This window comes from Neltuma alba, unplaced genomic scaffold, assembly GCF_004799145.2.
Source record: "Neltuma alba isolate B1F8T4 unplaced genomic scaffold, ASM479914v2 tig00012727_pilon, whole genome shotgun sequence".
Taxonomy (NCBI): domain Eukaryota; kingdom Viridiplantae; phylum Streptophyta; class Magnoliopsida; order Fabales; family Fabaceae; genus Neltuma; species Neltuma alba.
Window position 1 is genome coordinate 301556 of NW_021637149.1, and position 106245 is coordinate 407800.

General features: G+C 34.6%; 13 protein-coding genes, 3 non-coding genes and 1 pseudogene across 23 annotated transcripts; 10 read left to right on the top strand and 7 right to left on the bottom strand.

Moving 5' to 3' along the window:
* Positions 1–4928: 4928 nt before the first annotated feature.
* LOC114730279 (sec-independent protein translocase protein TATB, chloroplastic) lies at positions 4929–30107 on the top strand. 4 transcript variants are annotated; one of them, XM_028917326.1, is made up of 8 exons: positions 4930–5297; positions 5385–5500; positions 6347–6406; positions 6500–6665; positions 7643–7783; positions 7882–7972; positions 15270–15275; positions 30095–30107. In XM_028917326.1, the coding sequence occupies exons 1-6, from the start codon at positions 5027–5029 to the stop codon at positions 7938–7940; spliced, it is 813 nt and encodes a 270-aa protein (XP_028773159.1). In that variant the 5' UTR covers positions 4930–5026; the 3' UTR covers positions 7941–7972; positions 15270–15275; positions 30095–30107. The 4 variants fall into 4 exon arrangements, with proteins under 4 accessions (XP_028773160.1, XP_028773159.1, XP_028773158.1 ...); XM_028917327.1 differs by lacking the exons at positions 15270–15275; positions 30095–30107 and having other exon boundaries at positions 4929–5297; positions 7643–7753; positions 7882–8364; XM_028917325.1 differs by lacking the exons at positions 15270–15275; positions 30095–30107 and having other exon boundaries at positions 4931–5297; positions 7882–8364.
* On the bottom strand, positions 11438–15239 carry LOC114730276 (BAHD acyltransferase DCR). Its single transcript, XM_028917323.1, has 2 exons — positions 14725–15239; positions 11438–12887 (listed from the first exon to the last, which is right to left on the bottom strand). The coding sequence occupies exons 1-2, from the start codon at positions 15178–15180 to the stop codon at positions 11988–11990; spliced, it is 1356 nt and encodes a 451-aa protein (XP_028773156.1). The 5' UTR covers positions 15181–15239; the 3' UTR covers positions 11438–11987.
* Positions 21580–21696, bottom strand: LOC114730366 (U5 spliceosomal RNA). The gene has a single exon (XR_003738831.1). It is a non-coding gene; the product is annotated as a U5 spliceosomal RNA (small nuclear RNA).
* On the bottom strand, positions 23674–23791 carry LOC114730367 (U5 spliceosomal RNA). Its single transcript, XR_003738832.1, has one exon. It is a non-coding gene; the product is annotated as a U5 spliceosomal RNA (small nuclear RNA).
* On the top strand, positions 26363–29236 carry LOC114730278 (mediator of RNA polymerase II transcription subunit 36a). Its single transcript, XM_028917324.1, has 7 exons — positions 26363–26441; positions 26783–27102; positions 27230–27325; positions 27423–27500; positions 27582–27758; positions 28433–28501; positions 28709–29236. The coding sequence occupies exons 1-7, from the start codon at positions 26426–26428 to the stop codon at positions 28883–28885; spliced, it is 933 nt and encodes a 310-aa protein (XP_028773157.1). The 5' UTR covers positions 26363–26425; the 3' UTR covers positions 28886–29236.
* On the top strand, positions 28084–28155 carry LOC114730368 (small nucleolar RNA snoR60). The gene has a single exon (XR_003738833.1). It is a non-coding gene; the product is annotated as a small nucleolar RNA snoR60 (small nucleolar RNA).
* A 603-nt stretch (positions 30108–30710) lies between the features above and the next one.
* Positions 30711–35099, bottom strand: LOC114730285 (protein DETOXIFICATION 35-like; annotated as a pseudogene).
* A 23313-nt stretch (positions 35100–58412) lies between these two features.
* LOC114730263 (scarecrow-like protein 8) lies at positions 58413–60557 on the top strand. The gene has a single exon (XM_028917307.1). It carries the CDS (start codon positions 58571–58573, stop codon positions 60431–60433), a length of 1863 nt encoding a protein of 620 aa, XP_028773140.1. The 5' UTR covers positions 58413–58570; the 3' UTR covers positions 60434–60557.
* A 4747-nt stretch (positions 60558–65304) lies between these two features.
* On the top strand, positions 65305–66400 carry LOC114730267 (uncharacterized). The gene is made up of 2 exons (XM_028917312.1): positions 65305–65410; positions 65443–66400. The coding sequence occupies exon 2, from the start codon at positions 65487–65489 to the stop codon at positions 66102–66104; it is 618 nt and encodes a 205-aa protein (XP_028773145.1). The 5' UTR covers positions 65305–65410; positions 65443–65486; the 3' UTR covers positions 66105–66400.
* A 1179-nt stretch (positions 66401–67579) lies between these two features.
* LOC114730264 (pentatricopeptide repeat-containing protein At5g42450, mitochondrial) lies at positions 67580–70087 on the top strand. Its single transcript, XM_028917309.1, has 2 exons — positions 67580–69479; positions 69777–70087. Exon 1 carries the CDS (start codon positions 67837–67839, stop codon positions 69463–69465), a length of 1629 nt encoding a protein of 542 aa, XP_028773142.1. The 5' UTR covers positions 67580–67836; the 3' UTR covers positions 69466–69479; positions 69777–70087.
* A 522-nt stretch (positions 70088–70609) lies between these two features.
* LOC114730266 (deSI-like protein At4g17486) lies at positions 70610–73608 on the top strand. Of its 2 annotated transcripts, none has more exons than XM_028917310.1 (4): positions 70610–71025; positions 71778–72051; positions 72578–72645; positions 73067–73608. In XM_028917310.1, the coding sequence occupies exons 1-4, from the start codon at positions 70891–70893 to the stop codon at positions 73355–73357; spliced, it is 768 nt and encodes a 255-aa protein (XP_028773143.1). In that variant the 5' UTR covers positions 70610–70890; the 3' UTR covers positions 73358–73608. The 2 variants fall into 2 exon arrangements, with proteins under 2 accessions (XP_028773143.1, XP_028773144.1); XM_028917311.1 differs by having other exon boundaries at positions 70611–71025; positions 71778–72039.
* A 230-nt stretch (positions 73609–73838) lies between these two features.
* Positions 73839–76349, bottom strand: LOC114730360 (uncharacterized). Its single transcript, XM_028917421.1, has 2 exons — positions 76136–76349; positions 73839–75207 (listed from the first exon to the last, which is right to left on the bottom strand). The coding sequence occupies exon 2, from the start codon at positions 74779–74781 to the stop codon at positions 74170–74172; it is 612 nt and encodes a 203-aa protein (XP_028773254.1). The 5' UTR covers positions 74782–75207; positions 76136–76349; the 3' UTR covers positions 73839–74169.
* Positions 76350–77753: 1404 nt separating this feature from the next.
* On the bottom strand, positions 77754–81133 carry LOC114730262 (deSI-like protein At4g17486). The gene is made up of 4 exons (XM_028917306.1): positions 80690–81133; positions 79460–79721; positions 78762–78829; positions 77754–78228 (listed from the first exon to the last, which is right to left on the bottom strand). Exons 1-4 carry the CDS (start codon positions 80822–80824, stop codon positions 77938–77940), a joined length of 756 nt encoding a protein of 251 aa, XP_028773139.1. The 5' UTR covers positions 80825–81133; the 3' UTR covers positions 77754–77937.
* A 1129-nt stretch (positions 81134–82262) lies between these two features.
* Positions 82263–86709, bottom strand: LOC114730350 (probable receptor-like protein kinase At5g24010). Its single transcript, XM_028917405.1, has 3 exons — positions 83926–86709; positions 82645–82724; positions 82263–82455 (listed from the first exon to the last, which is right to left on the bottom strand). Exon 1 carries the CDS (start codon positions 86449–86451, stop codon positions 83989–83991), a length of 2463 nt encoding a protein of 820 aa, XP_028773238.1. The 5' UTR covers positions 86452–86709; the 3' UTR covers positions 82263–82455; positions 82645–82724; positions 83926–83988.
* An 8346-nt stretch (positions 86710–95055) lies between these two features.
* Positions 95056–97005, top strand: LOC114730354 (probable RNA-binding protein 18). 4 transcript variants are annotated; one of them, XM_028917410.1, is made up of 5 exons: positions 95056–95178; positions 95856–95917; positions 96175–96248; positions 96337–96463; positions 96539–97005. In XM_028917410.1, the coding sequence occupies exons 2-5, from the start codon at positions 95915–95917 to the stop codon at positions 96806–96808; spliced, it is 474 nt and encodes a 157-aa protein (XP_028773243.1). In that variant the 5' UTR covers positions 95056–95178; positions 95856–95914; the 3' UTR covers positions 96809–97005. The 4 variants fall into 4 exon arrangements, with proteins under 4 accessions (XP_028773243.1, XP_028773245.1, XP_028773244.1 ...); XM_028917412.1 differs by lacking the exons at positions 95056–95178; positions 96175–96248 and having other exon boundaries at positions 95896–95917; positions 96342–96463; XM_028917411.1 differs by lacking the exons at positions 95056–95178; positions 95856–95917 and having other exon boundaries at positions 96204–96248; positions 96342–96463.
* A 1704-nt stretch (positions 97006–98709) lies between these two features.
* LOC114730286 (uncharacterized membrane protein YjcL-like) lies at positions 98710–101478 on the top strand. Its single transcript, XM_028917334.1, has 6 exons — positions 98710–98906; positions 99103–99329; positions 99653–99763; positions 100281–100448; positions 100640–100881; positions 101140–101478. Exons 1-6 carry the CDS (start codon positions 98710–98712, stop codon positions 101476–101478), a joined length of 1284 nt encoding a protein of 427 aa, XP_028773167.1.
* Positions 101479–102779: 1301 nt separating this feature from the next.
* Positions 102780–105850, top strand: LOC114730275 (uncharacterized membrane protein YjcL). Its single transcript, XM_028917322.1, has 6 exons — positions 102780–103140; positions 103625–103851; positions 104106–104216; positions 104713–104868; positions 105100–105341; positions 105433–105850. The coding sequence occupies exons 1-6, from the start codon at positions 102839–102841 to the stop codon at positions 105754–105756; spliced, it is 1362 nt and encodes a 453-aa protein (XP_028773155.1). The 5' UTR covers positions 102780–102838; the 3' UTR covers positions 105757–105850.
* The last annotated feature ends 395 nt before the right edge of the window (positions 105851–106245 follow it).

A 106245-nucleotide genomic window follows, 5' to 3' on the forward strand; every position in this document is an offset into this window, starting at 1 on the left:
AATAAATCTCCAGGTTAATTTACTACCTCCATACACACGCTTGATGAATTATACGAACGATTCTGGCTTAAGTAGTTTATTATGTACGTACCATTTATATGAAGCACCAACAACGTAATTATGTGTGCATGATCAATTATTCTCCCATGTACTGGAAGCTAGGTTCTATCAGATATACGCTCCCAAGTTAAGATTCTAATAAGCCCCAATATTTTAAATGAATTAATCAACTAAGAAAGCCCAAGCCATTGAAGGATTTTAAGTATTCAATTCGCTGTATTGTACTAATTAGAGCATACTACCCGGTTCTTAATATAAGAGCTCATTTGACTTTTATTTTAGTCATAAATATAAGACCGTAATTTATTTTGTCTTTCATATTAATCTATTTTTTTTCAAGGAAGGTATTATAATAGTGGTAATTTTAGCCAATATACTTGATTAGAGGGATATTTTAGGAAAAACAACACCTATTTATTATAAATAGCTAACTTAACTAGTTTCTTTAATCTACTTAAATTAGTCAACTAGTTCTTATATTAAGATTCAAGTGGAATTTAAATATTGAAAGTTGAAGTCTTTGCTAAGGGATCTGAGAGAGGTAGGCGAATATAACTGAGAACAAAAAGGAGGAGGCCGAAAAGACGCAGGAGGATAGGAATTGAATTGAACAAGGAAGAAATTAAAATATGATTTTTTTTTTTTAAATAGATGCATAGGATGATAACGAACCATGGTTATCGGATGGGCGGTGCACTGGAGAATTGTATGCTTATTTCTTTTATTTTGTATAAAAGCATGCAATTTTTTTATTTTATAGACCTGTCCTAACCCTCGCCATATGAGGGACTGCTCACATTCACACTTTTCCTAAATCACATGAGAATTAATCCTCCAACCTCCTCAACAAGAGGAGTGAGGTTATAACTAAATTTCAATAATATACATGTTGAATAATACAAAATAATGTTAAGCTTATAATAACTATTAGCTTGTAAAATAAATAATATGTTAACTTAAAAAATATAAAAATAAAATAACAGTACTTTGCGCATGAAATATGCAATAAGCACATTATGAGAACCAAATTTAAACACGTAAAGTAGAGTTATGGAAAAGTTGGACCAAAAAATCATGAGGAAAAATATTTTCTCGTTCTACTACTTCATGGACACCATGATAAAGGCACAAAATCACTTTAATGTATCATAAAATTAAAATATAAAAACTACAAAATATCTTGAGATTTAATTTAGGAAAAATTGGTAAAACGTCCCTGTTTGAAAATTTAATTAGTTAAAAAGACTTGAATTTGAACATGTGCAAATATGATTTGAGTGTAACATATTTTTCGCTGTGTGTAAATAACTTTCGTATTGATAATTGTTGCACATCATTGATAATATGTTGTATACAGTGAAAGATATGTTGTACTCACATATCATATATAGTTGCACTTTCTTAAATTCAAATCCTATTAGCCAATTAAATTTTCAAATAGGAATTTCTTACCAATTTTCCCTTCAACTTACAATCAATAATGATGGAACTAGCAAGAAATTGACATATTTGTAGAAGAGTCAAAGTGTGTATGTATGAAAGTGATTAATGTTGGCCCCCCAACATTCTTGCACTCCAAGTTTTCGGACACTTCACCTTAACCAAACTGACTTATGCTTCACGTAGTTAGTTAATGCTACGGCACAATCACTATATATCTCCAAGAAATCTATGTAATTGGTTGAGATTTAATTATTAACGTAATTATTCTCTCCCATCTTAACTATAAAACTTGTTTAATTAATTTACAAATATTACTAAAACTACGTTTAAGAGGTGAAGAAAAAACTTTGAAATTCATGAGGATAATTAATATGGAAAAATAGGAAGACAAAATTGATATTTAGAACTAAACCATATCCATTAAATAAGTCTCATGTTTAAGAGTACAAACGTTGACTTTAATGTGTTAATTGATTTAATCCCTTCGATTGAGTTCAAAGGAAATGACATGTACTACCTCCGATCCTAATTATAAGAGCCAGTTGACTACTTTGAGGAGATTAAAAAAATAAGTTGAGTGAGTTATTTGTCCCAAATAGGTGTTGTATTTCCTAAAATATCCTTGCTAATCAAGTGTATTGACTAAAACTATAATTGTTAGAAGGGTTACTTTGGAAAAAAAAAGTATAAATATGAGAGACAAAGTGGATTGGGGTCATATATTTAAGATCAAAATAAAAGTCAAACATGATCTTATATTAAAGACCGGAGGATGTGTGTGTGTGTGTGTATGCAACGACCAAATTTTGTTGCATCTGAATTGAAAAAAAAACATATTCAATTAAAAACAATTACTTAATTACTAGCTAATTGATTAACAGTTTCATTTCCATAAGCTTAGATAGTGACAAGTAATAATGATAATTATTAATATGACGAAAATATGGGATTAATATATTTGGTGTTTGTTTATCCATGTATTGCTGGACATTTAATTTATATAGTGCACAACCAAAGCAGACATTCAATTTTTATCCCTTACTCATCGTGGATGGACCCATATATAAATTTAACTAGAATTCTAGTATAGCTAGTTTTATTTAAAAATAATAATAAAAGATTTTCCGTAGTTTCCTAAATAAATTTGCGTTTCTCAACCTGGGGAAACACTGTAGTTTGATAAAATACAGTTTAAGAGATACGGATTTAGAATAACGGATTTATATTTTATGAAAAGAAAACTTGAGGAAGGAACGTTGTTTTGAGAATAAGTTATTGAGGTCTGCATGTGGCTATGTGTGACCAAATGTCTTCGTACATAATGCGTCCAAATCTGAACATATTGGATCGAGTGGGCACTAGAATCATATTCTCCACCACAAAACTTGATTGGTTTTAATTTCTACCTCCGGCCTTAATTATAAAATCTTATTTATAGACTATAAACATAATCTTATAATTAGAACCAAAGATAGAGTGTGTGTATATATATAGTCTTATTAGTACTTGACTAATTTTGCAACAATTCAGTTTATCCGTCGCTACTATTTCGCAATGTATTCCAACCGTTAATAATTAAATTAAATTGGTGCTTGTGGTTACATTAATTAGTCTAATCATAATTATAAAAATAAATTAATATATATATATATATATATTGAGTGTCATCCAGGTTAGTTTATCACCTCTACACACGCGCGCGCGCTTGATGAATTATAGTTACACAAAGGCTTCTGGTTTGAGAAGTTTATATTATGTCTACGTACCACTAATATGAAGGATCAACAACTTAATGATATATGTGTGCATGATTAATTCTTTTCACAAATACAAGTAAGTAGGTTCTATCATATATATGCTCCCCAGGTCAGGATTTTAATAAGGTAAAATATTAAATGAATTAATCAACTCAGGAAGCTAATCTAAACACTTTCTGAATCAGATAGGCTAAGTCAACTAAGCAGGTTAAAATATATATAGTTGGAAGTTATGGAAAATATCAAAATATCACAATAATGTAAAAATGGAAGAATAATTATAACTCTAAATTTCATGAAAGGCTCACGAGCATCATGATAAAGGGGAAAAGCAGTTTTTTTAACACAAACAAAGGCAAAACCATGAACGTGAGGAGGAAGTAATCGGTCTTCAACCTGTATTACTACTTCCGGTCCTTAATATAAAACCTCATTTGACTTTTATTTTGGTCCTAAATATAAGACCCTGATCCACTTTATCTCTAATATTTATGTATTTTTTTTTCAAAATGGTCCTTCTAATAATGATAGTTCTCATCAACAAGGATATTTTTAAAAGACAACACCTATTTATTACAAATAATTAACTTAACTTATTTTCTTAATCTCCTCAAGTTAATCAATTAGCTCTTATAATTAGGACATGAGGTAGTATTAAATTTTCCCAAACATTTTTGGATAATTTTTTAAGACACAAGGTCCCCATCATTCATATGTAAACCTCCTCTGGCCTTTTTCGTGGAACATGAATAATATAGTTTAGTTGATAATATAAAATATACGGTTCAAGAGATATTCATTGATTTTATTGTGTATTTTACGCAAATAATAAAACCTGATGAAGGGAACAGCGTTTGAGAGGGTATAGTGACGTCTATTATATGTAAGTCCAAATTTGAACATATACATTCAAGCTGGCATTCATCGTATCATGCAATATTTGTGCTTGTGCGCGTGGGAGAGATAAGAAGGGTATTAAAAATATTCGAATTATTGTTTGGTATTTTGGATTGTTTTGACCGAATTTGCGTCAGGCTCACAGCAGACAGATTGGATCAATTACAGCTGGTTTGTGGGTGTGTGTTCATTTACGTGACATGATTAAAAATATGCAGCACATTATTCCACGGTCCACGATTTTTTTAATCAAAGTTACATCTAATTTACTTAAGATTAAGACCCAATTGCATCTATAATAGTTTTTATTTTGTTTTTAATTATTTCGCCACAGTTAAACCTGCAAAAGGTTGTTTACTCCACAATTTTGTTCGGGACACCACTAGGTGTTAAATATAAGTATTTCTCCTAACAGAAATTTGAATATTGATTCATCATGTTGTAAGGAACTAACTCATTGTACTAGACCTAATTTTGTTTCATAGTGTTGAATGTTTAATATATATATTTGTGATTTTTTTTTGTTGATAAAATATAAATTTGTGATTTGGTCCTTGACAAATTTTCCCTATAATTCGTCATGGCCTGATTTCAACATGGGTCAAGTTGGTTCGGATAATTGAACTGTTGAGCGTAGCCCAACCAGATGAATTTAGTGCCGCGTAGCACAAAGTGGCCCATGAGGTAAAGCCCATCCAAATGCATCCTAAAACCCAAGTAATACCAACAAAAAAAAAGAGTATGTTTTTTATGGCACAAATGAGAGAGTATTTTGTTTTCCCTCGGAACGGGATAGGATTGTCCGTGATTTTGCGCCCATGTATCAACGATCAACGGAAAAAAATCGAGTCTGAAAAAGCTGTCTTCAAATGACACACTCTTTGGCAATGGCTTCAGCAATTTCTACTTCCACAGTGTCATGTCCAATGGCATCTACGAGCTCAAGGCCAGCGATATGTGCACTTTCGTCTTCCGCTATTTCACATTCTAAAACCATAAATTTCCATCTTTCTTCATGGTCATCTCCACTGGATCGACGCCTTATCTCGCCCTGGAATGGTCTAAAGCATCTGGGCATCTCAACTAAACCAAAATCTCTCCGTACTGGTAAAAACTCTCATGCAGAGTTGTGGTTTCCAGGTTATGTCCCTGATTTTGGAGTTTCCTTTTTAGTTGTATTTTCGCTGATAATTTCTTGTTTGCTTGAGCGAATCAATGGTGGTACAGGCAGAAGGGCTAAGGGCAAGGTGATTTATGCATCTCTTTTCGGGGTTGGAGCGCCTGAAGCTCTGGTAATTGGGGTCGTGGCTTTGTTGGTGTTTGGTCCTAAAGGTCTTGCTGAGGTGAGATATTTACTTAGATGAGTGTCAACACCACTACCATTCTTTCCCTCTATCAGTAAATTCCTATTTGTTTTAAATTATTGACCTCATGGGTCATGGTTATGACTTTATTAGGGCGGGCTTTTAGGGCTATATATTTATGTAAAATAATTCTAGTGTATGCGAAGGTGCCTGACATCGACCAAAAGATTGCCCTCACCTCACAAGGTAACATTGTTTGAGGTCTCTTGGCGCCTCTGACTGGCCTTTGACAACACTGCTGCGGATTTAAGTTTGGATTTTATCTAAAAGAAAGGATTGAGCTCAGCTTCAACACCTTTGGCAAACATTGAGTTTGCAATAAAATGATTGAATATGATAGATTTCTCATGTATTTCAGAGCTTTGTTTTAGGCAGCCTAAAAATTCGTCGCTTTCTTTGAGCTATAAGTAATATTATTCTCAAATGATTACATAAAATGAGATTTTGTTTCAGATGACTGGGGTTTACTAGGCATGATATTCCAGCTTTCTGAAATATCGAAGCTGTATATATCCAAAAACCAGAATCTCAACATCACCAGAGCATCCCAGATCAATTAATTTTAAGTTGGACTCATGAGTTTAGATAATTTCACCTAATCTTTATCATTGTTGCTGTTGGTATTAATTTTCTTTCTCTTTCTTCTCTTGACCCCCTCATCTAGCATCCTCACAAAAAGGGCGGTATGATTTGTTTATTCAAATTATAATTGGATACACTTGTTTAGATATCTTGACAGTACATTTGTTCTTGGTGGTGTTGCTGCTGGTTTTCTATCTCTCTTCCCTTGGACCCTTGTTCTTGTGCTGAGACACCCAACTGCAGGTTGCACGGAATCTGGGGAAAACATTGCGAGCATTTCAACCCACCATTAAAGAGCTTCAGGTAGGTAAAGCATCTTCAGAATGAAACCATTGCACTGATTCCAGTTCATAGATACTTCATTGTTACTACTTTCTATCCTTATTGCCCCTTCAGGAAGTTTCAAATGAATTCAAGAGCACACTTGAACGGGAGATTGGTCTTGATGACATTTCAAGTCCAACACAGAATATGTATAGATCGAATATGCCCAACAATAACACTAGCTCAAATCCATCATCCACTGTTGATACCAATAATTCTCAAGTTGCAGTTGATGCCAGTGAGTGATGTAGTAACAGTTTATCTACTCTTAAAATGAATGCTTGCTTGGTAGCTCGTTGTTTTCTCTTATTGGCAGTACCATACTATTTCATGCAAGGGTATCATGACTTGACATTTATATATAAGCCTCATATTCATATCAGCTAACTAAATGCCTTGCAATGCGATCAGGCACATGCTTCCAATAGGTTATCTGCTGTACTATCATGCTTGCCTTTGTTGTCTGATCAGGCAGTGGTTCCTATTTAATATTTCATTTTCTTATTAATCGTAAGCCTTATTGGAAAGATCTTATAACTTAATTAAAAAATTCACTTGTTTCTCAGTTATTTTTTTCAAACGCCTTAAAGGTGGCTGTTTGTGTGAGACTTTCACTGTAAGCTTTGTCTGTTTATGCGTCCTTTGCATCAAAAATAAATAAGGATGCCCGGAACTGTATTCATCCCAAGGGGTCATGAGATCATCATTGAAACCCATAAACCAACAAATTCAAGAATTTTATGACTTTCCTGTGGTATGCCAAAAGACAAATGAATGCCGCATTGAAAATTTACAAATATAAATATGATAATAAATGGGATAAGAGAGAAGAAAAAGGATAAAATACTCAAGGTGCTACGTTGGTCTCTGCAGTTGTGTTTTCTTTTTTCTTTTTTTTTTTTCCCGTTTGTTTTCCTTTTTCTTTCTTTAAACCCTTGCTGCTTCCTACACAGCATAAGATTGAGTGTACCTTCTTCTTTTCTTTCTAAAGATAAGTTTCATCAGAAGCCTTGTGCGATTAACTCTCCGCTTTTTTGGCCATCAATTAACTCACTGCTTTTAAATGCTGGTTTTATCAATTATATGATTAATCAAAGATAACAAGTGCTGCATGCTTCTTGTGTTCACCCCTTCTTTCTTGCTTTGCCTTTTACCTTGAAACGAATCCCAGAATAAAGTCTTCTTAGGTCCTTGATATTGAAAATGGCTGTGCAGATCCAAATAGAGCATACAGCACAGAGGAGTACCTTAAGATTACAGAAGAGCAGTTAAGAGCATCTTCTGCCTTACAACAGGAAGCACAGAATCCCCCTCCTTCAGAACAAGGTCAGAATCAATCTCCAATCCAGCCTCCTGGTTAGTCATTCTCGGATAGCTGTACTATTTCTCTACATCCTTCTTTATGCGCTCCAACCTTTCCTCTAATGCATTTGGCTCAATTTGGGACACTTTAGATGCTAAGGAATCAGCCGTTGCTGAGCCGCCACCCCAGAAGCCTAAAACCGAGACATAGCTTCTTGATAAGGAGTAGAACAATCTCTTCATCCGATGTTCTAATGATCAGTCTAGTATCCTGAATGTGGGTACTATTCCTGGAATATGTAGTGGATGGATCAGAAATGACAAGGGTCACTCAATTTTGCTTTATTTTTGTTGAGTAATTAAATTAAATTCTCTACAATTATACAATCAAACATTTGAAGAAAGAGTAGCCCAGATGTATGCACTGTGCAATTACCCTGGGGTCTACTTATTGTCTTTCCACCTTTTTTTTTTTTGGGTTCTATTTATTTCTTTTTGAACATATTATGTGCAGTCTGTCTATGGTACTAGAGTACTTAGAAATGTGAAAATAGAAGAAACCCATTATGTGGTAAATTGTTTCTTGTTGAATTCACCGCAGTGAATCATTTAGTAATCTTCATCCTCTTCCTTAACTGCAATGAAATGCATTTGCCTTGTAGATTTGTCTATGAATCTGCGTGTGAATTTGATGTTGATCAAATTTGAGACCCGGTGATTTTTTTAAAAAAATAAAATTTCCAATTGATTTTTTGATTAGATTTCTAGAGGGATTTGAACACCATTTGAATGAGACATATTTTGGAAAACAATCATAACTGTATAGAGGGAAAAAATATCTAAATGAATTAAAGTTGGAAACTAATAAAATTCTTAGGAGCAACGATTATTTTGTAGATTCCATTGAGTCTTTTATTTGTTCATTTATGCCATCGATTCTTCTAAGAAGAGTGAAAATCCCATTCAAGAAAAAGAAGCGCGCGCCCACCAGAGTGAAAGGAATTGTCGGTAACATTATTAGGGGTGCTTAATTGTTCCTCTTAAGGGAACGACCGAACGAAGATCAATAAAATAAAGGGTTATTCCGAGATATTTTCTCAAAAGTTGTTAAGAGTGATAACTACAGGTCCTTAATTTTGGAAAACATGTCCACCACAAGATACCTTAGGAAGTTAATTATTCTCATGAAGCCTAAAATACTACTTTCAGTTTTTAATATAAGATTTTGTTTGACTTTTATTTTCATATTAAATACAAGACTCCAATACATGTTGTTTCTCTTATTTATGTAATTTTTTTCGAGATAGTCCTTCTAATAATGATAGTTTTAACCAATACACTTGATTAGTAAAGATATATTAGAAAAGACAATACATATTTATTACAAATAATTAATTTAACTTATTTTCTTAATCTACTCAAATTAGTCAACTAACTCTTATATTTAGGATCAGAGGTAGTATATTTTATGCCTTAGTGCTGGATGCATCAAAAGATACTTTATAGTGATGGATGTATCTAAAAAAATATTTTAGAATGCTGGATGTACCAAAAAATATTTTAGAGTATTGAATGTATCTGAAAAAATATTTCGGAATGTTAGTTACATCTTAACCCATAAAATAAAAACCAGAATCGAAATTCAATATTTTTGGTATTTTATTCGTAAGAGATTCGGATCAATTTTTTTTCTTGGTTTAGCAACTGTGGGCCTGCACATTGGAATAAGTTGGAAAAGATAAAATAACAACCCCAGCGATGCCTCAGTATTTAGTTGACTGTCCAATGATCTTTTTTTTTTTTTTATCGGCACTGTGCAATGATTGCTCTTTCTTGAAAGTCAGGGGATCATTAAGAGTGATAGATTTAGGTGCAACGATAAAAATTTATTACTACGCCTTTAACATGAGACAGCTACTACAGTACTAAAATTTTTGGAATGAAACTGACGCCCCAAAAAGAAAATTAACTTGATAATAGTTAAGTTCAAGGAAATTTTATTGGAAGATAAGTTATAAATATTTATTCAAACAGTTGTATTTAGCCAAAAATAAAAAATAAACAGTCACAAATTTTGGAATCCTGTTCCAAAATTCTCTCTCAGATCCTAAATATAAGACCTATTTTGTAATGTAATGTAGTATAGTGTAATTTATACTATAAAATAGGTCTTATATTTAGAAATGGATGAGTATTTAGGAGTGACCCGTGAAATTTAAATATTTATTAATTTATAAATAAATTGTGGTCACAAGAATTATGGAAAAAATGGGATGCTATCACATTCACACTCACAGGAGCGTGGAGGACTGCTAAGTGCTAACGACACTTCAACCATAAATGCCCGCATTTATCACTCTTCAAGTCTTCAACCATCAGCCCGTTATAGAGCTGTCCCCCACTCACTGCTTTATCCGAAAATCTAACTACTCCTGGTAATTGATCTATAAATAAATTTGCTAATTTTTTTAAACTAAACATATAAAAAAAATTTAAATTATTCCTCAAGTTTTCCCCCCGAATTAAAACTTTATTTAGGATTATAGTATGTAAAAAAATTATAATCTAGACTTCAATTTATTGGGGAATTACGTTAATGTTATTAATAAATTTGTAGGCTTCGTATCATAAAGATGTGAAGCTCTCTGATGCATCTCCCTCTGTTCTTATGTACTTATCTATTTCCTTTCACTTTTAATCTTTTCCATTATTTTTTTTCTTTTCTATTTATCATCCCTTTTTTTTTATGTCCGTATTATAGAAGAAACCCATTCTGGTCTAAAAGAAAGGAACCCATCATTATGCAATATAGTTATTAACAGTTTGTTCCTGAATTTATTGCAGCGTTCATCTTCTAGCTGCAGTCTTACTTTCCTTAAATCCATTGAAATGAAGCGCGCAAATGCAGTATATATGTGATTCTGCTGAATATGTGGGACCAATTTGCAGGAAGAAACTGCAAAATATAAAATCATCTTAACTCCAGAAGTCACTGTGTCAGAAGAGCATTAAAGAGTGTGATAGAGTTAAGTACAGCAGTCCAGAAAAAATATAAAAGATTATATATATTGAAGTATTAATAGATAATTCAGCCGAGTTAAAAAGAAATAGTTATTAGTACAAGAATAAATTTGGGTATTGTGATTTTATTTTATAGTATGTTTCTTATTTTATACTGGTAGCAAACAAAGTTAATAATCAAAAAGTTGCAAATCAAAATTTAAATTCTTACGGAAAGAGGTATCCACATTTTAGTATATGGCCTTATCTTAATAGAAAAATAAATGTAATTAACCAAAAAAAAACGGCTCATTGGCAAAGCAGTGCATGGGGCCATTTCAACCATAAATGCTGGCATTTATCACTCCTTTTATCACCTCCTCATACATAGCTGTCATGGGTGAGACATCACAATTACAATCACAATTACAATCACAATGTTTTCAAAACCTAAATCAGAGTTGCCAAACCCTAGCACAGTTTAGAATAGTTTATAGATAAGTTATAAGTAGTTTTTTAATAATGATTTACAAAATACGAGATAAGTATATAAGAAGAGTTTTATCTCAATTTACGTAAAACGTGCTTATAGGGAATTTTTTAAACCCCCAAACAAGCCCTAAATGTGAGTAACAATTAAACACACAAACTCAAATTTTGAATTTTGAATTTACTCTAATTTTTAATGGCTAAACACAAAAATTTCACTTCCTTCATTTGAATATAAACAACGTATATTATATGTAAATCAAAGACATTGCATAATTGCACCAATAATTATTGCAATCCATCGTCCATCACAGATTGAAAGCTGGTAATTAAGCACTCCTTAGCCGCCATTGAAAAATTCTTAGGTATAATACAGTAACAATCATTATACATTCAATAGCCCAGATTTATTTGAAATATTTTGAGGGTATTGAATATATAATGTATCATATGCCACATTTTACCCAAGAATTTATCCATAACTTGGCTAAGCTAATTAATCATATTCCTAAAGCACTTCAACTACACCAAAGAATCACAGCAAAACCCAGAGATCGCGTAAATTAAAACCACATACATAGTCAAAACAAAGCCCTCGTCATGCAAAAATATAATCCTCTGCACTTTTTTTTTTTGTAAAATTATTGTAGAATTCATAATGAGATATATGAATAAGAATCCATATGTCCCTAAACTCTACAATAATTTTACAATAAAAAAAATTTAGAGAATTCAAACTTGCATGTGAATAACGTAGAGGAGTTTTATATTAAACCTCCATGAGGAACTCCTTGTCTTCCTCCAACCTCGCCATAGCTTCACTCTCCAAGGTCAGCTCCACATCGATGCTCCTTCCTCCACTCTTACCTGGATACAGATAAACCATTCCGTCGAACTTGTTGTTTGATCCACTCCTCACATTCTCCGGCGGGCCCCACCCGAAATCCACGTCGTAAACCTTGAACCGCGGGGAGCTTCCGACCGTCACGCTGTTCACGCCGGCATCTTTGAACTGGAAAATCTTCGGTGCGCTCTCCCACTCCTTGTTCCGCTCATCTATGGCCTTCGCAGTGTGTGCTTCAATGGCCTTCTGAATCAAAGACGCACCGAACCCCGGCGGGTTTGCCGACAACAACCCGGCTGCCGTGACTGTGAATATGGCCTGGATTAGGTTTCCAAAGTAAGTTTGCGGCATCGGTGGGTCCAGCCGTTTCCGGCAGTCAACGAAGACGGTGAAGACAGTGTAGTCTTCGGGTTTCAGGTTACGTGCATGCGTTACGTGGCGCCAGATATGGACGGAGAGGGCTTGGAATGTGGAGAATGGTTTTGAACCGTCCGACGGGAGATCAGCGTTGACCGTTGACTTGATCTGATCGATGGCTGACTCGGAGAACTTGAAGATCTTCTCCCTGAGAACTGGTGGTGGTGGGGCCTGCTCAGCATCACCGTTGGATTTAGCAGAAAGTGGGTCCGCTGACGGAAGTGAGACGTCGAGCTTCACGCGCGTGTTTCGGGCCTTTGTTCGTTCCACGAACGGAGACACCGAAACTGAAGGCGCGCCGCTGCAGATCGCAGCCCAGGAGCTCATGAAGTGCCACGTGGACGTTCCATCAAGGACCGCATGGTTGAAGGCGCATCCCACTGCCAATCCGTCTTTCAGCTTTGTCAGCTGTAATCAATAATAAGACAATCCATATTAGAGAAAAGCAGCGGAGCACAGGACTCTCATGCACTGGATCTGGGGGGGACATGCGCGGAGGAAATGTTTATGTTAACTTTTTTGAAAATGATTTTATCTCGATTTTTTTGTTTTGAGTGTTTATGAGGGTAGACCATCGAGGTTCGGTTCATAAACAATGACAATTGCCCTATAAAAACTCGCTCATCTGGAAGAGAGATCGACCTTCAAGTCTTATCAACACATAAATATATAACTCTCCAGGAATTTTAATTACGCTTATATTTATCATTGTGGGAATCGGATTTAAGCTTTCCCAACCCCTTCTCATCAATGAACTCCTGAAATACATGAAGGAGTGCAGTCCGTTCCATAAATTCTTACCCTTTTATCTGTTTCTAAGATGTTTGAATTTTTCAAAACTCCATAAACATACAAAAGAGAAATATAGCCTTAACTCCAAAACCTGAAGAACTGTTTCTAAAATTTGAACTAATGACTTTCAGATCATGTGACAGTAATTTTATCATTGCTTGGAGACTGATTCTAATAAAAATTTCCTATAACTATAAAAAATTAAAATTATAATCAAGTTCTCACAGAATTATTGCTGCAAAGTGTGGCAGTTAATTATTTGTTAAGGTGGTCTGTGGGGATGAGGGAGAGCACAAGGAGGGGGGGGTGAGGTGCAGAGGCAAAGGAAGGTCACAGGCTGTGCCCACCAACTTGGCTAAAGACTTAAATTCTGGAATGAGTAGCTTAAATATGAGAAGCTACCACCTGTTGATACAATAAATAATTCTCAGAAGTCAGAACAATACACACTCATTGTTATCATTACTAGCCTCCACCCATCAACACGTCAGTATTCCATTCCTATAAAACGACATCTAAAACTGGAAAACGTAACATCCCTACGTCAAGTTTTTAGTACGGCTTGAATGCTATATACATGTATCATTGTTCATGTGTACCGCCTAGTTTTCTCAGGAAAAGCAGAAATTTTGAGAGCCCGGGGTCTACGGAAGGATAAGGATTAAGGGGGTGTTTGATAACACCTAAAATCACTTTTCAGAAATACATTTTTGTAAATCGAAACGTAAAAGTACTTCTGAAATCATAGTTTTGATCTTATCCAAACACCAAATCATAAAAATGTGTTGGATGAGTGCCTTTGCTTGCATTATTGGTATGCACTTAATCTGTTTTCTCCCTTTTGATGCTTTTCTTGTCAAGGCTTCTTGTCATATCACATCATCATCCACTCATGAAAGCAGGGGAATAGTAGTGGCCAAACTCTTGTTCCAGTTATGTCAAAAAAAGAGTTGCATGATAAGTATATATATTGAGTAATCTTACTTTGAAAATAGTCATATTGAAGTTGAATTATTGAAGTTCACATTGAGGCTATTTCAATCAGTCAAATAAAAGGAAAAAAACACTCATAAAGAGCTTCTGTCACTCCCCACGTTTTTCTGTCAAAAGTATGTTCCATTACCCCTACGATATATGATGTCTGGAAACTAAAAAGTTGAAGCTCCAATTGAACTTTACCCTTTAAGCCATTTCTTCCTTTTTCTTCCCCGTTCAAAGCACCATTTTCTGTTTCTGTTCATATGATCACTCACTAACAAGAAAAACAGAGCAACCCAAAACAGAACAATCCCCTGGCCCAAGTCTTCTCACAAGTTTTCAAAACTGAAGTTCAATTCCTTAAAGTAAGATACAGGACACTAAATAAAACTATATTCAAACGTTATTTGACACCAAAATTCACACTTGTTCTGTCAGAAATCAAACAATGAGCAAATTAATCATGAAAAATTACCTGAATCGCCACCAGAGGCCTATGCATGCCTTCCAAATTGAGGATGCCAGTATAAGGAATGAGTTCCTTCAAAGTGTTTGTGCTTTCTGCAACCGTCAGGTCCGCCACTGAAACATCAGCTTCAGCCACAGCTTGAACGACCTCCACGCCAGGAACACCGCCGTCTTCTGCATCGTCTTCGTCGTTATATTCTACTCTGAAAACCCCTTCTTCATCCTTCCCAAGCTTCCCTGCGAGCTGATAAAACTCCTCAAGAGCCACGCTCAGGCCTTCTTTCAGCTTCTTCACCATCCCCTCATAGTCCTCTCCTTTGTAGAACAGAAGCTTCTGGTTGTAGTAGAAGGCCAGGTATGGAAGATCGAAGGTCACGAGCTGGCACTCCTTCTTGCCCACTTTTCTCTTGGGCTTCACATGGCTTTTCTCTAAGATCTTCAGCTTCAAGAGGTCAGAAGCCATTTTTTTTTTTTTTGTTGCAGAGGAGGGATGAGGAGATGAGATTAATTAATGGGAGCGTTTGAAACCAAGCGTATGAGATTGGTGGGAAGAAGGAGCTGGTATTTATAGGAGTTGTAGTCCCTCCAGCGCCGGTGAGAAGCATTTACGAGATCGGTTGTGACCAATAAATAATCCTCACGCTTTGTTACGGGGAAGTTGAGGCTGTGATATTTTTTTTTGGATTAATATAAATTTTGATCTTTTAAATTTGTTATTATTTTAGTTTTGGTCTTTCAAGTTTAAGTTATAAATTTTGGTCTCTTAAATTTTATTTTATTTAAAATATTAGTTCCTGTAATCTAATAAAAATTTAGACTATTTTGTCTTTGAAAGACCAAAACTTATAGTTTAAAACTTGATGGACCAAAACCAAAATAAGAATAAATTTAGAGAGCCAAATATTATATTACCCTTTTTTTAATCAGAAATTTGTAGCTACTATTACCATCAATTTCGCAATATTATACTACCTCCGGTCAAAATATAAGAGTTTGTTTAATTTTTAATTTAGTTCTAAATATAAGATCCTAATACACTTATTTTTTATATTTATCAATTTTTTTAAAGTAGTTTTTATAGTAGTTACAGATATTAAATGTTTTATCAAATGATAATTCTAGTTAATATACATGATTAGTAAGGATATTTTAGAAAAGACAACACCTATTTATTACAAATAACTAATTCAACTAATTTTTTTAATTTCCTCAAATTAATGAATTAGAGCTTATTAGTACTTTAATAGTGCCTGATCATTATTAAATAATACTTTTTCTAATTTTTATAAGAAATAAGTAACATTTTACACTGTTGGCAAAAAAAAATCATCTTACAAGGATGGTTAATATCAATAAATATATTTAAATTTATTTTTTTCAAAATACTTTATTGTTTGTTTGACAGGGTGGCTATGTATTTATTTGTGATAATGACTTAATTATGTTAACTTATTGAGGGTAGAAAGGAAATTTTCCAATAATATGGGTATTTGTTCTTTATATTCAGCTTCCAAAAAAAACTCATTTATTTTTTATAAATAGAGCCAGAAGGGATACTATTATGTGATTCTTTATATAGGTTATTTTTTAAAATAATTTTATAATTCTAAATATAAATCACCTTGCAAGAGTTTGTAAAGTATTAGTTGTATTTTTTTTTTGGCGGAAAAAGCATTAGTTGTTTTACTTCAAGTATATTGTCCTTCTCAATTTCCAAATATAAGATCCTTCGTGGAATTAAATTCAAATCACGAAATGCCAAAAAAATCACTGACACTTGGGATCAGATCTGACGAGCTTGAATGCCAATATGAAGAACCTGACAACATTTCTTTAAGATTTCAGCATCGGAAGAACCTGTTGACCTTAGACTCTCGCATGGCTTTTTTATGATATACTAGTAAGATGTTTTATTTGAAACATTAACTCTTTCTTTCATCTTGTATTTCTATATAAAAATATTCTTTAATTAATCAAATTTTTCTCACTGATGACTTTTTTAAGAATAATTTTAATATCTTACAAAAAATGCATAATTTTAACTAATTTTACTAATTCATGTAAAAATATTATTAGGCATTTGTATTTAGAGTTAGAGGGAGCGTATTAAATAAATTGGCAAGTACTCCTCTGGTCTTAATATAAGATCCATTTAATTAATTTGATTAGATTAAAAAAGTTAAGTAAGTTAGTTAATTATAAGAAATGTGACATGTTTTTTCTAAAATGCCATAATCGTCTTTATTAATACCCTTCTTCCTTTCTACTTGATTATGGTTGAGGGAGTATCCATATGGTAATTTAGAGAAAATTGATAAATATGAGAAATGAGTTTTATATTTAGGACCAAAACCAACTCAATAATTAGATTTTATATTAAAGACCGGAGAAGTATTTTGATATTGACCAAAATAAGTGGTTGCAGTTTTTTTTTAAAAAAAAACCAACATAAGAGATTGCAGCTGAAAACAAGAGAAAATATATATGGCATAACAAAATTGATAATTGATGAGACTCTTATATTTGTTAATTAGAAACTGATTGATAGATAGATTCATTCAGATTAATGGCTTGCTTTTGCTTGTCCAATAATGGCTCGCAGCTTTATTATATGTATCAGGGGAAAATTACAGACTTAGCTTTTGATCCCAAACGTCAAAACTTTTGAACTTAAATAGTGTCGGCGAGGGATTAGTACAACAAAATCTAACAATCCCATCCTCTGGAAGGACGTTATGATTATAGTGTCAGTTATTTCGATTTTGATATTCATTGAGAAGCTAATCAGTTAATTAAAATGGGATTACTTAACTAATTAATTGATTGATTGGGACCAATTAAGCTTCATGAAACAGCTCCCTGAAAGGTTGAGAGAGAGAGAGAGAGGGGGGGGGCACTTTCCTATCTGCTGTGTTGTCTCGTCCTACTTCGCTGAATTAAAAACCTGCATTTTTAATGTATATTTGTCTTTTCTCTCCCGCTGTTTTTTTGTAAAATTATTCTGGAAATGTATTATTTAGTGAAACATATTTAATTTTGTCTTGACATTATACGGTCCTTAATATAATACCTTATTTGATTTTTATTTTGATCATAAATATAAGATTTCGATCCACTTTGTTTCTCATATTTATTTATTTATTTCTAAAATAGTTCTTCTAATAATAGTAGTTCTGACTAACAAATTTGATTAGCAAGGATATTTTAGAAAAAACAACACATATTTATTACAAATAACTAACTTAACTTATTTTCTTAATCTGCTCAAATTAGTTAACTAGTTCTTATATTTAGGAGAAGTAGTATATGACTATAAATCGGAACATTTTATATAAGGTATACACCTCATTGTCGTAGCATTATTTTAGAAATGTAAAATTCCTCTCTTCTAAAAAAAATTAGGTCCCCGTCAATATTTATTCAGAGGGAAGCTGATGGAGAGTTATTAGAGAAATTGATCGACCAATTTGATTTTTTTTTAAAATCATCATCATCAATCTATATCTATGAAAATTATAGGAAAGATGGGGTGGGAGTTGGGACAGTGTATGAATAAAAATTAAGGGACTAAGTGTCTAACGGAAAGAAAACTATAGAAAGTTATGTCATTCATAGATCACTAACAATATTATTTATTTCGTCTTTTTGTGTAAGTAACGTAGTTGAAACATATATCTTTTTCATAATAATTATTAATATTAACGTTAATATTTTTACACATAATAATGATTGATATTTAATATATAAATTTGTTTGATTAATTTAGCGTATCTATAAAAAGTGTATGAACTTATGTTGTTAATCAATCATTAACTCATTTTGAATTTTATAGAAATGCATCGGTCCACTTTAATTAAAAATGTAATATATTTTTTGAAAATAAAAATAAAATTAAAGAACACCAACAGGTTTCAGCTCAGTGGAAATAGTTAGCTCTTTACAACATAACGAATTAAGATTTAAATTCTTACTAGAGAGGTACTCAAATTTAGTACCTGTCTTAAATAAATTACTTTTAATAGAGGATACTTACGTGTAAAAAAAATCAAATAATTATAAAATGTGAGTGTTTATATACATTTATATACATGTGTGTGTGTGTGAAATGTTAAATGTGAATCTCCCTAAGAAAAAATGGACAGCAGCTTCAAAAATCTATTGGGAAAGTTTGAACACTTGACATATATTCACACCCCACCCAACTCTTATCATTTGAGTTAATCCGAAGTAACTAAAAAATCTTTTGTTTCTATGAAACAAGAAGGTTTTTGTTTTTTTTAAACCAAATAAGAAACAAGAAGTTGAAATATGGGCCTCCGCCATAAATGGGACCTGGCCACAAAAGAATAAAAGTTCGTCAGCACGCCGTGTATTCTGTTGGAGCTTAGGTGCGTTGCAACAAAAACAACAACAACCAACGGGATTAGATCCAGTAAAAAAAACTAGTCATCTCATAACATGATGAAACTAAGATTCAAATCCCTACTAAAAGAGGTGTCCACATTTAATACCCGACAGTGCCTCGAATAGGATTACCTTCAATAGGAAGATACTATGTTTTAGCAAAAAACAACAACAACAACAAAAATCTTTAAGGGTACTCCTTTTTAATAAACTCCTTTTCTCTCCAAATATATTTTTAAAAGCCATCCTAATTTGTTCTCATATGAATTTTTTAAATTGAAACTTTACATTTGAATTTTTGTTTTTTTATTTAAAAAGAAACAAATGGTACTCCTCCGGTCCTAATTAGAATATATGCTCTTGTATTTGGAACTATTATTGGAGAAAGCACAGCGTCATTCATTACCATTATCAAGGAAAGGCCAACTGTATCTGTATGTACGCCACATAATTCAATTAGATCTGCCTAAGTTTTTGGCCAAAAAAAAAAGATCTGCCTAAGTTTGCCTTTTAACTCATTCATTTATTTGCAACATAAAACGAGCTACTTTCCATATCAAAATAAATGTTCCTAACCTTGACTCTAGTTTTTGTGATGTGATTTGCAAAAAGAGAATGCGATTTCAATCTGCCAACCTCGCCTCATAAATTTGGATGACAAAGTTTTAATCTTTCTTAGTGTTAGAAGTTATTGCATTATCGGCCCATGGTAGCTACTTATTTTCAGATAAATGGTCATGTTTGGTTTCTCACTTTCTTTGCTGAAATGTCAACATGATGTTGACTAATGTGAATCCATGTGAGGTTAATGAGAAAAATCATTCACATGTTTGGTCGCTGGAATAGTTTGTCTTTAATTTATTATGATCTTTTCGGCTATAATCTTTGTTTATAATTTTGAAGGCCAGACTTTATAAGCAGGATTATTTTCCACCAACTTTATTTAAAATTAATAACTCTTAAACCTCGCCATTATTTTGCATATAAATCACCTCTCAATTATACCCACATTATTTTTAGTCTCGACTGACAATGGATTCGAGTAAACCAATATTATTATATAATATAAAATTTATAGCAAGTAATTTTTATAAATAAAAAAATTATGAATTATTTCCAAATATTAAATGTGAATATTGCATAAACCCGTGATGATGGATCCTTGGATGGTGAGATGGGAAGTGATTTGATGGGGCGAGAGGCGGAGGAGAGCCTGCAAAGACCAAACTTACCAAAGCAATTAATTCGCCAGTGTTTTGATTGGGCCGGGTTATGGACCCCACCGTTAACACTAAAGCCTAACCCACGTACATTGTCATTATTTATCCATCCTCTCCAAGGAAACGTCAATCACTTCTTGATGGGTTTATTTCTTCTTCTTTTTTCACTTGTAAAATTATATTTCAAGTATATGTATCTCAATAAATTACACTTATTTTCGCCTATATTACACAAATTTTTAGAAAAATAGACTGCATTATATATATTAAATAGCATAGCTTGCTATGAATTTTGTTATATTTATTAACATATTTTATCTACGGTGATAAATATTGGGTAATGGTTGTACCAAAAGCAGCGATAGATCCAGGAACTATTTATGGGGACCAAATTTTTTCTTCCACCTAACCATGGGGTATGCCCCTCCGTAAACCTGTCCCTCTGCCAAATGGGGGATGACGTTGGAGCTTTTCTTATTTGAAACATTTTAATTTAAGATTTTACTTGAGAAAGATCTCTATCTAATTGCATTTAATATATGTTGATTTAGGTAAAAAAAAATTAAAATCATATTGACCTCTTTGAATCAAATTTTTTATTGAACTTTATGTAATTTATTTTTAAAAAGCTATAGTATTTCACAGAAGTTACACGAAACTTTAATGTTTTCCGCAAAAAAGGTAAATTTATTTTAAAACTTTAAAGTCGGTTCAATTTAGCCATGTTCGACGAAGGACGGAGGGACCATAGTGCAACCCAGGCCAGCCCTTGGTGGTCCGTGGACTGTCGAATTCCCCATGTGATTTCCCTCTTCCAGTGGGCTCTTAGTATTGGATCTGGGCTACCATTTTGACCAGTTTTTTTTTAAGCAAAATTTGAACGATCTATTTGATTCAAGCAACCACGCCTTCATTTTTACCCCAGAGGCCACGGACCTGTCATTTTCTTATCGGAGCAACCAGAACTGCTCCAATTTCTGGTAACAAGTGTTCCATCGTATCGCTCAGAAAGCTATCAAAACGTGTGCTTCCTTATTTGGTATTGTAGTGTTCTTAATCAATGGAACCAACCTCGTTCAAGCCGACTTTCTTTGAGCTTTTTGAAACTTCCGCTTTCAGACAAACTTATGTTAAACACGTTCTATTAATTTATTAGGCTGAAATAACAACCAGCTCATCAACCAGATGGCAAAATAAAAGAGAGCCCGCCTTACATAAACTTGGGACTTGCGTTGTGGAGTCCCCAGTGAAGAGAACTCCTCCAAAAATAGGCGTATGCCGCTTTAAGTGGCGAGCACACGGTATTCTTTAGTAAAAGGCGAAAGAATAGTTCGCTCTGTGCTCACCACACGGCTCCGTGACTTTTCAAGGTGTAGTTTCTCTCGTTTTATAGCTGGAGTATTTGCCTTCACTTATGCCTCCTGCCCGATGTGGTACCTAAAGCGAATAGTCTATTTTCCCACGCTTCCTTGCTTTCCTTTCCTTCCCAAGTGGCCTGAACAATCTTGCTTGTCTGCAATATTATCAATACAAAGACGTTATCACTTATTGCCAATCTAGTAATCTGCAGACTACACTTTGGATCTCAAAATTCTTCAGAATTTAAGGCACCAAGTGAAACAAAAACCCATCGGTGAAGTTTGCTTTTACAGAATATTCATGACTTGAATGGGTTATGTTAACGAAAATAATGCCTCCAAACTTTTCAATTGTTAGGTTCGAACAACTGTACTATTAGGAACGGGAGGACACGAATATCTGTCGTCACGCTCATACTGTTGAGCCTGCAAATGAGATGCTATAAGAAACGAAAGAATAAAGCAAAAAATGGAAGAAAACTCACTTATCAAAGTCACCTTCTACGGAATATGGTCGAAATATAACCCCCTCTTTGTGAAAGTCGTGCTCGGGAATTGTCTAGTATTATGCTCAGACAACTCCGCTACTATGACCACCGAATTTGAGAGGAGAGAGTGATACTGAAGGAAAGGAGGAGGCAAATAGACAAAGGAGAGAAGAGAGAAGATTAAGGTGAGGACTTGGGAGAGGGATATGGCAGAGAAGGAGGCAACGTTGTAGGGAGGATGGGAGGTGGAGGAAACCATGACAGTTGGAAGTGAAGAATGGGTATATTTTTTTTATAGTTTTTGTGGGGATTGAGGGGTTGTTGAGATTGAGAATGGACATAGACAGATCTATTTAGAACATTGAAGAGTTCTTTCGTGGGGCATCCATGGTAGAGGAGCAAAAGAGCATGTCATATTTAATATTTTTGCCAAGTGTTGATCCATGCGCTTAAACGAGGAACATTGGCTTATTGGGTTCCATTACCATTTCCATAAGTGTATAAGCAGTGCCTTTGGCCTTTTGTTTTAATACCTTGTACCTTTTCTTTCACAAACTAGCCCTCCTTCGCTGACTAATATCATCATGAACATTGACTGTTTTTAATACCTTAGACCTTGATGACAATCTTGATTAAATGATTTGGATTATGCCCTTTGTTTTTCTAATCTAATTTTCTGCTGAGGCTCTAGCATGCTCTGAACTTGTGAATTGTGATTTGAAAAAAAAAAAATTGCTGCAACACTTCTTTTGATCTGAAAAAAATATACGTTATTTTGGAAAATAAAATTTTTATATCCATATTTAAGCTAAAGAACTAATGTTATAGGAAAAAAAAAACAAATATAATTTGTTAATTGTTGTAGTTAATTCGGGTTTTCTTACAAAATTTTTGGGATTCAATTTTGTTGTTTGAAATGTGTTTCTTCAATTTACTGGCCTTTGACTACCCGATATGGGCTAGGATTCCAATGATCTATAGGATTTGAGAAACGAAGCCTTCTCAACCATACTGGAGCATTGAAAGAAAAAGAAAGACCTTAAAACTTGAGCATGCAAACCAGTCCATATGTAGCTAGCAGATAACGAATGGGTCAATCTAAGTTTCAGCCATAAAATTATACAGGAGCTGGCATTTACCCTAGAGATCTATCAGTTTCTTATTCTGTCTCAGCTAATACTGCGTCATCATCTTTTGCACAACGCAAGGAAGTGAGGCGGTCAGCCATAAGCTAAGCTGGAGATTGTTAGAAGTAACTAGCCTTAATAATAATACTCCCATATTATTATTGTGCACCTGTGAAAATTTTTAATTTGTTAGCAAAAACGTAAATCAGCAAGAACTGTAACAAATTTCATATTTCTAAAACTAATATTTGTCAGCAAAACAGAAGATGGCTAGCCAAGATACACAAAACCGATGCAATCCTCAGTAAACAATCCAATGTATATAAACTTGATCCCAACCTGTAAAAGTTCTTAGACAAAGTTCTCACTGAAGAGGACTCCTCCAAAAATAGGCGTATGCTGCTTCAAGTGGCGAGCGTATGGTATTCTTTAGTAAAAGGCGAAAGAATAGTTCGCTGTAAGCTCACCACAGTGATTTGTTCCAATGTAGCCTCCTTCCCTTTATAGCTGGAGCACTGGCCTTCGCTTGTGTCTTATGCTTGATGTGGCACCTAAGCTGACACTTTATTTTCCCACGCTTTCTCCTTTCTTCCTTTTCCTTTCCTTCCCAGAGGGCCTGAATAATCTTGCTCGTCTGCTAATTTTATTAATTCAAAAGACGTTATTTCTCATTGCCACTCTAGTATGCTATACTTTGGTCCCGTTTAGTATGAAATATTAAAAATGAAGGATAAGGACTGAGACTGTAGTTGATAAGAAAAATCATTAAAATTATATTTAGCATAAAAGATTACTTATTACATAGGATTAAACAAACTTATAGATGTGATATTGGGGAATACCACCTCTTCTCATAGCATTCCCCAATCCCACGTATATGGGTTTGGTTAATCCCATAAAATAATCAATCTCTTATGCTAAACATACTTTTAATAAATTTTTTCAATCTCAATGGGAGTGTTTGGCAAACTATAAAAATGCTTTTAAAAATCACTTTTCCACAAATCAAGGCAAACCCCATCACATATTTATTTCGTATACTGTAAAATTACTTTTAAAACTATGATTTGATTTCCCAAACACTCCCTCAATCACAATCCTTGCCCCTAATTTTTAATGTTCCATACTAAACAGGACCTTTGGGTGTTGAGGTCCAACATAATTCAAAGCATGGAGTGACGAAAAGCTCACTGGTGAAGTCTGCTTTTACAGAACATTCATGACTTGAATTAAGGCCGCCTTAATGAAAATAATGCCTCCGACTTTTGGCACTCAATAGGAATGGGAAGACATTAATGTATTATGTCACTGCCCTCGTAAGTTTGTGATCGTAAATTGGATGCTATAAGAAACAGAACATAAAGCACAGAATGGAAGAAAACTTCACTTACCATGTCCGCTTCTTTACAACATGCTTCACTTATCAAGCCTTTAATATCGCCTTTGGTTTGTGTAGAGTAACACTGGAAGGAGAAATTTTGAGAGAAAGAGAGTGACTTTGAAGGAGAGGGAAGCAAAAAATTTGAGAGAGGAGATTGAGGTTAGAAGAGACGGATAGTGGAGAAGGAGGCAACGTCGGAGGAAGAATTGGAGATAAAAGAGACCATAATAGAGGTCAGAGAGACATGAAGAAGGCGGATGTGGAGAGAGATAGGGTGTGATATGAGATTGAGAGGGGCCGAGGAATGGAAGGAAGAAGAGTGGAAAGAGAACAAGACAGAGAGGTGAGCCTGGTAAGAAGCATTTTCAGCTATTTCAGAACATTGAACTGGTGTTTCATGGATATTCTTGGTAAATAATGAGCAAAAGAGCATATCGTGCTCAATATTTTTGCCAAGTGGTGGGGCGAATGCTTGAATGAGGCACACTTGCATACATAATACATTGTACATTTCTTCAAGTATAGAACATAAGCATTGCCTTTACTCTTCGATTACCCTTTATCTTTCATTATTTAGCTTTCTTTGACTGGTTTGCTGGCTAACATTAATATCATCTATATTGGCTATGGATTTGATGCTTGGACCTTCGCAACACTCATGATTGAATGGGGTTGGCTGTTTGGGTTATTCCATTTGCTTGCTCAATGTCCTCATCTAAGTTTTTGCTCAGGTTGTAACATGTCTCAACCATGCGATAATTTTTTTCCCATCTGCTGCAACATGATTTGCATTCTTGGCTTCTTGCCAGGCCTTGTGTTCCTATTTTTTAGTGCATTCCTTTAGCAGTATGTAGATGCAGTATCTTTGGCCTTTTTATGTTGTGTAGAGTATCTTTCACTGTCTTTACTTACTAGCATAAACATGGATATTGGCCGGGTTTAATGTTTGGACCTTCATAACAGTGACCCTCTTGATCAGTTCGCATTTGTCAAACTTTTTTTCTGGTTCTTATTTTACCTGAACACGCAATTTTTATTATTAAATAAGTTAAACGCAAATAAAAAATATTAGGTCTTTTTTTTTTAAAACAAAATGCCAATTTTGTTCAAACACTAAATAAAAAGATTACATAAAAACAGGCTGGTCAATCATATTCAATTAACTTAAGTAAAGCTCAAAAGAACCAAAAAAGAGGGCCAACCCAACATGACAAAAATAAGAAAGCATAGCAGACTAAAGACAAAGACAATCATAGAAACTAACATAACGAGAACAAAAAAGAAACAAGCAACAAAAATATTAGGGCTTAATGCATATTTAATTGATTCCCAAGCTCATATATTTTAGCGATGACACCATTCCATTTGATTTTCATTTGGGAAAAAAAATTTTAGGCGCAACACTTACTAACCATATGCTAAGTGCATCTTTTTTGTTTTTTGTTTTTTTCACTTAGACCAATTGAAATAAAAAAGTTTTCAAAAATGAATTTCATTTTAGGTTAGCGTAAGCTTATTGGGCTGGCTATCCTGAACCTGCCTTGGTAAAATCTAAAGCCCGAACAGGTCCATTGGCCTTCCTGGGCTTCGACGGCTTCATAAACCCTAACCTAAACCCTAACGCGGTCTATAAAATCCCTCAGACCAGTCAGTCTGCTTCATCCTCGGTTTACGATTGTTCACGCTTCAGGCGTTGCCGTTTACTCCTCAACTTCCTAGCTGTAGTAGAGATGGCTCCTCCCCGAGGTAGCGGAAGATGCTTCACTCCCCTGTTACCATCTGTATTCTAAGATTACATAATACTAAGTGATAATGTCGCTGTCTATCTTGCTTTATTTTGTTTCTTTCCCTCCCTCCGGTAATCTGTTGAGTTATTTTCGCATCATGAATGCTCATATAAGATTTTTGGTTTGGTTTAGCTAAATAATCTCTTGGCTAGCGAAAAATGGAATAGTTAGTTTGTATTTGGAATTACTAATATGCAGGTCGAAGCTTTTTTTTTACCTGTCTCCGCTTTGACAGTTCTGTCTAATTGATTGTCAGCTCCAAGTATTATGCCTTGTTTGTAACGCTGTAAGTCTAAGCAGGTCGTGGCGGCGGCAGGGGCAGAGGTGATGGCGGACGTGGAGGCCGAGGAGGAGGGAGAGGCTTTGGAGGAAGAGGGTTTGGCGGAAGAGGATCAGATATGAAAGCTCGTGGCGGTGGACGTGGAGGCAGGGGCGGTCGAGGAGGTGATAGAGGTGGCGGTCGTGGAGGTAGGGGTGGAATGAAAGGTGGGAGCAGGGTGGTCATCGAGCCGCACCGTCATGAAGGAATTTTCATCGCCAAGGGTAAAGAAGATGCGCTTGTTACCAAGAATTTAGTTCCCGGCGAAGCTGTTTATAACGAGAAAAGGATTACTGTTCAGGTTACTTCTTTTAATAATAGTTCTTGCCCTTTGAATGGAGCCCCGCATCTATAATGCGTTGGATCATAGTTGAGTTTCAAATATATGGAAATGTACTTATACTGACAAACACTGTTATCGTATTTAGAATGAGGATGGTTCAAAAGTTGAGTACCGTGTTTGGAACCCTTTCCGCTCCAAGTTGGCCGCTGCTATTCTTGGTGGAGTTGACAACATTTGGATTGTAAGAAACTCTCTGGCCTTAGACTGTACTGTTATTTGGCCTTGTCTTCCAATTGCTGTTTCTTAACATATATTTTCATTGCATTGTGGAAATAAAGAAACCTGGAGCCCGTGTTCTTTACCTGGGAGCTGCTTCTGGTACTACTGTCTCCCATGTTTCTGACATTGTTGGCCCAGTAAGTATTATTTCTAATTTGCTTCATGTTTCTCTATCTTGTTGAGTCGAGCTCATCAAACTAGGGTGTTCTTGTTTGTAGACCGGCGTGGTCTATGCAGTAGAGTTTTCTCACAGAAGTGGAAGAGACCTTGTCAATATGGCTAAGAAGCGTACTAATGTTATACCCATTATTGAAGATGCCAGACATCCTGCCAAATACAGAATGTTGGTTGGCATGGTAGATGTCATATTTTCTGATGTTGCGCAGCCGGATCAGGTTTGGTTTTATTTTGTTAAATGTATTTTCATGGAAAAGGAAAGATCCAACTTTTGACTGTTTATTTTCTTAACTATGCTTAGTTAGCATCTTTTTCTTAATTTTTTCTTTTGTTGTCTCTCGCTTCTCCTTGGATTTGGGAGAGCTACATACCATTTTTAAATTTTGAATTACTTCGTACTTTTTTTTTCCTGAGGATCTTTAAGTTTCAGTTTCTTATGTTTTTCTGCTGAACTTCGTTTTGCTTTTTCTGAATTTTTCTATGGTTAATAGAAGACATTCATTCTTTCCTTGGTTCTCCGCATTCCTCAATATTTGATGCTCCGTGCATATGATGAGTATACTCGGATTCCCCTTCAAGACATCATGGATGATGCAGACCCGAGTTTCTGATGCACATGAATCTATTAAGTTTTTTTTTTTTAGCATCCAAGTTTGTGTTTTTTTTTTAATTTACATTTTGCACTCATTTATTTATCATTTAGATATTTGTGTTATTTGTGCTACTAGTAGAGTAGTTTGGTTACTCAATTTGTGCTTTTGCATCGTCACTATGATGTTTCAATACGACCTCCTCTGTTCTATCGGTCATTTCTCAAATTCTCTTTGCAACCAACTTGGTGAGTAGAGACCCCTTGTCTGAGGATCTGGTTCTCATTATGAATCCTTTGCAGGCAAGGATTCTGGGGCTGAATGCTTCATATTATCTGAAGGCAGGAGGCCATTTTGTCATTTCAATCAAGGTATGTTCCGAAATCTAACATTTAATCAGTGGCATTATGCAACCATGGTCTTTCTAGGTCGTATCCTTGGTACACTTTTAGATTTTATTCCAACAACAACTCTCAATTCTCAAGAGACGTTTTAAATGAGCTAACCATTGGGATTTGTTTTAAATTTTGTACGACTTATTTTGAATGTTAGACTGAACAACTTGTTTTGTATGTCAGGCGAACTGCATAGACTCCACGGTGCCAGCAACAGCAGTGTTTGCAAGTGAGGTGAACAAGCTCAGGGCGGATCAGTTTAAGCCCAGCGAGCAAGTGACTCTGGAGCCATACGAACGAGACCATGCTTGTGTTGTCGGTACATACCGAGTGGTCAAGAAGAAGAAAGATGGCGAGTAGATTGCTCCAACTGATATTGACGCCAAGTGCTTCCTTTTTGTTTACTTATCTTGTTCTTGAGGAAGAATGTAATGGCTATTATTTTACGTTCGCTTTCTGTTTTTTGTTTGTTTTGCTCATTTTTGACGAAAATACTACTTTGATGCCTGCTTGTACTTCAGATATTTATTTTTGGTGCGGGAGCGGAAATTAGTTCCAAGATCATCAGATAGCGAAATTTGACGTGTTTCTGTCGATATATGGTACATTTCTCTATTATTTAGCTTGGGTGCATGACCAGTGAACAGGTGGGACTATATATGATATCCATGAGTTTCAATGTATAATGTCAACTGATATCGTCGTTTGTAATTAGCATGTACACTGTTCTTCCGTATTATAAGTTTTATTTACGTATAGTATGAAAATCGTGGCCATATTATGAGGAAGGCGTAAGTAAGGGATTTCTATCAAAACTCATTCATCGTAAAACATATCGTTATTTATCACATTTTAGATGGTATCAGTATTTTCCTTTTTCAAAATTTTTTAATTATGTAAGTCGCGAAAAGATCAACAAGCGTTGAGGTCTGCACCGGTCCCCCCCCCCCCCCCCATGTATATTTTTGAGCAAAGATGTGACACCGTTTATATTAGCTTGAGAAGGGGTGTTCATGGGAATACGCACTTTCCTTCCAACAAGGATTGAGATCTTCAAGAATACCAATATTTTGATGAATCTTACATCAATAAAGCCACAGTGGTAAGGGCCAAAAAAAAAGAAAGAAAAGAAAAAGAATAAAGCCACCGTAGGTTGCTTCGTTAAGACCAGGTGAGCGGTGGTTGTTCAGCCGCACTTAATCAGGCTGAGGAGCGTGCCATTTGGAATGCATCCCGCTATCTCGAGGTGGGTATTTATTCATTCTAGCTCCCAAATGATCCATGCAAATTTTGATGCGAGTGGCTGGGAGGAGTTTGGTAATAATTTAAAGAGAAACAGAGCCATAGTCTTTCATGCTCTCCGGTTAGCCAGTCTTGGGACCTGCAGTGTTCAATCTTTTTTTTTTGGTATAATAAAGTTTAAACGAATTGGGTTCTGGGAGCTTATCGGGGTTAGGGCATACCTTCAAACTCAGAGAGTGTTTATAGATCGCCTACTAACAAGATTCTCACATCGGTAGTGGGATTCGAACTCACAACTTTTAGGTTATGAGCTGACTCCTTACCAACTAGACCAACTCTTGTTGGTTGCAGTGTTCAATCTTTAAACAGCATGGAAACTGTGTAAATGTGAGCTCTAGACAGATGGGTTGTGATGGGCTAAGTTTTTGATACTTCTGCAGTCCTTAATATAAGACCTAATTTGAGAATTGATATTAGCTCTGTATATAAGACTTATTTCAAATGTTTATTAATCTTTTTTTAAATTACCTTTGTTCACTTCATCGGCTTTTCATTTTCCACCTGATCCAGCTGATCATCTCTCGCCAACCAGAGACTCTCCCTTGTGCCAGGATGCCTTGCTTTTTGCCCTTTTCTTATTTGTACTTTAATAATTTCATGATATGGTCCCTCATTGTAATTTCATGGTAAGACAATTTAAAAAAAGCAAGAGCGGAGAATATAGAAGAAATGAGGTATTTCTGTCTTTCTTGACAACCTACACAGGGAAATATATTCGTACCAAAAGCAGAAGGATAGCGAGTGCTTTACATCTACGGATAAAACAGAATAAACATGCAAAGACCATCCACTCTTGACATATAGCATGATGAGATCCAGTTAGAAGGCCATTGGATCTGGACAAGAGATTAAAGTAATAAGGTTATCTGCACCTTTACTGATATTAAAGCTCAGGCCTCAGGGTCTGGCTGTTCGTATCGACTTTGATGTCTTGCCCACCCCATTTCCTCATGCGTTCACTTGTTTCTTCCACCTACAAATTAAATGGAAGGAGTCAAAAAGAAACTACTAATAAATATCTCCATGAATTTATACACGCACAAGTATTTGCACCGAAAAGGGAACATGTGAACAGTAATGAAAATTAGTTGAAGTCATAATAATCGGAGAATATCAGTTTCTAGGAGCGATCGAAAAGATGAACATGAATTTTCAGAAAGAATGTCAAAGGATCGCTTACCTCCTTGTTCCAATTGGTTCTATAAAGTACAAACAAGAGCAGCAAAGTCTGCAGAGCAGTTCCACATATCATTCCTCCCCAAAGTCCCTATACATGGGGGGAAAAAAAGTTATAATATTAGAAAATTGTCGTCTTCTTTTTTCTATTTTCCAATTGTATGTCTTCCTTTCTGTCCCCAAGAAAATAGTTAATGCTGCGTGGATATAGAGAAAGGCTGCAGCTAAAGGTCTCTTTAAAAGTATGCAGCCGTTAGATTTGAGATAATCATTGTTTACAAAGCAGTGAACTTACAAGTGAACACAGCTTCCATTTAAATTCAAAGTTAATATAAGATGTCAAAGACAGCTTCAATGCAAAAATTTAAGTTATGAAGTGTTTGCCCATACATAATTTTCTCTCTAATTTCTTACACATTGTTTCACATAAAAGTCTCGAGTGTTGGCATGCACAGCGTCAATTTCTATATGTAGTTTTATCTATGGTCTCTGACCAATAAATCCAAGAAAGCTGTTTACCAAACTTGCTGTTTTATTTATCTTTTCAAAAGGGCAGTATTCCATGGAAATAGAAGCGATTTAGTTACCTTAACCCCTAACTTCGCTTCATAACCAAGATAGAACCCCAGGGGAAGCCCAAAAATGTAATAACAAACCCACATTGATGTAAGCCACCAGTCCCTGCCACCCACCTCCAACAGCAACACACCTGCGAGAATTATTCCGAACCATTAAAAAAAAAAAAAAAGAACTGTTTTCATGAAGTGGAAATTTCCAAATAGTTCATACCAGAAATCACTGTCAAAAGGGCAGTATTCCATGGAAATAGAAGCGATTTAGTTACCTTAACCCCTAACTTCGCTTCATAACCAGATAGAACCCCAGGGGAAGCCCAAAAATGTAATAAAAACCCACATTGATGTAAGCCACCAGTCCCTGCCACCCACCTCCAACAGCAACACCTGCGAGAATTATTCCGAAACCATTAAAAAAAAAAAAAAAGAACTGTTTTCATGAAGTGGAAACTTCCAATAGTTCATACCAGAAATCACTGGTTGAACGCTGTTAAGAACTACTGTCACAGCAAGGAGGCCAGCTAAGCGGGAGACTGCCTCGTGCAAAATTTTGCTGCTCGTGAAGATTATCGCGAAATAGTCTCTAGTTGCCAAAATAACAACCATGAAAAATATGCCAATCAAAAGAGACTGGAACACTGTCACGTAAACAGAGTATTTTGCAGCTCTTGGATGTCGCAGTCCAAGTTCATTAGAAACTCTGACACTGTAGGTATTAGACAAGAAAAAGAACGAGTCACACATAACATGATAACGAGGTCAAAATGGTGACATAAAGAAGAAAAATAGATCCCCCCCCCAACAAAAAAAAAAGAAAAAAGGAAACACCAATGATAAATCTACCCAGGGGTCTTAATTTTAGTGCTCATAGTTATTGCAATAAAAAATCCAATTTCTTGGGTGATTTTAATATTTTATTATAATTTATATCAGGTGACTTGGCATGTCATTTGTCCTAAAATGCGAAAGAAAAAACTGAGACATGACTTCTGGCTGCATACCTGATGGCTGCATTTATCCCAATAAACAGCATTGCTTTCCCATCCATTGTAATTCATGCTATAAACACACCATTGAATGCATTAGAACGGATGGCATGACAGGCATGACGTCAATAACATTACGTTTCATGAATCCCTGGAGGACTTACATATGGAGAAATTAATTACTAGGGTTTATGAATTCCTTAAGAAAGTTAATTCCTAACTTCATCACAGTTCTATCTTCTAACTATAGCCTTTACACTCATTTTTTCAATCCACGGGAGGGAATGTTCAGCCTAACCATCATTAATTTCTTCTTTTCCATGTTTCAATTCTTCAAGAATAAAATCATCACTTTGTTCTTTTCCTTTTCTTTGGCAAGAATAAGAATTAGTTCTTCAGGCCTAATAAAATCATCACGAGGTTCATATAATGTTCATCCCTCCTCCTCTATGGAGGATAGAAGTAGGATGTAATGCAACGCTACAATGGTTCAGAGATTGCACTGGTTTTGGTAACTCGGTGAGATAGTTATGTTCAAGCATGAAGTTACGATCTTACCAAATGGAGAGAGAATCTACAGCGATCACTGCATTATCAAGGTGGCCAGTAAGAACAATAAGGCTCATCATATACCAAACCTCAAGGCAAAGCATTACAGCTGATTCAAGGGATAGCCTAACGAAAGCCCAAATATCCTCAAATGCTGCCCAAGAGAATCCATGCCACCCTTCCTTGCACCAAACTACAACATAAACAACTTGAGCCAATGAAATTCCCCAACTAGTGACGTCAAATGCCACAGCTGCACCAGTTAAGCCCCACTTGAATACATATATTAAGAGCCATAACAACCCAGTGTGCAGAAGTAGAGCCACAAAACCAATCCAGGCAATCACGTTAACCTTGCTTTGAGCTTGAAGAAACTTTTGGGTTGGAAAATTGATGGAGTATCACTTGTATAGTGAACTTTCCAGCTATATCAGCTATCTCTTTCTGTTGGCCTAGAAGTTCCAATATTGGAGCCGAAAAGATGTAAATTGGCAAGAGTAAAATGCAGGTGACCCATAGGATTATCCATGAGCGTTGCATGTAAACACCAAGCAAGTAAATTTGGCCAGCACCAAAAGCTTGGCCACAGATAGTCTCCAATGCACTTCCCATGCCAAGCTACAGGTTTTGCAGAGAAAGATCAGATTTTAAACTCAATAAAACAACTTTCAACACATATCAATGATAAAGCTTTACTTTGGTAGAAAAAACTTATGTGAAGGTGGATATAAAAATTGGAAATTTGAAAGTGCAATATACACTTCTTAGTTATCTATTGTGTAATCATAGACTAGACTGCAAGCTCAACTTTGGGTCAATATTTAAAAGATCTGGATCCCACCTACTGTCTACAATCAACTCTAGTTGCCACTCTTTCCGCAACACATTGTAATTATGCATCACAGTAGAATTAAAGCAAAGAGGCTTCTGATATTGCTTGCAACACTAAAAGATTAAAAGTAAATCAAGAAAGTAACATTAATGAATTGCAGATTCTCTTCATCATCATCCGAAGAACTCCACAGAGATAAGACTCTCTACTTCACATGGTAAAGCGCTTTTAAGCCATTGTAATTTAGAGAAATGTATAAAATAATAATAAATTATTCAACTTCAAAAGAATATGGACGCCGCATGAGAGACAGACTGAAGTCCGAGGGATTTAAATATAGATTATATTTAATGTGACCAAAAAGATTTGCAACGCAGCTGTAATGAAATTAAACCATGTTTCGAAGACATTGAAGCTTAGCTTTAATTAGCCAAGGCTCGAGTGAGTAAAAGAAAGTTAAAGAGACATAGTTCATTGAGTTTCTCATTCACTAAAAGCCAGTCATGATATTAGTGCGTAATGTAAACCGTGTTTAAATATAAAGTATTATATAAAATTTCTATTACGGTAATGCACACTAAGCGGTAGGACTCTGATTTTTGGAGTAAAGATGAGATGCTGGCGTTGATAAACACATTTGGACACATCCATAGAGCTTCCATACATCTTCATCTAGAGAGGCAAGTAAATACACTAACCATGAAGCCAAAAGAGAAGGTTCCGATAACAGAGAGAGACAGAGAAACCGCGGAGAGCTCAATTTCGCCAAGATGGCCGACGAAAATGTTGGTGAAGGAGTTGACGCCGAATTGGCACACAATATTAAAAATGATCGGCATCGCAATCCGCCACAACTTGACCGATTCTGTCCAGAATACCTCCTTAGCGGCCTTGAATCCCTTCACTGAAGCATAGTCGCCGTTCTCGTCCAACACCACCGGGGACGGCGACGGAGGGTCAGAGGTTTTGAGCAGAGGAGCGTGCGCGTCCATCTCAATCGCCGCCAGAGAAGAGCTGAAGAAAACAAAGAAGAGAATGAAGGAATAGCAGTTATTTACATGAAATCATTCACGAGACTCATTTTGGCTTTCTTGTTGCATTCAATATCTGCGCCATTGCATGCCTCGGGGAAGAGAGCTTAAATGCATGCCTGCGGTGCTGCCTTCAGCTACACTCAATTATCCTTCTTCTAAAATTTTCTACCAAAAATGCTAATACTATAAATTTTAGAGAGTATATTACCAGTATAGATTATAGATAGACTATGTAACTTGCAAAATTAAAATAGATTTTAAAACTGAAAATAAAAAATTAGTATTTCATCTAATCCTTAATATAAGACCCAATTGTTAAATTAGTTTTGATCCTACATATAAGACCCATTTCTCATATTTATGAATTTTTTCTAAATTATCTATATGGATACTCACTCAACCATAATTAAGTAGAAGAGGAAGATGAGGTATTAAGAAAGATAATTATGATATTTTAGGAAAAACGTGTCACATTTCTTATAATTAACTAACTTATATAACTTCTTTAATCTAATCAAATTAATTAAATGAATCTTATATTAAAAAACAAGGGAGTAGCTAATTTGATATTTAATTTGGTTCTAAATACAAAACCTCAGTCCACTTTATCTCTAATATTTATTTAGTTTGACTTCAAGTAATTCTCATAGTAGTTATTATCAATAAGTAATTCAAACACCCGTTATTAATAAGAGTATTTTAAAAAAGACAATAATTATTTATTACAGGTAATTAACTTTTTTTATTTTTTTAAAATTAGTTAAATATGTTTTATATTAAAAATTATTCAATCAGTTGAAATATTTATGAAGTAAAGATTGGGATTTGGGAACGTTTTGCTACCTACCTAGTTAGAATGCCTGTGAATCCATCTTTGTTTATTTACTTGTCCAGATGTATATTATAGTATAGTATTTCAAATTTTAAAAAATTACTTTTACTAAATGCAGAGCATTGAATTTAATGAATGTAGTTCAGATTTAAAAATTAAAATAGTGCTGCACTTTATGTTATAAAAAAATAGTGCAGCGAGGACAATACTTAAAAAAAATTTATATACTATATATGAATTTTACCCTTTTTTTTTCCTTAATCTATATTTTTTATGAGAATAAGTAAATAAGAACGAAAGAAGCAGAACGAACTCGTCTTAAGTTTTAGTGAACTATGATGAAGATGAAAATTTACACTAATTAAAATCACAATATTAATTAATTAATACACTAATAGACTGATTTTTTTGGGGCCAAATACAGTAGTTAACTTTAATAAGTTGATTAATAATTACATGAATTGATGAATTTCCTACCAATTTATTATTTTTAACTAATTTTGTCATGTAATGCGATTATTTGCCCTTATAGAAAATCAATGCTGCAAATTTGGACGTACCAAGCGGCGATGCATTAAATGGCGTTAGGTAACGTGAAGGGTGTGAGACACGGCCGCGTCAACCATTCACTGGTCCCATGAGGTGCTGTGCTCAGCCCTATATTATGAGGTCCAGAAAAAGCCCGAATTAATTATATCTGACATAATTAAACATTATTTTTAAAAAGCATTTAAATATCAGCGCTTATTGGATTCTAAGTAAGATTATATTTATATATCTGCGCTTGTTTTCATTAGAAATCGAGTTTTGTTTCCAATCCGTTTCCTGCATACGTCTATAATAATTTCCTCAACTCTTTTAGACACCTGAAAAAAATAATTTTAGGCTATACTAAATAAATATGTGAAAAAAAAATATTTTGTGAAATATAGAAATAATTTTTGGAAGTAAAACCTAAACAATTCTTCATATAAAGACGTTGCTGCTCTAAACTGGGAAATCCTTTATCTCTCATGCACAAACCTTCCATGTGCTATATATTTATTACGTACATCCATAACTTCCTATATCTCTTTTTCATTAGATCATGATGTGTCCCTAGGCATGGATTCTTTTTATTTTCTCGTTAATTATCTCAATCAACATTATATGAGCCGTATTAATAATACAAACCTAGTAATATCATGACTTAAATGGATAATTACAAAGGTTTTGTCATTAGAAAATTTAGCTTCAAGAGAGAAGCCCAGGACCAGGAGGCAGTAAAAAATAAGTTAAATAACAATACATATTGTGCGATGACCTTTTTTTTTTTTTTGGTTACTAAGGATAGCAAAGTTCCTACCTGCTTTGCGTGTGTAATGGACCAACAAGGCATTTAAATTTATAGTCTCGTTAGTCTTTTAGAAACAATAATTTTTTTTTGTGGGGCACGAGTATCCTCTTATTATATACAATCACGTTCGAGGATACTATTAGATACTCCTCAGGTCCTTATTATAAAGACCCAATTTGACTTTTTATTTGGTTCTAATTATAAGAACCCAATCCATTTTGTCTCTTATATTATGCATTTTTTTCCAAGATAATCCTTCTAATAATGATAGTTTTAGCCAATATACTTAATTAGCAAGGATATTTTAGGAATGAAACACTTAGGTATTATAAAGAACCAACTTAACTTACTTCCTTAATTTCCTAAATAAGTCAATTGGGTCTTATAATTAGGACCGGAGGAGTACAGATACTAAAGATAGATATTTTTTTAATAAAAATTTAAATCTTAATTTATCATATTATGAAAAAACTAAGCCTTTAGTCATGATATTATGATAATAACTGCGAGTCGTCTAGAAATAAAAGTTCATGGAAAGCCTGCTTCTTTTTTATTTTTTTTTTGTACTAATGGAAAAGCCCGCTTCTTTTTATGTCATATTGGGGGTTACAGGAAGTAAAAGAAGCGGGCTTTTGAATGGATGAAAGCCGAGGTTTTATTTGGGCTTTGTGGGCCTAGGCCCAACCCCCATAATTGGACTGATCTCTATTCTGGATAATGCAAGCTTCCCAGCGGATTGCATGGTTCAGTGATCGCAAAAAAAAAAAAAAACACAAAATTTTGAAGTTCATCAATAAAATAATAACATTAAATCGATTTTCAAATACTAATAAAGAAAGAGATTAAAGTGGAAATAAAAGCTTTCTAAAATTAATCTTTCAAATTTGCAACTTATATGTAATTATGTACAAAATAAAAGACATTTATATACATCTAAAAATATTTTGCATACGTGTAAAGAAGAATTGTATCTATTAAAAATGAATTGCAGATGTGAACAATAAATAAATCTTGTAATGAGAAATTTTTCAGTAATTTTTCCAATTTGTTAAATATGTTTTTAAAGCATTGAACCGATTATATTATTTTCAACAGAAAGTATAAAGCTAAATTCTACATTACTGTATATTTATCTGGTAATAAATCACCACGTAAAGAATGAAATAATATATAATTATTAATTAATGATCTTTTTGTACGGGTAAGTTTGAAGTATCTTTCAACGTAACATATCTCAATTTTGCCCGGACTACTAAAAGCAAGGAATAGACCTTAGCTAGCTGCATTTACCTCACACAATAGAATTAGAAATCGAAATCCCAACCATTTACTCAGAAAATTTATTATATTTAATTCGGGATTTTTTTAATCAAACATGCATTTTACGTGTAAGATTGAAACTCACAAAGGAATTCTCGCGTACCCAAAAAAATTGTCCTCCTTTCTAATTGATGATAAAAGCAGTCCTAATACCTTTTTTCATCAATGCAAAAAATCGTCAACCTCCCTTCTAAGAAAAATAGATCACAAGTTCAAACACGTGCTTTATTCATGGGCGCGTCTTTGTATGAAAGTACCACCCTATTCATACTCACAAGTAACCAGTAGTAAAAAAAATTGCTCCTAGATATGAGTTACTTGAAAGGTAATTAATGATTTTTTAAAATTTTTTTTTTATCTATGTGGACTTAAGAAATGCAGAGGTAAAATAAATATGTAAGAGAAAATATAAAATACTTCTCTAGTCTTATTTATAGGACAATAAGAAAATATTTTTCTTAGTCCGGTTTATAAACCACCTTATTAAATTTTTAATATTAATAATATTATTTTGTTTTTCATTTATTATAATATAGATAATTATTTTTTAAAATATATATATATTAAATAAGGATAAACTTGAAAAGTTGTTATATTTTAAAAAATAGTTCATACAGTTTAAATTTTTTTTAAGTTTATTAAACTACGTTGAAAGTGTCGTATAAATAAGACTAAAAAAATAATTTATGGGTTGTGAAGTGCAGATTATTTATAAATAATAACAAAATACTATTTATGTGGGCTCTTCATTTAATCCCTATAAAAAATTCATAATAAAGTAGTAACGTTATTTACAGTTAACTTAGTTCCAGTTCATCTAATCTGCCCCAAAACTTCAATCAATTTGAATAATAATAAAAAAATCAATCCCATTTGCTCCCTCCTTTTCTGAAACTTTATGATTCTATCTCTCCTCGTCTTGGAGAGCATCATTTATGAGGGCATTTATGAATTATGAATGAGTGAGGGAAGGAGGTCCCCTTGGCCATCATCTTCCCTGAGCTGCTTTTTCCATATGTCTAAGCACACTTTTTGCCTAAAAGGTCTGCTCTCTCCCAATTCACTCTCTGTTTTTGTGCTCATTTCCAGGGAAAAAGTTCCTGTACCTCTCCATTTCCATATTATGCTGGCCCCTCCCCTTTAAATATATCTCATCCTTTGCTGGGAACAATAGTACATATTATTGAATTAATAGAAGATATTTTGGTTGAGGGATAAATATCTAGACATAATTAAGATGTCTCTTTTTTATAGGATAAAAATGGGGAATTGTTTCGACAACAAAGGAATAAATGAGAAATTGTAAACCCCCCGGTGGGTGTTCTGTTGAACTATTCAGATTTTTTTTGTTGGTAAAGATTCTTCCTTAAGGGAAAAAAACTATTACTGCTAAAAAAAAAATCAGTTGAGTGGCTAGAAATAATCAGATAGGAAAATTCGACTGTAAATGCATGAGTTTAATAACTAGTTTATGCCGATTAATCAAATTAGTAAAGTAAGTTATTTTAAAAATATGATTTTTTTTGGGTTAATATAATTTGTGGTTCATCAAATCTCAAACCATAGGTTTCGGTTCTTCAAAAAATAAATAGTTCAAGTTTTTATTCAGTTATAAAAACTTACAGTATATTTCAAATAAAAAGAAACTTGATGGATCAACATTTATGATTTGAAATTTGAGAGAATTAAAGGAGTAATTAAGGAATAGAATGAGAAATTCTCTGATAAGGAGTGGGTTGGAATCCGCTTGAAAGTCATTCAAAATCTTTTAGTGGGGATTCCTTTTAAAGGAGATTCTTTCACGCCAAAGGACCAGTTAAATGATTATAACTTGATAAAAATGTTTACCGTTTTACGAGTTTTTTTATTACCCAGTACCAATGGTGACGCAAGTTTTTAATCAAATTTTGGGGGAAAAATTAATTTCATCGTATATATGAGGAGATTTTTTATCAAAATTTAAACTCAGGCCTCATCAAATGGGAAAAAAAAAAGAGCATATATTCCTGGAAAATGTGAGGAAATGCTGTTCATATTTTGCCGCCAACAAAAAAACAATACGAGTAATACTCTTTAATGAAAAGCATAGAACCTATCATGAGATGACCCACTCATTGCACAACAAAAAGCTAAAAAGGCCTGAAGTTGGTACACATAAATTAAAATATGCATGTAATTCTAGAACATTGTAAAGTAATTAAGTGGCGCCAAAATGTCCCAGCAATCAACAATTATTATTATCATCATTATTTTGTATTGCATAATTTTCACTCCCTGTCTAGCCACTCGTCACACTCTTCCCTCTCTTGTCTTTTTCAAAAGGAATTATGCTTTTTCTACTTTTTTATTTGCTTGAATGAATGATAAACACTTTTAAGTTGTTTTTTTTTTTACAAGTACACGTACTCTTTTATTAAAATTAATTTTATTATCAAAAATTAAATATGAACATCTCTCCAATGCTATCTCTCTCCGACCTTCCTATGAGACCATATCCTTTTAATTTATATTTTGTTTGAATTAAGTTATTTTTCTTTGGCGGGAAAAAGATAAGTCCTTTTTCAAGTTTAACTAAAAGTTAAAAATGAAGAAAAGAACATCAATGTGAAATTAAACAAAAATTATAACGGAGCCTCCTTTTCACAAGTTATAAGTAAAATGATTTAGAGTTTATTTGGATTGACTTATAAGTAATTTTTTAATATAATTTACGAAATACGAAATAAGTATGTGAAGAGTTTTGTCTCGACTTATATAAACTTGTTTAAAAGTGCTTTTTGAACGGAACTTTAAACAAGCCCTTATTATTTGGATTAGCAGTCTGGGAGTTAACTTTTCTAAATGAACATTGCGGGTATAACATAAAATAAAAAAGCAAGGAAAAAAAAGGAATCAAAGTATATGAGCTATTGGACGACCTACTTTAGGATATGTTCATAATGCCAACCAAGGTCCACCCCGTAATTAAGTTTAGATTCCGTAAGAAATAGTTTGTCTGTGTGTATTGATGTGGTGCACCCACCGTATTGTATTGCATGTATTCGCGTTGAAAGAAAAATAAAATCTAGGGTTCGTTTATTTATAATATCTATCAATTTTAAGTATTATATTATTAATTTGATTTGTTTATACTTCTATCTTTATGTAGTTATTTATACTAGTAATTATTATATTCACTTTACTAAGAATCACAAAATCTTCAATCAGAATTAATTATTAATGTTAATATAAAACATACAAATATTTTTTTATACCCAAAATTTTTTTTAATACTCCTGTTATTAAAAAATGTGTAATACTTCTTCTAATGTTTAATATAGAAATTATTTCAGATTTTGAATTTAGTCTTGTATATAAGATTTTAATTTATTTTTTTTATATTTTATAAATTAATTTATCCAAATTATAAATTAATATATTATTTAACTTGTATTTTTTTATTTTTTAATTAACTGGTGGCGAATTATTTATTAATAAAAAAATACCACTTATTACTCAAAATATGTAAATCACAGTTGTTATGGTTTATTACTTCACCTCACGTGGGATCACCCTGACAACTTACGCTATTTTAAGGAGTGAGTGATTGACACGTGTATTAGCATATCCCCGACTTAAAATCCAATGGCTGTGATTTATCAGTCCCTTTGTAATGTTGCTTTACAGGGGGGGCCATGTTGACCCTTATGCACGAATGGGTGTCTACCACGTGTCAAATTCTTATCCATTGTTGAATTGAACGGTCGTGATTTACTTCTGTCCATTGGGTTGTCTTTACGGCGCCCAAGTCGGAAAAGCGAACTGAGGGCGTCCCGCGTCCCGCAAGTGCAGATGACGTCATCTTTTGACATTTAACCTCTCACTTCCTCTCCCACTCGTCTGTGTATAGCCTGTTGCGCCACGCGCTGACAGCTCATTACACAATAATAATATTCTGTTTCATTTATTTTTTTAATCTATAAAAAGTAACTTCTTATCTTCCTAACCATTTCAAGTGACCTTTTTGACCTTCAACAATTTCCAGTGTTTTTTGTTATTGAACGGTCGTGATTTACTTCTGTCCATTGGGTTGTCGGCGCCCAAGTCGGAAAAGCGAACTTGAGGGCGTCCCGTTCCCGCAAGTGCAGATGACGTCATCTTTTGACATTTAACCTCTCACTTCCTCTCCCACTCGTCTGTGTATAGCCTGTTGCGCCACGCGCTGACAGCTCATTACACAATAATAATATTCTGTTTCATTTATTTTTTTAATCTATAAAAAGTAACTTCTTATCTTCCTAACCATTTCAAGTGACCTTTTTGACCTTCAACCATTTCCAGTGTTTTTATGTTTTTAGTTTTTTAATTTTTTGCCTGCGTTTCAATTTCCAGTAATTGAACCAGCGGCATGTGACCATTTTCTTGGGAAGTTATTATAGAAAGAGATTTAATTACCCTAAACTTTTCTGACAACTGAGGAATATACAACGATAAGTTTTAAAGTAATAAATAACAATAGGTATGGGGTGGTTATTTGTCATTAAAAAAATTTTTGTAATTAAATTTTTTGAGACCTCGTGATAATTCTCCCTTATTTTTTTATTTTATTTTTAGATTAAACTAGCATTCTTGTATTTTGTTTACTATATGAGAAAAATGTTAAATTAACATATGACATTTTGATAGAATGCTTGTCCAGGAATATATATTTATAAAATGTTAAAAAATAAAATGATGGCTTCAAAACCAACTGAATGTATGAGATACAATCTAAAAAATTAATAATCTAATATTTTTTGAGAGGCAGTAATCCATTATAAAGAAGTAAGTTTATCCTATATATCCCTAAGCGGCCTGAAAAGCTAAAAAAAGTTGTTTCATCCTGAAGATATGCTAACTGAAGAAAAATACAACTTTAATTCACTTTGGAGATTAAAAAAAATTATCAAGAAAGATAAATTATGGGCCACACATGCTTCGGCATGCTGTTCACAATTAATTGGAAAATATATTTTTTTTTATGAATTTCATATTATATGTAAGTGAGCGTGAAAAATTTACCAAGAAATCATGCTATAAGCAATTTGACGAGAAAAAAAAAGATTGAAATCAATATTATACTTCAAAATGTTAGACGGAACCATCCAGAAAGTCCGGTATAGTTGATAGATAGTTAGGTCCTAAAACATAATTTCTGGAGTTCAAATTAAATTGTGGGCATGAAAGAAAAGTTTGGGAAAAAGAGAAGCTCAATTTGATTATATCTTGATTTCTAAAAAATAAAGACATGGAATAAATATCGAAATAGTACTTGTCCTCGTCCTTTGTATTGTGTGGTGTATATATGATTTCAGCAATAATCTGAAACAAATCTTTGAACTTTGAAGGAATAAGAAACGAATCGTTTTGGGTGGATTCATTGAACCATTAATTTGCAAGTTGGGATTCCGCGTTTCCGGCAGGGTATGTTGAATTCGACTGTGTAAAGTGGATATTATTAGCTCAATAGTAACAATACTTTAACAAAAAGGAAGCAACAATAATGCTTTAACATTAAGTTTATTGTTTTAAAAATTCAGAAAAAAAATCATAAATTATTGGGACGTGAATCTGGTGATGAGATGGTCCATAAAGGGCTCAACGCCAGCAATCAATTGGATGACACGTATATATATTCGCGTTGGATACCATCCGTATCTACCTTTGAACAATAATTTTCAAACCTTAAATAAAATAATATAGTACTCCAATGGTCTTATTTATAAAGTAAAAAGCGATAACATTTTTATCATATTTACAAGGCACTAAGAGAAATTTTTTATATAGATGTCTAATTTTACTTTTTATTTATTATATTATGTTGACTTTGTTTACATGAGATATAATGTTATATTAAATAAGGATAAAGTTGAAAAGTTATTAAATTTTAAATGAGAGTTAATAAAGTTTAAGGTTTTTCTTGTTTTGTATGAAACATGCCAATAGTACCTTATAAATAGAATCAGAAGAGTAGTTGGCAAAAAATATAAAATATAATACTGTGCTCCACTTGGTCCCTGTGGATGTGTATAGCCTTAACATTGTATAATTTTTTTTTCCTAATTTGCACATGTTTTTAATTTGGCACTAATACACTTTTATATATTGATCAAATTCTTTAACCTTACTCTGTTGGCATTGTTAATCTCTGCAACTCTAATCAATTGGCGCCATTAGTTTTTACAGAAAGACTAACGGCAATAACAGATCAAAACTAAAAGATCTAAGAGACGCATGCAGAAATGGATAAATATGAATGTTGCATTCACATCCGAACCGAATTATTGCCGAACTCGACAACATCCTTTTTATGTATAAAAATACAAAATAGTTGGCTCATAGCAATTAATAATATAGGAGCAATATTCAATGGGATCGGATGGGGCTGGGCACTGGGCAGTGGGCACTTTCTTCCATGGATCTCTGGGGAGGGGGGCTCCACAGAGTTAAAAAGAATATAGGCAGTCATATATATATTTAATTATGAGGGGTCTCTTTACATTCTTGATGGGTGGAATAGAAATTATAGAATTGATTGGTTCCGTACCAATTCATAAATTTTTATTGCAGTCTCAGTTAATTGAGAAAAATAATTACTTTTTATTTTGAAAAATAAAAATAAGAAGAATAACTTGGAAGTATTGAAATATATGCTCTGGGCTTATAATTTATGGTTGACTTCTGCCCACCCAGAAACCCGAAACTTGTTCTCCTCATTATTCCTTTCTCTTGCAATTATGACAATCATTATCTACAAATAAATGCTATGATAAAATACGAAAGTAGCATTAATAGTCTATTCAGTCCTTTTTATAAGACGGATATTTAGTTGCTGTTTTAGAGTATATTATAGAATGCAAATGAAAAAAGTTAAAATTAATTTATAAAAGTATTTCATCTCTCTACTTATTCCCCAAATCGATACTCGTACGTCATTTTCTTCAAAAAATATGTTATGGAGTATTTTCGGAAAAATTATTAATGAATTATAAAATTTATAAAATGTTTTATAAGTAGAAATATCAAAATCTTTAAAAATATGACCTATTAAAGGAACAAAAGTAATCCACAGGAATTAGTTGAAAATTTAATTTTATTTTAAATATGTTATATACTATCTTGACAATATATTTTTACAACTAAGAAAATTGTACGGTGTGAAATGCATAAGAAAAAAAAAACTTTATGACTAAATTTGCACGTTAGCTCTAATAACAAAAGCAGATGACTCCTATTAAAGTTAGTCTTGGAAAATATTATTACTTAACTCCTGTTCTTAATACAAAAATTATCTAACTAATTTAAGTAGGTTAAAAAAGTTTGTTAAATTAGTTATTTATAATAAATATGTGTTATCTTTTTTAAAATACTCTTATTAATCAACTAAAACTACAATTTGACAGAATATTTAATATGTACAACTACTACAGAGATTACTTTGAAAAACATAAATAAATATAAAAGATAAAAATAAATTATCATCTTATATTTAGGAATAAATCGAATGTCAAATCAACTTTTATATTAAAAATTAAAAATAGTACTCCTCCGGTCCTTATTATAAGATCCAATTTGACTTTTTATTTGGTCCTAATTATAAGACCCAATCCATTTTCTCTCTTATATTTATGTATTTTTTTTCCAAGATAATCCTTCTAATAATGATAGTTTTAGCCAATATACTTAATTAGCAATGATATTTTAGGAATAACAACACTTATTTATTATAAATAACCAACTTAACTTACTTTCTTAATCTCCTCAAATAAGTCAATTGGGTCTTATAATTAGGACCGGAGGAGTAACATTTTTCCAAAAAAACAAAAAATAACTTATTGGGTGCTAAACAGAACTTCATCTGGGTTTGAATCCTACTCAGAGGTTCACTAAAAATCAGAAATTGTTGAAGAAAGAACAAGAAATTTGCAATTACCAAAAAAAAAAAACACAAGACATTTGCATACAATTCCATTACCTTAACCATATCACTTTGCTTTTGCTTTTGCTTCCTTTTCCCTCCAAGTACTATAGAGGCCAAGCGATAACTTGACACGTGTTTTTAATTATCTGACTTTTTTTAGTTTATATAACTGCAACGTATCGTACAGAGATTGCACCTGCTCAATACTTTACGTGCAATTTGGATGTTAAAAAACAGCACAAGTTGTACTTTATATCCGTTTTCAATTATAATTCCCACCCACATCTTATTTATCCTTGTGGCCCAGGACAAAAATAGTCACTCCGTCCTTAATATGGATTGTATTCAATTAATTTTGGTACTTAAGACAGTTAGTTATTTGCTAAAAATATATATTAATTTTTTAAAATACCTCATTAAATTATTTTCATTGAAACAAAATAAGGATATTAGAAAAATAATAATAAATATGAAAAATAAAATGAATTGAGATTTTTTATTTAATATTAAATCTAGTCACCAATTAGATTTTACATTAAAGTGTAAAAGAAAGTATTGGAGTCTGGCCCAAAAAAAAAAAAACACAGAGTCCTACTAGAAGTTTGTTTTTGGTTTTTTTATCTGAAGAAGTTTGTTTTTGGTTGAAGTCTATGGTAAGCTGCCGTATACTACCCGTTACATTTAAATGAGGGATCAGACTTGATTGATCTTGACATTATAAGCACGTGGGTTTAAATTGTGTGTAAAAAAATGAAAAAAAACTCTAAGTTGAAAGTTTTTTTTTCCTCTAAACATATGTATCTTTTTATTAGGGTTAATTAATCCGTAAGTCCTTATAGTTTCAACGAATTTTGAATCAGGTCCCTATAGTTTTGTTTCTTTTTATCAGGTCCTTATACTTTTATCTTTTTTTAATTAGGTCCTTGTATTTATTTTTCTTTTAATTAAGTCCTTATAATTTCACTAAATTTTTAATCAGGTCCATGTAGTTTTAATTTTTATTTATTAATTAAATAGATTAATACTGAAATATAACATATTAATAATTAAATTAATAATTATGTAATAAAAAAGTAATAGAATTAATTAATTCAGGAAATTTTTTTAGAACAATTAATTTTTTTGCTGAAAAAATTAAAATCATTATAATAATTCAATATCTTTAGAATATTATTGTTTATAAACTAATATTAAATAATACATACTATTTTATGTTTATATAATAGTACTATTAGAATTTATAAAATAAAGAATAAAAATTCAGGGACTTAATTAAAAATAAGGTGAACTTATAAGGACTTGATAAAAAGAAAAATAAATACAAGGACCTAATTAAAAACAGGTGAAAGTATAAGGACCTGATAAAAAGAAAAAAAACTATAAGGACCTGATTCAAAATTAGTTGAAACTATAAGGAGCTATGGATTAATTATCCCTTTATATAATAGTACTATTAGAATTTATAAAATAAAGAATAAAAATTCAGGGACTTAATTAAAAATAAGGTGAACTTATAAGGACTTGATAAAAAGAAAAATAAATACAAGGACCTAATTAAAAACAGGTGAAAGTATAAGGACCTGATAAAAAGAAAAAAACTATAAGGACCTGATTTAAAATTAGTTGAAACTATAAGGAGCTATGGATTAATTATCCCTTTTATTATAGACAATTTTTTTTTGTCCAGAAAATCTTATGTAAAACATTATTAGGCACTAAATATAAACATATTTTTTAAATAAAAATTTAAATATTAATTTATGATGTCAAGAGAAACTAATTTTTTTTTATTAAATTCAAACCCCATTAGTTCTGGTTTTAAGTTGGAAGTTGGAAGTCGATTTCTCAGTACTTGAAAGCTAAAACAAGCATAGGCCTTGTAGATTGAGGAGTTTTTCTCCTGGGACCAAATATATTGAGGAGTTTAATAAACTATTCGCGCTCCTTCATTTTTTGCAGATAATGTGATCCATGGGAGTAGAACTTTTTTTTTTAATTGCCAGCGAATAGATTTTTGTTAACATTCATATACACTACCTTAGGTCTCCATTGATTAATTTAGAAAAATTAGAAAAGTTATTTAAATTAGTTATTTAAATAAACATTATCTTTTATGAGATATTTTTATTAATTATGTATATTTGAACTACTCGGTAATAATATCTTCTTAATACATACAACTAATGCATAAATTACTTGATAAAAAATAGATAAATATTAGATATTAAAATGGATTGCGATCTTATGTATGTGTGTGATGCTGACTAATATTAATATCCCTGTGATGCAGAGGATGAAAAATCCTCTGGTATCTTAATTGTTTATATAAACATTTACACTTGATGCATGATTTACGGATAAAAAAAAGTAATTTACTAAAACTTGAAAATAAAATACTACCTCTAGTCTTTAATGTAAGACCCTATTTGACTTTTAGTTTGGTCCTAATTATAAGACACCAATCCATTTTGTCTCTCATATTTATACATTTTTTCCAAGATAATCCTTTTAATGATGATAGTTTTAGCCAATACACTTAATTAGTAAAGATATTTTAGGAATAACAACACTTATTTATTACAAATAACTAACTTAACTTACTTCCTTAATCTCATCAAATTAGTCAATTAGGTCTTATAATTAGGATCAGATGTAATATGTCTATATGGGGATGAAAGAGGGCGTCCAATTTTAAATTTGTGAAGAGATATATAGTAGTTTATTTTAACATTTGATGAAGTTTTTTAATTTTATTCTTAATTATTTATTTTCTTTTTATCATAATCTCTTTTCTAAGTTATAATATTTTTTCACACATGCTCTTTCATTTTTTTTATTTATTTATTATAAGAACATAGTTAAAAATAAAAATATAATTATAACATATTAACTACTTTTAATTAATTTTTCGTAAATTAATTATTTAAAATTGATAATAAGAACACGTGGCATGGTGATACGTATACATTTTTTAGGTGATTGACCCAGTCACTAACTTCCACGTAACCCCCCATTCCAGCTGTCAATAGTATTAAATTAGTTGCTAAATCCAACATGATCCCCAACCGTCTGCTCCTTCCCCTTTTCTTCGTACATTATTCTCTTACGCCGTCACACCACACCGGCCCCCTCATTTTGGATTTGCATGGGGTGCTGCTTACCAGATTTGATGAGTATCCAGTACTCATCAGATTTAGACTATTCAGATCAGATTTAGACCATTCAAATTTATTTTTAATTTTAATTTTTTAAAATAATTATTTTAATAGGTATATGATAAAAAATAAAAATAATCTTTTAACTATCATTCTTTAAAAATATAATTTTTTTATTTTTAAATAATTATTTAAAAATATTAAATCTGTACGGTCCAAATTGCTCATTTGATGAGCACTGAATGCGGACGCCTTCATTTTCCCAACTTCTCATGTCTACATTCCGCTCCTCATTTCCCTATATTTCCATAATATCAAACTCATATTTGAAAAACAACTGGAAAAACATTATCATTAGAAATTTTGGCTAAAGATACAATTTTAACCATACAAAGATACAGGTAAAATTGTATTTTTACCCTAAAAATTTTATTGATAAGAATAACCTAAATTAGGGTATCATTATTCTAGGTATACGAATATATTAAAATTTATCAGGTCTTTTTTAACCAATAAATTTTTTACCTATGGACTTTTTTTCAAATTTTTTCCACATTTTTCCCAGTCAATGTATTTTTTGTTATACATTTTTTATTATATTTTTTTAAAAAAATTCAAGATCTAATATTATTAATTAATTTAAAATTTCATACAATTTAGGATGATATTATTAGATTATAATATTCAGCCATTGTTGAATTCTAAGAGAAGTAGCTGTCCACATATTTTGAATTAATGTAAATTAAAATCTAAAAACTCATGTTTAACTGTTTACACCACTACTAAAATCAACGCATGTTATTTTTTAAATCAAACTTGAGGTAGTTGGAATTATAGTTTTAAACCTGAGAATTTATAATTAAAGCTGGTTATCCCAATATATTTTTAGGCTTGAACTTAACATTATGGTACTTAAAAAAAACTGAGCTTTTCTACTTTAAAATTTTAAATCTTATTAACTCTATTTTAAAATTTAATAATTTTATTTTTATTTAATATTATTTAGTTTTTAAATTTTACATAATAATAAATGAAAGATAAAATTTAATATAAAAAAATTTAATAATATAATTTATAAATACAATAAAAATTTTTTTTTCCGGCTTATAAATAGGAGGAGTATTTATTTGGAAAGGAACAGAATTGCGGCTTGGCGCGTGGCTTCTGTGTGGGGGAAGCAAGGCGTGTGCGCGTACATGTCGTTGCCTTTTAAACGCGCGTTGGATTCTCCTCGTCGGCGTCCAGTGGATTCCTCCCCGCTACCGGTGAATCCAGTCACCTCAACTCTGAAACCAAACGTAGGTCCCAGCTGGTGTAAAGACCATATCACCCCTCCCGCCCCCACGGGTTAGCGTGGAGCTATTTTCTGTTATTATGACCTGTGCGGCGTAAACAGACGGCTTTACCCATTATAAGAGAAAAGCGTCCCACGTGTAATGACGGATATGCCCTCCAATTCTGTAATTTTTATGTTTTTTGAAATATATAAAAATTTGTGGTTAGTTAGTTGTCCTTTAAGACGAGGTGGTGGGTGGGTATCATCGAGTTTTGATGGCACTAGACGACGCGTACGTTGTTGAGAAAATCTGACAAAGAGTTTGTATTTTATTTATTTATTAAGGTATGATAAATACAGCCGGGCATAAACTTCAACATAATTTACATAAGAAATAAACAAGAAAATAATAAACAATAAAACTTAATAATTTTAATTTGGGAATTGATATAATTTAGCACTATATAAAAAGTATTTTAGAGATATCAAGTAATATTTGTTGAAATTAAATAATCTAGTTTTCTCAGTATATTTAAATTAGTTAAATGATTATTACCTCAAAAACTAAAGGAGCAATAAATTTAAATGAGGTTGAATACTTTAACAAAATCGTTCAAGATAATATTAATAAAGAGGTGTTCGAGTAAGAACAAAATCATGATTTTAGAAGTACTTTTACGGTATACAAAATACATATATGGAGGAGTTTGTCTCGATTTATAAAAAAATATTTCTGAAAAGTGCTTCTGAAATTACCCAAACACCTCCTAAACCAGATACTAATGTTATAAGATAACGAAGACATGAACATCCTCGTAAGAGGCAATTACTGTGGAAAGACGGGATCATTAAAAAAAAAGAAATAGTACATCTCATCCACTTGAAAAAATATGAATAAAATACAGTACATGGCTTTTATTCTAAAAAATAATCCGAGAATTAAAATTAAATAAATATGAGGAGATTAAATGGAAATTCGTGAAGCCCTTGACAGCTACGTGGAGCTGACCTGAAATGAATATTAGATCACCATCCATTGTTTCTTTCTTTCTTTGTCCTTTTTTTTTTTTTCCCTGCCAACCATAATCCATTGGTTCATGATATACAAGTTACGAACATGTGGTGGAATACTAAATGTCTCATTCATAAAGGTTACTGACACTTACCAATATATTATTTATGACACTTGGGGCTCCAACTAAATGCTTATCATCAAATATTGTACCCTATTAAAGATTTATATATGTGTGTGCGTATAAAACCCAACATGGGATAAAAATTAAATTGACAAAAAACAGAAGTGCATATTTGCCCCATTAAAAAGCCTTACTAGAAAATTGTAGCGCAATTAACATCTTGATTAGAGTACAGAAAGTATGGTACTCCTCCGATCCTTATTATAATACTCAATTTGACTTTTTATTTGGTCCTAATTATAAGACCAAATCCATTTTCTCTCTTATATTTATGCATTTTTTTCAAGATAATCCTTCTAATAATGATAGTTTTAGCCAATATACTTAATTAGCAAGGATATTTTAGGAATAACAACACTTATTTATTATAAATAACCAACTTAACTTACTTCCTTAATCTCCTCAAATAAGTCAATTGAGTCTTATAATTAGAACCGGAAGAGTACTATAATAAATTTATCATTTTATTTTGAGTGTGATTCTTAATATAAAAACCTGAATGGCAGGGGAGGTTGCGTTGAGTTAGGCGCGGGGGAAGGGGCGCACCCCTTGTGCCTTTGCCAAGTGGCAGTGTGGTAGGAGAGTTGTCAGTGTATAATTCTTTTTGTGTCTTAAATAAATGTATCTCAAGTTATTTTAGACTAATTTTTATGGATCAAATTTATTACCATAAAGTCCTCCTAACAAATATATTTATCCAGATTTAAATTTTTGTTTTTCTCTTTATGGAATGAAGCTGCTTCTCACTTCTACTAATAATTTGTTCGTCAAAAAACTTTTTTTAAATTTATTACTATAATTTTTAATATAAATCACTTATAACACATCCTCACACGTTAAAAATACTACTTTTACTCCTAATTATAAGATTGCGTTTATAAATTATAAATATAATTTTATAATTAGAACTGGAGATAGTGATTTTGCACAGAGTCCTATAAAAAAAAAAGAGAAAATGACCAATAATTTTTGTCTTGTTCTTTGTGAAGAATCCTGTATTTAGGATAAAGAAAAAGGTGAAAAAGAATACTGTATTTTTTTTTTTGACCAGCAAGAATACTGTATTTTGGATGAAAGTGATTATAACTACTTGATATTTCTATATAAATTAGAACAATTCAGAATTTTTCATAAGAGAATTTTCATCGGATAATGATTATTCCCAATACTTTACACATGTGCGCAGTCACCAGGTAATATCGTATCATTATTCCTTTTGTTAAATGACAAAATTTAAGAAAATTATTTCGATCAAACGCTTGAACTAATTGTAAAGACGAGAGAATTGAGATTGAAGATGTTTTTATAATTAATATTTTGCGTTACGTATGTGTAGATAAGAAACCAAAGGACAACATAAAGGTCTGAAAACAACTTGATTGATTGCAACTATGTCAACAGCTAATGAGCTAAATGGTCAAATATTCAAAGGCAATAAATTAAACAGTGTAGAAATAAGTTATGAACAAAAGGCCAATGAAAAGTCTCCAAAAAGCTGTTTTTGGAAACTTGTTTTTTATTGTGATATGGGATTTAGTACGATTTAGTTATTTAAATTCATTTCTCCGTCTTCTTCGTCATATTATATGTTTTTATTCGGCCAGGAATTATTTCCCAGGACGTCATGGTTTAAACCAAAAAAAAAAAGTAATAATATAAGCCTAGTAGTCGTGTGAATTTTCGTAAATTTTAATTTCTCATTTGTGCTTTACTACCAAGCCTTTATTATTTTCTTTTCATATGAGTGGAAATTTCGAGATTTTTATATTTTCTTCGCTCTTGCGTATTTCATTACATATCGATTATAATAACATACACACATTTAATTAAACAAATTTAAAATAAATTGCAATATTTATAAATTGTAAACGTAACACTGCACCACAAATTAATATCAACTTATATGGAAATCATCAATTGCTCCCGACCTATTAACAAGTTGTTTATATTAAGAAGGAGAACACAAGTTCGAATATCAAGAAGGACACTTGTTGGTGAGGGCTTTAACTTTAAATCTGTTGACTTGATAGAGATTAGTTTAAAGTTGCTTAAGGATACTCTGAATTATAACAAAAAAATACTGATATTGAAGAATTTAGTCCTTTTTTTGGCATTGATAAGGAGCTTAGTTAAAATTTTAAAAATTTTAAATAACTCTCAATGAAATTAATTACTTAAAGGAAGTTTATTTAGTCTGTTAGAAAGCACTACATCCAGTCTTTAATATAAAAGCTAGTTTGACTTTTAATTTGGTCTTATATATAAGGCTCCAATTGATTTCTTCTCTCATATTCATTCATTATTTAAAGCAATATTTGTAATAGTTGTATGTATTAAATACTTCATTAAATGATAGTTTTAGCCTATATACATGATTAACAGAGATATTTTAAAGAAGACAACACCTATTTATTACAAGTAACTAACTTAACAAACTTTCTTAATCTATTCAAATTAGTTAATTAGTTTTTACATTAATGAATTAATGATTGAGATAGTAGTTCATTATCAGTCAAGAAAAATATTAAAACAAAGGATATTTAGTAAAAAAAAAAAAAACTCGTATAAACACAGACGATTTGAGATTATGCTCGCATCATCATGAGTGGGAGCTTGTTTCAATTATGATACTCAGACTGAGAATATAATTTGAGGAATGATCCTGCAAATATCCTGTGTGATGACTGATGACGCCTTCCTTAACCTTTCATGCTCAATACCCCACACGTACTTACAAAAATATCTCTTATCCCCTCGCATTCACAATACAAATGTTAAGCCGCGTAATACTCCTCCTACAATAATCTCGGAATGTCAGATCAATACCCAAAAAAAAAAATCTGTCAAATTCTCTAGTCACATAGGATCACACGTTTAATTTTTTTTATGTGAATTTATAATTAAATACTGATATTTTAAAAATATAAGACATAACTACGTGTGATTAGAGAAATTAATAAAACAAATATAAAGAATTTAATATAAATGTTGTCCATACATACCTAGGAATTCTTATAAGAAGTCATCAAAGTGAGATACTAATTACAATTTTTTAAAGGTTTTCTGCATTAAAATTTTGATGCATCTTTTGTATGATTTCTTAGACGCCATTTATAGTTTTAAATATGAATAAATTTTTTTAAAATTTTCAAGTAAAGTCAATGACTTGATCATAATTTCTTCATTTTTTTTTCCCAAAAAAATCACATTTTCTTGATTTAATGAGGTGATTATGGTCAAAAGCATTACGGTAGGAGACTATTTGTAATTTTAATGTGATGCCGGACTCGAAGCACGCTAATCAAGTGGCTTGTAAAAAATGCAACCGATAGGAACCACAGATTTAAAAGAAGGCATGCAAATGGTGTCGCAAAACCTAAATGCCTTCTACAAATTGCAGACATATCACATTATGGGGTCACTAACTCACTATTGTTGATAAACTCAACCCAACTCAGCCCCCTCGCCATTTCACATTTCACACTTTAATTCAGGCCAAAAAAATCATATGCATATATATATAATATTTAAATATATAAATTAAGGCCACATACATAGCATCTCCCCAAAGTTATTTACCACACACTTGACGCGGATTGACAAAACGGTTTTAGTTTTTCTATCTTTTCCTAATTTCACTGTTAATGCCGATCCTGTGTTCCTCCAACAAAGTCAATATCGTCTTCTATTATAATCTCCACTTTCCTAGTTAATTTCCTAACAGGAATATTCCTCGCTTTCATATATATAATTATAATTCCCGAGACATAATGATAATTCATTTTTTGTTAATTTTGCAAATTTTCGATACACTGATTATTTTCACCATTTCTAGAATCTAAATTTCCCCATAAGGGGCGGGGAAGCTTATGTTCAATATAGGATAATATTATCATCTTTAGCTTTAATTTATAATTATGTGGGTCCGAAATTCGGACCCCAAAATTCATAACTGACAAGGCGCCATTGACCAAATCCGCCGAACGAGGAAGAGGCTTTTACGTCATTTCACAAAAATGAATCGATTTTTTTTTCCTTTTCCTGTCTCACGCAAGAGAACGGAGAAAAAACAAAATATTTTTTTATTTTTTAATATAAGACCTATTTAATTAATTTGATTAGATTAAAAAAATTAGTTAATTATAAAAAACATGACTTTACTTACTTGATTATGATTGAGAAAGTATCTATAAAAATAATTTAAGAAATTAATAAATATAAAAAGTAAGTAAATTAATTAGACTTTATTATTACTTTTTTTTGCTTTCAAATCTGGTATCTAGGGCAAGCCACCTTTAAGGCACATCAACAATCAAAAACTAATCCACATTGCTAATTGTGGATACTTCGAAGGGTGTGATAGCTGACCAGGAAATTTAACGCTTTTCATATCTAAACAGGGATCGAATCCCTGACCTTGGTTAAGGGAAAATGAGTCTCTTATCACTCAACCCCACTCCTCCGATTGATCGTAAATTAAAATTAAAAAATTGATCGTAAATTAAAATTAAAAAATTACAAGCACTGTTTCGTCTTTTTGTCGGAGACTGAGGGATGAGGATCCTAATGCGAGCATTTTCATGGTCAGGGCAGGACCTACGTCGACAACATTGAGGTATTCACCGGTTAATGTCGGTAACCGCCAAATTCCACCGGGAATTGCCGGTCGTGAGTAACGAGAAACTGGAATTTCGGGAATCAGGGGCAGGCGGTGAAGAAATCTTAAAACGACAAGGCCACGAAACCGAGTTCCTCCAAAAGCGGGTTCCCATTGGTCCACGTGTCGACGTGTCATTATCGGTTGTGGTCTGGATGGCATTTCTGGGACTTTATTATTATTAATAATAATTTTTTTTTTGGGTGTCTGTCCTTTTGGAATTACTTAAGTAACTATCTCGTCAGTCGATCACCTTCCGAATAAAGACCCATTCATTCATCTTCACCGATTTCAACCACTCAAAACGTCCGTGTGCACACGCGCTTTTTCAAACCAACTTCTTTCCCCTGCCGTTTTGCCCCGTCAATCCATTTATTTATTTATTTCTTTGATCAACAATAATTTGTTTAACCTAATACGTTACATTTAAAAAAGATAAAGAAGTTTCAATCGTAAATTAGAAGTTTAGTATCTGCGACATTGCACAGTTCTAGTCTCTTGGGCAATAATACCTAATTCAGCGTACTATTTTTCAAGGTTCGTGGGCCTTCCAATGAAATAATCAATATCTAAATTGCTCCAAAAAGTTTTTGCCAAAGCTTTTATTAAGAAAAAATGTCACCAGTTTAAGATAATTAGATTAAGTGAAAAGGACTGAATATTACATACATTTGTAATAGTAAACTTTTTTATATCGTACATTTTTTTAATTCGAGATTTCTTAAATTAAAATTAATTTATTGATATGAAAATTATTTGGAGATTGGCTTCAATTTAATCGTATAAATGGTTAAATCTGGATAAATGGATAATATGGAATATTAGGTCATATTGAAAAGAAATTCCTGCATAATATACGTCTTTTTTTTTTTTTGGCCAACACATAAAATATGTCAATTGTTATAGGTTCCTGATACATCATATAAACAAATATCTCATAGGTGGGTGGATTCCATATTATGAACTTTTAATTAGTAGTGCAAGAGTTTCCACTTTTGAGGGCTAAAATGACAAATGACTGGAACAAATTATGGACAGGTCAAGAGATGAATTACTCCTCCGGTCCTTATTATAAGACTCAATTTGACTTTTTATTTGGTCCTAATTATAAGACCCAATCCATTTTGTCTCTTATATTTATGCATTTTTTTCCAAGATAATCCTTCTAATAATGATAGTTTTAGCCAATATACTTAATTAGCAAAAATATTTTAGGAATGACAATACTTATTTATTATAAATAACCAACTTAACTTACTTCCTTAATCTCCTCAAATAAGTCAATTGGGTCTTATAATTAGGACCGGAGGAGTATTTTAATAATTGCTTTGACATTAAAAAACTGTTCCGGCCAGAATGCCCATTTGACAGCAGATCACAATTTCTCAAGCACGCGCGTGATGTTTCCTCGAATGGGTCTTGTTGTGAAGAGTTGAAGTTCGTTATTAAATAGGAATGCGTTTTCGCTTTGGCTTCGGTTAGCTAATCGCCATCCGTTGTGCATGAACCCCACCATCAGAAAACAAATCAACGGTCCGGATCCCTGGCCGGGTAAACATTCATACCTTTCGTGACACAAAAATGCTTCTTTAAAATAATTTATCAAATATCATGAAATAATAATTATAAATTAATCAAATAAAAGTCCAATAAAAAAGCGAAGAAGACCTTTTAACTCGCCTTCTCCTCCGTTATATTCACCAGAATCATTTCATTTCCATAAGAAACCTCCCTCCCTTCTTCTCTCTCCCTCCCCCCACCCTCTCTATTCTTCGTTGATTTCTCTGTCTCATGCGTTTCTCCAAAAATCCAACCTCTTGATAGCTCTCATTATTATTATAGTTATTATCATCGTCTGAGCCGTCGTTCTGGTGAAGAAAATGTCATCGCCGGGATTCACGGGTGGTGGGGCACCGGAGTTCTACGGCCGAGTTGGCCGATCCATGGCGGCAAACGCCATGAACGATCCTACCAACGCCAACAATCTTCAACCTTCTCTTCATCCTCTGTACCGAACCCAGCAACAACAACAACACCACCCACCAATTCTTCTAGATCCTTATACGCAGATCGCAAGGCAAAATCCGAGTCTCATCAGGAAGCGAACCCTCGCAGAATTTCAAACTCACCAGCACAACCCCAGCAATCAGGTTCTTTCAAGCTTCCTTTTACGCTCTGTGAAGCCCAGAACCTTCCAGAATAGCTCCCCTATGTCTCCTATGTCACCCATCGATTTCTCCATGTCCCCTGAATTGGCAAACCCCTCGGTTTTCTCGTCACAGCGCTTTGGGTTTCCTCTGCTTCAGCAATCTCGCCCCCAGACGATGAATCTCCCAAACGCAGCCTTATCCAGAGCTGGGTTTCCATATTTGAATGGTAATTTGGTTCAGGAAAGTGAGAAGAAGGTCATGGACCATCGGCTTCAGGAGTTGGAGAAACAGCTTTTGGAAGACAACGACGACGAAGAAGGCGATGCGGTATCTGTGATCACCGGCAGCGAGTGGTCAATACAGAACCTGATCAGCGCCGGCGTACAGAAACCAATTTCGTCGTCGCCTACTTCGTCTACAACCTCGACGACGTCGTCATCTTCTTCTGTTCCTTCACCTGCAACCACCTGTTTGAAGCAGTCGTTAATGGAGGCCGCATCTGCAATTTCCGAAGGGAAATCCGAGTCCGCCATGGAGATCCTGACCCGTATGGCCCAGTTATCGAACCCGCACGGCAATTCGGATCAACGATTGATGGATTGTATGATCTCCGCGCTGAAATCCCGTGTGAACCCGCACGATAACCCACCTCCGGTTGGAGAACTCTTTAGCAGCGAACACGCCGAGTCGACTCAGTTGCTCTACGAACATGCTCCGTGTTTCAAGGTTGGGTTTATGGCGGCTAATCTAGCAATCCTCGAAGCCGCATTCGAGGACAACACAGAGAACAACGGCAGCAACAAGTTACACGTGGTCGATTTCGACATCGGCAGGGGCAAGCAATACAAAAATCTCCTCCACGAGCTCTCGGCGCGTCAGAATGGAAAACTATTCACGGTGTGCATCACGGCGGTTGGGGAGAACGGCAGTGAAGAGAGGTTGAAGATGGTGGGCGAATTGTTAAGACAACACGCTGAGCAATTCGGGGTCGGGTTCGAGTTCAGATCAGTAACTCAAAAACTCACCGAGTTAACGCGTGAGTCACTAGGGTGCGGGCCCGACGAGCCCCTCGCGGTGAACTTCGCTTTCAAATTGTACAGAATGCCCGATGAGAGCGTTTCCACAGAGAACCCCCGAGACGAGCTTCTCCGGCGCGTGAAAGGATTGGCCCCGCGCGTGGTGACGTTAGTGGAGCAAGAGATAAACACCAATACGGCGCCGTTCACGTCCCGCGTTTCCGAATCGTGCTCGTATTACAGCGCCCTATTCGATTCGCTCGACTCGACAACCACAAGAGACAGCTCAGAGCGAGTGAAGTTGGAACAAGGACTGAGTCGAAAGCTTCGCAACTCGATCGCGTGCGAAGGAAGAGATCGCGTGGAAAGGTGCGAAGTGTTTGGCAAGTGGAAGGCGCGTACGAGCATGGCGGGTTTTCAACTGAGGGGAATGAACCAGAGAATCGCCGAGACGATAAAAGCGCGACTCAACCAGGGGAGCCGAGTCAACCCGGGATTCACAGTGAAAGAAGAGAATGGTGGGATTTGTTTTGGTTGGATGGGTCGAACACTCACCGTCGCATCTGCTTGGCGTTAACTTCACTTACTTTTTCGTTTTTCTTTCTTTTTTTTAATATCCAATTGTTATTACTATATTTTAACGTTATCTAGCTATAATGGAAAGGAAAAGGCAATATATATATTTGGAAATTGAGAGGAAACAAAAAAGAATTCCCCACCACCAAATAAAATTAATAAAAATAGTGTTTGGATTCCCGGAAACTTTAGATTCCCTGATTCATTAAGCCATTCATGCAGCACAAGGGCCATTTCCTGTGAAATTTATTTTGTCAGAAAATGTAACTTTATATTCTTATATGCCTTGATATATCCAAATGTTGGTATATTTTAGGGCTATTTTGAGATGGTGGGGAGGCTAGAAGAGCATATTTGGCAATCGAAAGAAGAGAAGAGGAAATATCTTTCTTCTTCAACCAAACAAACAATTAATGAGAGAGAGTTTGGATTCCGAGACGTTTTTATTCTGCTCGCTCTTCATTTGTGATTCATTCATCATTCGTGCACTAAATTGGTTGGTTGTGTGTGAATGGAGGTAGTTGCTGTTTGGTAGACAGCTATGCTTATTTTTGCCAACAAATGAGGCCTCCCTTTCACATAAGTTAAATGATGTTTAAAAAATCATAAACGAAATGAACCTGTTGTTATATAAAAATTGTTATACGTAGAGCGAGTATACAATTGTAATCAATTTTTTCATAAAAAAAACTGTAATTAAATTCCTTTATATCGGAGAACAGGTTTTTGGTTTGGGTCCTCACGGACATCTCTTGTGATTGAGATTTTTTTTTCTCTGTACTCTTTGTATATTGCACTCCTGCAGAGGCAAAAGAAACGCTTAGGAAATTCTGTGAAACGTGAAAATGACGATTTTTATGTTTTTCATTTAAAGTTGATGTCAACTTTGCCAATAAGTGAGGCTTTATGGAATGAAAATTATTTTCAATGGTGCAAAGGAGCCACCATATTTATCATCCGCGTACAAATCAACGCTTGATTGACACAGAATTGAAAACAGCCGCAAATGTCACGGGAAACAGATGCTTGGTTTCAGTAACATGGGCTCTTGTTAGGGATAATAAAACTAATGGGGACATCTTAGCCTTGTGAAGTCCGATCTCATAAACCAAACTCGCATAACAAGTCCGGGACATGCCAACATTCTTTAGCGTCCACTGGGCTGGGTTCTCATAGTCCCAATTTCTTTCACTGATCCTGCTTAATTGTGGCATAATACGGGGTGAGGCAAAATTAATCTTTATAACTAATGGGAATTGAGTTTAATAGAAGGTTTAGTTTCTCATAACCCAATAAACTAATGTTTGAATCTCCATTAGAAAAAGTACTCATATTTAATATTCAACAGTATCTCGAATAGGGTTTACTTCTAATAAAAAGATACTTGTGTCTAGCAATTTTTTTTAATGATTTTAGGTGATTGATTTAAAATTCAATCCCTAAACTCTAGCTTGATGCTACTTAATCTTTGTAGTTTTAATCATAACTACATGTAAAACCTTCGTCCTATTTTAATGAATAAAATTGTAAGGATTAAAGTTATGTTTTTTTTAAAAAAAGTTTAGAGACTATTGTTTTAAATGACTAAAACTGTGAGAATTAAGTTGTAAGCTAAAGTTTAGACAGCGAGTTTTAACGGAATCAAAAGTATAATGAGTAAGTTTTATCAAACTGAAGTCTATGAACCGAATTATAATCAAGTTAAAAATTAAAATTTGATCAATCTTAGTTTTCTTCCCACGCGGATTTATATGCCCATTGATTTTGATATGTACTCTTCTGATCCTAAATATAATATATTTATACATGCTATAAAAATAATTTTATATTTAAGACCAAAGGCGTGCTATTATATTGCTGATGACGAAATCTAGTGGTGCGCGATGAAGGAAGAACGTCATGGTCAATATTAAATACATTCCCCAGAGTCACATGCGTTGAAATGGATAATTTCAATCCCGTCTTTGATTTTTTCTTTTTTATTGATATGGATTTCTTGTGTGTTGTGGATTTCATTCCTGCCCCCTGCGAAATCCGACGCTGTTTTTGGTTGGTAAGAAAAATGATGGAAGAGTTTTTTTCACCCCCTCTTTTTTCTTCAGAAAATTGTTATTGGAGGGCATATTAGTCGTTGAAATTTGAATTATATTTTAAAACTAATTTTTATTTCAAGATTGTTGCCATCATCCCAATCCCAAGCACGCCGTGTTCCCAATGATAAAAGTTTCATATTATTGAACAAACAAGGGATTATAAATAATGTCCGTGTACATGTTACTTGGGGAGACTAGAGAGTAACAACAGAAGCAATGTTCATCAAGGAGCTAGGCAGCAAAAACGAATTTGCTTACATATAAGGGCGTTACGAAACCAAATTAAACTTCCCAAATCCAATCGATTCAAACCAAACCCACCAACACTAATTTAAATAGCGTCTATTTTGATCTTTTCTCTTCTGCTTCAGCGCATGCTTTGTTTTACATGACTAGGACTTGGCTCCAATCAAACCTGCTTGAATTTTTAATATATTTTTTTATTTTTAATCAAGCTGGAACCTTTCACACGATATGATTTTGAAGAATGGTTTTTGTTCAAATTTGCGCAGTTTCTTAAAAAGTCAAGACTTATTTATGATAATTTATATGTACTCATCTGATCCTCAATATAAGACCTATTTAACTAATTTGATTAAATTAAGAAAGTTAGATAAGTTAGTTAATTATAAGAAATGTGACATGTTTTTTCTAAAACACTATAATCATCTTCCTTAATATCCTCCACAACTCTTCTGCTTAATTATGATTGAAGGAGTATTTATAGAAACAATTTAGAAAAAAATAATAAATATAATAAATATGTCTTATATTTAAGATTAAAATCAACACAACAATTAAATCCTATATTAAAGACTGGAGAAGTAATTTATAAGTCATTTTCTAACTGTGATTTATAGAATATAAGGTAAAAATATGAGAAAAGTTTTTGTTCGGCTTGCAAAAATGTGCTTGTTAATCATGAATCCAAATAAACCCTTACGTATAAAACCCAGTGTTTTTTCAATCCTCACTGGGTAGCTAAAAATATCTTACGTCAACTATACGAGGGAGTTAGATTAAAAATGCAGTAATTTTCAATTTATAATTGTTTTGTTTAATTATTTTCCTTAAAAATATTTAGTTCTCTCGCCATCAGCGCAAAAGAGAAGCAAAATCGAACGGCCAGCACTGGCCACGATCAAATAGATGAGCCCCACATTGAAGCTAGATCCATTCACGTTATGCCAAGTATCGGGGAGCGAGGGCTGACAGAGACCCACATAAGTACATAACTGCTGCCTTAGCTTGAGACATCTCTCGACACGTGTCACCACCATTTCGTGTTTGACACGACTGCCCTTTCCTCTCTGATGTTATCGGTTATTAATTCCCCGCCTTCTCCCTCCTCCTTTTCCTTCTCGCGTCCTTTGTTTCTCTCTCTACACTTCTTAACTTTCTTCACTTTCTTTTTCAACCCAACTACGTTTCCCCCAAATCCACACTCTCCCATTCCGCCCATCTTCTGCCTCTTTTGTTCTCGTCAATTTTGTTATCGCCAGGACTATAATATATATCGGTCCCGTCCCCTTTTCCCTCTATGCCATTCCCGCAGGTATGATTTATCCTTTTCTGATTTCAATTGGATTTTTTATTTATAGTAATAATTTAGCTATACAGATATGTCTTGGATGAACCTGGGGGTTGAAATCTTTTATATATTTAGATCGGAACTGAATTCTGCATAACTTTATTGGTGCTCGTTTAATTCTCGATAGAGTAGATCTTATGGTTTATATGTTTGTAGAGTATGAGTTTTTAATTGGACTATTTTATCCGTGTGCGGCTTTGGACTGGTGGATCTAGTTAGAGGGGCCATGGTTATCTTCGATAAACTAACCTGTGCTTGCAAATTGAATTGTACGAATGTAGTTTTTGTTATGTCTCTCTTGTTTTCTTGGAGGGTACCTAAGCAATCTTGCTATGCATTATTGATGGGCTTAAGTCTGGTGGGTGCTCAGATGATAATATACATAAAGAGCACAGAGACATATTCTCTCACTTAGAACCGACCAGTCTTTTTTTAATCGGGGTAACAACTGAAACCAACCAGTGTGCTGTGTGAAAATAACATCTTTGATTACATCTGTCATTGCTATGTGGTTGTTAATCTTCGGCTGCTGCTGCTGTTGTTTTATTATTATTGTTGTTGCTGTTATTATTATTATTTTTTATAACCGAGTTATCTTAATTAGACTAATTATGGTCTTTTCCTAGGATATTATGGCTTTATTCTGTTTTACACAAAGAATAGAGTATGAAAATAATTTACTTACAGATGTGTAACCTGTCTCTATTTGTCTCCTTGTGATTCCTTCTGCCCGTTTCTTGATTTGTTATTACAGAGTCCAAGGATTGATTTATGTACTCCCCTTGCCTAGTCTCTTATACGCTGCCTTCAGTGCCTTGGGCAAGTTGCTAGTGGTGGCTTGCCATTGATTCAAATCACACATTGTTTTCATTTAGTTCCAAACCTTGATGACTTCTTGTGTTTCTGCTTCCATTGCAGTTGAGAAGGGTGGACTTGAACCAGGGCGTGTTGACAAAATCCACATTTCTTCATAATTTTGAAGTCTTCTTGGTGTATGCAGGATGGGTAAGTGCAAGGGTTGTGGGAAGTCAGGAAGAATGGGACCTAAGGGTGGATGTATGAGCGCTTATGAGTTTTCTCTGCTGTTGTCTCCAGTTGTCTCTGTTTGGGATTGCATGGTTCGCAAAATGAGGTATTCCTGCAGACCTGAGTGGGTGTAGTAATTGTAACATTTCATTAGTGTTTTGACATTTACTCCATAGAATAGGTTTAGCTTAAGAATCTAGGGAAACGGGGGAAAAGTATTACAGAAATGTATACAGTTTAAAGGAAATTTTATTGAAGAAAACAGAGAGTTTAAAGGAAATTTTATTGAAGAAAAGAGAGTTCAGAAAACAAAAAAGAATCATAGTTGTTAGGTAGTATTTTCCATGGATAACTTGGCATTTAATAAAGGGCAACATGTGAAGAAGGCAAAGAAGAAGCAGGTAAAAGATGAGTTCGATCGTCTGAAACAAGCTGAGAAGAAGAAGAGGCGCTTGGAAAAAGCACTTGCTACTTCTGCAGCCATCATTTCTGAGCTGGAGAAAAAGAAACAGAAAAAGAAAGAAGAACAACAAAGACTTGATGAAGAGGGTGCTGCAATTGCTGAGGCTGTTGCTCTGCATGTTCTGCTTGGGGAAGACTCTGATGATTCTTGCAAAGTTGTTAATGAAGGGAGATGCAAGCCATGGAATTGCAATAGCAGCCTTAACCTCTTCCTTGGTGGAAAAAGAGCTTGCTTTCCTCATCTCGATGGTGGCGCATGGTCTGTGGAAAGAATGGGGATGGTCTCTGGTGGATGCAGCTATGGCTGTGAGTGGGGTGGTGTGGAGAATGGTGATTGGTATTTATCATTAGGACCTTTCGAAAAGAATGTGCACAATGAACTAATGCACGAGGAAGCAGGGTGGGGGCCTGATAGGTTTTCTGCTGGCCTCGTTGCAGCTCAAGCAGTTTCATCACTTCAGATTGCGGAGGATGCAGATGCAGAAAGGCTTCTTTCTTAAGCGAATGCTAAGATGATATGTTGTTTGTGTGTCGTTTTGGTGACTCGAGTTTTCATTATATCACTGGAGAATGACATCTTTGTGTGTATATATATTATTATGAGTCTTGTCCTTGTCAAACATCTTCTGTTTGAGCATATTAGGAGGGCGTCTCCTTGTTTTATGTTGATTGTCTTGAACTGCACATGAAGATGCTAATGCACTCTCTTATGTAGACTCTGGCTAATAGTTTTCAGACTGATTCTGCGCAATATAACAGCGTCTGTGGTCCCGCGTTATAGGGTCAATTTCTATTATATTAGATGGTCTCACTAGTGTTTGTTTGATAGAGAATTCTTTATCATATATGGTTGCAGCAGCAGGCACTGTGCTTCCAAGAGACTCCTGTAAAGAGTAAACATAACGAATTTCTTGCTATGAAGAGAGTTTGCGGAATAGTTCGATTCTTACGAGGGAAGAACAGCTGTGTCAGAAGAAGGCTGAGAGAGTGAAATAAGGGAGTTCAATATAGGGGGAATTTCATTGTCCGACTGCTTTAGTCATTTTATTTCAAATCAGACCCAAAAGATTCTTGTGAAAATCGCATATATCTGCTAAGCCATTGGTGCTATTTAGAAATATGATGCAAAAGATTACACCAACGCGACGATAAAACACGCTCTCCTCCACGCTCTCAGTCGCTCAGCGGCCCCTGACATTTAAAAAAAAAAATCTTTTTAAGGTTTTCAATATGACGTGTTATGTCTTACAATTATTAAGTTGGATCTTTGGTGTTAAATGTTTTCGAAGCAGGTAACTACAAATATAGAATTGTTTGGTTAATAACATTCTTTGGATAATGAAAAGTTACGTTTTATTTTTTGTTATAGCTATCTGATTATTTCATGGGTAAGGTATTAAAAAAATAAGTTGATAAAAAAGTATTAAAAAAATGTTAAAATATTTTTTCTAAGTGGTTGGCATAATTAATTTGAGAAGATTAAAAAAATTAGTTAAATTGGTTAGTAGTACAAAAATTATTTTGATTGAAATAGATATAAATTACTACTTCTTGTATAAAATATAAGATCTAGATAACTAATTTGAAAAATTAAAAAATTAGTTAAATTTGTTTCTTTATAACAAATATATATTGATTTTTCTAAGTTACTCTATTTAATCCTGCATACTTGAATTACATTTAGGTAGAAACTCTTTACAATTAATAGTTTAGGATACAAAATAAATTGAAGTATTATATTTAGGAGTAAATTTAATCCCATATCATTATTAGTTCTTATGTTCAGAAATTAGGAGCCCAGCTAGTGTTCTCTACTCCAATCAATAGCATTTTGGTTTTTTTTTTGAGCCAGTTCCAATCGATAGTTTAGAGCCTCAGCATATAACTGGCAAAACAGGTGAAAAGGATGATGAAGAAGACAAACTGCGCCAAGGGGACAGAATGCGCAATATAGTTTAGTTTTGATGTTTGATAGTTTCACGCTTCTAAGTTCTTATAATTTGCCCTAAATATTTCTTATAGCGATGGCAACGTATGGACGAAGATTGACAGGTAAAACTGGTATCTATCTGCCGCCTGGATGGGGAAATATGGGTTTGTGCTCGTGGCAAGAAGAGAAGAGATAATTTTAACGGCAAACACAGCAAACCAGAACAGAAGTCATGGGCGCGACAAGGTGGAATGTAGGAGGAAGAGCTGAATCCTCCCAGTAAATTGATATGTGAGAGCTCCATGCCAAGATTAATAAAGCTTCATAATATTATGAAATCCATAAATCATGGATTCTTCGCATCTCAACCCATGTGGATCAAATACCACATTTTTGCTTGTAGCTATCTGATTGAAACTCCAAAAGCAAATTGTCATGCCCCTGATCTCAATCAAGGAATTCCATCCGTACAAGAAGACATTTTTTCATGTGACCCAAATTCAATCTCTTTCTTTGATGCCTGCCATGTGTTTGAAAAAACGTCTAACTTAAACGTTGTGTCTGCCACTTCAATTATTGGCTGTTTTGCTAAGCAGCATCGCCATGAAGAAGCTGTCCAACTTTTCTCAAGAATGTTTGCTTCAAATATCAGACCAAATGAGTTCACATTTGGAACGATACTTCACTCATCCACCGCTCTTGGAAACCTTCCTGTGGGCAAACAACTCCATGCCTTAGCAACGAAGACAAGCCTTCACTCTAATCTATTCGTTGGCAGTGCTCTTTTAGATTTCTATGTCAAGTTGAGTACAATAGAAGATGCCCAAAAAACTTTCATAGATACAAAACATCCCAACGTTGTGTCCTATACAACTCTGATATGTGGATACTTGAAGAGAGGGAGGTATATAGATGCTTTGCAGCTTTTCCATGAGATGCCTGAGAGGAATATAGTTTCATGGAATGCCATGGTTTGTGGGTGTAGCCAAATAGGCCATAACGAAGAAGCTGTCATTTTTTTCATCAGCATGCTCAGAGAAGGATTCTTACCTAATCAATCCACATTTCCTTGTGCTATTTGTGCAGCTGCCAATATAGCAGCACTTTGGATTGGCAGAAGCTTTCATGCATGTGCCATAAAGATTTTGGGTAAGCTTGATGTGTTTGTTAGCACTTCTCTCATTAGCTTTTACGCAAAATGTGGAAGCATGGAAGATAGCATCCTGATGTTTAATAAACTCTCTAAAAGGACCATAGCTTCTTGGAATGCTGTCATATGTGGTTATGCACAGAATGGAGGAGGAAATGAAGCTATAACGTTCTACAAAAGGATGCTTTCTGCAGGCTGTAAACCCAATGATGTTACCCTTCTTGGTTTACTATGGGCTTGTAATCATACTGGTCTTGTAGATGTGGGATATTCATACTTTAACCAAGCCAGGATTGAGAGCCCCAGCTTGCTAAAACCTGAGCACTATGCTTGTATGGTTGATTTGCTCTCTAGATCGGGGCGATTTACAGAAGCCAAGAGCTTCCTTCACAATATGCCTTTTGATCCTGGGATAGGATTTTGGAAGGCATTGCTTGGAGGATGCCAAATCCACTCAAACATGGAGCTGGGGGAGATTGCAGCGAGAAAGATCTTGGCTCTGGATCCAGATGATGTATCCTCATATGTGATGCTGTCAAATGCACATTCTGCTGCTGGTAGGTGGTCTGAAGTGTCATCACTAAGAGAAGAGATGAAGAAGAAAGGGATGAACAGGATTCCAGGTTGCAGTTGGATTGAAGTCAGGAACAAGGTTCACATCTTTCTTAATGCTGACAAGAATCATTGTGAAAATGACAGAATTTATGGTGTCCTAAGGTTTCTTATCGAGCATTCAAGGGAGAATGAGACTTCCAATTTGTCGTCAGATTTGTGTTGTTGAAGGGGTTTTCTAAAGAAAGACCGAATATCATATGCTTTTGGGATGGCCAAGAAAGATACAAAATTTAGGGCGGCTTATTAATTGTTTATGGCTTTGGCCACATTTATCCACTATTAGCTTAGGTTTCTTTAAATACTAATCACAGTAAGTTAAACCAGCACTTGGTTCCAAATGTAAAGGTAATAAGGCTTGATGCCTCGATTAATCAACAACAGAATGCAGCTTGTGGCTTGGGCACTGGATTATTGGATTTCCATCTAACTTTGGAATTCTTTTCATAACAATAGCTGAAGTCAAAGCCATCAAGTTAGGAATGGAATTGTGCAGATCATGCGGATTTCAACAGGTTCATATTCTTCTCCCACTCCATTGAAGCCACTGAGGGACGGCTTTGGGGAATCCTTTCCATGAAGAACTTCTAGATGTTCAAAAATAGCTTGAGACCTTTTTTTTTTTTTTTTTTTTTTTTAATTTGGCAAGCGCATTGCTTTGCTGGTACAGGTCAAACTCATGACAAGTGCTATAAAAAGACAACCTACACGACCACTGTACTACTAAAGTACTAGCATCTAAGATTCCTTTTATAATCTATTGCTCCCCACCATTTGTGTGTAGGGATTTTATGATTGAAAATATGTATTAATCTTGTGTCCCATCCCATGTCACTCTTCGTTTCATAGCCTTGTATTCTTGGGAAAAGGGGGGGTTGGGGGAACAAAACCAAACAATATTAGGCGAATTTGGAATGTGTCAAAATTCTATTAAAAAAAAAATCTAATCTCAAAGTTCAATTCAATTATTCGTTAATGATGAATAGCGCATCATGAAGTACAGTCTGGTTATGTTTAAGCATATTAATTAAGAATGAAGAATTAACAAAGCTTTGAATACATGGCATGACTCAACAGCAAAATAGGAAATCTAGGATCTAGTTAATCAATGCAGAAGGTTATCATGCCAAGATGAGTTGAACTATTATTGAGCGGAAGGATTCCTGTAATGTGACCATCTTTACGGGTAAATCGGGCATTTCCTTTTGCTCTTTATTGCGTTATGAAAGTAAAATATCACGCCGTTGTTCGACTGTTAATTGTGGCTTTTTTGGCCCTTTCCCTCCTAATTCCCCCACTCCCCGCAAAATACAAATTCAGCGAAGACATCCAGTTACGGTTGTCAGAGAGAATTGGCGGGTTGTTCAGTATCCCGAAGCGAAATCTCACTCTGTTTCAGATCCCGAAGCCCAACCGGTAGAGAAGAAGAAGACTAGAGGTTGCGGAAGGGCGGGATTTGTTGTTCCTTATTCAATTGGAATTGGAATAATTTCTCGAAGTAGAATGCGGGGCAACCCGCAAAAGTAAAGTTTAGACTTTAGAGAAGGATACAGGAAGTGGGGCTGAGCCGTGCGACTTGGGGTTTTCGGTAGAGATGACGGAAGTGATTCTGCATATATATGATGTGACCAATAGCGGATCAGAGAGGACCAATAGCACAATTGTTCAGATCAACAAGATCTTCAAGGATGGGATTGGACTCGGTGGTATATTCCACAGCGCTGTTCAGGTACCTCTCATTCGCGTTGGTTGTATTGAGGTTTATGAACAGTGAATGGCTGTGTCTTGAATCTTGATTTGGATGTTCAAATGTTGATGCTGGAGTGTGATTGTTAAATCTATGACTTCACTGGTAATTGAGGCTCAGATTCAATCTTGAGTTAGTCTGTTATCTTTTTTACTTCTTTGCATGAATGTTTGGGTGGGGGGCGGAAAGCACTGTGATTGACACAACGCAGTTGATTACATATCCTACTGATTTGCTATCCTCTCTTGGCATATCTTGTGAGTTGCGTCTGGGTAGCACTTCCTTCTTGTTCTTCTCATCGTGTGTATTACGCTTCAGCATATATTAGTCAAGGACATGTTGGCAAATACCGAGCGATCTATTTGTATATTTTAGAGGGCACTTCCCAGTACTCTGTTTCTGTACAGTTGTTCAATGTTGAACAGCAGCAATAGACAAAAGTGGGAGAAGAGCTTGGAAGGTATTTTAACCATGAGTGGTCCATGGCAATGACTTCTAATGTGTTAAGAGGAATGATCATACTTCTAATGTGTTTTGCAGCCTCCTTGGTAGTTGAATCGTGTTTTACCTAGGTAGGGAACTGCTGCTTGAATAACATTTGCTTGTTTGGTATTTGTCTGAACAATTTAAAGGATTTTTTATCTTTAACTTTGTGCAGCGTCCTTGATATTGTGGTAAGCATGCAATTATATCACGGTGCTGATATTTTATGGATTGTTTCTGCGCTGTCATAGGTTTACGGAGAAGATGAATGGTCATTTGGATTTTGTGAGCAAGGTAGTGGAGTTTTCAGTTGCCCCTCAATGAAGAATCCAATGTATACATATCGTGAATCGATTGTTCTGGGGGTAACTGATTGTTCAATTCTCAAGGTAAATCAAATAATAAGAGAACTTAGCAGAGAGTGGCCTGGAATTTCATATGACCTGTTATCCAAAAACTGCAACCATTTTTGTGATGAATTCTCCGCAAGGCTTGGTGTGCCAAAACTTCCAGGTGAATCACTTGGTATAGAGCATCTTTTATTATATTGCTTGTCTGTTATGTTTCTAACTGTTGACTTGGCCATTTCACTAGTAGTAATATTTTAGTTTTTGTAAATTGTAGTATTTGACTATTCAATTCCTGGCTTGTGTCCATGTCTGCATAATGGCAATTTTGAGTTTACGCTGGCATTTTCATTACAAGTCTTTTGTATATTGTAGAAATACTTGATCTCAGTGATCAATTTTGAGTTGAATGTTTGTTCTTATACTTAAGGCTGATTTACAGAACACCGCTGATGGGGATGGAATCTCTGCATTTTCTTTTCAATTAAGAAAGATGAAGTTGGAATTGTACAAGTTGAGTGATGGTGGTACGCTCTGGAATGATGAGTGATGTATTTTGGATGATTTCAGGAGTACTTAGGGAGGATAAGAGTTGAGATGAGATATCAAGTTATCTTACCAACTTTCATCTGCATCAAATGATATTTTAGCTTGCTTCATCTTGTGAATTATTGCCAATAGTGTTCTTACATATTCCATGACAGGTTGGGTTAATCTGTTTGCGAATGCTGGAGACTCAGCTATGGGAGCGGCCGAAAATACTGCCATGCTGGTGAGAATTGGTTTTCTTAATCCTTATTTCTGCATCATGTTCATTTTTTATACAAGCTTCTTCTATTGTAGGATAATCGTAATGATACCTTGGTGGATGTGTTTTTCTTTTAATGCTTAACAAGTTAGCTTGTTCATGAGCTCATGTTGGTTGGGCATCACATTCGATATTTCTTGGCCTTGCAATTGTCAAATAATCCTTTGAAGCTTTTAATGTTCGCCTCTAATGCAATTGTAGATTGTGGCCTGGCGGGCTGCGGTCAGTATCTTTATGCTTAATAATGTCCTGCAATCTTGGAATTTAAAACCTAGATTGTAATTTGTTTTGTGCTTTTGGATTTGGTGTCGTAGCGGGAAGTTTATTATGCCACATGCACTTTAAATCATGCAACCATTATTTACTCAAACACTGGTTATTTCAGCTTCGACAGGCCAGAACAGAGATTGTATCAGCAAGCAAAGTAGCATACCGGTTCCTGTTGGGTGGTGCTAGTGATGTCGGAAGTGATTCAGGCCCCTTAAGCAATTCAAACAGTGAAGGGTCCCCGAGATCCCAAGCTACTTGGTTTAAAAATCTGATTACTACTGGTGCTAAGCCATCAAGTAGCTCAGAAAGCCAGGATCAGGATGAGTGTGAGCAGCTCCAACAAAGTCAAGAAGATGATGGAAGGGCGCTGCATGGTCATAATTCATCTTCACATGATATCAGTTGAAGAAACAGACTCTTGTCCAAAGCCTAGGTTTGCAGACTGGTGTATATTGTATTTGTACGTCAATTGTATGGATTCCTCAAATACATAGGTCAAATAAATAGTGCATACTAGAGTCATCAGATGGTCGTCGACATTGTTCTACGGGGAAGATGTATCTAGTACCAAATTATTATTAATCAATAACAATCACTGAAATATAATAGAGACTAAATATTTTTTGTCTACTAAATAAAGATAGGTCCAATTCTAAAGGGTGCTCAGATCTCGCAAAAGCATGAATTTATATTTCGTCAAGAGAAATGAGGAACTTCATAGTAAAATATACCCTAGACGATTTAATCTTATTACGAAATATGCCTTCAGATGCAAAGTAAAATGAAAATTCATGCTGACAAACATTTCACCACATGAGGAAAGTTTGTCGAGAAATTGCCAAGATTAACAAGACGATGTGAAGAATGAAATGCATGCCACCATGGAAGGGAGGGCTAAACATTTATCTGGAATAACTAATAAATAAATACGGTTCACTCAAGTATTTCGATTATACGGAATCAGCTCAAGAAGACAGAGAAATCGCACATACTCAGTATATAAAAGTCACTCCACACAGACATCAACTCCATCATACGCGGTTGAAAATAGAATAAAACATGGTGACCTCATAGATCAGACACAGCTGAAGCAGAATGTGCTCGACAGGGACAAGACTCAATAATAAAATATACAGACGACATCCCCCGGTAGAATTTAATATAGGTTTCGTCCAGCCACCAAACCAACACAAACTATTACTACGTATATGCAATCCGTTAAAAGAGAACCCGTCCTTCATCAGCTACTGCATCTTCTGCAATCTGAAGAGATGAAACTGCTTGTGCTGCAATAAGGTCAGCAGAAAACCCATCAAACCCCCATCCTGCTGTCTCATTAATCGGTTCATGCACATTCTTTTCAAAAGGTCCAAATGCGAAAGACCACCGGGCATTTTCAGCACCATCCCCCCTGTATGCATCAGAGACCCATCCCATTCTTTCAACAGACCACACGCCACCATCTAGATGAGGAAAACAAGCTCTTTTTCTGCCCAGGAAGAACCCAAGGTTACTATTGCAGTTCCAGGGCTTGCATCCCCCTTCATCTCTGACTTTACAGGAATCATCTGAGTCTTCACCAAGTAGAACATGCAGGGCAACAGCCTCAGCAATTGCAGCACCCTCTTCATCAAGTCTCTGTTGCTCTTCTTTCTTTTTCTGTTTCTTCTTCTCCAGCTCAGAGATGATGGCTGCAGAAGTAGCGAGTGCTTTTTCCAAGCGCCTCTTCTTCTTCTCAGCCTGTTTCAGACGATCGAACTCATCTTTCACCTGCTTCTTCTTTGCTTTCCTCACATTTTGCCCTTTATTACACGCCGTGTTATCCATCATGTATATTGCCTCTAACTACTAAGACTACTTTTTTATTTTTTTTGGTGTGAACTTCTCTCAGTCAAACTTTACTCAGAACTGTATACATTTCTCTAAATTACCCTTCTTCCCCTCTTTCCCTAACTTTTAAGATAAAAATTATCCGATTTGTGTGAAATGTCAAATTACCAATAAAAGGCTCCAACCACTACACCCACTCAGGTCTGCAGGAATACCTCATTTTGCGAACTATGCAGTCCCAAACAGAGACAACCGGAGATAACAGCAGAGAAAATTCATAAGAACTCATAGACCCATCCCTTGGCCCCATTCTACCCAGCTTCCCACAACCCTTGCACCTAACCATCCTGCAAACACCAACAGAACTTCAAGATTTTGGAAAAATCCCGATTTCTCTCCACACTGGTTCAAGTACACCCTTCCCAACTGCATTGCAAGTAGTAACAAGGAATGTTTAATTCATCAAATTCTGAAAGTAAAAAAAAATTTACATAAATTGGACCCAAAATGACTAACCATACAAACTAGCTGTCCACAGCAATTTAAACAAGATCTTGGAAGCATATGAAACAGTGAAAATGAAGGAATGAAATATCTCAAGCGCAAGTAAAAGAAAGAAATATGAGGGATGGAGTGATGGATAGAAACAAGGTATATATCTATACGGAACAAAAAGTTCATCCTTAACAACCCTGAATAAACAATTTAATTACCTAAAAACATGTCAATGTTCTCCTTTCTAAGAAACTGAAACAAAGCCGCAGCAACCCAGGAAAGGATCATAACAAGTCGGATTAAGTTTGCTCAACACTAAATAAGACAAATTACATGACATCCACCAAATGGAAATGAAATGATTTAGCAAACCGTGCTTTTTGATTATTGTAAACTAATTGGTTCTAAATTCTAGAAGGTGCGCCTTTGTGACTTCACTATTGCCCATCAATAGAACACCCATCGAATTTACACCCATTGTTTATCTACAGTAAGATTATTTTGGCATACCAAAAGAAAATCAGAGGGAAGAGAAAGTTATTTATTTTCCAACAATTCAGCTTGCAACCACATGCAAGTTTAATCTATCTAAATCCCCAAATCCAAAAATGAGTACAACGAGAACAAAAACTTCAATAAAGAAAATCAAATACACAGCAGTATCAACCACAAGATCTACTCGACCAAGAATCAGAAACATCGAATTTTCCGCCAGTAAATCAGTAATTCAGGTCCGGATCCAGATGCTCATAAGGTTTCAATAACCATGATTTATAAATCAAATTGAAAAATTGCGACAAATCCAGGGTTATACAATTAACAAAACAGAAAATTAAAATCAGAAAACGATAAATCAGACCTTCGGGAATGGCATAGAGGGAGAAGCGGTTGAACCTATCACAGTCCTGAACAAAAATCAAGAGAAACCCAATTGGGAAGAATATGGCAAGAAAATCGAAGTGCGGAGATCTGAGAGCACCGTAGTTTGGGTTGAAAAAGCAAGTAAAAAGTCGAGAGCTCTGGAAAGAGAAAAAAGGCGAGGAGTTTAGATGGAAGGAGAACGCGGGGAAGAACAAAAAAAACGATAACACCACAGACGGAAGGGCAATCGCGTCAAACATGAACTGCCGAATTGGTGGTGGGCACGTGTCAAGTTATGGCCGAAGCTAACAGAGCTGCTTAGGTTTGTCTGAGTCATTTCTTTGTGTTCCCATTACGTGGCATGATGTGGACGGATCTAGTTTCAAGTGGGACCCATATGTTAAATCATGGGCCTCCCGGTGACCGATCGATCGTGCATCTGTTTTGCTTATGGGGCTGGGCATGGTCAAATGGACGGTTGTGATTCTCTTCAAAACATTCGTTGTGGATCCAAGAAGCCAATAATGCAATGCAAGACTTAAACCAGAAAACGTGTTTACTGCTCAGCTTTGAGCTTTTTTTTCCTTTTGGGATAACACATTAACACCTGTTTCAAATTTATTTTTATTTTAGTTTTAGTTTTTTAAATTTTAAATTATAAATTTTGGTCTCTCATATTTTTTTATTTAAAATATTAGTTTCTATAATTGAATAAAAATTTAGATTATCTTATTCCTTAAAAAATCAAAATTTATACTTTAAAACTTAAGAAACTAAAACCAAAATAAGAATAAATTAGAGAATCGAAAATTATATTAAATCTTTCTTTATTTTTTCCTTTTGCGGCGGGGGTGCAGGTTTGGCCCTTTCTCTTTTTTTTTTTTTGTGTGTGTAAAATACATGGAAGCGCAAACACTTAACCACAATAACATGATTACAAGCAAGATGGAATCGTAACCTCGTGGAAAATTTTCATGCCACTAAGTTAAAGACATTGAGACAAATTTCACTTTTTCACGATGATGTTGCTAGGTATCAGCAGAAATCCAAGTTTGTATATTAAGAATTTTTATAAGAAGGCTTACATTTTAAATAATTAATAACAATAATCTGTTTTTTTTAAATAAATGCCAATTGGATCATTTTTGTTATTGAGGTTATAAGCTGTAAAATACGTCTCCGTCGTTAATATAAAATTTAATTAATTTATTTTAAAAAATTAGGAAAACTACAATTATATTAAAATATTTATATTTATTATTTTTTCTAAACTAATTTATCACCCTTAGAAACTAATATATAATTTACTAATACGCGTATACATTTAAAAAATATATATATAAGATATGCTATAATAAAATAGTTAAAATTGTTGCGGCATAATTCTCTTTTCAATTGCACCGTGACGATAGTATGCATCCCAATTTGGTCTATCAAGGAATTCTGTGCCCATATCAAAGCCGACTCAAATCCAAGATTGATCAAGTAGAAGTCTGGCAAAAACGGTGACATCATCTCTCTTAATTTTTTTTTTTTCCCGCGTTTGGGGTACAAGGTGAAACTGCAGAAAACAACAAAAGAACGAAATTGCTGTTCAATGAAAGGTCCAAGCGAAATAAAGGGCATAATCTCTGTTCAATGAACAGTCATCGCAGGCTTTGATGGTAGAATTGAGTTGAGTTGAACATTTTACACTTCGAGTCACATTTGAATTGTTAAAAATTGCCTTTCACTTTTGTTGACATACAATACACAGCAGAGGCTGCCGAACTATGCCTTTCGGGACAGCGACTAGCCCCCTCAACTACCATCATGTGAAGATGAATTATGATGAAGCAGTGCCTTGCCGTCATCTTCTTGCCTTTGTTGGGGCTGCTCATCCCCATTTTGATTCTGGACTTCTGAACTACTGGATGGTTTAGCACCAGTGGTAATCAGATTCTTCAACCAAGTACCCTGAAATCTGGGGCTCCCTCCTCTGTTTGAATTGCCCGGGGAGTCTGGATCACTTCTAATATTGTTAGTGACGCCTACGAGGAAACGATATGCTACTTTACTTGCAGATACAATCTCCGTTTTGGCTTGCCGTAGCTGCAATAACCAGTACCGTCACATGATTGAATTCTCCAACATGAGTGCTAGTAAATATTCGGAATATCGTTTCCACTAAACAAGAACAACAAGAAGATCAAAGTAAAAAGACCGAGAGAAGCAGGCCGCAGCCAGTTTTAAGCATATGCACAATAAAAACAAGTCCCCAACAACAAGAACGATGAATGCATTTTCCGATGAAATATCACCCCTTCTATTCGATGCTAATTTACCAAGGTCAAGGCCGAACACGAAAAAATCATTTCTTACCCGCATTGCTGTACTTTCAGCCACCTCCATTGCAGTGTCCCCAGCATTGGCAAATCGATTCGAATATCGTTTCCACTAAACAAGACAACAAGAAGATCAAAGTAAAAAGAACGAGAGAAGCAGCCGCAGCCAGTTTTAAGCATATGCACAATAAAAACAAGTCCCCCAACAACAAGAACGATGAATGCATTTTCCGATGAAATATCACCCCCTTCTATTCGATGCTAATTTACCAAGGTCAAGGCCGAAAAATCATTTCTTACCCGCATTGCTGTACTTTCAGCCACCTCCATTGCAGTGTCCCCAGCATTGGCAAATCGATTGACCCAACCTATCATGAAGACAAGGACACAGCGTGTAAAGCAATGTACAGAATCAATAATCAAATCCCCCATGATGGTGGTTACATGTAGATTTTGATAAGAGTGGTAGGTGACACATTATCTCATTCTTATCCCCACAACATCCATTAATTCCAAACCTCTTTGATAGCTCCAGACCTAGGATCGGTTACTTCTCATACAATTCAAAAACTTCATTCTAGTTCTGCCAAAGCGTATGCCCTCACCCTCTCTTATTGCACTCAACTTGTAACTTCGTCTCCCTCAACTTGCAAGAAAATAGGCAGTTGTAGTGTTCATGTCAACAGTATTGTGTTATTTAATGATTCTCCATGCAGATAAGTGGAATACAAGCACAATACCGAGATCTACAGTTTATACTTTAGCTTAGGCAAGAAAGTCCACTATATCTCATATTACAGCATTAAAAATAGACATCTCACACGGAATTAATGAACAGGGCAGACTTTTTCTACCCAAGAAACTTAAAAAGCAAAACCTTCCACAACACAGATTCGCTGTCATGTGGACATGTGAGCACATCATAGAAATTTAACAGAAACAAATATTACAAGTATGACAAGTCCAAACATAATTGGTACACTAAATAGATGTTTTACCTGGAAGTTTTTGCACTCCAAGACTTTCGCAGAATTCATCACAAAAATGATTGCAGTTCTTGGATAACAGGTCATATGAACTTCCAGGCCACTCCCTGCTGAGTTCTCTTAATATCTGGTTTACCTTGAAAATTGAACAGTTTGTGGTCCCAAGAACAATGGATTCACGATATGAATACATTGGATTCTTACGTGAAGGGCAGCTGAAAACTCCAGTACCTTGCTCACAAAAACCAAATGACCATTCTTCGTCTCCATAAACCTGTAACAGTAGCACAAACAGTCCACAAAATATCAGCACATGACGAAAATGTTGCATGCTATAAATAAATTTTAAAATATTGAGAATTCCCTCGTGAATAGTAAGCAGTCGATATCATGGAGGAAACAATTTCTATTAGGTTCATCACAATATAAAACAGACACTGAAGCTTTCCACACATAATAATTCCCATAAAAGTGCCATACATGTTTTCTGCTTCCTGGTACAAAGCGTGTTACAGAGATTAATTGGACATAAGAATGTACTAATTGAATTCTTAATTACTTAATATCAACGAGCAAGAATATACAATTAGATGTATAGTAGTAACAGCAATAAATGAAAAAGCATTTGCAAAACAAAGCAATAACAAAAACAATCAATATCAATATCATCAACATATCAATCAATACCAATATAAAATATAAAACCTATAACAAAACCACATTATTCACAAATTGTGAAAACTATGACACATTTTTCAGACTCCATGCAATGCACAAGTGGCTATCTAGTTATAACATATATATCTTGGGCTTTGCATTCAATGTAAACAAGTTTCCCGGTGACTATAGCACAAATCACTTGGATATCATATTGTCAAGTTCTGTTAATCACAGAGCTCTCAGGTCCCCCCTACCACACAAGGAAAAGGTAAAAGTACAGCCGCTAACAAAGGATTGAAACAAAAAATGCTCAAATTATCAGTACAGTCACATAACAGACACATGACTCGCCCAAGAACATTTTTAATTTCTTGCATCTAAATCAGGAATCAAGAATCCTACAGGGAAAGAAAAAACCGCAAAACCCGACCAGTGTGAAAAAATTTAACTCAAAAAACCTCACCAAAACCCTAAATCAAATTCCAGTCCCAATTCCCAAACAATAACAACAACAACCTGGCAAATAAACACAGCCATTCATGCTATATATAACTCTATACAACCAAAAGAAATAAAGGATACCTGAACAGCGCTGTGAAATATACCACCGAGACCAATCCCATCCTTGAAGATCTTGTTGATCTGAAGGATGGTGCTGTTTGTCTTCTCCGATCCACTATTGGTCACATCATATACATGCAGAACAACTTCCGTCATCTTCACCAGGAGCCCTAACTTGAGCAGCTTAAACTCTCCCTCTAAACCCTCTCCATCCCCCCTCCTTCCCCCAAGAATTCAATTGAAGGAACAACAAATTCCTCCCCGAACCACCACCTATGTTGTTCTCCTCCTGCAAATGTCGTTTCTTTCCCTGTGAGATTCGGAGTGAGATTATACCTGTAGTTGCAATTTGCTCGTCCAAATCGTCTTCTCTGGCGTTCACGAAACAAAATATTTTATGGATCGAATTTATATTTGAAAAGGAGGGAGGGAATGGGTAGATAAAAGAGAGAAGAGAGACACGAGAGAGGAGAGGACGGGTAGGACCGAAACCGTGAAATGATATGAATTGAAATGGACCGGGGGAAGACGAAATTACAAGGTTGCCCTTGAGAGAACGTTGAAATCACGAGAATGTCCGTGGATTTACAGCTGTCTTCCATGATTGGGAAGGATTTTTTTGGGGGGGGGGGAGTGACGCAAGAGAGTCCAAGACACAGGGAGGGACCCACATCGTGCATTCATTATTGACAAGTACTCAACTGTTTACATAAAAATAACAATGAGTTGCCGATAATCGTGGTTCTCTTTTTCCCCCCTTCAAAAAAGGCGTTCCGGGTGAATTTAAAAAACACTTTTTTTAATATATATTGTTGTTGGAGGTGACATTAAAATTTTTAAGAAAGAAGAAACTCAAAAATGGATGGGCTTTCTGGATTTTTATTAGGAAGCTGATAAACTACATGAGGAATCAGTTTAAACGGAAGCAACTGTCATAAAATCATGTACTACTACTATCTTTCTTTTCAAATGAGAATAAAATACGCATCTTTTTCTTTTTCTTTCCTTTTTTTAACAGTCTCTTTTGTCTGATGTGGCCTTGCCTGCAAAAGTGTCCACAAGGCGCTTCAGAAATATCTCACACACTGGCATATAAAATCATTTTTGTGTTTTATAATTCGGTTGAAAACAAATAGAGATGACATCTTTAAGAAGAAAATCCAGCGAGTAAATTAAATATGTAGAAGCTACCAAACATAGCCTGAAAACAACATAAATTCCTGCTCAATATAAATTGTTAAATGCATTCTCAGATGTTCCGGTAAAAAAAAAAAAAAATTCTCAGATGTTTTTAACAATTACCAATAAATGCTAAATTGAAACAACAAAATATAAGAATAATGACGCACTCTCGCGCGTGCACATATATATATAGTTGCACTGTTCATAAATCTATCAAAAACAAGACTTAGACCATATATGATGCTTGTGACCAACGTTTAATTGATAAAATATTCCTCCGGTGTTAAATATAAGACTCTTTTTGTAATACAAATTACATTATAAAAATAGTCTTATATTTAAGACCGGCGGAGTATTAATTATAGTGTTTTTGTTTACCAAACTAAACTGTTATATAAAACTTAAATATTAGAAAAACTAAACTAAAAATATTTGGAGTCATTACGACATTTTTATTAGGCCTACCAATTTATGGTTCCAGTAATTTATTGGGCTCAGGCCTATTCTAAATAGCACCAAACATCCGTTCATGGGTCCATGTCCAGGAGCATCCAACCCAACCCTGCCTAAAAGATTAGAACGAATTGTCTTTCAAACAGATCAATCTGAAAAATTTTACCCAAAAAAAAAAATCAATCGAAAAATGCATCAAGAAAAATTTTATTTCACAATTTCTCTTTAAAAAATTGATGTGTGTGTGTGTACAAAGCAATGAATCAGATCTGATTTGTAAAAATAAGCAGTCCAAACGCCGAAACGCCGACATGAACGCCGAAAAAGCGGGGTTGGCCAACCTGCTTTACTCGTGCTTGCACTTTATTGGTCTTATCTTCGAAGAATCTCCACTTTTCATTCAGGTGGTCCTTTTTCTATTCTTCATGAAAGAAAACTGGTGTTAAAGAGGCTTCGACCTTTGAGTGCATAAGAAATTCACTCAGCAAGCCCTTCTTTCTCTTTCGGCAAAAGATGGTGAAATAAGTGAATCACATGAAAATATGTGTAGTTCAAGTTTTGATGTCCCAGAAGGGCCCCAGAACTAGAATCATATTTCCATCTGTAGGTATTCCGTTGAATTTGGTTCCTTTGGCTGATCATAAGTCTTTAAAGCCAGAAGATTTTCAGATAATCTCGCCTTACACACATAATGGTCAAAAACAGCATGTAAGAAGGAAGTCAGTGCAGTTTCAAACAATATTTTCTTGTATTATATTAGAATTCTTTATGATTTTAATGCATCAGAACCCCTTCCCGATCCCTGTTCATCTAGTCTCTTTATTTAGCTGAATGAGTATTTTACTCCATAAAGGAGCTAGCAAGACAAGTATATCAAGTTTCAAAAACTTGATCAGGATAAACCAACAGCAAATGAATCTCCGCAGCAGTCCGAGAGCTGTTTATGTCAAAGCAAATATCAACTTGCTGAGGGGTTTATGCACCCTGGATTACTAACCTGAACGAGTGATTCAGAGGACATGCCCCGTCCACAAATAAGAATGAATTGACTCTGAAGCAAGATATAAAATGGAAAATAAAGGGATAAAAGAAACAAACATGAATGCCAAAAAATGTGCATTTCTTTCTGGAATCTGTTTAGCATATATGCCAATGAGAAGAGGAAGAGGGGGAAGAAAGTATTAACTATTAGTCGTCCATACTCCCTAGGCTTCTCATATGGTGCTTAAGGAATACACTTGAGCAGGCTAATGAATTTAACTGCATTAAGGTTCACTTAAGGTTTAACAGTAACACACTTTTTTCAGGTAAAAGGAGAAATATGTGTTACATGTAGAATTTAACCGCATGGTAGATACCTTTATCATAAACAATACACTTATAAATGGATGAGTCAGAACTCATGGCTCATCACAACTTTTACAACTTCAGCTCTACAATACAAAATAGCTTTGTGGTATAAACAAACAAGTGATAAATAGGAGTTAAATAAAATATCGTGACTTTGTTAAGGAACTATTACATGATATATGCCATCATGGTAATTGGTAATTATAATTTTGATGAAAGGAAAAGAATCAAGAAAAAAAGAACAAAGCCTAAGTAATGGTTCAAATTAATACCTCTTCATCTCCATTGTAACAGATCAAGAGGCAATTGCACAGCAAGCAAATGCGCCTGCCTCTCTATCTGCCTTCATTGGTCATTAGTTGAGAAAATACTTCACTAGTACTGATGTCTGAATTACAATTATCATAATATCTCTGTGTTCTCATGTTGTCAGGAGGAGTTCCAGTAACAGTAGCTGTCAAGTCGTTTGTTGGTTCCCTTAATTGACCACCTTCTTGGATCTGAAGTACATATTCCAAATTCCATAACACATCTCCCATAGTTGGCCTGTCAACACCATAGTCAGCCAAACATTTCTCGGCTGTTTCGCCGAATTTCTTCAACGGTTCGGGCTTGATCTGCCCAGCAATATGGGGATCGACAATATGCTCCAGCATGCCCTTCTTCTGCCATTCAAGTGCCCATTCTGCTAAATTCACCTGTTCCCTAGTAAGCTGTGGATCAACAGCAGGTCTGGCACAAAGAACCTCGAAAAGCACAACCCCAAATGAATAAACATCTGATTTATCTGTAAGTTGCTGCCTTCGGAAATACTCAGGATCTAGATAACCAAAACTGCCTTTCACACCAGTACTCACATGGGTCTCATTGAGACATGGACCGGATCTTGAAAGACCAAAATCAGCAACCTTGGCCACATAATTTTCATCAAGCAATATGTTGGTTGATTTAATGTCACGGTGGATGATTCCCTGTGCAAAACCAGTGTGAAGATAGTGAAGACCTCTAGCTGCACCAATGCATATTTCGAGACGCTGCTTCCAAGACAAAGGAGGTAGTCCTGAGCCATACAAATGCTTTTTAAGCGGTCCTTTTTCAACATACTCGTAGACAAGTATCATCTCTGAATTTTCTTCACAAAAACCAACAAGTGAAACAAGATGACGATGGCGAATTTTGGATAGAACTGCTATTTCAGTCTGGAACTCTGGAAGGCCCTGCCTGGACCCAGGCATTCCTCTCTTGACCGCAACCTTAACATTTTCTTTGAGCGTCCCTTTGTAAACCATACCAAACCCACCAGATCCTATAATCAGATTTCTATCAAAATTGTTAGTTGCTGCTTGTATATCAGCAAAAGGGACTTTCAAGCCTAAATATCCATGAGAACCTGGAGATGCAAGAGCTTCAGACAGTCGACTAAGTGAGCTCCCTCCAAACATTCGTAAAGGTGTCCACCCTACACTTTCTGCTGTCTTTTGTCTAGGTTTCCTCTTCCTGCACATAAAAGCAAGAAGAAGACCAAAAACTGCCAAAAGTAGTACAACTCCTCCAACAAGAGAGCCCACCAATACCCATAATGTTTTTCTTTTGTGGACAACATGTGAATCCATAACATTGACCATCTTCATGATCTCTGCGCCATTCAAAATGGCATTCATCCGAATCAAACTGTTCAGATCAGAAGGACCAACACTTATTTCAATAAAACCTGAATCATCAGAATCTGCGACAAAATCCACATAGAATGGAGATGCAAGAACATGGACAGCAAGAGTTGAGAGGTCAAGATCCTTGTACGCAGAGTAGCCATTAAGATACACATCAAAGTACAGCAAGTTCAACGCAGAGCTAACAATATCACAGAAATGCAACCGAACCAAGTGCCGAACACCGCCACCACCCGCCGGAGCCACCTGAAATTTCCAAGTTATATTGAACCTGGAAGCCAGACTTGAGTTTTCCCGATTCATCTCCTGGGCAGTCATATAAACATGATCAGGAGCGATCTCTGGGCTTGCACTTCCGTTCTGATAATTTGGTGTATGGGTGCTCGCCACACGCTTAGCTGCTTCCTTAAACACCAAATAATCATCATCAGGAATCCAAGTCCTCCAGAGGGTGTCATTGAAAGGAGTTATTTTCGAGCCACCAACATTAATTCTGTAAACTGTCTCTAAAACTTGACTTGAAAGGTTGCTGTACTCTTCAACTCCAGAAGAGCCCACTAACCTGGCCCCATAATCCAGAATGAAGTCCACAGGAGCTGTAAATACCTCCAGAGCATTGACAAACCCAAAAGCTGAATCACCCACAGGTTCAAACTCTATTTCGAGCAGATTTGATTCTATCTTCAGTATATACTCCTTAATCAACGTTCCATTACGCAACTGAAACGCTTTCAGAAGTGTATTTCCACCAACCAGAACACTAAACTTGGCGGATTTTAAATCAAAACCTTGAGCTGAAAAAGGCGAGAAATGAAAACGTACCAAATGGGTACCGTTACTCTTCAAATGGAACTTGTAGCTCCCCGCGCTCGTGAAAACTCTCGCCGTGTTATACAAAGTGGAAGAATTCGGAGGTGAATTTCGGTTTACAAGCGTAATAGAGTTACCCGCCGCAAGAAAATCCGAACCGGGTTTCGTGGAATCGCCCGTGAAGATTCGGTTGAAGAGTGATGCATTGGCATGTGATCCACAGTTGAGTAGATAATTATCCACAGGAGTGAAAGAAAACGAGGAGGGAATAAGGAAAACAAGAAGTATTAAAGGTAGAGCAAACATTTGAGGCGCCATGGAAAGAAAGTTTCGGACTCTGGAGTATCAAGATGAAGAAGAGCTCACATGGAAGAGTAAGAAACCCCGGGGGGGTTCAAAACGAGTATAAAGAAGACAAAAGGGTGACAGGAACTTGACTCTCGGTAAAGATTTGAGCAGAAAGAATCAAGGAAGGAAAGATGGTACTGAATTTTGGACGCAGAAGTCAAAAGGGGTTGCTCTCTGTTTCCATTTTTTTTATGCAACTCCCAGAGGCTGTAAATTTTGGTCGTTTCAGAGATATAAGGACGCCTATCGATTTTCTCTACAAATTCAATTGTAACTTGAATTGAGATGGGTTCGGTTTCTAGATTTGCTGGTCCTTTGTGTGGTATTAAAATATGGATAGGAAAAGAGGGAAGAGGTTTTTGTCAACACCAAACACCATACTTTTTACAAACGTTAGACATATTATTAATATATGATGTGATTTGTTGCTTCACAGGAGGTTACTTAAACTGAAATTTAATTATACACTTAGCTTTATTTCTTGATTAATCTTTTGCTTCAGTTTCTTTGCAATAGATTGACACGGATCTCTATGCATTGGCAGTTTCTTTTGTCAAACTCAAATACAAGTATACAATAATACTCCTCCGATCCTTAATATAGGACTCAATTCTTGAGTTGGTTTTGGTCCTAAATATAAGACTCATTTTTCATATTTATCAATTTTCTCTAAATTATCCCTATAGATACTCCCTCAATTATAATCAAGTAGAAGAAGGATATGGGTATTAAGAAAGATGATTATGATGTTTTAGGAAAAATGTGTCACTTTTTTTATAATTAACTAACTTACCTAACTTCCTTAATCTAATCAAATTAGTTAAATGAGTCTTATATTAAGGACCGGAGGAGTACAATTATATATGATAGCACAACTTGTCAAAATTCCATTAAGAATTTTATGTTGGAAAAAAAAATTACATTTTTATCAAGGAAGAACGATTTCACGTGCTATCAGATACGCTAATCTCCACTAAACAAAACAAAAGGAAACACTGGTCTTGATGCGTCTGTGATTTGACACGCAATAAATGCATATATTATTGACAACACTGATCTAGTTAAGTATTATCTTTTGTTCTAATCATAACACCTTATTTATAAACTATAAAAGAGATGTTATAATTAAAATTTAAAGATAGCCTAACTTAGGTTTTTATATATACACTTCAATAGTTTAGTGCAGAGTTAATTTAACTGTTTAAAATTTAAAAAAGTAGTCTTTATTAACATAATCACGTTATGACATCTACCCATGCTTTCATTGTATACATGATGTCAGATGATAATAATGATTTATATTTAAACTTAAACAATGCTTTTTCATCCATTGAATTTGGACTTTTAAACTTACGTAAAAGAGAATTAAACATTCAATTCAATTAACATTGCTTAGCATGTTCATGTATTCTTGATTTCTTTCATATGCATAAATTTCATGTTGTATTGTTGATAAATATGATAAATATTAATATGCAAGATTGGCATGTATAATCTGAAAAAGTGTTTTGCATATAAAATAGGTAGATGGGGAGCTTTAGAGTAGAAGTAGATTGTTGTTACCACGTGGTCATGGGTTCAAATCTTAAAAATACCATATCTTTTTATTAACTGTAATCCTATTTACCAGTACATTTAAAATCATTTATAAGTACGTTTCATATAAGTTTAAATAAAACTTTCCTCACATATTTATCCCGTATTTCATACATCATAATTAAAAAACTGTTTATAAACAATTCCAAATAGTTTTTTGTGTGTATCTATCCATTGGCAGACTCCCCCTGCACATTGGATGGCCTTGTTTTTAAATAGAATAGATGCATTTTAAGGTCAGATGACGAAGTTGGGGTGGTGGTGGTGGTGGTGAAATTGAGGTTAGTCTAAAAGGCAATGATAAATGTGGGAAGAGACTAGAGAGTGTGATTTGGTTGGCATAGAGTTTGATTAGTAGTGGATACCATCAAAGTATTTACCGGCTTTCATTACTTGCATCTGCCTACCTTCTCATCACTTTCTCATTACTGCCACTTCCACGCACACCGCTCTCCTTTTCTCCTCCGTTGATGAGTAGCCTCCTTTTCTTTTCTTTTCAATCTCACTCACATTGAAAATTTAACCTCACCTAATCAGACCGACTCTTCCCCATCATCAATTACGTGTCTTCTTCTTCTTTTGTTTAATATACATCTTAATGTTCTGATAAACTTTACTCACTCTAATTCTTATTATAACACCCTCATAATCACCCAATAAAAGCCAAAAAAAAAAAAGAAAGATCAAGCCCTTAATTTTATCATGTTTAACAGTGCCATAAATTAAATCTTATAGATAATGAGGTTTTAAATATCAACAGTCTTAGAAAAATGTAATTAATGTTCTACTTAATAACTTGTAATAAAGACTACTATTTATTTCTTTTAAAACTTGTCTTCTTAAATATTATTATAATAATAATAACAGCAGCAGAAAAGAGTAATATAAAAATAAACAGTTTTGAATAGAGTACCGACAACAAAAAGTAAGGAGGGGGAAATAGATGAGTTACTTTGGTTTTCAGTCAAGAATCGACCACATAGGGTGTGTTTGGATGAAACCAAACCGTGGTTTGGAAAAGTGATTCTGGAGAATAGATTCTGGAAAAAATAGATTCTGTGAAGAATAGATTTTGTAAAAAAGTGATTCTGAGAAGTGAGAGTGTTTGGATAGTTGTTATCAGAAGCACTTTTTATATATACAAATTACTAAAAAAAAGACATAAGTTAATATGATAATTACAGAAAAAATAGATTTTATGATATATTTTAATTTGAAGAAATAAAATTGTTAATAATATGTTTTTTACCAACATAATTAATAATACATAAGATAATATAATTAATAAATAATTAATGTCTATATATATTTATAAAATATAAGATTAAATATATTTATAAAAAAATATGTTTATAAAAAAAATAACAAGATACATATCATATAGGCCCTCACACTCTCCCTTTTTTCTCCAAAAGCAAAAAATTTTGCTTTTTCCAAAACCATGGTTTTGGTTTTTGGAGAGGCTGTTTGGGTAGCATTTTCCCCAAACCATGGTTTGGGTCCCCAAACCATGGTTTTGGGGTGCTATCCAAACAGAGCCATAGTCATTACCTGAGACGGAGATGGCTGAGAACTAAAGTGAAGAAGTCAAGAACTGCGTCCCAGTCCATGAAGTTATTACTACCATCGATATTGATATGGATTCCATTGAATATATTAAAACATAATCATGTGATAGAATATTATTTCGGGAAAGTGTTTCCCCCGTTAATACCACTGAATAGAAAAATATTTTGGATTGTATTTATTGAAAAATGATAGTGCACCGACCGAAACGCAGCAGTAGTAAAATGGCAAAAGCTAAATTCATCGACAATGTAACGTGGTAAACTTTAAACCCTAATATCTACGATAGAGGCAAGAGAGTTACGTACAGATAGTTCACTATAAATACACCACCTCATGTCCTTCTTTTTTTTTTTCACCAGACCTCATGTCCTTAATATAAAAATTATTTGACTAAGTTGAATAGATTAATAAAATTAGTTAAACTAGTTATTTGTAATAAATAGATATTATTTTTTTTAAAATATCATTGCTGATCAAGTATACTGACTAGAACTACCTTTATTACAAAGACTACCCTAAAAAAATGAATAAATATGAAAGACAAAGTGAATTGAGATATTATATTTAATCAAAATAAAAATCAAGCAAGTTTTTATATTAAAGATCGAAGATAGTATATGATATCCAGTTTATTTATTTATTTATTTCTATTGGTTCTAATTTTTAATTTACTTTATCTCTTTCTCGCAACATATGCTGTTTTTTTCTACTTTCTATGTTAGCTTAGTAGTATATTGGAAGATTTTAAATTTTTCTCTTCACAAATAATATTCTATTTATAAGATTTTTTATAATTTATGAATAAAATTTTATAATTAGCCCTGAATATTTAGTATATGACTCACGCTACAGACGGTTGCAAGACGGGCAGAACGCGTACGATTTGAATTTCGGGGTTCATTTCTGTTCACCATCCTTTCTCCCTCGGGATCACCATTGAGACAAGAAAGCGTGTACTTTTCTTCGCATGGTATTCTAACAAATTTCTCCCTTCTACTCCCCCCCCTTACAAAAATTCATTTTCATTATTTAATTTTATATAATTTAATTTCTTAATTTTAATCCTAATACAATTAATTAATTTATTGATACTAAAATCTTACATATTGACTCTCAGTGTTAATATTTGGTATTTCATTGACTATCCTGTAGGATGCAGAAAGATTAATTAGTAGCCATTTGATGAACAGAGAATCCAATTATATTCTCTCTGCTTTAATCTGGTTTATCTCGACGGTCCCTTTAAATAAAGAAGAAAAAATATAGCTCTTTTAAGAATTACATGCCGACTTATATTACATGTCAATTTCAGACGCCCTTTTTTTATATATTTTATGCTGCCAACTCATCTGTTATTGACATAATCTTAACTTGAATCATTAACTTGTACTTTAATTAATTAATTTAATAAATTAAATTTTAAACACGATAATTCAAACCTTGTAAAAGGGACATAAATCGTTCAATTGAAACAGATATCAGATGGAACACTGCCAGCTTTCCCCACCTAGTAAGTCACTCAATCTCCATTCAGGACCTCACGCTAGGCCATTATAATACTACCTTTAGTCCCGTTCTTAACATAAGAATTACTCAATTAATTTAAATAAATTAAAAAAATTTTAAATTAATTATTCATAAGAAAAATATATATATCGATTTTTTTAACTATCATTTCTAATCATGTACATTATTGGAGCTACCTTGATAAAAATCTCTTTACTAATTATAATTAATAGGGATATTTAGAAAAAATATATAAATTTGAAAAAAGTATATTAAGATATTATATTTATAACTAAAATAAATCATTTGTCTAACTTGTTTCTTTCTTTCTTTTTTCCAAAATATTTGTCTAACTCTTATATCTAGTACAGAATATACAATGCGTCTATCTATATTTGCGACCATAAAAGGGATGTGATGCTAACCTCTCAATCCTTATCTTCCAGAATATATTGATGCTTCTGTCCCGTGCGGTGCTTCCACTTCATAAAGCCATATTTGTAGTGCATGCCAGCTTCATCCAATCATCCCCCTTCATTTCATGTGTGCTTTGGCAATTAGCTGTATGTATAACATGTTGCAGATAAATGCCATTTATTCAAAATTAATCAATATTATAAATAATAAATTTGGTTGTGCTGGAACAAAAGGCTACTTGTATTACTCAGTCAAGCTTTACAGTCCAAGCGTTGTGAAGCAAGAAATTCATATTTTAGCAGATAAATTATATGGTGTTGTATAGGAGAACTCTCACTAAAATATAAATTACTCATCCCATCTTAAATATAAAACTTAATTATTGAGTTGATTTTAATCCTAAATATAAGACCTATTTATCATATTTATTATTTTTTCCTAAATTACCCTCATTGTACTCTCTCAGTTATAATCAAATAAGTGAGGGGAGAAGGATATTAAGAGAGATGATCACAGTGTTTTAAAAAAAATATTTTATATTTCTTATAATTAACTAACTTATCAAACCTTCTTAATCTTTTTTTTTTACCAGACCAAACTTTCTTAATCTAATCAAATTAATTAAATAGGTCTTATATTAAGGATTATAAAGGTATTAAATTTATATATCTGTGCGAATATATAAAATTACGTACATAAAAATCTACCAAGTACTTCATGTTATTTACAAAAACTGTCACTTTAAAAATTTCAATGAAACATTATTTTCTTTACTGTTACATTATTTACGGACGAAGGTATTAGATTTGGTAGGTAGACTATTCAATGCATCTATTGTGTATTTGGGAGAGTATTTAATTAAGTCGACGCTATTTTGTAAGATATTATTAAACTTCACAAATGGTTCTTTTGTCTTTGAGAACAAATGGAAAATGAGGGAGTACTTACTTTAGGTATGTATTTATTCATTATTAAATTATATTATTATTATTAATAAGTTCATTTATCATATTGAGGAATTTGCCATAATTTTTTGGGTGGCGGTGGTTGCTTTTTAAATTGGGACTAGTCAGTGGAATTCATGACACTGTGACGGATGTCACAAGAAATGGGTCTTTTCACCGATAAATAGTACACACCGCCAAGTTAATCTAATCTATCTGTTTTTTTAAAAAAAATGTTAGATATAATTTTCATATACTATAATTATGCTTTTCTCACCCCTTCATGTGTTTATATGGCGGGGAACTTCGATTTATGCTTCTAATCATTTTTTGTTGGTTAAGTTATGCTTTTATTAATTATAGTTCTTGTCAAGATCACAAACTCAGAGCTTCTTTTTTTTTTTTTTGTTGAATCAGAGAAATATTTAATTTTGTTTGACGAAAAAGAAATACTTAAATTTGTTTGTGTGTAATAAATAAAATAAGTGCTTGTTGGTTTCTAAATGAACTGTTAAGGATAGTGCGCAACGAGAAAAGTGGAGTTCATAACAGTGAATCATGTCACATGGCATAGTGGTGGCCACCATCCATATATGCCCACCATAGTCCATAGATACGTGGTAGTAGATTGTTTCTTTAGATTTTATTCTCTGTTTTTTAATTAAAATATACAGGCTATTCATATATAGGCCCTTGTTATTCTTTTATCCTTTCACCATTTTTACAAATAGAAGTTAAACAATAATTAATTTGAAAATAATAATTATTATGTTTGATTATTTGTAATATTGTATTATAACTATCCCTTGTGAAAACTACTTAATATGAAAGACCAACAATAGGGATGATTTAAAAAGTTTATGATAAATTTGAAATCGAAGATAAAATAGTAAATTGATATCTTATATTTAAAATTGGATATAGAGTATCACAGCGTAAAAGATATTTCGTACAGATAATTTTTTTAAATTTTTATTCTGTCCTCTATTATGTGAACAAAAAAAGCTGATGACGTATTTTTTATCAAGAGATGCGATCACCATGTACCTCAACACTCCCTAAGATGAGTAAGGGCCAAAATATTGAAAGTTGACAGTTTTGTTTTCTTCCACTATAGTGGCTAGCTGTGTATGGTTTGTTGTCTACTAACAGTATGACTTCATGTGCGTATTGTATTTTTATATTCATTTGGATATTGGGCGATTCATGTCACTTTCTATATGTGAAGTAGTAGTGATCTGGAGGAGGCCAGGCCAATTGGGCACGGTTGCTTCAAATATATAATTTTCCTTCCATTTTATCAGACAATATTTGACAAGATGTCTATCTGTAATAGTGATTATATTTATGATTTGTTCTGTTCATTCATAATGACTAGCAGTAAATATTAAACATCTCATATTTCATCTTTTTCTTTCTTGCGGGCGTACAACATCTCATATCTCCAACGTGTGTGGGCGCGCTGATTGAGGCGAAAATGATCCTCGAATGAAAAGGTAGGTAACAAACCTAACACAATCATTTTATTGAGAAAAAGACTACAGAAACTCAAATGGGCCCAAAGGTTTTTTTTTTAAAAAACAAAACCTTTTTTCGGTTAGTTAATTCATCACAAAGACTATTCAAAGTTTTGGATTCATAGAAATATAACCAGCTTGATTCAATGTCTCTATAATTACCAACAAGAATGAGAGTTCATCCAACTGCTAAAAAGTCAACTTATAACCTATAATGTTATGAGTTCAAATTCTCCTGCCAATATAAAGTACTTGTTGAGCGATCTATAAGTATCTCTGCAAACATTCTTTGAGCTTGAAGGCGTGCCTTAGTTTTGGTGAACTCCCGAAACCCAACTTACACAAATTTTCTTGTAACAAAAAAATGTCTCTATAATTTTGTTATCGAGAAAAGATGATTAGAGATAACATGTCATTAGTCTAATAACGATATTTGATGATAATAGAGATTTTGATCAATATTGGTTATAGTTCTATGGATGAAAACTGTTTTCCCAGTCAGGAATCATCATTCAGACCCACAAACTAGATTTGATCTATTTAACTAAATGGAATGTAAAAAAACCAAAATTGCTGTATATAAATGAATTAGACAGCTGTGCAAGATACAACTTGGTGATGATCCAATGGGGCAATGATATTGTTGGATTGACCGTCCTATCTCCTTCGTAGGCCTCCTACAACTTTTTGGGCTGCTTTCCCCGCATTTAGCCCAGCCCATCCAAAACCAGAGAAAAAAAAGATTACACACGCTAAAAAGAGAGATTAATAAAAATAAAAATTGATGACCCCTGTTTTAGGTGGGACGCCGAAGGAGGACCGAGGGGTTGGCGGCTGACTGGGGGGCGGGGGCTTTTGGATGCAGCGCGGGTAGCCGGCGACTGAGAGTTACTGGAGAAGACGGAATCGTAGCCCGCGGAAACAGCGGTTTTGGTGGTGAGGGGGCCCAAACAATTTTGGCTAGGGCCTTCATTTGGGTGAGAACGACGAGGTGAACTCAAGGGTGCGGGAGTTCGGTGCCACAACGAGGCCGTGAGCTGAGACCTGATGAAGAAGAGCGAATCGACGCCGGTGGTGACAGCGGTGAGGGAGGCAATAGAAAACTGGTAGTTTTGAGTGCGTTGGAGGGTGAAATTTTCGCCTTTAAGTTTTGGCTGCCATCCACTTAAATCTTTCTTTTCTTACCACCTTTCAATGGTGCGATTGGAGTTGTTCTCTTTGGCTATTACATCCGTGTGGAGCAAAGATTTTCGTTTGAGTTTGAGTTTGAGGGGACAATTTGCTGATGTTCGACTTGGCAAATCTTTTATGCTTCTTCTTTGCAAATAATTTTTCAGTCTCTGAAAATGTTGAGCATAATTAAGTTCTCTTTATCAATCTGTTTAAATATCTCAATGCTCAACTTCTTCTGGGTAAATTCGGTTCATGTGCCTCTTAATCAACCTGTTCTGCTTCTTCACTGGTGGCTGCGTAAATCTGTCTCCTCCTCCCTTCCTAGACCGAGCTTCCCCTACCTCTAGCAGGAAATATCTCTCCTCCGTTTGAAGGAAGCACTTCCTTCCCTCACTGCTGCACTGTCCTCTCCCTTTATGTACCCAAACGCGCGATCAGGGGGAGAGGAGACTGATTTCCACTCCCCCTGCAAAAATCTCGCCCAACCAAAGGGGTCCTTAGTGAAAAGTGATGACGAAATGCATAGTACATACAATTGGCTATTTATGTTAACTCCATCTAAGTGTGTCCATGACTACATTGAGCTAGTTGTTTTTAATTTTTTCAAGTGTGGTCTCGCTAAAGCTAGTTACAATGAATTGTTTGCATGTAGGGTGATGCAAAGTTGACGTCTTAGAGTATTGGAAGAAACCTTACTGCAAACGTCTTGTCATGGTATGTTCTATGTCTAATATCTTGCTCTACTTACATGCTTATTTTTGTTCCATTTAAACTTCTTAGCTTTAGGAATCTGGACCTGCTGTCAAGAGCTTTTTTTAGAAATTACTTTGGAAACAATCTTAAACTTCTGGAATCCTTGAGTTTTCCAACTGGTTGATAGAAACTTGAGGAACTGATGTGGTGCATTCTATCGTTTTCCATGTCATCATCTCATTATTGGGCACATCATTTGGTGGAATGACTGAGTGCAGGATCCCAATGGTTATGTGGATGATAAAAGTGAAAGCAGATTGTATATCGGGAACCTTGATCTTAGAATAACAGAGTAAGTACCTACTAATATCGCTGTGAGACATGATTTTTTGCCCCTGTTTTCATGCACATTCTTATTTCTCTCCCTTCATCCTTCCCAGAGCAGCTCTTATAAAGATGTTTTCTCCATATGGGAAGATTGTATCTGAGGATTTCTTATGGCACACTCGCGGCCCCAAGCGTGGGGAGCCCCGTGGCTTTGCTTTTATCCAGTATAGCTCAAGAGAGGTAATTGGACTGTGTATTTTAGTCGTTGTGCTTTTCAAGCAATCCCTGATTTTCCTTATTAAAGTGAGTATGCAGGAAGCAGAACTGGCCAAGGAGAAAATGCATGGGAAGTTAGCTTGTGGCCGGCCACTGGTTGTTCGGCTTGCGAGTGAGAAGTGCCTGTTAGAAACAGCCAATAACTCATCAAAAGTCACGGGAGAAGGGCACAAGATACACCTTACCGGTAATGGCATGGGACAGACAAGTCGCAGTGCAAAAATAGCTGCAATAAAGAACAAATTGAAATCAATAGAGGAGGAGAGCTCTAGGCCAAAGAAGCAGAAGCTAACTGATGATGTATCTTGAAGCAAATGTGTCAGTGAACTTTGTATAACCAGGGATTTGATTCAATGACTTGAAAAATATCAATGGGCTATGTGCCTGAATCTGCATATGGTCGACTCTTGTTAAGCCACCAATATATGCGACTCAGCTTTTTCTCTGTTTTCCGGTCATGACTTGGCTTTACTATTATCCAAAGGCTAGGGTATATCTTTACGTGATATGAAATTCTTTGATGAGAAATGGTATGATCGCATGTGAATTTCGGCAATAATAAAGGGGGCTGACTACTAGCTTACTGAAAAAAATTTTGTAGGCAAAAAATTCTGTCACATCGAACTGGCTCCAGATGCATGGTTGTTCCTCTGCTAATCCGCTGTCTGCATGAAGTCCTTGTGATACTGGACGGTCCCCTTGCTCCGTGCATAGTCTCATATTTTGCGCACCCGAGGATCTCCGGGGTCTTGTACAGCGATTTGTTATTCGATATCTGCTCCTTAATATAAGAATTAATTTGATTCAATTCGGTTTTAAAGACAAGATATCAATTTACTTTGTTTCTACGTTTATCCATTGTTTTTTTAAGATGGTCTTTATAATAGTTGTATATGTTAAATATTTCATAAAATAATAGTTTTAGTTAATACATATTATTAGTAAGGTTTTTTAAAAAAAAGACAACACATATTTATTATAAATAACTAATTTAACTAATTTTTTTAATCTATTTAAATTAAATGATTAATTTTTATATTAACAACTAGTTGCACTAGCACATTTTAGAAGCCAGCTATGGATATTTCTGTGATGCCATATTTTAGTTCTCTAACTTCTCATATCATTATCTGTTAATGGGAAAGCTTCATGCCAGGATTCCATCCGTGCTGGCAGATTGGCTTGCTCCACACCATGGGCAGAGCAGCAGCAAAAACGAGAAAATTCTGTGCTATGCCTTTAAATTGAAGGTGTGGTGGTGAGTGGGGATGGGTCCGTTGGTGGGGTAGCCCCATTGAAAATACTAGTAACGAGATAAGACGGATCGCAGCGCGCAGCATGATCCTCTGCTGGGGCTCAGGCCTGAAAGAAGATCAGGAACATCCTCTCCCAACTACCATTTAGCTCTCCGTAATTCCCCCGCCCACACGTAGACATAGATTAATTTAAATTTATACATTAAACCTTTAATATTCACGTAAACATTAGAACAGGGAGAATCTACATCTGACCAAGTATAAGGCGTCTGATAGAGTAGACTGATTCTGTGAAAGAAGCATGCTTACCATTTCATGCATACAACCAAATCTAAGAGCACTAATGGAATGAAATTAATTGATCGCTAGTGAATAGGACTAATTTGGACACAATTGGTGACGTGATCTTTCTTTTCTTTCTCTTTTTAAAGAATTCTCGGCACACAATCCCCATAAAAGAAACATATATATGGAGGCAGAGTTTGTCGCCACTACCTGCACGATTCATAAGCGATAATTAACATTCATCATTGAAGAATGGGACTTCTGCTTTCTCTCAGAGCAACTCTCCTTTTAAAAATGCTATTTCTCTCGTCCTGCTTTCTCCTCACATGGATTATCCATGCGTGCAGCTGCAGCTTGTCTCACCGGACTCTTCTCTTTTCTCAATAACATCAGAATCGAATATTTCCTTGACCCCATTTCCATTTTTAATAGTTCTACTGCTCTGCTTAATACGTTCTTATTATAACAAAACTTCCCGCTACATGCTTCTCCATACATAACAATAGCTAAGCTTTCTGTTTTTGTCTAATGGCTTCGAAGCTTCTTCTTCGCACTCCATTGTCTCCTCCGTCAACGTGCCGCGTAATTCATCGTTCGTCTACTCATCAAAATCTTGTCAGTTTCTCTCCCAAAATTTCCACCTCTCATGACCCATTGTCATCAGAGTCGATGAGGAGTAGTCAAAACCGAACCCCATTTCTGTCCCCTGTTCCTACCACGACCAATACTGATCCTTATAGAAAGTCACGTTCAGCTCCATTTTTGACGGCAAGGGTCACATCCAAATTAAGCTTCCCTCTTGTTTCTCCCAGTGACCACTGGGGTATGTGGACCTTTCTGTTTGCCTCCGGTGCTTTTGGTATATGGTACGTAATGAATGCTAACCTCTGCAAAAGTTGACTCTTCGACATATTCATCTTTTTGCTGCCTATTTCAGTTCTATTTCTATGACATTATTAAAAATTATTACATCAGAATTTAGTTTCTTAAGGTTATTTTGCACTTAAGGTATTATTGAAACTAATCATGGTAAGGACTGCAATATATTATTTGGAGGTGAAGGTCAGAAAACACGAAGATTGGGAGTGCCATTAGTGGGTGTGTGACCAGCATTTTGGTGGGGCTTGCAGCTAGCAGTTTTGGAATCGTTGGCAGCGATGCTCCGGCATACTCAACTGTAATGGAGTTCCTACTTCCCTTGATTGTTCCTCTCATGTTGTTCAGAGCCGATCTGTACCGTGTCATCAAATCAACTGGAACCCTTCTCTTGGCTTTCATGATTGGTTCAGGTATACTCTATTTGCCTCCATAAATTTGTAATTTCCTTACCATGGATGCCAAGGCGCTTTGTTCTGTTCAGTGAGCTATTTATATGTCACTTGACATTCTGAATTGTGATGTACTGAGAGGACTGTGAATGTAGAATCTCCATGCAGATTTCAGCGCATTGTTTCTTTGGCTAACCCTGTTATAAATCTTCAAAAATCTTTTTAATTTTGTAAAAAGGAAGTTGATATCTGTTCTTGTTATCTTTCCTGATATTCTGAGGGTGAATCACATTGTTCCACTTCCATCTCATGCTGACATTTCTAACTTGTCCCTCATATGACAGTTGCAACTATAGTTGGAACAGGAGTGGCATATTTTCTGGTGCCAATGAGGTCGCTGGGTGAAGATAGTTGGAAAATAGCAGCAGCTTTAATGGGCAGACACATTGGTGGAGGTAATTTATGTCAACCGTTGATGTTCTCCTGGATTAGTCTCAAGGTTTCACTATTTACTGAGCACATTAAAATAGCGATTAAAACTAGGACCGGTTTCTTATGGCATCTTTTCACCATGTCCTTTAAAAAAGAGCTAGTACATATATGGACAATTTTTTTTTTTGGTAACATGCACGTGGACAGATTTCCACATTACACTTGCAGCATCAAGTCATTGACTCTTTCAACAGCTTCTTACAAATGGGTATGGAGAAACATACACACACGCACACATATGGGATACTCTTTCTCGTTTCTGCTGAAAATTTCCTTTTTTCTTTGGCTCATTAAGATAGGAAAAATCTTGAGAGCATGTTATCTCTCGGAATTATATCATTGCTGCCTATCTGCTTCGATTTTCTGTTTCATAATTAACATATTTTCTGATTTTGGTGTCATATAGCTGTTAATTATGTTGCTGTTGCCAAAGCCCTTCTGTTTCATATTAACATATTTTCTGATTTTGATGTCATATAGCTGTTAATTATGTTGCTGTTGCCAAAGCCCTTGGCCTCTCTCCCTCCGTTCTAGCATCTGGGCTAGCTGCAGATAATGTTCTAAATGCTGTGTTTTTTGCCACTCTGTTTGCTTTAGCCTCTAGACTGCCTCCAGAAGATCAAAAATCAGAAGGTATGCCAAATTCTAGTCTACTCGAGACACATTTTTTTAACATGACTCACTTCTGGCTAGCATACTTTCACATTTATGTGTTCACAGTTTGGCTTATTCTGCAAGTATTTAACATGGTAATCTAGCTATGACAATTCTTTCGTTTTAAAATGCCTTGTTTGAATCAAGTAATTGAGTGGTAATTTACATCAAGGAACTTTTTGCAGGTGCTAAATTGGATGAAGGGTCAGAGAATAGCAAAAAATTTCCAGTGTTACAGATGGCAACATCTATTACTGTGTCATTTGCTATCTGCAAGATTTCCACTCTACTCACAAACTATTTGGGAATTCAAGGAGCTCAACTCCCAATTATTACATTAATCTCTGTCATGCTGGCAACAACATTTCCAAACCCATTTGCTTATCTTGCACCATCTGGTCAGGGAATGGCTCTAATTCTCATGCAGGTCAGTTATTCTTTGTGAAATGCTTTTCTCTGTGTTTTCCTTTTTTGCTACACTTCTTTTCTCTTGTGCTATCATATGGAAACCTTGAACCTTGACCATATTCCATGCTAACCTCTTAGGCCACCGGTTTGGCTCAGCCTTTGATTTTCCAAACCAATTCAAGCCCTTTAGATTTCAGTTTCATCAACTTCAAAATTCAATCCTTAAAAACGAGATTTGAATTTGATGTTGACGATGTTAAGTCTTTCATGGGAACAGGTATTCTTGACGGTGGTGGGTGCAAGCGGGAGCTTATGGAATGTGATCAACACAGCACCAAGCATTTTTGTGTTTGATTTGATTCACTTGGCTGTTCATCTGGGTGTGATACTTGGTGTGGGAAAGCTTCTGAGGTTTGATGACAAATTGCTGCTCCTTGCATCAAATGCTAATGTTGGAGGCCCTAACACAGCTTGTGGGATGGCCACAGCCAAAGGCTGGGCTTCCCTCATCGTCCCAGGAATCCTTGCTGGTGTTTTTGGAATCTCCATTGCAACTTTCTTAGGAATTGGATTTGCTGTCACTGTACTGCAGAACATTTACAAGCTTCGGATTTAAATTTTTTCATCCTGATTTAGGATATTGATCATAAGTAAAAATAACATTTCAGGGAGAATAATCTTGATTGTTTTTGATTCGCCTGTCCCAACTATTCTCTGTAGGAAAAAGATCTACTGACACATCCAACACAATACCCACTCTCCCTAACTACATGGGAATAGATTCCGCAACCTTCTCAATAAGAGGAATTGAGACTCTTTGATAAGAATAATCACAATTAAGAACCGTTTTCAATTAAACATTCGTATTTTCAATTTAACTTAGATTGTTTTCAAAATTAGGTCTAGATTTATAATAATAGTTATTAAACTGATCATCAACTGTTTTATTTCACATTTGACATTTATTTTTAAGATATCATGAAAAGGAGAACAAAATTCATCATTTAAGTATCATGTGAGGCCAATTGAACGATCTACTGCAACCAAAAACTTTTCACCAAAAAAAAAAAAGCAACCAAAAACTAAATAAAAACGATATAACAATAAAATTGATCGAACTTCTCTTTTAATTGAACGAATTTGCTGGATTGATTTGATTTTTCTCCAAACCAAACCAAAGGTATATTTATCCATTTCTTCTTAAACCAAATCAAAGAGTGATTTCAATGCATATAATTAACAAAAAATATTTTGAGAAAGACAATATTCATTTATTACAACTAATTAATTTAACTAACTTTCTCAATTTTTATAAATTAATTATCTAATTCTTATATTAAGAATTAGATATAGTATTAATGTCCATACTACTTACTTGTTATTAGAATTTTTTTATTATTATACTCCTCCGGTCCTTATTATAAGATCCAATTTGACTTTTTATTTGGTCCTAATTATAAGACCCAATTCATTTTCTCTCTTATATTTATGCATTTTTTCCAAGATAATCCTTCTAATAATGATAGTTTTAGCCAATATATTTAATTAGCAAGGATATTTTAGGAATAACAACACTTATTTATTATAAATAACCAATTTAACTTACTTCCTTAATCTCCTCAAATAAGTCAATTGGGTCTTATAATTAGGACCGGAGGAGTATTTTTTTTGGGGTGAAATTTCACATCGATTTTGCGTACGGTTTTTTTTTTTGGTTGAAAAAACATGAGACTTGAGTGTGACAGAAAAACAGTGGTCATGTGCAAACCATGGGCCTCTTTGCCAGTTTGCCCCATGGATGCTATCGATGGGTTTTTTTTTTTTAAAAAAAAGCAGTTAACATTGTAGCTGTATCTTTTTTTACGAAGATCTTATCGGTATTTTTTTGGGGCCAAAAACCTTATCGATAGCTGGAAGCAGGGAGAATCACTGCGGTACCAGATAACAGTGATTTCTATCTGAAATTTCCGTTGCCAATGACGGCCTTGGCCACGCCGTCGCCCATCGGTGTCACCGTCCTCTGTCGCTCATCGTCAAACGCGTCGCGGCACCGTCAGTCTTACTGTTCCCGCTACGGCAGCCTCAACCCATTCCCGCCACGTGAGGTTGAAACCTTGTCTGAAAGAACCACAAGACCATTTCCGAAGAGGCTGACTTTGACGCCAACTTCAGCTCGACTTTTCACAGTTAGGTCGCAGCTGAAATATCCCATCGTATCTCCTGATGATCATTGGGGCACATGGTCCGCTCTCTTCACCATTGGTGCTTTTAGTCTCTGGTAATAACATGGTGCTCTGTTTGTATCATTTACAGCTAGGCACCTTTAACATGGTGCTTTTCATCTCTGCCTTCTTATTCTTTTTTGGTTGCTCTGGAAACGTGGGAAAATTTAAATGTGAATTTTACTTTTGAAATAGAAGGTTGACTTAGCTGTTCTGACGATAGTCAATTTGTTGTGTAATTTGCGAAAACATTACAGTGGTACATTAGAGTTAAGCACGTGTTATGTTATGATATAACAGATGCTAGTTGTATGACAGCCGTCAGCTTAGTTATACAAATTCTAAACCTCTGTTAATCTGGGAATCAATTCTATTTGTTATTGCTATTCGAAGTGAAGCTGTCATTGCTGACAAATTCTCTGAATTTATCCACTTTCAAATTAGACTTCTTTTTCCTCTTAATTACTTAATAGTAGAATGTAAATGAACATATCTGGGTGATTTAGTTGTAAAATGAATATATTTTACGTGAAATGCAAGGTCGGAGAAGACGCGGGTTGGAAGCATGGTAAGTGCTGCCCTGGTGAGCACCTTTGTTGGCCTTGCAGCAAGTAATCTAGGAATACTTCCTTATGATGCGCCGGCTTACGCAATTGTCTTGGAGTTTCTGCTTCCCTTAGTTATTCCCTTGCTATTGTTTAGAGCAAACTTGCGCCACATGGTGCACTCCACAGGAACCCTACTGTTAACTTTCTTACTTGGTTCAGGTGATTTAAGTTACTTGGGCTTGGGAGAGTCCTGTATGCCCAAACATGAAAAGGTTGCACTTAAACTTACGCACTAATCAAATGATTAAACGTAGCATTATAATTGCACTGCTACAGTAATATTATTCAGGCTAACACCTAACAGAGGCAAATACAAGACTACAATGAGACCTAGACATTGAAACATTGTTTAATTATAACAGTATGATGGGAATTTAATTTTTTTAATTTTATTTTAATCATGTGAATGGCAGTTGCCACTATTGTTGGAACTCTAGTAGCGTTCTTAATAGTGCCAATGCGGTCTCTCGGTCCTGACAACTGGAAAGTAGCAGCAGCTCTCATGGGCAGCTATATTGGTGGATGTAAGTTCCTCAAAAAGTTGAGACGAAGTTAATTTTAGTCTGTCTGTGCCCGAAGTACGGGTACAAATAATCTGTTACATTAATTGCAGGTTTTATGTTAACTCCATCTTTCTCTGGTGTTAATGTTGTATTATAATTGGTGCGGTACTTTATCTTATGTATTCTGTATCTTTTTAGGACGTTCATATTTATCATATATACGTAATATTTCATAAGGGATGCCCGATGAATGATCGATCATGAATGTATAACAGAGTTGGCGTGCAGCAACGAGAATGAAGAATTTAGCATGACTTCACGGATGCTTATGTTGAATTATGTTTGCATCATGAATTTAGTACATAAAACTCTGTAGATGCTGAGTTTAGAACTTTAGTCTTAGCCATTTTTCCCTAAAACAATTTTTTTTTTAATTCATTCCTTTTTACAACGACGATAAAATAACTGAATGAGTTTCCTTTGTCCCTTTCCTGGCTGCTCGGGTTGATTGCTGTAGCTGTTAATTATGTTGCCATTTCAGAGGCGCTCGGTCTGTCTGCTTCAGTTTTAGCAGCAGGAGTAGCTGCAGACAATGTTATTTGTGTTACACATATCATGGTATTGTTTGCATTGGCTTCTAACATACCTCCTGAAGCTTCAGCCTCAACTACTGGTATGATTTTCTGGTTCTTACATGCTGTTAGGCTGCAAGATAAGCGTCTATTTATCTTTTCCAATAGTTGCTTAATATCTTATGAAGTGTAGCACACTACAAAAGACCGGAGGGAGTATCTTGAATCTAGATCCAGCTATTCTTCTCTTATGTTGGCTAAAATTAAAACTGTTAATTTAATATAATGGTCAAATGGAAAAGTTGGCTTGACGACAGAGCTAATATTGGCAGATGATGCGATGTACATAGAGTCCAGCGATGGGAGCAAGATACCCGTGTTGCAGTTTGCCACTGCACTTGCCACATCGTTTTTAGTATGCAAAGCTGCCAAAAACCTAACAAAAATATCTGGAATTCAAGGAGCAACTCTTCCAGGAGTCACAGCAATCATAGTCATTTTAGCCACTGTCCTCCCAAGGCAAATGGGTTCCCTTGGACCTGCTGGTCATACTATTGCACTGCTCTTGATTCAGGTAGCAAAATCCTTGAAACCTTATGAAGACCTTATTTTCTTTAATTTGGTGATGTGACCTTACTTAATCAACATGAGAAAATGTTGCTCAGGTATTTTTTGCAGTGACTGGGGCTAGTGGGAATGTGTGGACTGTCATCAAGACAGCCCCAAGTATCTTCATGTTTGCTCTAATCCAAGTGACCATCCATCTTGTTATAGTTCTTGGGTTCGGAAAGTTGTTTGGGTTTGATTTGAAACTGTTGTTATTAGCATCCAATGCCAATATAGGAGGTCCTACGACTGCCTGCGGAATGGCCAAAGCAAAAGGTTGGGAATCTCTGGTTGTTCCTGGCGTTCTTGCAGGCATTCTTGGCATTTCCATTGCCACTTTCCTTGGCATTGGATTTGGAGTTATGGTTCTCAAACACCTTTAATTTAAGGCTCAATAGCAAGTACATTTGAAGTCATGATTCTTTTTTCTTTTCTTTTCTTTCCTTTTTTTTTTTTCAGTGAAGATTTTTTCATATAGCTGATGGTGTCTAGTTTCATTTTGTCCTTCCATGCATTGCATGGAGATATTCAAAATATACTAAAAATAACACTTACAACCAAATGTTGTTATATTAATATGATGTCGCTCAATGATCAAAATTGAATAATAAAAAATCCAAATACCATAGTGATGTAGAAATATAGATCGAAGGAAAATCTAGGCTATAAGGAGTTTAATAAATTGCTGAAGAAAGATTAAAAGAATAAAAAATTGTACGAAATGTGGTAGAAGTATACTATTTATGGTTTACGAATAATACTATTTTATATAAATTTTAGATTTTATTCTGATGTTGATATTGATTATTGATAATATTCACAAGACACGAGCAGTAACTAGAAAACACACTGCACGCGACGATCTTTCTTGT

What these genes read in the sequence shown, in the direction of transcription:
- LOC114730278 (XM_028917324.1), top strand. An exon ending in TTTCTGACATTGTTGGCCCA is followed by an intron (nt 27,501 to 27,581) that starts GTAAGTATTATT and finishes TCTTGTTTGTAG; the next exon opens with ACCGGCGTGGTCTATGCAGT. An exon ending in ATGTTGCGCAGCCGGATCAG is followed by an intron (nt 27,759 to 28,432) that starts GTTTGGTTTTAT and finishes AATCCTTTGCAG; the next exon opens with GCAAGGATTCTGGGGCTGAA.
- LOC114730360 (XM_028917421.1), bottom strand. Translation starts at nt 74,781, where the DNA reads ATGATGGATAACACGGCGTGTAATAAAGGGCAAAATGTGAGGAAAGCA.
- LOC114730286 (XM_028917334.1), top strand. Translation starts at nt 98,710, where the DNA reads ATGAGGAGTAGTCAAAACCGAACCCCATTTCTGTCCCCTGTTCCTACC. An exon ending in GGCTTTCATGATTGGTTCAG is followed by an intron (nt 99,330 to 99,652) that starts GTATACTCTATT and finishes CTCATATGACAG; the next exon opens with TTGCAACTATAGTTGGAACA. An exon ending in GGGCAGACACATTGGTGGAG is followed by an intron (nt 99,764 to 100,280) that starts GTAATTTATGTC and finishes GATGTCATATAG; the next exon opens with CTGTTAATTATGTTGCTGTT.
- LOC114730266 (XM_028917310.1), top strand. Translation starts at nt 70,891, where the DNA reads ATGACGGAAGTGATTCTGCATATATATGATGTGACCAATAGCGGATCA. An exon ending in TATTCCACAGCGCTGTTCAG is followed by an intron (nt 71,026 to 71,777) that starts GTACCTCTCATT and finishes GCGCTGTCATAG; the next exon opens with GTTTACGGAGAAGATGAATG. An exon ending in ACTTCCAGGTGAATCACTTG is followed by an intron (nt 72,052 to 72,577) that starts GTATAGAGCATC and finishes ATTCCATGACAG; the next exon opens with GTTGGGTTAATCTGTTTGCG.
- LOC114730354 (XM_028917410.1), top strand. An exon ending in CTTGATCTTAGAATAACAGA is followed by an intron (nt 96,249 to 96,336) that starts GTAAGTACCTAC and finishes CATCCTTCCCAG; the next exon opens with AGCAGCTCTTATAAAGATGT. An exon ending in TCCAGTATAGCTCAAGAGAG is followed by an intron (nt 96,464 to 96,538) that starts GTAATTGGACTG and finishes GTGAGTATGCAG; the next exon opens with GAAGCAGAACTGGCCAAGGA.
- LOC114730275 (XM_028917322.1), top strand. Translation starts at nt 102,839, where the DNA reads ATGACGGCCTTGGCCACGCCGTCGCCCATCGGTGTCACCGTCCTCTGT. An exon ending in ATTGGTGCTTTTAGTCTCTG is followed by an intron (nt 103,141 to 103,624) that starts GTAATAACATGG and finishes GTGAAATGCAAG; the next exon opens with GTCGGAGAAGACGCGGGTTG. An exon ending in TTGCACTGCTCTTGATTCAG is followed by an intron (nt 105,342 to 105,432) that starts GTAGCAAAATCC and finishes AATGTTGCTCAG; the next exon opens with GTATTTTTTGCAGTGACTGG.
- LOC114730262 (XM_028917306.1), bottom strand. Translation starts at nt 80,824, where the DNA reads ATGACGGAAGTTGTTCTGCATGTATATGATGTGACCAATAGTGGATCG. An exon ending in TATTTCACAGCGCTGTTCAG is followed by an intron (nt 79,722 to 80,689) that starts GTATCCTTTATT and finishes CTACTGTTACAG; the next exon opens with GTTTATGGAGACGAAGAATG. An exon ending in TGGAGTGCAAAAACTTCCAG is followed by an intron (nt 78,830 to 79,459) that starts GTAAAACATCTA and finishes TCTTCATGATAG; the next exon opens with GTTGGGTCAATCGATTTGCC.
- LOC114730276 (XM_028917323.1), bottom strand. Translation starts at nt 15,180, where the DNA reads ATGGCTTCTGACCTCTTGAAGCTGAAGATCTTAGAGAAAAGCCATGTG. An exon ending in GGCCTCTGGTGGCGATTCAG is followed by an intron (nt 12,888 to 14,724) that starts GTAATTTTTCAT and finishes TATTGATTACAG; the next exon opens with CTGACAAAGCTGAAAGACGG.
- LOC114730267 (XM_028917312.1), top strand. Translation starts at nt 65,487, where the DNA reads ATGGATAACTTGGCATTTAATAAAGGGCAACATGTGAAGAAGGCAAAG.
- LOC114730264 (XM_028917309.1), top strand. Translation starts at nt 67,837, where the DNA reads ATGCCAAGATTAATAAAGCTTCATAATATTATGAAATCCATAAATCAT.
- LOC114730279 (XM_028917326.1), top strand. Translation starts at nt 5,027, where the DNA reads ATGACACACTCTTTGGCAATGGCTTCAGCAATTTCTACTTCCACAGTG. An exon ending in CCACCATTAAAGAGCTTCAG is followed by an intron (nt 6,407 to 6,499) that starts GTAGGTAAAGCA and finishes TTGCCCCTTCAG; the next exon opens with GAAGTTTCAAATGAATTCAA. An exon ending in ATCTCCAATCCAGCCTCCTG is followed by an intron (nt 7,784 to 7,881) that starts GTTAGTCATTCT and finishes GGGACACTTTAG; the next exon opens with ATGCTAAGGAATCAGCCGTT.
- LOC114730263 (XM_028917307.1), top strand. Translation starts at nt 58,571, where the DNA reads ATGTCATCGCCGGGATTCACGGGTGGTGGGGCACCGGAGTTCTACGGC.
- LOC114730350 (XM_028917405.1), bottom strand. Translation starts at nt 86,451, where the DNA reads ATGGCGCCTCAAATGTTTGCTCTACCTTTAATACTTCTTGTTTTCCTT.